Genomic DNA, 144,179 nt, shown 5'->3' with positions numbered 1-144,179 from the left:
TTTCCCATGGTTTGTAGAGGTAGCCGATAGGTGGTGATAGCCCTGTTCGAGCCCTAGTAATCCTCCACGTTAGGATTGGGGGGTAGGAGGTACATAAAGCCGCCAAGGTGTACGGGCTCCTCTCGTTGCTTCGATAGCGGTCTCCCGGTTGTGTAGTTTAATCTCTGACAATCTAACCATATGATAGCATAGATATAGCTAGCCTAGCACATCTAACTCGAGATCTGACTTCTACCTTGCTTCCGGCCTATAGCATCTTCTTTTATTTGCTTATCCTGAGGGTAGTTGTGTGTGTGTCACACTACCTCCTACCATGTTATTTATCTTACCCCTGTTTAAACAATTGAATATCCAATCTAGATAAAGTTCATCAACTAGTCTATATACCTTCATTCACGGCCTTCCCTGTGGAAATATAAATGACACCCCGGTACACTCCCGGGTAAAATGCTACAGCGGTATTCCGTGTGCTTGCGGATTTATTCATGGTTCATGAAATACCTACCACCCCCATTGGCATCTGCGGGCATCATCACTGTTCCCCAGTGGTGACATTGGTAGACGCCAACACCCTGGTAGACGTTCTCTATTGTCCCACTGTCGGAGTCAACATCATCTCCAGTGAATGCGCGTTCCAACTCTTGGGAGATGCGCCGTTGGTTCAACTGACAAAACCTTCCAGACTTCCTCTAGAGAAATCCTAGAAGGAATTGGGATTTTGCAGAATGTGACTGTTAAGCACAAAAACATCGATGTGTTCCTTGATTTTTCATGTCTTCGATGTCCAAGACTTCGATTTCATGATCGGGCACCCCATTGAGAAATTGGGCATGGATGCTCCAACTCAATGTAAGCTTGATGTCCGTCTAGGGAAGGAAACCTTTTTTGTCCAAATCTCCAGAGCCGCAAACTCTGTGGCCGAACCTTCCCTTGAGTCTGAACCAATCATGGAGGTTACGGAAATTCTCCCTTTTGACTCACCAGAATCCCTCCTTGAAAAAAATGCTGAAAAGTTTATTAAGGAGGATGAACCCACAGAACCCATAGACATATCCGAGTTCGAGACTCCCCATAGACCTCCAATCGAGTTGAAACCCTTACCCACTGGCCTACGTTACTCCTTCCTACACGGTGATACTGATTCCCTAGTAATCATTAGTGATAAACTTTCAGAAGAAGAACCTGCAAGATTAATCACCGTCCTAGAGAAATATCGAGCCACTCTGGGATACTCCATCCATGATCTAAAGGGAATTAGCCCAACTCTTGGTACCCATCGCATCCCCTTGGATCTAGATATCACACCTTCTAGGGAACCTCAAAGGAGGTTGAACAATGCGATGAGGGAAGTCGTTAAGAAGGAGGTCTTGAAACTCCTACACGCCGGGGTTATCTACCCCGTGTCGTATAGTGAGTGGGTTAGTCCCATTCAGGTAGTGCCAAAGAAGGGAGGGTTGACAGTTGTCTCTAATGAGAAGAATGAGTTGATCGTTCAACATCTCCCTACTGGACGGAGGATGTGCATAGATTATAGGAAACTCAACAAGGCTACAAAGAAGGATCATTTCCTGCTGCCCTTCATTGATGAAATACTAGAGCGGCTTGCAAACCATTCCATCTTCTGTTTCCTTGATGTTTATTCCGGTTATCATCAAATCCCCATCCATCCCGATGACCAAAGTAAGACCACGTTCACATGCCCTTATGGAACGTACGCCTATCATAGGATATCATTCGGGTTGGGTAATGCACCTGCTTCGTTCCAAAGGTGCATGATGTCTATTTTCTCAGACATGATTGAGCAGATCATGGAAGTTTTCATGGACGACTTCTCTGTCTATGGAAAAACCATTGCTCATTGTCTTGAGAATTTAGCTAAGGTCTTACAACAATGCGCAGAGAAAGACTTGGTGCTTAATTGGGAAATGTGCCATTTCATAGTCTGCGAGGGCATTGTCTTAGGGCATCATGTTTCTGAACATGGGATAGAGGTGGATCGAGCTAAGATTGAAGTTATTGACAATCTTCCAGCTCCTATCAATATCAAGGGAGTCCGTAGCTTCCTAGGCCATGCTGGGTTCTACCGCCGCATCATCAAAGACTTTTCTCACATCACTAGACCCCTCACGAGCCTCTTAGCTAAGGATGCACCCTTTGACTTCACTGATGAGTGCCTCGCTACCTTACACACTCTCAAAAAGGCACTCATTTCAGCGCCGATCATCCAACCTCCAGATTGGACGCTGCTGTCGGCGTTCCGAATCGCCGACTAGTAAATTTGTTTGTGCATCATAGGAACAGATGGTAATACAAGGATAAGACACGGGATTTTATACTAGTTCCGGTGGAATGTCCGTACGTCCAGTTCGAGCTCTCGTGCTCTTGTATTCAATGTTTGCAGTAGGGGTTACAAACAGGCCAGAGAGGGAGACGGGGTCCCAAGTCTCTGGGTGCATGCGCGCGTGTGTGTTCGGTTGTGGGTTGAGAAAGCGAATGTTCCGCCCCCTCCCCCCGAGGGCTATGTCTCCCCCTTTTATAGCTGTTGGGTATTTTAACGACGTGAATTACTCCGCTAGCGCACGGATACCGTCGTAGCTTTCACCGGTGAATATTCAAGGGTATCATTTCCAAAGGGAATGTATGTGCACTAACTCCTAACTTAGTCGGTCCAAGGACACACCAAGATTAAGTGGCAAGGCTGGAGAGGATTCCTGCGGTAGCACTAAAGATGAGTTAAAGGTCGATCTCCCGAGTAAGACTCGCTTCGGGCACTGGCTTACCCCTGAAATGGTCAGGACACTCCGGCCAGCGGCTCTACGCTATATCCAAATGTGGAGGGCTACTAAGGACCAACAGGGCTGTCACCACCTGCGACCTACCTCACAGACCATGGGATATAAGGCAAATGAAAGTAACCCTTAGCCTAGACACCACGTCTACGCTACTGATTACCACTGCAGTCTAACTATGTTCGATATCCTGTAGCAAACTATAGCACTCCATATAAATACGGAGCAACGAACCCGCGAGTAGGAGAACTGATCTCACATACACAAAAGTACTAGTGTTAGGTGGGCCCTAGTGTTGATCCTTGGGTGCATCTTGCTTGGCATGCCCATTACGTCTGGTTTTTGGGCCCTTCTTATAAGTGAAACACAGGTACAAGATATTCTGTGCATTTCTTCTGTGTTCACTTGTGTTTTCCTCGTTTTACAGATGTGGGTGCCTGCAAATGATAATTCGCCAAAACTTGTGGAATTCGATTAGTCATAAGCCCTATAACTATGTTTGGTGATTATTTATCATGAAAAGCTGCAAGAGTTGACGGTTGATTTTAGCACTTAAGGACCGTCAACAACACCCCCACACTTAGCCCTTTGCTCGTCCTCGAGTAAAGTTTGAAGGACTAAGGTGGATGCCACTCCTTGAATATAACCTGCATATAAGTTATTCCAAGCTTCTTCCAGTTTCCGTGAACTTTTGAGTGGCTACCATGCTTTCTTGGGTAATTGAAGAATGGAATGATGTAGACTTCAGGTTCCTAGCTCTTCTTGCTCAGAAACTTGGGTTTTTATTTTTTTTTGGAACAAAAAGAATAGTTTTGCTCCTCAAATTATTCTCTCGAATCATTCTTTTTGTTTTGGATCCTCACCAAGGCAAAGTTGTTGCCTTCTTTTCTCCTATCATCTAATCAGGCTTATGTGGAGCTCAGGGTAGGAGTAAAGAGGCATGTTTGCTTTGCTTATATTGTTAAGTCAAAAACAAGATCCAAGCATAAACGAGTCATACAATCTGTTCAAGATGTGCGAGTGTGTGGAATATTTTTTTTTTGTGGAAGGTGGATGAGCTCCTTTGCATGATCCATCTCTCTTCTTTATTTTCCATGGATGTGGACTATCTTTCTCTTTTCTTCTCTCTCTCTCTTTTTTGTTTGACATGTCTTGTGGGCATGGGCATGTGGCATACCTTATTTGGGTATGCAACTTTATTTTTTTCTCCTTTTTTTTGAAATATCTTTTGAGCATGTGGCATACCTTCTTTGGGTATGCATCTTTTATTTCTTCTTTTTTTTAATAGCCCACATCCTTGATGGTCACTTTAGAGAGAAATAGTCATGGCATGTCATGGAGTTTTATTTTGTGGGTGGATGACAGTGTTTGCAATGTGAGTGGACGTGTACGTGATCTTGATCATAAGAGTATGACAAGTCTCTAACAAGGGTCAAAGAATTTGACAAAACTCAAAGCAAAGTCAAACTACATATGGAGGTTTGAGCATGAACATCTGACTTTGGCTTTGGTAGGAACTTTCATATATATGAGGAGACAAGCTATTGATGAATTTTTTTCTTTTTGAAAAGAAATCCCAAGTACTTTGCAATGAAGAGCATGGTTCTGTTCATCCAATCATATCATATTAGTCAATTACTTAGATAGCATGGGGTCCCTATGAAGATATATGTTCACAAGAACTAGAAAGAATGCGAGAAATAAAGAGTATGCAAGTTTATTCATGGAAGCGCGTGGAGTGCACAATTGGATTGGCAACATTCATTGAGTTTAATTTTAGTGATCAGCATGCAATTTGTTTAAACTCAAGGAAGAGGGAATTAGAGGGTAGTGTTGCACAAACCTTCGTTTGTAGAGGAAGAAGAGGGAAATGTTCTGGTCTTCAGCATGCTGGACCGTTGATGTTGTGCAACATGTTGGGAGAGAGATCTTGAACGAGTCTGCACTTGGTGATTTTGAGAGATCTCCCCCACACTTATTCTTGTACCTGCTTTTATTCAAAAGAAAAATAATGGTGGAAACAAACGAGGACTCTACTAGTTTTGAACACCGGGGAGTCTAAACTTTATTGAATCAGAAAATTGAGTAGTGTTTTATTTATTTTTTTGTCATATATATATATATTGAAGAGAGAGATTCACCCTTTTTTTAACAAAGAGGGTTTTTTTTGTATTTATTGTTCACCAAATTTTTAGCAAAACTCAAATAAGGCTGAGATAAAACTGCACGAACAAAACATAGGGGCATTTGGTAGAGTGCACAAAGTGCACTTTTTTTTGAAAAGCGACTTATGGCTCCTTTGCATGCTGTGCAAATTTTATTATTTGAAGCTCAAAACGGGCCTTGCCTTATCTCCAGCATTAACTTGATGACTTTACCCAAGAAATTTGAAAAGTTTCCTGCAGGTGTTAATCCACAAAAGATATGCATCCAAAGTTTACAGTGGTAATGCTCTAAATTCATTAACCAAAATTCAACACCATGTCAAATTTGATTAAAGAAGGCGATTTAATCTAAGCACCACGCTTAATTTAAAAAGCCTATGGAAGTACCTCAAGAATACTCCCAAACTATAGCAAATGAACGAAAACAAAGGAAGCATGATTTTGCAAGCTCTGTTCATTTGGAGATAAACATGGGTAGAGGATTGGTGAATCTTACCTTTGCTTACCCGAGTGTACTTACCGCCAGCATATATGATGGATGTCTGGGAATTATTGTAGCCATGACATGTGATACTCATGCTTCGTGTGTGGGAACCATGTTTCTTGTAGGCATATTCTGTTGGCATAATGCTCTATGATTGGAGACACAAGGTACGTCTCCCTTTTGGATGCAAGCCTGTGTCAACTAGAGTGGAGCAGCAAAGGCCTGGAAAGGAAGAGGACCATCCTCTTGACTGTATATGTGCATGAGCTGGTTGAGTGAAGTTGTGTGGAGCCGGGACCGAATGAAGTTTTATGTGAAGGTTGCCGTCTCGCTCTACACTCTTTCCTTCTTCCTTTCTCTCTTTCTCTCTGTTTTTTTTTAAATCTCTCTCATTTTTTATTTATCTTTTTATTTATTTTTTATCTCTCTCCTCTTTTCTCTTTTTTTTGACCTCTCATTTTTTTTCAAGCAAGCTAGGGCTGACACCTTCTTGAAATAAGGATACTCCTTTGGATGGTCGGAACTTGCAGCGTGATGCTCAGTGATTTCCCCCACACTTGGACTTTTGTGTGAAAGTCAAGTGTGCAATCGGGGTCTCCTTTTGAGTGTGTTCTAACTCCAAAGAGCATCAAAGTATTCAGCTGATGCAGTCCTCATGTTCTCGGGCATCTTATGTCCCCTGTTCTTCTTAATCGTCACCTGAAATGGTTAGGATCAAGAATACCAGTAGTGCATACTATGCGTAAAAACATGTTCTTGCTTTTACTGTTTAGGAGAAAGATTTTTTTTTAAGATAACCCGGGCTATCTCCCGGTAGTGCTGATTTTTTTTAAGATAATCCGGGCTATCTCCCAGCAGTGCTTCGTTTATGGTCGCAAGCTCGACCATGGGGGTTCATCCTGCAGCTATCAATGGTGATGTAGTTCTCAGCTTCACCACCATTTATTGATTTATCGTCATTCAAGCTGCAAGGTTAGTGCTCAAACACTACTACGAGCTCTACAAAGATATTATGATACAGAACCAAATACAACCATCCTAAAGGGCGTTAACCCTGAGATGATCGTAAGACTCGCAGTGACTTGGCACAAAAGACCTCGGAGATATCAAGGATGAGCATGGGTTTTGTAATGAAGCGGACTGGAACTTCATGCTCAAGGAGTGAGTGGCTTGATCTCCAAATTGAAAAACTTGAGAATGTTCATGGTCCCATAGTGAAAGAGGATGTGTAACTCTGTGGGCCGAATGAAGAATTCTGAGTTCGGGTCATGGGGGAAATGAGTCTCTTTCAACTCATCCCCTCCTTAGGTAGGAAGCTTCACACTTCATCAAAGATGAATGTGGTGACAAAGCAATCCATCCTACGCTTCCAATAGAAGTTCATGAAGTGTGAACATAACTTCCATTGGGCATCAATCAAAATCAAGGAATAAGATGTGAACTTTGACTCACTTGATTTGATTGGCATCGATCGATAATCGAGGATAAGGGTGGGAGTTTGTCTCACTCAACTCGATCGGTAAGGAATGAGGGTGAATCTCGTAGCCAGATGAGGAACTAAGTCCAGAGAGGATGGCTCTAAAGACTCACCCCACAGGGACGGAAGGTGTGTACGAGGATAACCTTCAAAGGGTAGCAGAGGTAGAGGTAGAGATAAGAAAAGCAAAAAGATACGAGGGTAGAATGGGTAGCAGGGGCGAAGGTAGAGCTAAAGAAAAAGTAAATAGATTTTTTTTGTTTTTGAAAATACACGAGGAACAACTAGGTTTGAAGTTAGAACAACAACCCTTCCCCGGCAACGGCGCCAGAAAGCTTGTTCGGTATTTTAACGATGTGAATTAATCCGCAAGCGCACGGATACCGTTGTAGTTTTCACCCGCGAGAATTCAAGGGTATCATTTCCATAGGGAACGTGTGTGCACTGTTGGTGCCTACCAACGTCACCTAGTGATGACACCCGTAGACGCCAATTTGTGGTGGCAATATTTCATGAACCACGAATAGATTCGCAAGCGCTCGGAATACCGCTGTAGCATTTTACTCGGGAGTATACCGGGGTGTCATTTATATTTCTGCAGGAAAGGCGATGAGTGAGAGAATATATAGATCAGTTGGTGAGCTCTATCTAGATTGGACATTCTCATGCATAAACAGGGGTAAGATACTAACATGGTAGGAGGTAGTGTGACACACACACAAACTACTCTCTTGGATAAAAGAATAAAGGTTACTTTAGGCCGGGAGCAAGGTAAAAGTCAGAGCTCGAGTTAGCTGTGCTAGGCTAGCTATATCTACACTTTCTCATTAGTTAGCTCGTCAGAGATTAAACTACACAACAGGGAGATCGCTATCGAAGTAACGGGAGGAGCCCGTACACCCCGGCGACTTTATGTACCTCCTACCCCCCATACCTAACATGGAGGATTACTAAAAGGCACGGACAAGGCTATCACCACCTACCGGCTACCTCTACAAACTGTGGGTATAGTTGACATCCAGCAACTCTTAGCTAATCTAAACACCATGTCTACACTAGTAAGGGATACTCTAGTGTCCCGCGTGGAGCCCCCACCCTTCGGATGGACATACATCACACTAGAGCAATCATACGAATACTGGAACAGTTGATAGAGTTCTAAGAACAAAAGACTAACCATCTCCAGCACAAGGCGATCATGCAATGCACGCATTGAAAAATAACGCAACCATGACAAGAAGCATATACTCGATAACTCAGAATATACTTCAAGCAGATATCGGTAACCATAGTCTAATTCTATTACAATCGACTGAATATTACAAGAGAGAGCTAGAGATGAACCCATACCAGACTCTCGAGCAACTCCGGTGACTCGATGACTCCTAGACTTCTCCTAAACTCCACTAAGCCTAAAGACTATGCAAGGAATGCAAGAGAGGAAGTGAGAGGTGTGGGGTGTGTGTGTGTGTGTTCTATTCTCTACCCCCCCCCCTTCTATTTATAGCAGGGAGCCACCAGCTGTAGCACCCCAAACCGAAGTTGTGAGCCAACAGGGAAGCGCCACGTGCCTTGGTTGAGGCGGTGGGGCCCACGGGCCTGGCCGGCCGACCTGGTAGGTCGGTCGGCCTGCCCGGGCCGCCAACCGCCCCCAACTTCCTGGATTGGGCTTGTCTTGGTCTCCCCTTGTCCTAAAGTTGAGGCACGGCCTGCCCCAGCTAGGTTTGCTTCATTTTTTGGGCTTCACTTGGTCCATTTGTGTAACACCCGATTTATAAAAGGACATAAACCAAGCAATCATATACGTGCCAGGATCAAGTCACACGTATATACAACAGAATGAACAGTATATCACAGCACATATCACGTAAAAAGATATAATAAAGCGAATACGAATGTTATTTATTACATTAATGACATAAATGTCTGATACAGCGGAAGCGAAGTACAAATACGATAAAAACTCTCCGAAGCTGAGCAGGGCGCCACAGGGACGTCGACTGGGAGACGAACGCCTAGAAGTCCTCGTAGTCCTGGTAGCGCTGAGCGAACTCCCTCGCGTCGGCAGGAACTGAGCAGCAGTAGAGTATCCAAGAGGAAAAAGTAGAGAAGAGGCAAGAGTGAGTACACAACTTGTACTCAACAAGTATAACACAAACTATGAGGCTCTAGGCTGGCTGACTGACTGCATTAGCTTTTAAGTACTGGCAGAATTTTATTAAAACTATTTACTACAAGTTGGTGAATTATCATTAACCCAGTTACATAGTAATTAATCAAAATTAATCATGTTACTACTGAGAACCAAACCAAAACCACCAAGGTAACCCCGAGAGGCACCCCCCTCATCGGAAGGAGATAACCCCACTAATCATGACCGTGAGCACGGCTAGTATACCAGTTTTACACTCTGCAGAGGTTGCACATCTTTACCCACAAGTCATGAGCTACGCTAGTTGTTCATCACACTTCCTTAGGTGAGATGACTAGCAAACTCATTACGAGGCCTTTACAAAGAATCTCGTTGGTAAGGAATAACCGCGAGGGTTGGATCGGCGACTATGTAGCAGGTCTAGTGGGCGTCAAGAATACCACAGATGAGGCCACTCAGTACGAGGGACATAGAAGCTTACCACCCTTGCCCCGCAGGTAAGTTACTCCAAACCAAAAAGACCTAATTATTACGCCAAGACCGTCCCATTCCAGTCTTGTGGTAGCGCTGTTGTCCTAGGTTGTCGCTCTATGAACCGGTCCTTATGGAGAGTGGCCAACCAGGCAGTAAGCACCGTGCTGGCCCCCTAAACCATGTTTCTAACAAAACCAATTTTAACGAGATGTGAGCCACTCAAGCCACACAGAGGGCCACTCTCAGAATTAAGTTGCATATACCATTAATCAAATTAATTAAAAGGACCAAGTGTGTTATAGCGCGGCACCTAGCACAACTAACCAAAATGCAACCCAAAGGATATATAAAGGATATAAAGTGGCTAGGAAAGTCCTTATAGGCATACAATATTAAAATACAGTATGAAATTGTATTTAAAAGTGATAGGTTGTTCATGTTATACTTGCCTTCCTCGTACTACTCCTGCTGCTCGAACTGCTCAGAAGATGGCTCCTGGTACTGGTACTGGGGCTCCTCAGATGGATCGACGTCTACTCACGAGCACATGGCCAAAAACAAGGCACACAATAAGCATACAAGCAAACACTAACAAAAACTAAGAAACAGTACATCAATACAAAAAAACAGCACACTAAACTAGTCTAAAACTATTCTATGCGTTACAACGATCACGTGGACATGAAGAACGTCTGAAACGGAGCTAAAACGCAAAATCTGGGCCTAAAACAAGTTCTAGGGGCTTATCTGCGAGAAAAACTAGGTTCCAGGGGGGTTCTGTGCAAAAACCAGGGGTTTATGTGCAAAAACTGGAAAGTTCTAGGGTCTGACGTGCAAAAAGGCCTCATCAGGACGGCGGGTTCTATTCTGGGAAAGCTCAGGGGGGTCCGTGTAAAAATATGGGCAGATCTGCAAATACTTTTACACTGCCACGGAGTGCGGGTTGAATCTAAGAAAGAGCAGGGGGTTTTCTGCAAAACGACCAGCGCTGACCGTTTTTCTGGGTTCTTTGACTCCGGGCCGACTGGATCGTGACCGTCGGATTAGGATCTGGCGGACCAGAGAGCGGGGGCGAGAGACTGCGGCGGCACGGGTCGCCGGGGCGTGGTTCCGCGGCGGCGGGCTCGCCGGAGATGGACAATCCAGCATTCCCGTGGCCGGTTTAGACCGCGGCTTGGCCCTGGAGCATGCCCGTGGCACGCGTAAGCCACTGGGGCACTCAACAGGGCGCTGCGGGGCTGGGAGGGGGATTCTCGACGGCGAGGGCGGCTCGGCGGCAACAAAGCTCGCCGGAGCGCGGTGCCTGGGCACCTAGAGTGCGCTAGGGTCTACGACATCTAGCGCAAAGAGGGCTGGGAGAACTCGGGGTGCTTACCCATTGCTTGGGTCGGCCGGAGCTGCAGCAGAGAGATGTCGGCAGCGAGTTCGGCGGGGCGTAGAGGCGGCGCTTGACCAGAGCTCGTGGGGGCGGTGCTGCAGAGGCGCTCTGGGCTCCTCGATGTCCCGGATAGACTCGAGGTGGACCTGCGGCGGCACTTCTGGCGGAAATCAACGGCGAGAAAGCTATTTTCGGGGCTTCGGCAGTGGCGGCGGCGTGGATGGGACGCGCAGGGGTGCAGTATGGGTTTAAAGAAAGGGAGCCCGCTAATCTCGACGTGCGTGCTCGGCTGGCACAGCGCGGGGATCGCGGCGTGCGGTTGTAGCGCGGGGAAGGCGGATCTCATCGTGATTTTGCGGGATTCCGGCTCGGGGTGGAGCTTCTAGAAGGAGGAGGGGCTATGGGAGGCCGGCCAGTGGACCATGCAGGGTTGGGGTGGTCCACGGGCAGCGGGTCGCGGCGCTGCGGGAAGGAGCAGAGCCGCGGGCGTCACGGCGGGGAAGATGGAGCTGCCAGGTGGGGCCGCGATGTTAGTGTGGTGAAGGCGGGGGCGCGGGGCGACATGCGGTGTAGGACTGGCAGGTCTGGCCCGCCTGGTAGTCGGGCAGAGGAGCGCGTCACGCCGGAGGCTGCTGCGTCTGCTAACTTGCGGGCCCGCGTTGACGGTGAGGTGCGCGCTCGGGCGTGCAGGTGGAGGCTGGCAGGTGGGTCTGGGGAAGCGGGGTGCGCGCGGCCTGCGTCCGCTGGCTAGTGGGCCGAGGCGTCAGCGAGACGGAGGGGACGGGTGACGTGCGGGCGGCCTGCGCTGGGAGAGCGCGGTTGCTGGGCCGGCTCGGGCTGTTTTGTTGGGCCGAGCTGGGAGGTGGGGCGAGCGCTCCACGCGGGCTGAGAGAGGCGGGTTGGGCTGAGCGCATGGAGAGGGAGGGGTGCTGCGGGCTGGGCCTCAAGCTGGGTTGGGCTGCTTTGGGTTTGGGTTTCCCTTTTTCCTTTCCTTTTCTAATTCTAATTCTATTTCCTATTTCTATTACTAACTCAAACAAATCTATTTGAATTCAAACAAAATTTAAATTCAACAACCTTATGCACACAAGCAAATAAAATAAATGCTCCAGCATGATGCAACAACAAAATTTAACCTTAGACAAAATTTTAATTGCTTGAGGAACAAAAATTAGATTAAATGCAAGACTAACACAATAATCCTTAGAAATTTAAATAAAGCCAATTAAATTTATTATTAAATAGGAAAATTAAATTAGGGTGTCACAAATCCTACCCCCTTACAAGAATCTCGTCCCGAGATTCTGGGCTGGTAAGCAAAGAGAAACAAGGATGGGATTTAGTTCTACTCACTACTGAGTCAGATTTTCATACCCACATGACTTGAGTTGGACGTATGTTGAACCTCATGCTCAATTTGCTCTCCTGACGAGGTCTGGACCTTTACCACTCTTTTGGTAGGCTGCGTCACAAGTTTGTTTCAAATAGACCAATTTTGACCAAGAATGATGTCGATTCCTATTGACTCCATTACAATAAGGTCCTCAGGGAGGGTTGCCTCGCCTATCCTTATGCTGACCCGAGGACATATGTAGCTGGAGATCTATTCTTTTCCTGATGATTTGACGACCATTCTCTTCCTCATGGGAAGCTTCAATATCTCATGCCTAGCAGCAAACTGCGTGCTGATGAATGAATGTGTAGCACGAGGGTCTATCAACACTGAGGCTGGAAAAGAGTTGACCAGAAGCATACCAAGAATGACTGGACTATTATCCCGAATGTTTTCTGCTGACACATGGTGAACTCTACCCTGGAGGTACTCTTTTGGTCCCTTCTTGGATTGCTCATGCTTTGTACGATCACTGCACACTGGCATCGCCTGCTGCTGACCCCGGTCATTGTGGGCACCTTGCTTGGAGTAGTTCCCGGAAATAAGGTGGGTCTCGTCACTACTGGTACGCGGGATTGGTGAAAGGTCCTGAACTGGTGCTTCCGGTGACAGGCGCTTCTGTGGACAACTTTTGGCATAATGACCTTTTTGCCCGCATTTATAGCACTTGCGGTGGAGGTGAATGACGCTACTTGGTTGACCTCCCTGTGAACTTAACATCACATCTTGCATTACTTCTGCTGCCTACCTTTTGGGCTCCTTGCGGCCACGTGGCTGAATCACCTTCATAGTGATAGTCAACCCATCAACATATTCATAGAGAGCTTGATTCTCGACCTGTGTATCTCTAGAGCACTCAGGATCCTTTCTCTTCTGGATGGTCTGTAGCTCATCGACCGATGGACTGTCGAGAAAAAGGGAATCCTCTGCTAGCTGCTCTTGATGAGACCTCTTCCTCTTTGTACTGGAGAACAACCTCTGGTTCCTCCTAGTTGTGGCTTCATCTTCAGTCGCACGAACTTGACGATAAGGGATGCCGTAGAATTGGCAACACGGGCAAGCCTTCTTACCATTCTTCGGGTGGTATGTTGTTTGCGAGAACTGATCTTGTACCATTGTCGGCTGCTTCACGGAAACTGTTGCATGAACACTATCACCTATTGCACGGTCTCCAAGGCCTTTTTGTTCTGCCGACATCTGAGCTGGGGCAAAGAGGAAACACAGATTGGTAAGATCCAAGGAAGAGAGAAAAACTCCAGATAGGTGTTACATAAATCCGGGAAAAAGGAACTATTGAATAACTCTTCGGCCTCATCTGAGAGATTCTCAAATTCTCCAGTACTATCTGTAGGCTGGGGTGTCACATCCCTACCCCCTTACAGAAACCGACGTCCTCGTCGGTGACATCCTTGCCGGTGAATCCCTAGATATCATATCCTCTTTGTATTATCCTTCTTCTCAACAAACAAGACCGGGGAACCTCAAGGCATGATAAGGTAGAGAGGATAGAGTGGACGGTTTTACCCCCAACGATCTAACTCGTTTTATTAATTGATTAAACTTTAATTTAAGACTAATTTTCATTAAACAAATTTTTACTACTAAACTATGCAATCAACCAAAAATCCAAATCAAACATGTAGCATAATAACAAGCATTCAAAAGTTCACACTTTAGTCAAGTTTAGCACACGACTCGACTAACACAACACGTCGCAGAACATGCTATCGTATTATTATAAAGGGGTCATCTAGCTCATACCTATGACGGTCGGTCGACTTACTCCAGGCCAGAATCTACGAAAACTAATTCTATAGAGAGAAATCAAGGCAAGACAAGTGAAAATCTTAGAATTTCAAGGAATATAATAGCAAAATAGTTTCAGCAGACAAGGCTGAGAGAGAAGAAGACTTAAAACTCGACCAGTTCTATCTAGGCTTTCGTCCTACAGTCGATATAGCACTGATACCACTCTGTAACACCCGGTTTATAAATGGACATAAACCGAGCAATCATATACGTGCCAGGATCAAGTCACATGTATATACAACAGAATGAACAGTATATCACAGCACATATCACGTAAAAAGATATAATAAAGCGAATACGAATGTTATTTATTACATTAATGACATAAATGTCTGATACAGCGGAAGCGAAGTACAAATATGATAAAAACTCTCCAAAGCTGAGCAGGGCGCCACAGGGACGTCGACTGGGAGACGAATGCCTAGAAGTCCTTGTAGTCCTGGTAGCGCTGAGCGAACTCCCTCACATCGGCAGGAACTGAGCAGCAGTAGAGTATCCAAGAGGAAAAAGTAGAGAAGAGGCAAGAGTGAGTACAAAACTTGTACTCAACAAGTATAACACAAACTATGAGGCTCTAGGTTGGCTGACTGACTGCATTAGCTCTTAAGTATTGGCGGAATTTTATTAAAACTATTTACTAAAAGTTGGTGAATTATCATTAACCCAGTTACATAGTAATTAATCAAAATTAATCATGTTACTACTGAGAACCAAACCAAAACCACCAAGGTAACCCCGAGAGGCACCCCCTCGTCGGAAGGAGATAACCCCACTAATCATGACCGTGAGCACGGCTAGTATACCAGTTTTACACTCTGCAGAGGTTGCACATCTTTACCCACAAGTCGTGAGCTACGCTAGTTGTTCATCACACTTCCTTAGGTGAGATGACTAGCAAACTCACTACGAGGCCTTTACAAAGAATCTCGTTGGTAAGGAATAACCGCGAGGGTTGGATCGGCGACTATGTAGCAGGTCTAGTGGGCGTCAAGAATACCACAGACGAGGCCACTCAGTACGAGGGACATAGAAGCTTACCACCCTTGCCCCGCAGGTAAGTTACTCCAAACCAAAAAGACCTAATTATTATGCCAAGACCGTCCCATTCCAGTCTTGTGGTAGCGCTGTTATCCCAGGTTGTCGCTCTATGAACCGGTCCTTATGGAGAGTGGCCAACCAGGCAGTAAGCACCGTGCTGGCCCCCTAAACCATGTTTCTAACAAAACCAATTTTAACGAGACGTGAGCCACTCAAGCCACACAGAGGGCCACTCTCAGAATTAAGTTGCATATACCATTAATCAAATTAATTAAAAGGACCAAGTGTGTTATAGCGCGGCACCTAGCACAACTAACCAAAATGCAACCCAAAGGATATATAAAGGATATAAAGTGGCTAATAAAGTCCTTATAGGCATACAATATTAAAATGCAGTATGCAATTGTATTTAAAAGTGATAGGTTGTTCATGTTATACTTGCCTTCCTCATACTTCTCCTGCTGCTCGAACTACTCAGAAGATGGCTCCTGGTACTGGTACTGGGGCTCCTCAGATGGATCGACGTCTACTCACGAGCACATGGTCAAAAATAAGGCACACAATAAGCATACAAGCAAACACTAACAAAAGCCAAGAAACAGTACATCAATACATAAAAATAGCACACTAAACTATTCTACGCATTACAACGATCGCGTGGACATAAAGAACGCCTAAAACGGAGCTAAAACGCAAAATCTAGGCCTAAAACAAGTTCTAGGGGCTTAGCTGCGAGAAAAACTGGGTTCCAGGGGGGTTCTGTGCAAAAACCAGGGGTTTATGTGCAAAAACTGGAAATTTCTAGGGTCTGACGTGCAAAAAGGCCTCATCAGGATGGCGGGTTCTATTCTGGGAAAGCTCAGGGGGGTCCGTGTAAAAATATGGGCAGATCTGCAAATACTTTTACACTGCCACGGAGTGCGGGTTGAATCTAAGAAAGAGCAGGGGGTTTTCTGCAAAACGACCAGCGCTGACCGTTTTTCTGGGTTCTTTGACTCCGGGCCGACTGGATCGTGACCTTCGGATTAGGATCTGGCGGTCCAGAGAGCGGGGGCGAGAGACAGCGGCGGCGCGGGTCGCCGGGGCGTGGTTCCGCAGCGGCGGGCTCGCCGGAGATGGCCAATCCGGCGTTCCCGTGGCCGGTTTGGACCGCGGCTTGGCCCTGGAGCATGCCTGTGGCACGCGTAAGCCACTAGGGCACTCAACGGGGCGCTGCGGGGCTGGGAGGGGGATTCTCGACGGCGAGGGTGGCTCGGTGGCAACAAAGCTTGCCGGAGCGCGGTGCCTGGGCACCTAAAGTGCGCCAGGGTCTACGACATCTAGCGCAAAGAGGGCTGGGAGAACTCGGGGTGCTTACCCAGGGCTTGGGTCGGCCGGAGCTGTAGTGGAGAGATGTCGGCGGCGAGTTCGGCGGGGCGTAGAGGCGGCGCTTGACCGGAGCTCGTGGGGGAGGCGCTGCAGAGGCGCTCTGGGCTCCTCGATCTACCAGATAGACTCGAGGTGGACCTGCGGTGGCACTTCTGGCGAAAATCGACGGCGAGAAAGCTATTTTTGCGGCTTGGGCAGCGGCGGCGGCGTGGATGGGACGCGCAGGGGTGCGGTGTGGGTTTAAAGAAAGGGAGCCCGCTAATCTCGGCGTGCGTGCTCGGCTGGCGCTGCGCGGGGAAGGCGGATCTCATCGTGATTTTGCGGGATTCCGGCTCGGGGTGGAGCTTCTAGAAGGAGGAGGGGCTATGGGAGGCCGGCCAATGGACCTTGCAGGGTTGGGGTGGTCCACGGGCAGCGGGTCGCGGTGCTGCGGGAAGGAGCAGAGCCGCGGGCGTCACGGCGGGGAAGATGGAGCTGCCAGGTGGGGCCGCGACGTCAGTGAGGTGAAGGTGGGGGCGCGGGGCGACACGCGGTGTAGGACTGGCAGGTCTGGCCCGCCTGGCAGTCGGGCGGAGGAGCGCGTCGCACCGGAGGCTGCTGCGTCTGCTGACTTGCGGGCCCGCGTTGATGGTGAGGTGCGCGCTCAGGCGTGTAGGTGGAGGCTGGCAGGTGGGTCCGGAGAAGCGAGGTGCGCGCAGCCTGTGTCCGCTGGTTGGTGGGCCAAGGCGTCAGCGAGACGGAGGGGACGGGTGACGCGCGGGCGGCCTGTGCTGGGAGAGCGCGGTTGCTGGGCCGGCTCGGGCTGTTTTGCTGGGCCAAGCTGGGAGGTGGGGCGAGCGCGCCACGCGGGCTGAGGGAGGCGGGTTGGGCTGAGCGCATGGAGAGGGAGGTGTGCTGCGAGCTGGGCCTCAAGCTGGGTTGGGCTGCTTTGGGTTTGGGTTTCCCTTTTTCCTTTCCTTTTCTAATTCTAATTCTATTTCCTATTTCTATTTCTAACTCAAACAAATCTATTTGAATTCAAACAAAATTTGAATTCAACAACCTTATGCACACAAGCAAATAAAATAAATGCTCCAGCATGATGCAACAACAAAATTTAACCTTAGACAAAATTTTAATTCCTTGAGGAACAAAAATTAGATTAAATGCAAGACTAACACAATAATCCTTAGAAATTTAAATAAAGACAATTAAATTTATTATTAAATAGGAAAATTAAATTAGGGTGTTACAATTTGAGCCTGTATCGGTACTCTGATATTTTCTGTGATTTTGTGTCAGGCCAAAGGGTGCTTGTAACCTGCATATTAGTTTGAAAACACAACTTGCATATTCTAAAAGGTAAAGTGTGATTTAGGAACTTTATTGGATAAGGATGCGTGTAAGAAATGCAAACTCTCGTAATTTTTTGATCAAGTTGACGCCTGTAAATGGTCGTTAGTGAGCGTCAACAAGATCCCCCAAGCTGTCCTTTGCTCGTCCCGAGCAAAGTAGGACAAATCGGGTTGTTGATCAAAAAATCACTTTGACTCGTACCTTACCTGTCATGACATAGTCTGAAGCAAAGAGATTCATCTATAAGCTTAAATTAGTTGGTTAGCATACCTTTGCTCAATTACCTTACTCCCTCATGGGGATTTTTTAGCTGTCTCCTTGTCTTGGGCTGTTGAGAGTTAGAATGGTGCATAAAGCAGTACTTACTTGTTCATAGATCCTCAATCCATCTGGAGACACTTTTTTTTGAAATATTTTTTTGAAAACATGGCAAAGCTCCAGGATAACTCTCTCGAGGCACTCATCTTGTATTTCCTTACCAGGGCATTGTTTGTCTTTGATCTTCCCTACTACTACAAGCCTTTATGGAGCTCAAGGTAGGATAAGAACAGAGCACACTTGTATTCTATTTATTGTAAAGTCAAAGAGAGGATCCATAGAGAAACAAGTCATGCAATCACAATGAAAAGGTGCAAGTGTATGAATGGATGGATAGATGGATGAATATGGCTTACTCCTTGAGGTAATGGCTTTTCTCTCTCGAATCATCCCTGTCTCTCTCTCTTTTTATTTTTTTTGAGACATGGTTACCCCCTTTTTCTCTCCTTTTTTTTGGGTCATGCTTCTTTGGCATGCCATCTTTTCTCTTCTTTTTAGGGCAACCATAATCTGACTTTATTTTATTTCAGGAATGTTCTACGAGAGAGATCACCAAGACATGGAGCATTTATAGATGTGAAGTGGATGGTGGTGCTAATTCCTAGTGTAGGAATATAACAAATGGATGGAACGTGTACGTGCTTATGATCGAGAAAGCATGAAGAGCATCTTACTAGGGTCACCAATTTGACAAAACTCAACAGAATATCAAGCAGCATATGTATAAGGGTTTTTCATGGAATGTGACATATGGCTCTGGTAGGACATTGCATATCGCTGGGAAACTTGCCTTTTAATTTTCTTTTTACGAAAACAACTCCCGACTTCAAGCATCACTAAAACAAGCTTGCATAACCTTATTTACCATATCTAAACTCACAACAACTTAGACTCGGATCAAGCATATGCAACCCACGGAACTTTCAAGTTTATTGGCAACATATTTGTATAACCAACGAATATAAACTCAAGAGAACTCTTATTTTCAAACTAGGCACAACAGACATGATAGAGCAAAGCAAAACTCATCCTTTCAACTTATCAAACGGGAGTTAAAACATTCTTACCGCGCATCATGGAAAAAGGAAATAAAGCAGTAAATTTTTATTTTGTTTTTGGAAGTTTTTATCAATGTTTATTGAAAGCAAATAAAGGGATATAGTTGACTTAGGGGAGGGAACCTCCCCCAACCTAGCTCTTAGTTTAGGGTCAAAAAGCAGGACCTTTCTACATACCTGATTAGGTTGATGTCATTTCGTCTGTACCTGGAGAAGTAGTAGCGGTCGATGACGTCTTGTTCTTCTTGTGCCACACCTTCTTTGTCTTCTTTGGTGGCATAGGCGGCGCAGGAACAGGATCCTCGGATGTTGGATAGACGATTTCCAGATCTTCCCATACTGTATTGGTGATGAAATCAGAGATCTTCTGATCATCTTCTAATGGCTCGGTTGGTGGAGTATGAATTTCCCAATCCTCCCAAGCTGGCTTGGAAGAGGGGTGATAGTCTTGATCATCCCAACCGGGCTCTGCCCATAGCCCTTGTTTCTTACTATCCTCATGAATCTGGAATACATCTTTCTTGTTTTGGAATTTAAATTTCATGGTCTTTCCCATGATATGGAGGCTGATTCTTCCTCTCCCCACATCAATTCTGGCATTTGCATCCTTGAGGAATGGTCGCCCAAGTGTGAGCGGGATTCCAAGATCTCCTTCCATATCAAGGACTACGAAGTCCACTAATATGCAGGTATTCTTGACTTTTACCATTAACCTTTCCACAACTCCTTCTGGATATCTTATCGTGGAATTTGCCAGCTGAACACACATAGTGGTAGGGGAAATTGATGGATAGCCTAGCTTCTCGAAAGACACCTTGGGCATGATGTTAACGCTGGCTCCAAGGTCACCAAGGGCGTGATCAAATTCATAATCAAAGATTGAGCAGCTGATCACTGGGGTTCCGGGATCTTCTCTTATTGTGGCTGCTAACTCGCCCCACGCACCTCTTTTTGGGCGTGTGAGCTTCTCTGAATAGCTGAGGGGTGTTCTGCTAAGGGGCTCTTTCCACATAGCATTGATGACATTCACGCTTTCTAGAGTTGATTCGGGTTGCCCCGGAATCTTCCCTAGTTTAGCAGCAGGTGTAGCAGCAGCTAGTTGAGCCAATTGAGTTTCTAGCGCCTTATTGAAACTCAGCTGGTTCTTCATAGCAGTGGAGAATCCGTCCATCTTGGCATGGATGGTCTCCATAGATTTGTCTGTAGCGGCCAACTTCTTCTGAAGGGACTCATTGATCTTTGCTTGGCCGTAGACAAGATCTCTCAAGGTAGGCTAGTTAGGACCGAAAGAATTCGAATTCCCATTACCTCCTTGGTAATATGGGCATGGTTGATTCCACCCCTGACCTCCTTGTGGATGAAACCCATTGCTGCCATTGAGGAATATAGCTTCTTCTTGGGTTTCTGGGCAATTGTCGCCCGAATGTCCAACATCCCCGCAGACCTCGCACATCATGCGAGTTTCCAAGGCTTGAAGTGTTTGCATCTGAGCCTTATCTTGGGAATAATCCTCAAATTTCTTGAGGAGGTGATCAATCTTAATAGCGAGCATGTCGGCCTCCTTGACGGAGTGCATACCTCGCTGGCGCGGTTGGACGCGATCATCGCTTCAACCTTGGTTGGAAACCATCTTCTTGATCAATGATGTAGCTCTTTCAATGGTCAGCGAGAAGAAAGCTCCACCCGCAGCGGCATCCACATGATCACGGGATGACTGTGTCAACCCATTGTAGAAGTTCTATAGAATGAGCCAATTATCCATTCCATGGTGCGGACATGCCAGAATATACTCCTGAAGCCTCTCCCAAGCTTCCGGAATTGACTCATTTGATGCTTGCTAGAAGTTCGAAATCCGACCACGAAGAGCATTGGTTTTGCCCGTCGGGAAGAACTTCGAGAGGAACACCTTGGCACATTTGTCCCAAGTATCCACAGCAGCCTTGTTAGCATAAAACCATTGCTTTGCTCTCCCCAAGAGAGAAAACAGAAACAGACGGAGCCGGATTGCATCTTGCGATAAACCCTTGATAACAAAAGTACTGCCGAGCTCCAGGAACTGCTGGAGATGAGTGCCGGCATCCTCATTGGCCCTGCCACAAAATGGGCTAGCCTACACCATCGTAATGAGACCCGTCTTGATCTCGAAATTTTCTGCTCCGGTGTTAACCTCGGGTCCGGTCGGGACCTGGCTAGCAGACGGAGTAGAGTAATCACGGAGTGTCTTCTAGGCCATAGCTCTTGGAGCTGACGATGATGCGATGACTGGATCAACTGCCGAGAGTGATCTTTGAGGTGATACGAGACGAGCTCGCGTCCTCCTCAAAAGTGACTCTAGATCGGAATGAAAGTTTTACGGCAAGTCGAAACCGGTCATACACTACCCTGTTTTCATATCAACGAAGACAAGAAAACAGAGCCAAGTTAGCATGTTTAGTAAGCGAATACCAATTTTGATTTTGTTCACAACTCTGTCTATATATTTCACTCTATGCCTTCCCCGGCAACGGTGCCAAAAATGCTTGTTGGCGCCTACCAACGTCACCTAGCGCTGATGCCCGCAGACGCCAATTTGGGACGGCAGTATTTCATGAACCACGAATAGATCCGCAAGCACACGGAATACTGCTGTAGCATTTTACCCGGGAGTATACCGGGGTGACATATATATTTCCGCAGGAAAGGCGATGAGTGAGAGAATATATAGATCAGTTGGTGAGCTCTATCTAGATTATTCTCATGCATAAATAGGGGTAAGATAATAACATGGTAGGAGGTAGTGTGACACACACAAACTACTCTCTTGGATAAAAGAATAAAGGTTACTTTAGGCCGGGAGTAAGGTAAAAGTCAGAGCTCGACTCAGCTGTGCTAGGCTAGCTATATCTACACTTTCTCATTAGTTAGCTCGTCAGAGATTAAACTACACAATAGGGAGATCGCTATCGAAGTAACAGGAGGAGCCCGTACACCCCGGCGACTTTATGTACCTCCTACCCCCATACCGAATGTGGAGGATTACTAAAAGGCACGGACAGGGCTGTCACCACCTGCCGGCTACCTCTACCAACCATGAGGATACTTGACATCCAGCAACTCTTAGCTAATCTAGACACCATGTCTACAATAGTAAGGGATAGTCTAGTGTCCCGCTCGGAGCCCCCACCCTCCGGATAGACAGACATCACACTAGAGAAATCATACGAATACTGGAGCAATTGATAGAGTTCTAAGAACAAAAGACTAACCATCTCCAGCACAGGACGATCATGCAATGCAAGCATTGAATAATAACGCAACCATGACAAGAAGCATATACTCGATAACTCAGAATATACTTCAAGCAGATATTGGTAACTATAGTGTAATTCTACTACAAATGACTAAATATTACAAGAGAGATCTAGAGATGGACCCATACTAGACTCTCGAGCAACTCCGGCGACTCGATGACTCCTAGACTTCTCCTAAACTCCACTAAGCCTAAAGACTATGCAAGGAATGCAAGAGAGGAAGTGAGTGGTGTGGTGTGTGTGTGTGTTCTCTTCTTTACGCCCCCCCCTTCTATTTATAGCAAGGAGCCACCAGCCGCAGCACCCTAAACCGACATTGTGAGCCAACAGGGAAGCGCCACGTGCCTTGGTTGAGGCGGTGGGGCCCACGGGCCTGGCCGGCCGACCAGGTAGGTCGGTCGGCCTGCCCGGGCCGCCAACTGCCCCCAACTTCCTAGAGTGGGCTTGTCTTGGTCTCCCCTTGTCCTAAAGTTGAGGCACGGCCTGCCCCAGCTGGGTTTGCTTCAGTTCTTGGGCTTTACTTGGTCCATTTGAGCCTGAATCGGTACTCTGATATTTTCTGTGATTTTGTGTCGGGCCAAAGTGTGCTTGTAACCTGCATATTAGCTTGAAAACACAACTTGCATATTCTAAAAGGTAAAGTGTGATTTAGGAACTTTATTGGATAAGGATGCGTGTAAGAAATGCAAACTCTCATGATTTTCTGATCAAGTTAATGCCTGGAAATGGTCGTTAGTAAGCGTGAACATGCACTAACTCTTAACTTAGTCGGTCCTAGGACACACCAAGATTATGTGGCAAGGCTGGTGAGGATTCCTGTGGTAGCACTAAAGATGAGTTAAAGGTCGATCTCTCGGGTAAGACTCGCTTCGGGCACCGGATTACCCCGGAAATGGTTAGAAAACTCCGGCCAACGGCTCTACGCTATATCCGAACATGGAGGGCTACTAAGGACCAACAGGGCTGTCACCACCTACGGCCAACCTCACAGACTATGGGATATAAAATAAACGAAGGTAACCCTTAGCCTAGACACCACGTCTATGCTACTGATTACTACTGTAGTCCAACTACGTCTGATATCCCGTAGCAAACTATAGCACACCGTATAAATACGAAGCAACGAACCCGTGAGTAAGAGAACTGATCTCACTCACACAAAAGTACTATGCAAGATAGGAATCATAAATACTAACTTACTCATACTAGAGGAAGCCAGCATCCGTAGAGGTACAAGATCGAAGAAGACAGCCGACAGGCCCGGCGCTTCCCCGAACTACTCCTCACTCTCCTGCTACTCTAAGCACTAGCCTAGGTAGCGCCTCACCTTTGCAATGGAGCACAAGTCCTACATGATGGTGGTGTTGTTGAGGGGGGCTCTCCTCCTTATGTAGCCTCTCCAAGGGTGGATCCGCGGTTAGACTCGCGAGGTGGTAGTATCACTACATGGTTTTCCCCCAATAGACACGAAATGTTTAGGCATCACCACTAATTTGGGTGCAATAGGGGGGTTCCATGGCACCGAAATAGTGATTCGGTTGTAATATGCGTGCCTATTACTACACATAAATTGTGTTGCGATATTTATTTTTTGTGTTGCAACAGGGTGACGCTAATGCAGCCATTTTTAGGTTTTGTGTTGCAATTGGTTGGGAATTCTGCTACACCATTTCGGAGTTGCATTAGCTTGTCATGTGTTGCAATAGAAAGGTGCTATGGCGACCATACTAGCATTGGTTGCTTCTAAACGGCAATATAGCAACACTGATTTGGGTTGCAAATTTCTTGGTGCGTTGTTGCAATACATAGGGGGCTATTGCTTCCTTTCTTGCCTCAAGATGCAATAGCATGTACGTATTGCCATGAAATTTTGTGGTTGCACTAGTTGTCGTAGTCATTGCAACTGTATCAGACTTATTGCAACGAGGTCTTCCTTGGTTGCAATTAAATTTGTCTATTGCCACGCTTTTTGATCCTACCGGAGAGCAACGATCAGATCGGGTCTCATCCTTGATCGGGACCCGATCTAATTCCAAGTCTTCGATTTCCATTGGGGGGCAGCACAGGTCCTCCACGATGTCTAGATCTCCATCTCGATCGGAAGGTATACCCACGACATCTAGATCTCCATCTGCGGTGCCACCGGTACGGTTGTCTTGATCTCGTATATATCTCCGATCCCTGCATATATATGCATATTACTAGATCATGATCTCTAGCTCGTTTCAAACATGCATACAGATTAATGGTATCACATGAAGATAGGAGTTGGATGCGCTTGCCTCGACATTCAGAGGTGTGGAAGAGGAATTTCCGATCTTTTATTCAAACCTTTGGCACATCATCACGAGGTCTTGCATCTGTTGTGTGCCCATGTACTTCATGTCAATGCATGATCAGACATCATAACGTGTTTGAGATTCAACTTCATTTAGTGAATAGAGAGTTTGTTGATTGTTTCATCAATAATGAAATTGAAGGCCAAACTAGTTCATCAGCTGAGGGTCGTGTGAATCATGATGTCAGTCCTGATCTCAATAATACTGAACCTGAAGATGCACAACCTACAGCTGATACAACACCTTATTTTGGAGAAGATGATGAAGAAGACGCATGGGATGACCGTGCTGCCACTAATACTCTGATTAGAAACATGATCAGTGGCTCTATACATGGACAAATCATAGATGCTGAGGTGCCAAATAAGAATGCAGAGATATTTTTGAAACTATTAGAGCAGGCAAAGAAGGAATTGTATCCAGGATGCAAAAATGCAACTAAGGTCTCTTTTACCGTGGAACTTTTTTAGATAAAGTGCTTGTATAAATTTAGTAACGCAGCGTTGGAGGCCATACTTAATCTGTTTTCAAAGGTTCTCCCTGAAGACCATTGTCTTCCTGACTCCTTGGATAAAGTGCAAAGGGTGGCTCGAGACCTAGGCTTGGACTATGTCAAGATACACTCATGTAAGAATGATTTTGTGTTATTTTTTAAGGAATACACAAGTCTGGAGACATGTCCCATTTGTAAGGAGTCAAAGTGGAGAGTTGTAGAGAAAACCTATGATAATGACAGTGTAGATGGTGCTACTACTGTTAAGAAGCAGTTGCCAGTTAAGATCCTACACTACTTTCCTCTTATTCCTCGGCTGCAGAGAATGTATATGTCGAAGCGCACATCAGAGTAAATGCAGTGGCACAAGAAATAATTGGTCAATGATAGAAAAATGTGTCACCCTGCTGACTCATTAGCATGGAAGCACGTGGATAAAGAATATAACTGGTTTGCAGAGGAAGGTTGTAATATTAGGCTAGGTCTTGCTTCTGATGGCTTCAATCCCTTTGGGATGCAAAATGTTACATACTCCATATGGCCTGTTATCCTAATACCTTACAATTTGCCTCCATGGTTGTGTCAGAAACAATCTAACTGGTTGTTGTCAATGTTGATACCTAGTCCAAAATCTCCTAGAATGGATATTGATGTATATTTGAGGCCCCTTATATTGGAGCTCAAGGAGCTTTGGGGAAAGGGTGTTACAACATGGGATGCAGGGACTAGGAAGAATTTTAAATTGCATGTTCTTCTTCTTTGGACAATTAATGACTTCCCAGCTTATGCTATGCTTTCTGGTTGGAGCACAAAAGGAAAGTTTGCATGTCCATACTGCCACAAACATACTGAGTATTTGTGTTTGAAACATTGGAGGAAGCACTGCTACATGGGACATCGATGTTTCTTGCCCCCGGACCATCCATGGCGCAACAACAAGGTCAACTTCAACAACATGGTCGAAATCAGGGAGGCACCAGTACCACTGACTGGTGCACAGGTACTTGAGCAGTTTGAAAGTTTTGAACAAGTGAAATTTGGAAAGACGATAGCATAAAAAAAGGAAGCACGACGAAGACAAAAGATGGCACAACGGGAGGAAGAAGAGTAATTTTTTTGAGCTCCCTTACTGGACTTCTTTACTCATCAGGCATAATTTGGACGTCATGCACATTGAGAAAAATATATGCGAGAGCATATTAGGCACTCTACTTGAATTGGAAGGTAAATGTAAGGACAGGGAGAAGGCCCGGCATGACATGGAGCATCTACGGATACGACCAGATCAGCATCCTGTGATTAATAATGATGAGTATACCTTGCCACCTGTGGCAGAACCACCTGAATTATCCCAGCTCAAGTGCACTGGCCATCACCATGAAGGCAACACCGACTCGAATGCACTTCAAACAGAACAATTCTTGGTCTGTCTGGTAACGTCCCGATACAACCACCGGATCTCGGATCAAACAAGCATACCCTGCACGAAGGCGAGTCCAGAGATATTACAACCATAAATTTTACAACACAGGCATAGTAGTTATTACAACAAGTTCAAAGTATTATTACAGGTCCAAACTTAGTAAAAAGTTATACAGGATATAAGTTTAAAGTTCAGAGTTTAAAGCAGCGGAAAGATAACACGACATCTACAACACGTCGCAAAAGGATACCAAGCTAGCCCAAGCAAGGTATCACTCATCGGGGTCATTGCCGGCCGAAGACGGATCCCACTCTACGGACCAGCCATAGGGCAAAGAGCAGGGCCAAGTCAGACTAGCGGTCTGGTCCTCAAAACTCATACCTGAAACAGGATTCAACAGCAAGGCTGTGTATACTAATACTCAGCAAGACTTAATCGTCAACGGATATACTTAGTCCACTAAGCTAGACTATGCAGGGTTCTATAAGGCTCTGGGTTTCCTTTTTGCTGAAAAGCAACAAAGAGTAGGTCCTTAATTTCACATTTTAGCTTTCAATATTCTAGTTGATTAATCTTTCTATGTAAGCATCTAATTCTAATCAACCATGGTAGAACTTTAGTCAAACATCAAGATTGATCATAATAACATTACTCTTATTACTCTGTGTGGCAAAGGAATCAAGTAGTCTCAATATCCGCGAGAGACGGACGATTCGAATTGGATTTCCAACCTTGCAAGGTAAACCTAACACACACATTTGGAACACCGCCGGGTCGTTCCCAAACAACCGTTGACCTTTCATTCCGGCTTGTGGATAGGGTCACTCTCCCCGACTACAGGGCACCAACTTCCTCCCTACACCCGTGGTGTTGCGCAACATAAATAAAAACCTATCTCTAAGAGAGAGTGAAAGGTATATCCACTCACCGGTCCAATCAGCTACTAGGCTTACCGTGTACCATATTTACGGCATCTGGCTAGTACGTTCAAACACTTAACCACCGCTACCACACACCGCGACCTTAGCAGAATTCATCGACATAGACGGGGTCTCACCCAAAGTCATGATATCGAACATGACCCCGTCCGACGTCCTTATAGTGATTGCAGATAAAAGAAAACAAGCAACTCCTATTAAGCTCGCGAGTGACAGGCAATCACTCGACTTTTACTGGTCCTATAAGCATAGCAATTACTCGAACTCAAGTCTAGTGTTCAGTACATAGGTTCCTAGGATCATGCATCTAGGGTTTCAATTCAAATCCTAAGAACTGTAAATGCACAAGTAAGTAGTATATAAAGTGCATAATTTGAAATACTGGGTTTATGTCCGGGGCTTGGCTTCGCGGTAGTCACTAGCTAGATCAGTGTAACACCCGGTTTATAAAAGGACATAAACCGAGCAATCATATACGTGCCAGGATCAGGTCACACGTATATACAATAGAATGAACAGTATATCACAGCACATATCACGTAAAAAAAGTATAATAAAGCAAGTACGAATGTTATTTATTACATTAATGACAAAATGTCTGATACAGAGTATGCGGAAGCGTAATCCATAAACGATAACTCTCGTCGGAAGCTGAGCATGGCACCACAGGGACGTCGACTGGGAGACGAATGCCTAGAAGTCCTCGTACTCCTGGTAGCTCTGGGTGAACTCCCTCGCGTCGGCAGGAACTGAGCAGCAGTAGAGTATCCCCAAAAGAACAAGAGGAAAAGAGTAGAGTAGGCAAGAGTGAGTACACAACTTGTACTCAACAAGTATAACACAAACTATGAGGCTCTAAGTTTGGCTGACTCAACTGCATTAGCTTTTAATCTTGGCAAAATTTTATTAAAGCTATTTACTACAAGTTGATGAATTACCATAACCCAGTTACATAGTAATTAATCAGAATTAATTATGATACTACTGAGAACCAAACCAAACCAAGGCACCCGGGGAAACCCTCCTAACCAAAGGAAGATCTGGGCCGCTCATGACCGTGAGCACGGCTAGTATACCAGTTTTACACTCTGCAGAGGTTGCACATCTTTACCCACAAGTCGTGAGCTACGCTAGTTGTTCATCACACTTCCTTAGGTGAGATGACTAGCAAACTCACTACGAGGCCTTTACAAAGAATCTCGTTGGTAAGGAGTAACCGCGAGGGTGGATCGGCGACTATGGAGCAGGTCTAGTGAGCGTCAAGACACGGAGCACAGACGAGGCCACTCAGTACGAGGGCCATAGAAGCTTACCTCACCTGCCCCGCAGGTAAGTTACTCCAAACCAAAAAGACCTAATTATTACGCCAAGACCGTCCCATTCCAGTCTTGTGGTAGCGCTGTTGTCCCAGGTTGTCGCTCTATGAACCGGTCCTTATGGAGAGTGGCCAACCAAGCATTAAGCACCGTGCTGGCCCCCTAAACCATGTTTCTAACAAAACATATTTTATCGAGATGTGAGCCACTCAAGCACGGAGCACAGAGGGCCACTCCCAGAATTAAGTTGCAATAAACCATTAATCAAATTAATTAAAAAGGATCAAGTGTGTTATAGCGCAGCAACCTAGCACAACTAACCAAAATGCAACCCAAGGGATACATATAAAGGATATAAAGTGGCTAGGAAATCCTTATAGGCATACAGTATTAAAATGCAGTATGAAATTGTATTTAAAGTGATAGGTGTTGTTCATGTTATACTTGCCTTCCTCAAACTGCTCCTACTGCTGCTCAAACTGCTCAGAAGATGGCTGCTCCGGGTACTGGTACTGGGGCTCCTCAGATGGATCAACGTCTACTCACGAACACATGGCCAAACACAATACACAACATAAACATACATGCAAACAATAGCATATACTAAGAAACAGTAAAGAACGCCTAAAACGCCTAAAACGGAGCTAGAACGTGAAAACTAGGCCTAAAACAAGATCCAAGGACCTAACTGCGAGAAAAACTGAGCTACAGGGGGTTCTGAGCAAAAACCGACGGCCTAAACATAATTAAACATTAAATCTGGGGTCTAATGTGCAAAAGGACAGGGGCTGGACGGCGGGTTCGAATACTGGAAAGCGCAGGGGCCTAAGTGCTAAAAACTGGGCCTCAGTGTAAATAGTTTTACACTATTATGGACTGCGGGTTGATTACAAAGAAAGGCAGGGGCTCTTAACATATTTGCCAGGCCGAAGGGGTATATGCGGATCTGATCCATTGGATCTTGATCCGGTGACTCAGGTTTGATGGATCTTAGATCTAATCCTGGGCGACGGTTCAAGATCGAGTGGCCAGGGTGATTTGCGGGCGACGGCGGCGGCAGAACGCGCCGGAGCTCTCTGCTCCACGGCGGCGCGACACGGGCTTACTGGAGTTCGTCGAATTCGACATTCCGGGGGTCAACTCCACTAGGGTTTAGGTCAAGGGCGACCAGCGGGGAACGCGTGATCCACCTGGGCCAAGAGCGGGGCACGGGGGTGCTCGGAGCTGCGCACGCATGGGCGGCGGCGGCTCTGCGGGTTGTGGTCGCCGGCGTGCGCGAGCTCGCATCGTGCTGGATTGCAAACTGGGGTTAAACATGTGCGTGTGCGTGGGTGGCGTTGACACGAACCTGAAATAGAGATCACGCGGGCTCGGGGTGCTCTGCAGGGGTGTTGCCATGGTGGAGCGGCGGCGGCGGAACACCGGCGCTGGTGTTCCGGCCTCGAGACAGCCCTACTTGCCACGATAGCTAGCGCAGAAGGGATAGGGGACTGTGCTAATGCTCACCGAGGGTCTGATGTGGGTGGAGCTGCAGCGCAGCTGGTCGGCGTCTAGGTCAGGCGGTAGTGCTCGGCGCGGTGTTTGTTGACGGGGCCGTAGGCGTGCGCTCCTGGCTTCTGGCCTCCACGATCCGGCTCATGGCAGCCCTACGAAGCCCAGAGATCGGTTAGAGGGCACAGAGCGGCACCGGAGGTGGGTAATTCCGGTGAACAACGGCCTTACCGTGCGGCAGGTCCGAGAGAAATTCCCGGCAATGGCAAGGTCCGGGGTCGGGGCAGCAAGCTCGAAGAGCCTCCTGGGCAAGAGGCGGAGCTTCTGCGCTGCTCCGGTGGGGCTGGGATGCGGCAGAGTGGCTTGGCCGCGGCGGCGCTGAGGGCTCTGCTCCGCTCTGAGCTCGGAGGGCGGCGGCTAGGGTTTGGGTGGGGCTGCAGAAGGAAGGTGGGATGCGGGGGAGGGCCAGGGGCGCGTTTAAAGGGGGAGGCCGGGCCTCGGCGTGCGGGCCTGAGGGAAGGCCGCGGAGAGATCCTCGGCGGGGATTGCGGCGAAGCGTTGCGCGCACTGGGGAAGGAAGGACTGACGTGCGGGGCTGCAGCGTCAGCGAGAGGAGAGGGGGCGACGCTGGCTAGTGGGGGCGGCAGCGCGCGACGCGGCCGGGCTGTGCGCGCGGAGGGGGAACGGGAGGGAAGTGGGAGAGTGCTGGCCTGCTGGGCCGCGGTGGAGAGGGAGTGGCGCTTGGGCCGAGCGCGGAAGGCTGGCCGGGCGCGCTGGGCTGCTGCGGGGAGGGTGGCGCGGGATCAGGCCCGGGAAGAGACGGAGTGGAGGGGGAGACGGGCTGGGCTCAGAAAGGGATTGGGCTGCTTGGGTTGTTTTGCTTCTTCTCCTTTTCTTCCTCTTTTCTTTTTCCTCTCAACTCAAAACTATTTGAACTCAAATTCAGATTTGAATTCAAAACCCTAGCACTCAAACAAAATGAAAACCATGCACCAACATGAATGCACAAATAAATTGAACCTAAGATAAATTTTAATTACTTGTGGAACGAAAATTAGATTTAATGCAAGACTACACATAGCAAACCTTAGAAAATTAAATAAAGCCAATTAAATTTATTATTAAATGCTGAAATTTAAATTAGGGTGTTACAATCAGCCTTGGGCTCTTCCGGACTTTGGCCCGGGTCTTCAATCAGTGTAGCGGCGTTCACCTGGGCTTCTTGATCACCTTCTTCAGACTCTGGAATCAGCTCGTATGTCCCATCAGCTAGAAAAGTCGTATCTATATGTGATGCAAGAAACGGTATTACAAACATACACACTTTGCAATAAAGTTGCAGTCTAATAATTAGTAAACATAACTTAGCATATGGGCAATCATTTATAGAGTAGTTATTTAACATGTCTTACTACACAAAACAACATGACTAACCTCACAAGACAACTTGATTATCTTCACAAAGTAAGTTTTAGTTAGTTCACATAGCATGTAAATCATGGTTTGCTAAGAATTAAGTAACTCAGTACACAACCAGCATTTAAATTCAGCAAAATTTCTTCAAACAGGAAGTACACAACCAGCATTTAAATTCAGCAAAATTTCTTCAAACAGGAAGTACAGAGAGCAATCTAACCTGTAAATTTCATACCATTTCATGCAGCCAATTATTTAGAATAAAACATTTACTCAAATAGCACCTAGAAAAAGATTAAATTCTACATACTAAACTAAAGCAAAACAGAGGCTATAAATCTAACAAGATATCGATACAGAGCTAACATAGCTACTGTAAATTTTTCAGGACTTATCTAAGCATAAAACAGAAGTAATAATTTTGACAAAATTAAACCACATATGGTAAAACTAATTAATACAGAAAGTTCTATAATGTTTCTGGATCCTAAATTTTACAGACATGAACATATACCAAAATAGAGTTCCACAAATATTCTCAGATTTTTCTAAGCAAGGAAACTATTTGTCACAATTAAAGCCTACTTGACAAGCATTAAATCAAATATATAGCTAAACAGATCTAAAATTTCGTAAACTTGTGCAACAGCAAGGTTTTGGTGACATTCATGCATGGAAAAAGTTTCACACACAGAACTTTAATATTTCTACCAGCATAAATACATTAGCAAAACTAGTAGTTCTAGGAATCTTGAAACTTTGACCTAGTTAATGATGTTAAAAAGGGTTCATATTTTTACCAGGTACTAATAACACTGCAAGACACATTCTAGACAAAAAACACATGTAGTTATTGAGTACAACTCCTAGAACAATTAAAGCCTATTTATTCTATTCTTTTTCTTGGATTAACATGCAGACCAAAACTGAAGATGTGTATGTAATAAAACTTGTAGGTATTGTAACAAGGATTCCATAACATTTGGATTTGTATTTTTCTGATTTTTCTATGAATTTCTAGGCATTTTCAAAGTTCACTGATTTGAATTCTAGAGTTCATGTACATTTCTCAGTTTAACCCCTGGAAGTTTTTGAATCCTAACAGATAGGCCCTTGGCCGGAGTCAGAGCAGAGGGAGGGGTTTGACCGCCGATTCTGGCGAGATGGATCACCGGCGGCGAGGGCTAGGGTGGGGAAAAGCAAGAGGGGGCTGAGCCGCACCTTTTGGTGGCCCTGGCTCGGTGGGAGATGGTCGGAAGGGGGCTCGTCAACGGCGAGCAGCGACGGTCGGCGTAGGGGATCGGCGGCGAGGATGCTCCAGCGGTCGAGGGTGGAAGAGGAGTGGTCGGGGAGCTACGCGAGAGCGAGGTGGAGCTGAAGGTGGGGTCTGCGTGGGCGGAGCGGCCGTGGAGGAGCAGGGCGACGGTGAGCTCGAGCTCGCCGGCGTTCGGGTGGGCGATGGCAGTGTTCTGGGGGTTTGGGGCGGGGAACTGGCGAGAGAGTGAGGGGATTGGGATGCGGGAGTGCCCCTAGTGCTGAAGCGCGCGAGAGAAGGGGAGCCGGGGCTCTTCCCCGAGCTTGCCACGGCGGCGGCGAGGTGGCGGCCGCGTAGCACGACCGGGGGCAGCGTGGCGAGGGGAGGAGGGCTCCAGCGCGTGTGGGAGTGGGTCCAGGGGGTTGCGGGGGTGCCGCGTGTGGTGGTGGGCAGCAGGAGGTGGCCTGCGGCCCTCCCTCAGTGGCGGTCGGCACCACTCTGCACCGGCGGCAGAGGAAGCAGAGAGAGAGGACGAAGATGACAGTTGGACTTGTTTGCAAATTCAGAAAAGTTTAGGGATCCTACTGTAAAATAAAAGTAACTCCTAAACTAGGGCTCAAATGAGAAAGTGACCAACATGAAAGTTATTCAACTTTTCAAGATCTACAACTTTGATGTTTTGCAAAATTTGATTTGACCAAAGGTTGAAAGGTTATTTTGAAAACATAGAAAGGATTTTGAATTTAATGGACTTTCATCTTTTCCAAAGCAAATTCACCTTAATCTCAGACTGAAAAGTAAAATTTCCTGCCATGTAATGATTACACTGAATTTTACAAAGAAACCCTCCACAAAAGCAATATTCACCCATCTTATTCAAATTAAATTATAGGAAGGTCCTTGCATCAAATCATATTTACACAATTAACCTTATATTTTTAAAATAAGACCCTTGTTGAAGCAAATTAAGCACACGATGCATAAAATAAATACAGTTCTACTGTACAGACACCTAGGGTGTCACAGCCTTCCCCCCTAAAAGGAATCTCACCCCGAGATTATAGGAAGATTAAGGACGGAAAGGTTTGGTACCTGGATTGGTTCTTAGAAAGTCGGGAAAATTTCTTTGGAGATAAGTTTCAGTCTCCCAAGTGGCTTCTTCCTCAGTATGGTGATTCCACTGGATTTTGTACATTCTAACCTTCTCCCTTCTGGTACTTCTTTCTTTGGTGTCAAGAACTCTGATTGGATATTCAGCATAAGATAGATCGGGTTCAATTTCGATATCTTGTGGTTTAATTGTCTCAGTGGGCACTTTGATGCATTTCTTGAGTTGAGAGATATGGAAAACATCATGAATGGCGGCTAACTGAGAAGGAAGACGGATTCGGTAAGCAACTGGACCACAAGTTTCGATGATTTCAAATGGTCCGATGTATCAGGGTGCCAATTTCCCTTTTATGCCGAAGTGTTGAACACCTCTAGTAGGAGATACTCGTAGATATACGAAATCCCCTACCTTGAACTGTAAAGGTTCTCTTCTTTTGCCTGCATAACTTTTCTATCTTGATTGGACTACTTTAAGATTAGTCTGGATAACTTTGACTTTCTCTTCTGCCTCAATGACTAGATCTAGCCCAAAGACTTTGCATTCTCCGGTTTGTGACCAACTCAAAGGAGTTCGACACCTTCGACCATATAACGCTTCAAATGGTGCCATTTGCAAGCTGGATTGCTAACTATTATTATATGAGAACTCTGCCAGCACTAGGCATTTATCCCAGTTCTTGCCATTTTGAATAGCACATGCCCTCAACATATCTTCAAGGATTTGATTTATTCGTTCAGTTTGCCCATCTGTTTGTGGATGATAGGCTAAACTACGAATCAATTTGGTTCCAATGGATTCTTGCAATTGTTCCCAGAAACGTGCAATGAACTGTGCCCCACGATAAAAAATGATCGTCTTTGGAACTCCATGCAGATGGACAATCTCGTCAAGATGGATCTCTACATACTTGGCAGAATAAGTTGTATTCACAGGAATAAAATGAGCGGTCTTGGTGAGTCTATCAACGATTACCCAAATAGAATTATGCTTCTGAGAAGTGTTGGGTAAGCCAACGATAAAATCCATACTAATGTCCTCCCATTTTAAGGATGGAATGGGTAAAGGTTGGAGAGTACCAGCTACTTTCAAATGACTAGCCTTAACTCTTTGACAGACATCACACTCAGAAACATATTTGGCGATCTCTCTTTTCATTCGAGTCCACCAGAAATTCTGTTTAAGATCCTGGTACATCTTGGTACTACCGGGATGAATGGAAAACTTCGATAGATGTGCCTCATCAAGGATTTGTTTTCTAAGTTGGTGATTCTTGGGTACCACAAGACGAAATTCAAACCACAGAACTCCTTTATGATCCACACGGAAACACTTGTACTTTGCTTCTCCCTGGGATAGCTTTTCCTTGATGATTTTGATTCCTTCATCATGTAATTGTGCCATGATGATGCTATCATGAAGTGTAGGCTCGATAGCTATATAGTTCATACTTCCTTGAGGTACCATTTCTAGGTTTAGTTTCATCATTTCCTGGCATAGAGTTTCGTTGAATGGCTCTACAGATAGACAATGGCATTGTGACTTGCGGCTGAGTGCATTCGCAACCACATTAGCCTTTCCTGGATGACAGTGCACTTCTAGATCATAGTCCTTTATCAATTCTAGCTAGCGTCTCTGCCTCATGTTGAGATCAGCTTGGGTGAAGATATACTTGAGGCTCTTATGGTCAGTGTAAATATTACAATGAGTTCCCATAAGATGATGTCTCCAGAGCTTAAGAGCATGTATGACAGCTGCTAACTCTAGATCATGTGTTGGATAGTTCTTCTCATGATTCCGGAGAGCTCTTGATGCATAAGAGATCACCCGGTTGTCTTGCATAAGTACACAACCAAGTCCCGTACTAGAAGCATCACAATAGACATCAAAAGGTTTGGTACTGTCCGGTGTAGCCAGCACTGGAGCAGTAGTTAGTCGCGCTTTGAGAGTTTGAAAGGCTTCTTCACATTTATCATCCCAAACAAATTTCACTCCTTTCTTTAATAACTCCGTCATAGGTTTGGCTATTCTAGAAAAATCAGGAATGAATCGATGATAGTATCCAGCTAAACCGAGAAAACTGCGAATCTGATGGACTGAAGTAGGAGGTTTCCAATCCATTACTTCTTGCACTTTAGTTGGATCAATTGATATACCTTCACTGGAGATAGTATGGCCTAAAAATTTCACACTATCCAGCCAAAATTCACACTTGGAGAATTTGGCATAAAGGTGATGATCTCGTAATCGCTGAAGAATAATGCGTAAATGCTGAGCATGATCTTCTTCATTCTTGGAGTAGATCAAAATGTCGTCGATGAACACCACGACAAATTTATCAAGCTCCGGCATGAAGAATGAATTCATCAGGTACATAAAGTAAGCCGGGGCATTGGTAAGACCAAAAGACATAACCAGATAGTCATAGAGTTCATATCTGGTCGAGAAAGCTGTTTTCAGAATATCACAGGTAGCCAGAACGAAGATCGATCTTAGAGAAAATCTTGGCTCCAGCTAACTGATCAAACAGGATATCAATGCGGGGAAGAGGATACTTGTTTTTAATAGTGACCGCATTGAGTGGTCGATAATCAACACATAGCCTCAAACTATTGTCCTTCTTCTTCACAAACAGGGCTGGACATCCCCATGGTGAAGCACTCGGACGTATAAAACCCTTGTCAAGAAGGTCTTGAAGTTGGATTTTCAATTATGCCAACTCATTTGGAGGCATACGATACGGCCTCTTAGAAATATGGGCAGTACCGGGTTGAAGCTCGATAACGAATTCGATATCTCTATCAGGGAGCATTCCAGGCAAGTCATCTGGAAATACATCTTCATACTCAACATTATAGGAATATCCTCAATTTTAATTTCTTTTATGGCATAGGCACAAGAGTTGAAGCACTCTCGTTGTGGCAGATAGAGTATGGTGGCTCCTTGATAAGGTGAATCTATCTCAATAGCTCGGGAAGAGATATCTAATAGTACTTTATGTCTAGTCATCCAATCCATGCCCAAAATAACATCCATGCCTTCTAAGTTCAACAAGATCAAATCTGTCTTTATCAATTTGCTACCCAACTTAATTGGCACATGTCTAATGATTTGATTGGAAGCTATCTTCCCACCAAGGGTTGCTATCATGTAAGATCTCTTGGTATGACAAAAATCCAATCCTACCCTTGCTCCAAATTTGGCACTTATAAAACTATGAGTTGCACCAGAATCAAATAATATGACTGCGGGTTTATTATGGATAGAGAAAGTACCCGACATGACTGGTGCTCCTTCGGGAAGCTCTGCAAGAGTAGTGAAATTAACTCGCCCCTGTCGGACTTGCACCATTTGCTTCTTGCCCTTGCCCTTGTTGTTCTGGTTGGAGTTCTGCCCCGAATATGGCTTCTTGGGCTGCGGGCAATTCTTGGCAAAATGGGAAGTACTGCCGCAATTGAAACATCGATTGTCACCGTTCCCGTGATTGAACTGTGGGGCATTTGGCCTTGGGCCAAACTGCTGCGGCTGCTGAAAGACTGGAGGTCTGAATCCTCCCTATTGTTGAGGCAGCCTAAAAACAAACCTGCCCGTTGGGGCATTTCTCTGTAGAGCTCTTGGTGGAGTATTCTGCACCAGACGATACCTTGGTGGCTGAGCACTCGAGGGTCCCATTGGTGTCTTTCGCTTCTTCTCGATACGGTGCGCGGCGATACAATCTTTTTGAGTAATGGCCATGTTGACTAGCTCATTATAAGTATCTGGCTGAACAAGGTTCAGGCGTTCCTTGAGCTTGGTGTTGAGGCCACGACGAAAATGGTCGCGCTTCTTGGCGTCAGTATCCGCATGATGGCCCGCGTACTGGCACAAATGATTGAAGGCCTGTGCATACTGAAGAACAGTGCGGGTCCCTTGATTCAAAGCCAAGAATTCATTCAACTTCCTCTCAATCAGTCCCTCGGGAATATGATGGGTCCTAAAGGCATTCCGGAATTCCTCCCAAGAGATAACATGTCCAGCAGGCTGCATAGCACAATAGTGATCCCACCAAATGCGAGCGGTGCCGAGAAGCTGCTGGGCGGCGAACTGAGCATTGTTCGCATCATCACAAGGTACTGCTAGCAAGGCAAACTTGGACTCAATAGTACGGAGCCAAGCATCGGCGTCCAATGGTTCATCAGTCCGGCTGAACAGTGGAGGTTGGGTACCAAAGATTTCCTGGTAACCCGCTGGTTGCTCATCACGTCCTCCACGATGCTGCTGGCGTGGCGGATTCTGTTGTCCTTGCACCAGCTGACGAAGCAATTCGGTTTGCATGGCCATTAGCTCGGCCAGATTCGGCGGTGGTGGCGGTGGATGATGAGATCCACTGCTAGTTTCACGGCCAAAGCCTTCGGGCGATCCATGGGTATGACCAACCATATGTAATTATAGAAGACATTCATTAGATACATTATCATTGCTCCCAAAATCAATGGTATGTGCAATGATCATACATTGGACAGCAAAACAAAATCAGCAGAATTTAACAAAATGCGGTGTAACACAATATGCATAACACACATTTGCTCAACCAACATAGCTCAAAATTGGTCAGCTGTTAGATAACTTCGTACTCTATCATTTTGGGATTCAACTCCAGAAGCAGAATAGTAGAAAAGGTAACCTAAAAATTCACTTTGCGTCGTTCTGTGCTATGCTGTTTTTCAACAGGGATCATGGTAGTATTTTGACTATAAATATAGCTACACAGATCCAAATAGGCTAAAATTTGGTGAACAACCAGGTTACAAAATTTGCAACAACTTTGGTATTCATCAAACAACCTAAAAAAATGCACAGATGAAGAGATAAAAATTCGGCAAGCAGAAAGGTCATGATTTCCAAACTGGTAGTCACTACTTATATTACATCCAAGGTAGTCTTTATATTACAAACCTAACATCACACTTCCTTACCACATATGCTACAAAAAGTGGTACTCCTTCCTAGGGCTATTTTACAACATTTCATTCCCTATTTACATATACTACAAGGAAGATCACATGCTATCTAGGACGATCCTAAGATGCCTAGAAGTCGTCGAGGTTGCCCACAGAGGAAGCACTGCCGGAGGAAGAGTCGTCCGGCTGAGGGTTAGGCTCGGCAGGCGCGTGCTCGGAATCTATCTCTGAGACTCCCTCAATCTCCTCTGGGTCTTCTTCTTCTGCTGTAGGCTCGGCTGGGACAACTGGGGGTATTGGCTGCTCATGGAGCATACCAATATGGTCTATAGCATCACCCAGCTCCATTTGGAGCTCATGAACCTGCTCCTGAAGAAAAGAAATCACCGTGTTGCACTGCACTATTTCAGCACCATGCTCCTAAACCTGAAGCTCGTAATGTGCAATGGCGTTATTTCTACCAGCAACAGCCTCCTTAAGCCCCTGAATCTGAGTGTCTCTCAGGCTAAGACCTCGTTGAAAAGTCTGGGCCAAGTCCATCACCTGATCCATGTGCCTCTGCTAAAGGACCTGATAGCGGTACTGGGCATTCATATACCTAATCACCGTCGGGATAGTCTCATCAGCCACATCTCCAGATAAGTGACCAAAGTGGGTGGTCCTGAAGAGCCACTCTGCGCTGCCAGCATTGACTGCCGGAAACAAGCCAATAGGATAAGCGGCCACTTCATTCGAATGGTGCTCACAGATGGTGGTAATGGCTTTAAGGGCTGCAGTCTCAAAAGCGTCCACAAGGCGATATCCAACCACCTCAATCTCAATAGGGGGCCAAGCCAAAGTAGGGTGCTGAGGAATGGTCATGGTGGCACTGCACTTCTGAACTCCATCCTCAGAAAATTGTCGTTCCTTGTACCGGGGTGGTTCTGGGTAGTGGAAAATACGAAGTGTATCCCACAAAATCCTAGGAAAGCCCTCCCAGTACAGGCAATCAGTATGAGCATATCCATCATCATCCCAGAAGATTCTCGGAAGGTCTGCCATCGGAATCAAAAAGATTCAAATGTGAGTTATGTGATTCTGATTCAAAAGATTATATGATTTCACAAGACTTAGGAAGTAAACAAACCACAATTGTTACTGGTTCATCTTTTGAGATTCTATAGAACGAAAAGATCATTATAACATCAAGATGGGGCTAAGGATGAAGGCATGACTCAAATCCATCTTTTACATCCAAGAAAGTCTAAGTGTTTCAACAAACATGCTCCTAATATCAAGTTTTAACTCAACTTATTGTTTAAGCATACTAAGACATATTCATGATGATCCATGCTAGAAATTCCTTAAAAAGGCTCATGTAACAAATTCAAATCCTAGGAATCAAATCAAAATCATCAAACTATGCATGCACGATTTATTCGCCCTCACAAGATAAACAATTACCAACTATTGTTGGACTTATGCGGTTAGTACGGTGGCATAACATAGATACGTCTCTCCCTATAATATCTAGTCGATAAATTCTAACCGTTCTTAACTTATCGAATCATGGTTAGTGTACCTGCAGAAGATTGACAGAACATATATATGCATCGAACCTTTCATGACAGCACTCATGAAAGTGTTCCCATACATTACCGCTCACTATAGAAGCAGCATCCATGCGTCCAACACTGCATGGACAGTGCTCATACGCTACCGGGGCAACGTATTCACGGGGTACTTTTACTCCCAATATAATCGACCGATGGTCAGTATATTGGCAGTAGCTCAAGTAGGCCACTGCTTGAGCGCAGCATTCGGTTCGCATCGCCGACGGGAAGGTCAAACTCCCTCAGTTGACTGAGTATACTTTACTCCCAATATAGTCAACTAACAGTTGGTATATTGGCAGTACCTCAAGTAAGCCACTGCTTGAGGGCAGCGTTCGGCTCGCATCACTGACGGGAAGGTCAGACTCCCTCAGCTGACTGAGGATCCTTACCTTCTTACCTTAGCGTAGGTGCGTCATTACAAAATTTAAAAGGTTGATTGTGCACAAAAGTAAGGTTTAACAGAAATGTAAAGTGCTGGAAGTCAGATATAAATAAACCATAAATAGATAGCCACCTAGTAACTCCCTTAAATTCCCCTAGGGCTTTACGTTCTATGCACAATCCTTAACGAAACCAACGTAGTTTTATAAATACTTTGTTGGTCTAATTTTATACGGAAATCAATTTTTAAGGATCCAACACCTCTGGTGTACACTTGCAGCTCTGATACTAGCTGTGGCAGAACCACCTGAATTATCCCGGCTCAAGTGCGCTGGCCATCACCATGAAGGCAACACCGACTCGAACGCACTTCAAACAGAACAATTCTTGGTCTGTCGGGTAACGTCCCGATACATCTACCGGATCTCGGATCGAACAAGCATACCCCGCACGAAGGCGAGTCCAGAGATATTACAACCATAAATTTTACAACACAGGCATAGTAGTTATTACAACAAGTTCAAAGTATTATTACAGGTCCAAACTTAGTAAAACATTATACAAGACATAAGTTTAAAGTTCAGAGTTTAAAGCAGCGGAAAGATAACATGATGGCTACAACACGTCGCAAAAGGATACCAAGTTAGCCAAAGCAAGGTATCACTCGACGGGGTCATTGCCGGCCAGAGACGGATCCCACTCTATGGACCAGCCATAGGGCAAAGAGCAGGGCCAAGTCAGACTAGCGGTCTGGTCCTCAAAACTCATACCTAAAACAGGATTCAACAGCAAGGCTGAGTATACTAATACTCAGCAAGATTTAATCGTCAACGGATATACTTAGTCCACTTAGCTAGACTATGCAGGGTTCTATAAGGCTCTGGGTTTCCTTTTTTGCTGAAAAGCAACAAAGAGTAGGTCCTTAATTTCACATTTTAGCTTTCAATATTCTAGTTGATTAACCATTCTATGTAAGCATCTAATTCTAATCAACCATGGTAGAACTTTAGTCAAACATCAAGATTGATCATAATAACATTACTCTTATTACTCTGTGTGGCAAAGGAATCAAGTAGTCTCAATATCCGCGAGAGATGGACGATTCGAATTGGATTTCCAACCTTGCAAGGTAAACCTAACACACACATTTGGAACACCGTCGGGTCATTCCCAAACAAGCGTTGACCTTTCATTCCGGCTTGTGGATAGAGTAACTCTCCCTACAGGGCACCAACTTCCTCCCTACACCCATGGTGTTGCGCAACATAAATAAAAACCTATCTCTAAGAGAGAGTGAAAGGTATATCCACTCACTGGTCCAATCAGCTTCTAGGCTTACCGTGTACCATATTTACGGCATGTGGCTAGTACGTTCAAACACTTAACCACCGCTACCACACACCGCGACCTTAGCAGAATTCATCGACATAGACGAGGTCTCACCCAAAGTCATGATATCGAACATGACCCCGTCCGACGTCCTTATAGTGATTGCAGATAAAAGAAAACAAGCAACTCCTATTAAGCTCGCAAGTGACAGGCAATCACTCGACTTTTACCGGTCCTATAAGCATAGCAATTACTCGAACTCAAGTCTAGTGTTCAGTACATAGGTTCCTAGGATCATGCATCTAGGGTTTCAATTCAAATCCTAAGAACTGTAAGTGCACAAGTAAGTAGTATATAAAGTACATAGGTTCGCGGTAGTCACTAGCTACATCAGCCTTGGGCTCTTCCGGACTTTGGCCCGGGTCTTTAGTCAGTGTAGCGGCGTTCACCTGGGCTTCTTGATCACCTTCTTCAGACTCTGGAATCAGCTCATACGTCCCATCAGCTATAACAGTCGTATCTATATGTGATGCAAGAAACGGTATTACAAACATACACACTTTGCAATAAAGTTGCAGTCTAATAATTAGTAAACATAACTTAGCATATAGGCAATCGTTTATAGAGTAGTTATTTGACATTTATTACTACACAAAACAACATGATTAACCTCACAAGACAACTTGATTATCTTCACAAAGTAAGTTTTAGTTAGTTCACATAGCATGTAAATCAGGGTTTGCTAAGAATTAAGTAATTTAGTACACAACCAGCATTTAAATTCAGCAAAATTTCTTCAAACAGGAAGTACAGAGAGCAATCTAACCTGTAAATTTCATACAATGTCATGCAGCCTATTATTCAGAATAAAACATTTACTCAGACAGCACCTAGAACAAGATTAAATTCTATAGACTAAACAAGAGCAAAAGAAAAGCTATAAATTTAACAGGATATCGATACAGAGCTAGCACAGCTACTGTAAACTTTTCAGAATTTATCTAGGCATAAAACAGAAGTAATAATTTTGACAAAATTAAACATCATATGGTAAAACTAATTATACAGAAAGTTCTATAATGTTTCTGGATTCTAAATTTTACAGACATGAACATATGACCAAAATAGAGTTCCACAAATATTCTCAGATTTTTCTAAGCAAGGAAACTATTTATCACAATTAAAGCCTACTTGACAAGCATTAAATCAAATATATAGCTAAACAGATCTAAAATTTCTCAAACTTGTGCAATTGCAAGGTTTTAGTGACATTCATGCATGGAAAACGTTTCACACTCAGAACTTTAATATTTCTACCAGCATAAATACATTAGCAAAACTAGTAAATCTAGGAATTTTGAAACTTTGACCTAGTTAGTGATGTCAAAAAGGGTTCACATTTTTACCAGGTACTAGTAACACTGCAAGACACATTCTAGACAAAAAACACATGAAGTTATTGAGTACAACTCCTAGAACAATTAAAGCCTATTTATTCTATTCTTTTTATTGGATTAACATGCAAACCAAAAATGAAGATGTGTATGTAACAAAACATGTAGGTCTTGTAACAAGGATTCCAAAACATTTGGATTTGTATTTTTCTGATTTTTCTACGAATTTCTAGGTTTTTTCAAAGTTCACTGATTTGAATTCTAGAGTTCATGTACATTTCTCAGTTTAACCCCTGGAAGTTTTTTAATCCTAACAGATAGGCCCTTAGCCGGAGTCATAGTAGAGGGAGGGGTTTGACCGCCGATTCTGGCGAGATGGGTCGCCGGCGGCGAGGGCTAGGGTGGGGAAAAGCAAGAGGGGGCTGAGCCGCACCTTTTGGTGGCCCTGGCTCGGTGGGAGATGGTCGGAAGGGGGCTCATCGACGGCGAGCAGCGACGGTCGGCTTAGGGGAGCGGCGGCGAGGATGCTCCGGCGGTCGAGGGTGGAAGAGGAGTGGCCGTGGAGCTGCACGAGAGCGAGGTGGAGCTGAAGGTGGGGTCTGCGTGGGCGGAGCGGTCGTGGAGGATCGGGGCGACGGTGAGCTCGAGCTCGCCGGCATTCGGGTGGGTGGTGACAGCGTTCTGGGGGTTTGGGGCGGGGAACTGGCGAGAGAGTGAGGGGATTGGGATGCGGGAGTGCCCCTAGTGCTGAAGCGCGCAAGAGAAGGGGAGCCAGGGCTCTTCCCCGAGCTTGCCACGGCGGCGGCGAGGTGGCGGCCGCGGAGCACGACCGGGGCAACGTGGCCAGGGGAGGAGGGCTCCAGCACGGGTGGGAGTGGGGCCAGGGGGTTGCGGGGGTGCCGCGTGTGGCGGTGGGCAGCAGGAGGTGGCCTGCGGCCCTCCCTCGGCGGCGGGCGGCGCCGCTCTGCGCCGGTGGCAGAGGAAGCAGAGAGGGAGAGAGGAGGAAGATGACAGTTGGACTTGTTTGCAAATTCAGAAAAGTTTAGGGGTCCTACTGCAAAACAAAAATAACTCCTAAACTAGGGCTCAAATGAAAAAGTGCCCAACATGAAAGTTGTTCAACTTTTCAAGATCTACAACTTTGATGTTGTGCAAAATTTGATTTGACCAAGGGTTGAAAGGTTGTTTTGAAAACATAGAAAGGATTTTGAATTTTATGGAGTTTCATCTTTTCCAAAGCAAATTCACCTTAATCTCAGACTGAAAAGTAAAATTTCCTGCCACATAATGATTACACTGAATTTTACAAAGAAGCCCTCCACAAAAGTAATATTCACCCATCTTATTCAAATTAAATTATAGGAAGGTCCTTGCATCAAATCATATTTACACAATTAACCTTATATTTTTAAAATAAGACCCTTGTTCAAGCAAATTAAGCACATGATGCATAAAATAAATACAGTTCTACTATGCAGACACCTAGGGTGTCAGACCACCATCCTTGTACAAGTTAGATAAGGAGGACAAGGAAAGTATGTGTGCATTTCTATATAGAGTGAAGATGCCTGATGGGGTTTGCTCCAATATAAGAAGATGTGTTGACGTAAAGTCATGTAAGGTGTCTGGCTTGAAAACTCATAATTACCATCTAATTCTACAGAAACTGTTACCCTTAGTGGTGCGTAGGATTTTGCCAGAAACTGTTGTCATCGCATTGATTCAGCTTAGTAATTTCTTTGATGCACTATGTTCCAAGGAGCTTGTGGAAGCAGACTTAGCAGTTCAATTAGGGAGGCTGTTTGTCGACTTGAGATGCTATTCCCACTTTCATTTTTTGATATCATGATGCATTTGCCTGTTCATCTAGCTGAAGAAGCTAAACTTGGCGGGCCCATGTGTTACAGATGGATGTATCCAGTGGAGCGGTACCTACGTACTACGAAAGGATATGTGAGGAACAAGGCGTACCCTAAAGGTTCAATAGCCGAGGGATACATACTCGAGGAGTGCCTTACATTATGCTCAAAATTCTTGGATGTGGACACCAAACTGAATCGTGTTTGTCGACATGAAAGAATTGCTGTGAATGAGCCACCATCTGGTCTGAGCATATTTGCTTAAATGGATTACAAGAGGAGAGGATAGACTATCGAGATCATTGAAGCAAATGAGATGCTGAAGATGAGGCACTACATAATTTCAAATTGTGATGAAGTTTGACCATGGATCGAGTAAGATACGTTACTCAACATCATTACTTTTAAATTTTATATTTTAAACTAATAGTAATATTCATTTCTATGCAGTGCGCATTTGGAAGAACTGAAGAAATATGGATCACGAAATCTTAATAAGCGACACAAGGATCAATTTGTAAGATGGTTCGAAGGCAAGATCAGAGATCTATATGCGAAAGGGGAAGTAAGTTCAGAGATGTTTGCACTTGCTCAAGGACCGGACAGTCGAGCTCGTACATTGCATAGATGTCATATCAATAATTGGCTGTTTCGAACTGTTGACATTGAGAAAAGCCTCTTAACACAAAACAGTGGTGTGCTTGTCAAGGGCGACGGTACTATTGGCAACATGAACTGGTATGGGGTGATTAAAAGAATGATCTCACTAGAATTTCTTGGACAAAAAGAAGTTATTTTGTTCCAATGTGACTGGTTTGATGTGCCTGCTGCCACTACCAATAGAGGCAGAGGATACAATAAGGATCAATTTGGGGTTATTGATATTGATACTACTCGATGCAGGTATAAGAATGAACCCTATATTCTAGCGGCACAGGCAGAACTGGTGTTTTATGTGAACCTGGTAAACAAACCTGGTTGGAGCAGTGTTAATGTGTTGAAACCAAGGGACTTGTTTGCCATGCCTGAATTAGAACTTGAGGACTCAATTGATGTGGGTATTGAAGGCATTAATTTACTCGGTGGACAGCAGGATTTGACGAATTGGACAAGATCGGACAAGGAAGGCACAACCAGGGATGTCTCAGTTATTTCATAGGTGCAGGCACAACTATTATATTGGCACTATTGTTGCACCTTATGAAATTTACGTTCCTTTTGTCGTTATAATATATATCTTTTAACTATTTGTCGCTGGTGAATGGTTGTGTTCTTGAGTGTCATAATTATATCAGTATTGCTGTCAATAGTTTTTGAGTGAAAATGGAATTATACCAGAGTGGACCAGTGTCTTTCTCCATTTGTGAATTTCCATTGTGTCACTTACTGATGATGGGTGCCACATGTGAAAATGAGTCAGCAGAAGGCAACTTCTGGTATAATTTCCATTTGTGAAACTTGTTCTTGTTTTTTACATATCACCTGAGTTCGACAAGAATTGCGGAATATAGACATGTTTTTTTTGTATGAATAAGCAAAGCAACAAATAAAAAGATAAAAACAGGACCTTGTTATCAAAACGCCGAGTGGCACAATGGTTTGCGCAATACATTCTCGTTTTCGAGATATAGGTTCGAACCCTGTCTCCACCAAGTTTTTAAATTTATTTGAATTTAATGGTGCGGGGTTCTTGGCGTAATCCTCCTGTGCGTGTTCGTGTTTGTGACTGAAACGTGGGTCCCACCTGTCGGCGCTAGTTATTCACCTGTTCTTTATCGGTTCTTAACGGTGCTTATTATATTTTGGATTGAATCCAAAGCAAAAGCTTTAAACAAGTATAGATTTTTGATACGTAAATCATGTGTTTTTTGTAACTTCGTAGAATTACATTATCCACCAGGTGCACTAGTTTTTATAGTAGAATATGAGTTTGATTTCTAACATTCTTTGACAAACATGATCTTTGCTCACCATAGTCTCCAATAGAGATGAAAATTGACAAGTACCTTTTGGGAGTATGGACATCTTATACCCCACTACTCATTTTAGTTGTCATTAACCTTGTCAAAGAAGCAAGACTTGGATACATGGTCAAGTATCCTACCAAAACAGCACAAGAGCCATAAGGATGTACTCATCCTTCCTAATGCATTCATGGAAAATATGGACTCAACAATTGTTTTAAGTTGTATAAGGTTGGATTTGTTAAGGAGCATGATGCAAACAACATAATTAATTTATAACTACACTTGTTCAAATTTAAAGCTGTGGCAAACATTTGAAATTGATAATAATGGCTGCTTTACGTGTTATCAATATGGAAACATAATTTTGTTTGTCCCCGACAGGCGGGACCTATGACAGTGTGATTACGTGTCCACCCTATAAAAGCGCAATCTTCTTAAAGCCAGTACCGTGCGACCCCCTAAATCTAATTTTTCGTGGATCCAATATTTTCCCTCCATCTTCCTCCAATAATTTCATTTCAAGTCTAAAATTCCCACCCCTAATCCCGCGCATACTAGCCATCCGATCTCACACATGGCCCAGCGGCGGTTCTTCTCCTTCTCCCCTGGCTTCTCGCCTTCATCTGCTACCTGATCTTCGTAGAGGTGCACCACCTCGCATATCCACTCCGCCCGCACGCGTGATGAGCTACAATCGCTCCATGGAGAAGGTCGCCGCAACACGCTACGAGGCGTCGAGGCTGGTGCAACTCCCGACGGAGCTGACGATTGAGATTGTCTCCCGCGTCGCTGCTCAATCAGAGGACACCATGGCGGATCTCGGCAATCTGCGCGCAACCTGCAAGGTAATGTGCGTGGTGTGCGGCGCCGCCAAGGTCGGCCGACGCTTAGCCCTGCGTCGTGTGCTGCGGCGTCGATTCTACCTGGGACCGGAGTATCGCGCGACGCTCATCACCGGACTGGCCACCGTCGGCAACCCGGAGGCCTGCTTCCACAGCGGGACAGCATGGCGCAATCATGCTGTGCCTCGACCTGCTTAGGCGTGCCGCGGAGGCGGGCCACAAGGTAGCGATTTACGCCCTCGCCCTCTTGCTCTACAGGCCCAACTCCAGCGGCTCCTGTGCATCATCGAGGGACCCGAACCAGGCACACCGACGCTTCCTTGGAATAACAAGACTTGTACGAAACGCCGCTACCGGATGATTTCGGTGCTGTGGGACTTGGCACCATCGGCAGTTTGTGTGCCGACGCCCATGCATCGCTAGGACAAACATCAGTGTGCGGGAGGCAGTTGTGGCGAGCACGCAGGATGGTATACTTGGTACTCGTGGCACAGGTTCTGCAGCGAGGAGTGTCGGATCCACAATGAGTGTGATTGGTTCTTCTACACAGTAATGGAAACGTTGAATGAAAAAAAACTTTGCCAGGTAAAAATCCCTATGACTCTACCAAATGCAAAAGACCAACTTCCCAGTGTCGCAACTTCTCCTATCTTAAGCTACAGCTAAATAGACCAAATTTTATGTGTACTAGTGTGGTATGAGGCACAAAAAATTCTACTATTTTTGTTGATGATAGAATCGTATGAAGTTTAATTTGATTAGTTTTTTCCATTGTGTTAAACGAGTGCTGTTTGGTGAATACTTAAATTTGAAGTGCTTTTTTTTGGACTCTAATCTGAGTTCCCCACTTCCATCTTCGCCTCCAGATATTCCAATCTAGTTAATGCAGCTGGTCCCACAAGTCGACGCCGCTGCTACTGTTCCCGCACTCAGAAACCGAGGAGACGCAGTGGAACCATCAAGAACACGCCCTTCCCCTTCCCCTTCATCAAATTGGGTTTTCTCATCTGTTCCTCGCATCCAATCGAGCATCCCCTCCTCACAGCCTCCCAGCGTGCACCCTCTGCATCCCTCGTCTTCCTCACATCTGATGGAGAATCTCGCGACTGAGATTGCAGTTGAGATCGCCGTTCGCCTCGCCGAGTCTTCAGACTTCACGGTGGCCAAGGTCGGCTCCCTAAGGGCGACCTGCAAGAAAATGCGATAGGTTTGCTGCATGCCGGAGGTCTTGCGGCGCCTTGCAGTGCATCCCCTGCTGCCGATTGGGTCGTGGGATCTGTACTACGACAACGGCTTCCGCCAGAGCCTCATCATCAATCTGTCCAAGGTCGGCAACCCGGTGGCGTGCTTCTTTGCGGGGATGCGCGTGGTCTTGGTGGAGGCGCACGGTGATCTCCGGTCTAGCCTTGACATGCTTGAGTGCGCCGCCAAGGCCAGGCATCAAGTCGCCATGTATGTCCTCGCCGTGTACAAGTACAGGCCCAACAACGACGCTGAAGAAAATGCCAGTGCCATGGAGCTATTCAGGAAGATCGAGGGCGACGACGCAGGGGCGGAAGCACCGGCGACATGGGCGAACACAGCTTGTGCACGGTTATGCCAGCAGGCCCTGCTGGTGTCAGTGAATGTGGTGCCCCTAACTCCTCGTAGGGTTCCCGTGCAGAAGCCGGTGTCTCGCGTTCACAGCGACCATCGTTGCGCCAGCCGGCCCAAGTGTGGTTCGGACGCCGCCTGGGAAGGACGCCAATTCTTTTGCAGCGAGGAGTTTAGGATTAGATCAGAGAGCGCAGCTTACTTCAATTCAGTGTGGCCTTGATTATTGTAGCTAAGGTATCAATGCAGGTTGGTTATCTGTGTGTGGTGATATATTTTGCTAAAGATCTTGCAGACTAGATGCACCAAAAAAGGCATTCAGGAATTTAGTTAACATGTTTGTTGCTTTATAAAGTAGCAAATGGCATTGCAGACAACACTTTAGTTGGACTGGTATAATCTTGATTTATGCAACTTTGTGATTGGTTATATACTTTGCTGAATACCTTGCAGACTAGATGCACCAGAAAGACATTCAGGATTATATTTCAGTTAACATGTTTGCTTTCTTTCTTAACTACTACTCATCAGGAATTCAGTTAACATCAGGAATTCAATTGTTCTGACAGTTCAGTTGACTACTTTCTTTCTTTCAGTTAACAGGATTTCAGTTAATATCAGGAATTCAGTGAGGAGAGGGATGACGAAGACAAGAGGTTCTTAGATCCTATCAGGAGGTGATGATCCTTCACTTGAAGCGGTTCGGCGTGCTCTCGAGCGGAATTTCAAGAAGTTCAGCAAATAAACTCGAAGCATGTCTCTGAAGTTGTGTCTTTGGTCAATGTGTCTCTGAACTTGTGTCGATGTGGATCATGTTTGTGATCCTTAATTAGTGTGGTGTCCTCATGGCTCGGGATGCATGTTACCCTGGTACTAAATTTTTGTGATGCATGTTATTCTGGTACTGTCTATCTAGATGATCCTGTGTGATCTAGAAGAATATTATTCTGGATGATCTTTTTATTCTAGATGATCTTGTTATTCTGGGTTCAGCTAAATAGTTAAATAGTTAACTAGTTTAATTTATATAGAAACACTATTAATAAAACTCAATTAAGTTCAATCAATCGTCTTTACAAATATAAATTAAACTGAGTGGGACCTGCACATCAGTGGGACACACGAAAACGTACTCCTCAAATACGCCAAGCGTTCCAAAAATTTTATAGCCAGCGATTTGGAAAGTGGTGCCAGTTTGTCCATCCGAAATTTTTAAGAAAGCGCCAAACTACCGCGCTACCATCACTGGGCCACGTTGTTGCGAAACGCCGTGTTATTTGACTACTACTCGTGCGTCTTTCCCTCCCTAATCCCCTCGCAAAACCAATCTAGATGGGTCAGTTAGGGATAGTCGACCACAGGCGTTGCCAAGTTGGTTCTCGCCTTCCACCGTGCAGGAGAAGAGGATGCCGACGTCCAGCGAGGCGGTAAAGGGGACCCCTTCCTCATCGGAAATGCTACAAACACCTGCATCGGCGTCGGCGATGCTACCTCCAATGTTCACACCAACCTCTGGTATGGCGACTAATGGAGCTCTCATCTCCAGCAGGCCTAGGGCGACGACTTTGCTCTATGGGTCAGCTTCATCCCAAACAGCATCACAACATTCGGCCGACGAAGATGCACATGACGATGGCCAAGATCCAGAATATTTGCTACCGTCGTCTCAGGATGAGACTGAGATCAGGTACGCTGTTTCCCCTTTCAATCATACCTTGCTACTGCCACCCTAGAGTTCATGCATTTATGCAGGCACTGGTACCGTAGATTTCATGCATTTGTGCACACGATTTACTGCAAATTACTGCAAATAATTGAAATGTCATCGATGAATACGCAGAACAGATGATAGATGGATCATGCATGTCGTTTGCAAGGGGAGTGAGGAGGGAGAAGAACGTGTTAAGACCTATAGAGCTTACTTGGGTCAAATCACGATTGGTAACTTAACATCAATGAAATTAAAATTGGGGTATCGGTCCAGGGACTACATGTATTACAAGAAGAGAAGTGTTGAAGCTCCTGCGGAAGCAACACTTAATGAGATCGAGTTCGATTTTGATGTAGATACAATGATAAAGAGTAACGAGGAAGAGAGGGAGGTCAGAATAGTTTTGTCAAAGAATCCAATAGCAGACCCTTCTGTGGCCATAACACCAATAAAATCCAATAGAGTTTCCTCAGATCATGATGAAGAAGAAGAAGTGCAAAAATCTAAATTAGATGCATACAAAGATTGGCTAGCTTTTATATATATATTTATATACACACACACACACACATGGATTTTGCAATTCACTCATGACTGATATTATGGATCCTTTTTCAGAGTTTCAAGACATATATAGCGAATACACAATCAAGACATACCAAGAATGGTTGGGGGTTGAAGGAAAACTTGATGAAATTAGTAATATAACGTCAACAATTACCATTCTTTGTCAGACTTCAAATTATGCTAGCTCATCATGTGACAAAATTGTCTGCAGATGCGTATTTGAATCCTACCATTCATATACAATCCAGTTAAGACAGCAACTCAACACCTCCAGTGCAGCCACCATCTCATGCTCGGCATTGGACACAGGGGCAACGAAATGGTAACTTTAGGAATTAATTGTGTATGCATATTATGTCGTTTAGTGTCTATTATTACACTTTGTTCCCATGGAATAGGCTCAGAAAATGGGCAGAAAAGGGGACGTGGTCCCCTAAAAGGCTTGAAGGCAATCAGAAGATCAAAGTTGACTTCTCCAGACTTGGAGGACCGGTAGGTGATAACTACCGCTTATTCGTTGATGAAATAGTAATGTTTACAAGGAAAAGGGCGCCACTCATTGGAGTGGAAACGTGGAAACATGTCCATGAAGATGTAAAAGAGTCAATAGCATCTGATATATTGGTAATCAAAATCTTTGCTTCTGTATACATTTCAATTTTAAACTAACATAACAACTCACATAGTATTTGCATGTTCTTGTAATTATATAACAGGCTAGGTGGGACACTGAGGATAATGATCATTCAAGGAGAATCATATGGGACATTGCTAAGGAGTGTTACAAAGGATGGCGTTCAACTTTCAGTGCTACGGCCAAGGCATACAACAGCTACCACTAGAGAATGCTACATAAGCCTAAAGAATTAGATATTGTTGAATGGCACTATCTGTTGAAGTATTTTAGGACTGCAAAATTTCAGGTTTGTTCCACATTGTTACTGTTGTGGGGATTTTCAGGGGGTACCCACAGCCGGGTGGCGGAGCGCACCCGCCTATTCCCAGTGAGGGAGTACTCGGGGAAGTACTAGGCGATGGGGCTAGACCTACGCTGAGACAAGGACTCAGGAACACACGATTTAGAGTGGTTCGGGCCGCCGGAGCGTAATACCCTACGTCCACTGGGAGATGTATTGTCTTGGTTGTGTGAATGAATCTATCCTCTGCTGGTCTTGGCACTTACCCAGCCTGAGGTTTTCTAACGGCGCTCTCCCCTTTTATAGATCAAAAAGGGGGGGGGGGGGCGGATACATAGAACGTTGATGCCCTGACAGGTGGGCCCAACGTGACTGTGGCTACAGTGGTAGCGAATCTTTCCTTCGATATGCGTACTGCTGCTCTTCTGACACAGGGGGTCTTCTCTTGTCCCGTCAGCGAGGCGCCCGTTGGAGTAGCGTAGCTTGCGGCGTGGCCTGCTAAGGCTATTATGTAGCATCATAATGGGTGAAGCCGAGCCGTCGTATCCGACTGTTACGGCAGACTGGCAGACGCGGCATGGGCGGCGCCATCGGCTCCACTGCCTTGGTAATACGCGATCAATAGTGCCCCCTGGTCAGTCAAACGCCTCGGCTTCCACTATATCAAAGTGGACGTCCACCTACTGCAATGAATGCGAAGGTAGGTGGACCTCAATATGGAGACGAAGGGCCTCATACACGTGTCGGCCCCGGACCACCCTGAGGCGGGGCGTCCAAACTTCCCCTTTGAGAGGGGTCCGGTTGCTATCCAGGACCCTATGAGGGGTCCGGGACCCTGCGGGGGTCTGGATTCCTTGGGAGGTCCGGAGCCCTGGCTGTTTGCGCTTGAGCGCCTGTTTTTCCTGGGACACGTGGCGTTCCCAGACCTTCCCCGGCCGTGGAACAGGTCCGGATCTTTGTCGGGAGGATAGGACTTCGGACTGCAGGGGTCCGGCTGTTTGGTTGTAGTCAAGGATGACTACTAAGGCTCTTGCCTAGTCACAGCAAGAGGGGGTACCCCAGTCCTGGGGTACCGACAGTGGCCCCCGGGCCCACCTCGGGAGAGGTACGAACCCGCGGGTGGGGCCACCATCGTGATGTGTTCCTACGCAACTTGATTGCGCTGGTGTGCTCTTGGAGAGAGTGGGCATCCCGGACCCCTGAGGCCGGTATGCTTGTTGCCTAGTTTAGGTACTAGAGTGCTCTCCACGGGGCGACGAAGGTGTAGGCTTAGGGTACGGAACCAAGCTAAGCGGCTACACGGACTTCGGATCGCTCAGGGGGTAGCACTACTTCCCGGGCCCGGCTTTTGTCGACCGTGGCGAGCGGTCTCCGCCGGAGCGGGCCACCGGAGTGGACTTGGAGCGACCGTGGCGAGCGGTCTCCGCCGGAGCGGGCCACCGGAGTGGACTTGGAGCGACCGTGGCGAGCGGTCTCCGCCGGAGCGGGCCACCGGAGTGGACTTGGAGCGACCGGGGCGAGCGGTCTCCGCCGGAGCGGGCCACCGGAGTGGACTTGGAGCGACCGGGGCGAGCGGTCTCCGCCGGAGCGGGCCACCGGAGTGGACTTGGAGCGACCGGGGCGAGCGGTCTCCGCCGGAGCGGGCCACCGGAGTGGACTTGGAGCGACCGGGGCGAGCGGTCTCCGCCGGAGCGGGCCACCGGAGTGGACTTGGACCGGGCGAGCGGTCTCGCCGGAGCGGCCACCGGAGTGGACTTGGAGCGACCGGGGCGAGCGGTCTCCGCCGGAGCGGGCCACCGGAGTGGACTTGGAGCGACCGTGGCGAGCGGTCTCCGCCGGAGCGGGCCACCGGAGTGGACTTGGAGCGACCGGGGCGAGCGGTCTCCGCCGGAGCGGGCCACCGGAGTGGACTTGGAGCGACCGGGGCGAGCGGTCTCCGCCGGAGCGGGCCACCGGAGTGGACTTGGAGCGACCGGGGCGAGCGGTCTCCGCCGGAGCGGGCCACCGGAGTGGACTTGGAGCGACCGGGGCGAGCGGTCTCCGCCGGAGCGGGCCACCGGAGTGGACTTGGAGCGACCGGGGCGAGCGGTCTCCGCCGGAGCGGGCCACCGGAGTGGACTTGGAGCGACCGGGGCGAGCGGTCTCCGCCGGAGCGGGCCACCGGAGTGGACTTGGAGCGACCGTTGCTGACAATCCGATGAAGCATGTTACCGGACCTCATAGTAAGGTGCAAAGAAACCAAGCCTTATACTAGAAGAGAGCCCGGGACCTCTAAAGTCAGCAGTCCTGGATACTAGAGTACTTGTAACAGGGTAGTGAAGTACGTAAACTTAGGGTACATTACCAGACTAAGCCACGCGGAGCTTCTCTACCCCAGGATACAAATACCACTTCTCCAGAGCAGGTCCCTAGGGGTCCGGACTGCCTTCCAGCTAGAAGGGGTGTCTTCACCTGACCACAAGCCAGCAACTCAACTTGGATTGTTAGCAACAAAGGTAAAGACTCTGTTTGGGAGGAAGAAATGGTCAACCGAAAAAACAGCCATCCAGAATGAATGAATGTAACCGGGGTGGAGCCTAGATAAGGTCAAGAAAGAAAATCTCCTTTATCATTGTGGTTATCACGGTATACATCAGAGGTCGGGATTACGAGGTCGGACCTCCACCGCTCCGGACCGCTTTTGCCTGTTTGTGTGATAGGGCCAGAGGCCGGGTTTACAAGGTCGGACCTTGACCGCTCTGGACACACACATAGACACCACGCTATTACAAAGGAGAAATTCTCTCATTCCTTTCTTAGGAGTAACCTACGGCTGCATGCTATACAGCGTGTTCTTCGGAGGTGAAGGCGCCTTGGACGTGCCTGAACCGCATCATCCAGGATCACCTCGGGAGCTCGGGGGGCCCCTCCTTGCCTAAGAGCTGTCACATGCTTACATGGCATGAGACAAATTCTTTGGCCTTGAATGGAAGAGGCCCCCTCCCCCTGCCGTCGCCGTTGCCGATGGAAACCAGAACCCTTGCGCAGCAGATGGACCGGTGCGACGTATGGAGAAGTGCGGTCGTTCGCCGGCTTGTCCTTGGTGCTAGCGCCAAGGGCCCCCGCGCGAGGTGGCGGGGTCCTGCCTGCAGCAGCACCGAGCAACGCTGAGGTGGATCTCCGGTGCTGCGGCGGCAGGAGGTCTCGGTCAACTTCCTCCGGGATGGCTGTCGGCTCTAGGCTCCAAGTTGAGAGAAAGCCTTGAGCCGACGTCATGCCATCGCAGAGGGGGCGTGGCCGTTGCTTGAGAGAAAACCTTGAGTCGACGTAGGAGCGGCGGCGCGCAGCGGCGCCTCCGCTGTACGCTGCTACGCCGGCTCTGAGGTGTCGCGGTGGCGACACACAGCAGACGCCGCTGCCGTGCGCCGCCGCACCGAGGTCGTCGGAGCGCCGGTGCCATAGCATGCAGAGTGAGTGTGCCTTCCTTCATCTTCAAGTTTGCCGTTGCAGAGGGAGAACGCAGCCCAGAGGCCTGAAGATCCAGCCAACGCCTGTCTTCCCCACGGACGGCGCCAAAATGTTGTGGGGATTTTCAGGGGGTACCCACAGCCGGGTGGCGGAGCGCACCCCCTATTCCCAGTGAGGGAGTACTCGGGGAAGTACTAGGCGATGGGGCTAGACCTACGCTGAGACAAGGACTCAGGAACACACGATTTAGAGTGGTTCGGGCCGCCGGAGCGTAATACCCTACGTCCACTGGGAGATGTATTGTCTTGGTTGTGTGAATGAATCTATCCTCTGCTGGTCTTGGCACTTACCCAGCCTGAGGTTTTCTAACGGCGCTCTCCCCTTTTATAGATCAAAAAGGGGGGGGGGCGGATACATAGAACGTTGATGCCCTGACAGGTGGGCCCAACGTGACTGTGGCTACAGTGGTAGCGAATCTTTCCTTCGATATGCGTACTGCTGCTCTTCTGACACAGGGGGTCTTCTCTTGTCCCGTCAGCGAGGCGCCCGTTGGAGTAGCGTAGCTTGCGGCGTGGCCTGCTGAGGCTATTATGTAGCATCATAATGGGTGAAGCCGAGCCGTCGTATCCGACTGTTACGGCAGACTGGCAGACGCGGCATGGGCGGCGCCATCGGCTCCACTGCCTTGGTAATACGCGATCAATAGTGCCCCCTGGTCAGTCAAACGCCTCGGCTTCCACTATATCAAAGTGGACGTCCACCTACTGCAATGAATGCGAAGGTAGGTGGACCTCAATATGGAGACGAAGGGCCTCATACACGTGTCGGCCCCGGACCACCCTGAGGCGGGGCGTCCAAACTTCCCCTTTGAGAGGGGTCCGGTTGCTATCCAGGACCCTATGAGGGGTCCGGGACCCTGCGGGGGTCTGGATTCCTTGGGAGGTCCGGAGCCCTGGCTGTTTGCGCTTGAGCGCCTGTTTTTCCTGGGACACGTGGCGTTCCCAGACCTTCCCCGGCCGTGGAACAGGTCCGGATCTTTGTCGGGAGGATAGGACTTCGGACTGCAGGGGTCCGGCTGTTTGGTTGTAGTCAAGGATGACTACTAAGGCTCTTGCCTAGTCACAGCAAGAGGGGGTACCCCAGTCCTGGGGTACCGACAGTTACTATTACTGAACAATACCAATTTCATACAAATGGCTATGCCTGAGTCATTAAGATTATTGTTGAAATCTTGACATTCTATAGGCAAAGAGCATACAAAATTCTGGGATTCGAGCCCAACAAAGGACCAGACATTTGTCAGGATCTAAGCCTTATGCTCAGCGCAGCTATGAGAAGGTAATAACTGGAGACGCACATCTACAAGCTTTCTTGCAGGATGAATTACTAATTTATTATTTTCTTGGCATATCAGAGAGACCCAGAAACTGGTGATGAGCCCAATGATATGGAACTTCGGTTTATAACTCACACAAAGGATGGGCACTGGAAAGACCAAGAATCTAGGGATGTCTACATGAGTTCTCAATGAATTTGTACATACATTACTATATATAGTCCATGCAAATATAGAATGCATGCAATTTCTTGTTCAACTAACTCATCCATCTGTGCCTTGTAAATGTTAGGACAAAGCAAGCAGCCTTATTACTGAGGCGGAATCAAATGAAGAGAAAAACTTCATTACCCAAAAGGAAAAGAACGAGATTTTCTAGAAGGCACACAAGGCAGTCACAGAGTGCAAATCAACCAAGTTGCATGCTAATGGGTACCTGGCAAAAAACCCAACTAGAAGGCAGCTGCTGAATGCAGATCGCCAGGAACAAATTCGTAGCGAGGAGCAACAGCATCAGGAACATGTCGAGCTCATGGAATCATTTGGGCAGCTACAACAACAAATGTCAACATGGGAAGCTGACAGGGAAGTCGAAAAGAGAGAACATGCACGACAAATTGAGAAATTAACAAGGCAAGGGAGGCTGATAAAGAAGAGCTTAGGCGAGAGTTCCAATCAATGATGCAAGCAGCAAATGGACAGGCACCATTTCAGCAGGTACTAGTCAAGCTAGTTATTGAATGACTTTCTTTCCTTAGGTTCTATATCTAAATGTATGTATCCTTTCATAGATTGTCCTGCCAACAGCTGTCCAGCCAAACAACAATGTCACTGCATCTGCAGAGGTGGCGGAGGCTGCATCAAACATGAGTACTGAAGAAGTACAGACAAACAAACCGAATGTACTCTCTTCTAGTCAGGTTGTTCGTGAATTGACAACTTTTTACTTCTATCATCAGATACAAAACAAAATAAAACATATTTTTTCCTTTCAAATTTTTTGTTCCAGGAGAAGCCTCAAAGCCACCCAGAGCAATCTGAAGTCGGTGGTAAACCAAGGGCAGCTAGCATTCGCACTACAAGAAGTAATAAAGCTGGTGAAGCACATTCTGTCCCGCACGCGGCATACGTTTCATCACAACAGCTATAGGAAAAAACTGCAAATAGGAGACGACAAAACGCCAAGAAGACAGGAGGTGAAATTTTTGTACTCTATCTGCTGTGAATGTTTATGTTTCAGCTGTCAAAGTGTTTATAGTTGTGTTAATTATTTGCTGTCATTCTGATAATTTTATGATCCGCAATGAAACTTTGGTTTGCTACATGCTGTTGTTGCACCCTTTCCATTATTATAGATCATTTGATGCTTACAAATGCTATTCATTCTTTTCAGGAAACTAACCCATTTCGAATGGAGCAAACAGGTGATGGGGCCTTCTTGAAGTCACTCTTTGCTGATCAAGTGATGGGATCGTCTTGAAGCCATCCCAATATTGTGTTGAAACAATGTCCTGTTGAAAACTTATTAGTATTATTAGTGAATGGTTGAATGTTGCTGTGTTGCTACATGTTGTTGTTGAACGGAATTTATCAGTGAATGGTTGAATGTTGTTTCATGAATTATAAATGCAAAATAATTATTGATCCTGTATTTTAATGTTTTAAATTATTGCTGCTACAAATAAATGAGCGTGGCAGAATAGACAAATGGCGAGCTACAAAACTATGGCAGCAACACCTTTCATTGTAAAAGAGAATTCATCCTATCGCAACTCATATTTTTTGGTGTCACAAAGGCTCGTGGCAATAGTAAGTTCCACTTGTAGCAACCCAGTAAAGGTGGTAATAAAGACATGGACTTTTGGCAACCAAAACATTTTCGAAGCAACAACGAAGGAAACATCTTACAACCAATCAAACTAGGTGGCATTAGCGTGCTCCACCTATTGCCTCCAACCTATATATTTTGGTGGTAATAGAATGTTCCACCTATAACAACCATCCCTACTGCGTGGCAATAAAGGACACCACCTATAGCACTGTAATCAACTTCGTGGTAATAGAGGGAACCACATATAGCATCCAAACAATTTTTGTGGCAATAGATAACACCACCTATAGCACCGAAATCAACTTCGTGGTAATAGAGGGAACCACATATAGCACCCAAAACACTTTCGTGGCAATAGAGGGGCTTCCCCCTATAGCAACCACAGCTAGAGTGTAGCAATACAATACTTTGCAATGCAAGATTTTACGAATTGCAACGCGTTGGGTGCGATGCAATTGCACCTATGGCAACAACAGATATGTTGCAATATGATAATTTGCAGCCAACACGAGCGAGCCCGTAGATGCTAGTTGCAACACCTCATTGTGTTGTAATAGAAAAACTAATGCAATATAAAAAAAGACATGCGTCGCTACAGGCTAATGCAGCGAGACATATAGCTGCATTTTCTTACGACACAAATTGGTTGCAATTGCGGCTATTGCAACCAAATATGGCATATTGCAACACATTTCGTGCATTGTATTAGGGGGAAAATCTAATAGTGTATGCATGTCCGGAATAGATGTAGGGGAGCTGTGGGAATTTGCAGAAGAAAGATGGGCATGATTTGGCCCGCTAGGGGGTCGGGCGACCCAGGGGGTCGCCGAGCCCAAATGGCACTCTCTCGGGCCTATCTTCTTCTGGATAATTGATAGTTGGGCCCTGGTGTTGATCCTTGTGTGCATCTTGCTTGGTGCGCCCATTTTGTTTGGTTTGTGGGGCCTTCTTGTAAGTGAAACACAGGTGCAAGATATTCTATGTATTTCTTTTGTATTCACTTGTGTTTTCCTCGTTTTACAGATGTGGGTGGCTGCAAATGATAATTCACCAAAACTCGTGGAATTCGATTAGTCATAAGCCCTATAACTAAATTTGGTGATTATTTATCATGAAAAACTGTAAGAGTTGACGGATGATTTTAGTAGTTAAGGACCATCAACAATAGCTCAAGGGGTGAGAGTCTACACATAGATAGAAGAGAGATGTGGGGTCGGACGAATCCCGACCCCGTGTCTACCCGCTACGGAGTACGATGGGTCCCGCCAGCCCTTCCTGTGGTGACATGAGGTTGTCCGTCTCCCAATCCTGGCACTGTACCAGTCGTGAAGCGATGGGGCACGGGATTTGTGCTGCTAATGGCGTCGTCGTCAGTGTGGCGTGGTGTCCTGTCTCGTCAGACGAGTTCAGGTCTTTTTGATTTGGGGCGAGTGGGAGCATGTCGCACAGTGTGATACTGTTCCTACATATGACCAGTCACACATTTGTGTGGCCTCGATTTGTGTGGGAGGAGAATATGATAAGGTCCTTCAGGGGATTTGTGCGGGAGGAGAATATGATAAGGTCCTTCAGGGGTCGGGCGAGGCGGAGCCGGGTCGGGCGAGTCCGACCCCCTGCGTTTTGGTCCGTTGGTGGGCTCGCTGTGTTGTTGTGCTGAGAAATTGTAGGTGTGGTCAACTGCTCCTCTGCCCTTTCTGGCCATCCATGCAAGTGTCGCATATTCATTCTTTAAATGCCACTGCATGTGCATGCGTGAGAGAGAAGAGTGCATGCAAGAGAGACAAGAGAGCAGAGTGCATGCAACAGAGTGAAGAGGGCATGCCTGAGAGAGAGATTGCAGCGCTGCATGCCCCTTGGTGTGGTTTCGTGTGTGCGTGGATGATGTTTGCATGTCAGAGCGTCAGCCTCCTTTTTCGGTCCATGGAGCAGACTGAACGCACAAGAGTGGGAACGAGTGAATCCGAGCCTGCACAGTGCCTCTGGTGCAGCTATAGTGCCACCGTACAAAGCTACAGCGCTGGGCGTGGCATTGGGATGCTGTTGGTGTCGCAGTTGTCATGGGCATCATAGGCCTCAGTGCTACCGTACTGGCCACTGTGGGGTCGCGCAGGATGGGTGAACTTTGCTGTTGATGACGTCGGTCACCAACTCTTTTGTACTGTCTCCATCGGTCAGACATCCCAATAGGATGTGGCCACCCCAGTCTGATTAACTCGAAATCAGTTGACCAGAGGTCGGGCGAGGCGGACTCGCCCGACGCCGGCGCAGGAGTTGGGGCGAGGCTGACTGGCCTGACGCCCGCGCAGGGGTCGGCCGAGGCGGAGGGACTGTGCGGGGTCGGGCGAAACGAAGCTGCTCTCACGGACGCGTCCCAACGGGCTGGGCTGTTAGGGGTTTCGTACCCTTAAACCACACTCTCGGGTATCTCCAATATTAATATCCGATAGCTGCTTTTTAAAATCATGTGTGATGTCAGTGACTACGCCATAGGAGCCAGACTAAAGATAGGAGGCATCACGCGATCGCTTATGCTAGCGCGTACCAACGTCACCACTGAAGAACAATGATGACGCCCGCAGATGCCAAGTGGGGTGGCAAGTATTTCATGAACCACGAATAAATCCGTAAGCGCACGGAATACCGCTGTAGCATTTTACCCGGGAGTATACCAGGGTTTCATTTATATTTCCGCAGGGAAGGCGACGAATGAAAGTATATAGGCTAGTTGATAAACTTTATCTAGATTGGATATTTAATTGCATAAACAGAGGTATGATATATATAGAGTAAAATCCACTAGAGGTCCATCAACTTGTACGAGGGTGTCACTTAGGTCCATCAACTTCAAAATTGTATTTTTGGGTCCATAAACTAGTAATTTGTGTCATTTAGGTCCACAAACTTTGAAAGTTCATTTCTAGGTCCATAAACTTGTAATTTGTATCACCTAAGTCCATACCCCTCCACCTAGCCTTTATGCACTGATATCGCACCAATATGAATCTACACGGTTCCCACACATTGCTGGAGTTTCATCAGAATGGTAAAATTTGAGCCCAATTCCAAATCAAGTGCATAGGGAGGGGTGAGGGGGGATGAAAGATTTATTTTGGAGGTTATTGACATGTATTGGGATTCAAAGGGGGCTTTCGGACAGCCATTAGTAAGTTATGGAGCTTACATCCAGATATAACCCTGTAATATGGGTGGAGAGTAGGGGGTGATTGCTTTGGAAAGATGGAGAAGGTTATAGGGGGACTCAACAACATGTATAGCGTGGTAGGGGATATTATATCCTCCGTGGCGTAGGTGGCCGGATATGGTGGTGCAAGTTGTTGTGGCGAAAAATCTTGTGATGACGTTAGACTTGGGTCAACCCAGAGTGGTTCTCAGTGAGGGGTTGAAAGATATTCATGGACAGCTATATCGGGGGCGACCTTTATGGGTCTATAGCCACACGATTACTCATGGATGAAGTCCAAGAATCTAAAACTGCACTTTCAGAGTTTATGGATCTAAGTAACACAAATTACAAGTTTATGGACCTAAAAATACAATTTTGTAGTTTATGGACCTAAATGACACAAATTACAAGTTGATGGACCTAAAAATGCACTTTTGGAGTTCGTGGACCTAAATGGCACACCCTTACAAGTTGGTGGACCTTTGGTGCATTTTACTCATATATATATATATATATATATATATATATATATATAACATGATAGGAGGTAGTGTGACACACACAAAAACTACCCTCAAGATAAATAAACAAAAAAAAGATACTATAGGCCGGGAGCAAGTTAGAAGTTAGAGCTCGAGTCAGATGTGCTAGCAGGCTAGCTATATCTATGCAATCTTATGGTTAGATTTTCAGAGATTAAACTACACAACCGGGAGACCGCTATCGAAGTAACGATAGGAGCTCGTACACCCCGACGGCTTTATGTACCTCCTACCCCTCCAATCCGAACGTGGAGGATTATTAGGGCTCTAATAGGGCTGTCACCACCTGCCGGCTACCTCTACAAACTGTGGGAAGGGTTGACATCCAGTAACACTTAGTTAATCTAGACATCATATTTACACTAGTAAGCGATACTCTAGTATCCCGCACCGAGCCCCCACCCTCCAGATGGAGATGGACAGACATCATACTAGAGCAAATATACGAATACCGGGGCAGTTGATAGAGTTCTAAGGCCAATATGTTAACCATCGCAAGCACATATCGATCATGCAATGCAAGCATCGAATGATAACGCAACCAGATCAAGAATCATATATTCGATAACTCATAACATACTTCGAGCAGATATCGGTAACCATAGTCTAATTCTATTACAAACGACCGAATATTACAAGAGAGAACTAGAGATGAACCCATACCATAACTCCCGAGCAACTTCGGGGACTCAATGACTCCTAGACTTCTCCTAAACTCCATTAAACCTATAGACTAAGCAAGAGAGCTTGAGATGAGAAGTGAGTGTGGTGTGTGTGTCCTATTCTCACCTTCTCCCCCTTGTATTTATAGGAGGGAGCCACGACCTCTACCTCGTGGAACCGCCATAAATAGCCAATGGGAGACTGCCACGTCGATGTGGCAGAACCGCCAGAATTAATCCGGCTCAAGTGCATTAACCATCACCATTAAAGATGAAATGATTAACTCGCACTTCGAATGGAGAAATTAGACAGTCTGTCGGGTAAAATCCCGATAAAACCACTGCATTTCGGATCGAAACAACATACCTCACTCGAAGGTGAGCCCAGAGATTACAATAACCATAATTTTACAACACAAACTTCAATAGTAAATGTTATTACAAACTGAGTTTGAGAATTCAAACAAAGTACATCAGAAGTTTGAAAGTAGATAAGTTCTTCAGAGTTTATAAACAGCGGAAAAGAAAACGATAACTAGCGATGATGTATGACATCATGATGAAGCCCGTTGTTGATGCTCCTTAGCGCCACAATTTATATACCGCAAGCGCACGGGATCGTGTAGCTTTTCCCTTAGAGTATTCCCCCAAGGTTTATCAATCCACAGAACCAAAGATACAAGAAACAATCTACTAACATAGAAAATCCTTTGTGTTGAGGTGGTGTAAAATGAATCTAATCTACTAAAAACAGCAAACACCAAAGGTAGTAAGAGAAAGTTAGAGATAACCAATCTAGATCACCTAGATCATGCATATGTTGTAGTTCAAGCCAGATGTAGTGAAGCAAGACAGATGTGAATCTCAATGAAAAGCATCTTTAAACCCAAAATCTCCAATCCGATCCTTCGATACCCCATCTACTAAAGCAACGCCCAGTCACGACGCCCCCCTTTGGACGAAAGCAACGCCCAGTCGAAGGGGAGGCCGAGACTCCCTGAAAAGGGCCTGGGCCGGCCGACTCAATGGATCCAGCCGGCTGGCCTGGCCCATTTTCTTGCCGCCTCGCGTCCTCCTTTCTCCCCAAGTCTTCTGGAGTCTTCTGGAGTTTATACCATTCACGATTGCACCCCGTTGGACGTCATTATCTTCGAGATTTCTTCGATGGAAAGGATAAGACGGAGAATCCTTCCTTAAATCTCTATTTGCTTTGCTTAGCCCCGAAGTATCTCGATATCATCTTGTGGGCTTTGTCCTTTGGGCTTTATTGGAGGGTGGATGTGCATGAACGGGCTTCTAGTCGTCATGGCCTTTGGTCCTTTGTTTGTGCTTTAGCCTTCGTCTATCTTCGTGTTATTGCGTGATCATGGGCCTCATCATTTCATGCTCCAAAATTGGTCAAAAACCTGCAAAAACGAAGTACCTCAAAAATATATGTGCAAATGCGAAAACGACCAATAATCGGGCCGAGGTTAGGATGGTTAGTGATTTTGATATTAAATTCATGCCATTATCAAAGTTAAACAGGAGATAAAATGGATACTTAAGGAGAGCCAACATCCCCCCATGCTTAAACCTTGCTCGTCCTCGAGTAAGTCTTTGATAAAAATCAGTATTGCCTTTCGGTGTCCAATCCCTGCACTTGATCATACACGAGAAAACACAATGCTCCCAAAAATATTTTGCAGTAAATAGTTCAAGTTGTAACCAGCTTTTTCAATGTGGAAGGTAGATACAAGTTAAATGCTTCACCACAATTATTAAACACATGCTCTCAAAATTAAACAAGTCTCAAAATTAAGAAAGTAAGTTCCATAAATAATGCTAAACCAAGATCAATAATTTAAACCTCATTGAAATTTGCTCATGGAAACTCTCAGCTCATCTTGTCTCTCAAACTTGCTAGAACTTTCTCCTTTCTTTCTCTCATATATATGTGTGAGGCTTTATCTGGAGCTCTGGAAAGGTTAGTCCTAACAAAAGATATTATAATCAAGATATTATCAAAACAAGAAATACTTCTTATGGATTTACCGAGACTCGTCAAAAAGACCATTGGAAAATATTTTCTTTGTGGAGAGGGAGAGAATGGAACACACACTTTAGATGGTGGACATGTGTAAATGGGAACGGTTGATCCCAAGGCACAACTGAAGTCCTTGTTATCGGATTGCACATGGTTGGAATAATTGAGTATAGAATAATCTTCAAAGTACTTGGAGTTTAATGAAGCAAACGGAACCGAGGAGCTTTTCATCATCATTTTTTTTCTTTTCTTTTCTTTCTTTTTGCTCCTCAGAACCGTTGGCAACACAATGCACTTACTCCAGCTCCCCCCCATGCTTGAACGTTTGCTTGTCCTCAAGCAATGAAGTGATGATAAACTGATGGAGTGAGTGCACAAAACTCGTATCAATTCTCTGGACTCAACTTTGGAATTCAATGGGGCATCTCCTCGTAAAAGATTGAAGCCAATAGAGGAGGAAAAGGCCCAGGCCGGCCGGCCTAGGGGTGTTGGGCCGGCCGGCCTACTGCCTGTAGGCCGCCACTTCTTCGGATATTTCTGCTACGAACTCTTTGATGCTTCCCAAGCTTATGTTTTACTGAATTTTGCTCTTGATTCCATTGTTTTGCCGTTGAAATAATAATATATACTCAATGTATAGGTTGTGGTCAAGGAGGTGTTTCACAAAGAGATATTTTTGGTTAAGGGTGGATATCCAGCGAGGTTTGTGATGTTCCCGGTGTAGAAACTCACAATGCATGGATAGAATGGTTAGCAAAAGAGAGGTACACAAAAATACGGAATGGTCATCTTCTTAGTCACGTACCAAAGAAGATAATTCTTGAATTAATTCACCTGAAAATAAATCTTGCTCTATGGTTTGTCTTGATATAATATTTAGGCTTTTAGAAGGGTAGAGCAATTGCAAAAGGTATCATTGACAAGGTTAGCTCAAAATTAAATCCGAATTAAATTTTCCTTGACAAGCTTAAGTAAGAGAGCAAGAATAGAAAGATGTGGGTCTTAATTTATCATAACCTCCACAATTAAATTAGCCGGCATTTAATTAATTTTTCAGATCATGTTAGGGAGAGCATTAGTTTAAACATGCACAAACCAAGCACAAGAAAGTAGACAAGGCGGCAACGATCATCATATTTTAACATGTCACAAACTTTCTATCATCATTACTAACCATAACATTAAAGCGTGTGTGATGCATTTATTTATCATGGTGATGAAAGCAAAAGAAAACAAATTGCACACATGCTGAAAAATAAATAAAACAGAAAATTGCTACGCACACACAAGCTTGCACACATGCTGAAAAGAAATAGAAAAATCCAAACCACACGTGCGAGCATTTTATTCATGGTCTTGTCATCGATCACTCTTCTTGATTGCCTCTTGCGTTGTATCCTTGGTCATAATATTGTTGAAATGGTCCTCCATCAAATTGTTCTAGTGGCGCTAGGCCTAGAAGTCCCATTTGATATGCAATTCCCGCGGTTCCATCTTCTAGTTAGCTTGTGTGCCTCCGGATGGCGTCTATGTCTTCCATGTTTCTTCTTGCATAGGCACCCATGATTCTCATTCCTTGTTCCGATTGAGGGAGGTCAAAAAATTGTGCTCCAAATGACGGGTCGGGCATCTCTCCTTGGTATGATGGGGTGGGTAGCCATAGTTGCTAAATGGTGGGGGCGCCGCCACACCATACCCCCAAGCTTGATCTTGGTTTCCTTCCCATTGACTCGTCCATCCTTGCGGGTGTCCTTGTCCACTTGATGCACCTTGAAATTCATTCCTCCAATAAGCGGAACTTGGTGGTGGAAGCTTTACTTCTAAATTTTCTTGTTGTGCCGACGCCGATGTTCCTTCAATCAACCTTCCCCTTTTTGTTTTCTTCACCTTTGCTCCAATGTTTTCAACTCGCCAATCGGTCCTTCCTTTTGCGAATAATTTAAGCCTTTGATCTGGGAGGGAAATATCCATCTCGGAAATAGTGAGTCCCTTCTTTTCATCCCCTCCGATATAATGGCCTTGCCTCAAATGTTCAATCCCTATATCTCTTCCCAGGACATAATATTTTTGGATCACCGCTAACCCCGGATTCATGGCTCGGGCTATTAGTGTAAGATAACACCCCGAACCAACTTCTCCTGTGCCGGATTATGCTTCACAAATCCATCTTTCAACCATGATGTAGGTGGGATCAATCACTTGCTTCTTCACCAATACTACATACATCCAATTCAATTCTTGGTCGGTGACCTTTGATTCTCTCATCCTCCCGAGAATTCTTTTTCTCACCCAAGAGTGGAATATTTGGAGGATCACATTACTTATATTCTTCCTTTGGCGATTGACATCTTTTGCTATCTTCGTCCAAAACTCATCGAGCTCTCCATCTTTGATTTCCACCATTTCATTTGCATTGCTTTTGAACTCGAGCAAACTCCCTATTTCTCCATAAGTGATGACTTTTTCTTCATTCTTGAGCCAAAATTTCAGACATGGCACTTCTTCTTCATCATCCACCACCTCTGTTATTTTCTCTAGTGTCATGAACATCTCCAAAGCCACTTCTTCTTGCATGTCTACCGTAACACCGTCGGAAAATAACTTCCAACCGATGTTCTCCAAGAGCTTGTAGATGTCATGATGTAATCCCAACTTCTCCAATGCTTCATCATCAAAATCATAGTTTGCTCGCAGCCTTCCCTTCATGAACTTGAGCCTTTCTTCTTCTTCCATTGACAAGATGGTAAACCCATATTCGGAATGCTTGGGCTTGTATGGCGGTGGTGCGGATGACCTTGTCAAACGCCGTGGAGGAGGTGGCATCCCTTCGGTGAACCTCATGGAGGAGCTTCTTGGGTCTCTCATCCCACCAAGGAGCAACATGTCGCTCCTCGGTGCGGGGTTGTCTTCCTCCATGCTCCGCGGAGACCCGGAGGCCGAGTACCTCCGCGAAGAACTTGCCGACGCGTCCTTCTCCTCCCGGCGATGAACTTCATGAAGCCACTCATGGTGACTCTTTGCTGCACACACTCAAAAATAAACACACCGGGGGTTTCTTGCCAGTGGGAGAACAATATATCGAAGAGTGGAGCAAACTAGGATTTGTGGTGAATTTTCTGAGATTTTTGGAGTTGATTTTGGTGGACGATTTTTTCAGAGCTCTATCATATGTTTCTGGGTGAAGAACGTGAAGAACACGAATAAGGAATTGAGTGAGGAGCATACCTGTGAAAGGGGAGCACCAGGGGACTTAAAAAGAGGCCAGGCCGGCTGGCCTAGGGCCATGGGGTCGGCCGGCCTAGGGTGTTCCTGGCCCTCCTCCACTTCATCTTTCTCTGGTGACTTCCTGGCGCAATTTCTTGCCTCTGTCTAGTACATCTTTTATGCTTTGCACCGTCCAAAACTCGTGCACCACTCCTTCCTTGTCCTTGTTGTCCACTTGCAACATTATTTCTTCACTTTGTGTCATTCACTTTGTCCCATACTTCATCATTCATCACATGGTGCCATCTTTGCTGAAAATTTCATGTCCTTCCCATGCATGGCTGCTCCCTTCTTTGGATCATTTGCATGTGGTGGTAGGTAGAGAGCACAATTCCTTCCCGTGAACTCACTTTGATCAATAGATGTTAATCAAGCACATAAACCCTCTCCAAATCATGCTTAGATGTTGAATCCTCCTCTAACTTCGAAATTTCAGAATTAACTCAAAGTATGCAATGAGCTTAAATGAATAATCAGAGGGGAATCAAAACATCTTTACATTTGTAAGTCGAAAAAATATTTTCTGACTATATTAATTATGGTTGCACCGGAACCGTTCACTTTCATGAATTGATAGCGAACAATCTCGAATTCAACCGTGGGTCTTGGGTTTAGGTTCTAATTTTTGCCAAAATGAGAGAGAAATTTTTGAAAAAGGGAACAATTAAAGTTAGGAAATTTCTAGTCCTATGATACTGAAAATTCTCTCTATGTTTGAGCGAACCTACGCATCAAGAATTTAAATAATATAAACATAGCGCGGCTCTACTCTTGTCTTTTATCTCAACTTGGTCCGGCCGTCATGGAGAGGACGGTCGCCAAAAATAGGTATGGAATTTTGCATGTGTCTTTCTCAAGAAGAGGCAAATAAATCATAGGATGGCTCATGTCATTAGTTTAAAATAAGAAACAACATCAAAATGACCGAGCGAATAAAATCCAAATCGAATTATTCGACCGAACGACCAATTATTCAAAAGTTTATCATGTTCTTGCGTAGCAAAATTCTTGACTCACTTACCCAAATCTCTCGCGGGTTGTCCTCCCGGCAGATTATTCTTGACTCGACGAACGGGTTGAACTCCCGGCAGCTTTATTCTTGACTCGACGAACGGGTTGTCTCCCGCAAAGTGCTTCGTTTATAGTCTATAGCTAGACTTTCTTCTTCTTCACTTCGGACCAACGCTCGGTGGTGGCGCTGCAGTCTTGGGTACCCACTTCCGCACAATCCTTGGTACGGGTTTGTCTTCCAGGTTAGTCATCTTTTTGGTCTTCACAGGCGTGCTTCTAGCTTTTATCTTGACGGGTGCAGCGATCTTCTTTGTCGCGATGGATGCGACGACTTCTTTCTCCTTCTTCGCTTCCTTCTTGTTCGGCTCCTCTTCTTTCTTCAGCTTCTCCAATGTGACACGGCGGTGAGGCGGAACATATTTGACATTGATCATGTTGCATACCTCAAGGCGTGGATGAAACTTGAACTCGCTTGTGGTGCCATTGATGTCGAACTTGATCTCCCCGTTGCCAACATCGATGTTTGCCCTTGCGGTCTTGAGAAAAGGCCTCCCAAGTATGAGAGGCGCCTTGCTCCCTTCTCCCATATCGAGAATCACAAAGTCAATGGGGACTAAGTGTTCTCCAATCTTCACGGGCATGTCTTCGGAGATTCCCAAAGGATAGCGAACGGAATTGTCCGCTAATTCTAGGCACATGGCGGTGGGTTCCGGCTCCGGTAAGCTTAGCTTCTCGAACACGTTCTTTGGCATGACGCTCACACTTGCGCCGAGATCACAAAGTGCTCTTTCGAACATAAGAGATCCAATGGAACATGGGATGGTAGGACATCCGGGGCCCCTCTTCTTCTCAGGAGCTTCATTACCAATTGCCGCGCTACACTCCTCGGTTAGCTTGACGGTGCTTGGCGGTATCTCGCATTTGTTTCCCATGATGTCTTTCAAGTAGCGAGAATATATTGGAACTTGTAGAGCATCCAAGAGCGGCATGTTGATGCTCAACCTGCGTACCATGTCAACAAATTTGTTGAATTGCTCATCTTTATGTTTACCTTTGCGGTATCGTGGCCTTGGCGGTAGAATCTTGGTGTCTATATCATCTAGCTCAAACTCCGGCTCTTCGGTGACTATCTCTGGCATAGGAGTAGGTGCCTTCTCCTTGATGATGGTCTCCACTTCAACTCTTGGCTTAGGCTTCCTTGCTCCCGCCGCATGTTCGGGTTCTTCAGTCTCCTTTCCCGAGCGAGTTTGAATTGCCTTTGCCGTCTCCAGACTTTGAGGTTGCCCGGGCAATTTTCCTTCATTGCTAGATAGGCGTCCGGCGAGCTGGGCTACTTGCGTCTCTAGCATCTTCATCATGTTGAGTACTTGAAGGTTAGAGCTCCCGACCTCCGTCACCTTGCCATCAATGTTCTCCAAGATCTTGTCCATAGCCTTGAACTTGGTGACGGTGTCCTTGTTGATCTTGCCTTGCTCCTCCATGAACTCCTTCAATTGTATACGAAGAGGCACCGAGTTTTGAATGGAAGAGCTTGCATTAAATTGAGGTCTACCTTGCCCGTAGCGGAAGTTGGGTTGCGGGATCCATTCTCCCTTCTACATGTAGTTGAGCATCTTGGCTTCCTCCGGGCGATTCTTTTGGATATGGCCGTACTCTCCACATTCTTCACATGTAGACCTTGCTTCGGCCGCCTTCAAATCAATAGCTTGGGCTTCTCTCTTTTCCACTTCCATCTTCTCCAACCTTCTCATGAGCGAGTCGATCTTCCCTTCTAGCACTTCTTCACGTTCCACTTGCAATACACTCCTCGTAGCGCCCACGGCTTGGAGTGGTTGTAGGCGCCCCGATGATGCCCATGCGTCATTGTTCACCACCTTCTTGAATAGCTTGAAAACTTGAGTCGGCGTGAGCTCAATGATCGATCCTCCTGTCGATGCGTCAATAATCCCCCTTGATGCAGTAGTGAGGCCTTGATAGAACTTCTGGACCACATCTTCCCTTGAGAACTTGTGATGAGGTACGGCGCAGATGTAGTCCTTGAAGCGCTCATAGGCTTCCACAATAGTCTCCGTCGGGGCTTGCACGAATGTAGCAATCTTGTTGCGCAAAATTTGGGTCTTGCCTAGCGAGTAGAACTCCATCATGAACTCCTTCATCAAGGACTCCCAATTTTGCACCGTGTGCGCCGGTAGAGAATGAAACCATTGCAGCGCTCTCCCAAGTAGAGAGAACGGAAAGAGCCTCACTCTCATTTGATCTTGAGTCATCCCTTGCATGTCGAAGGTGCGGCATAGTTTGAGGAACGCTTGAAGATGTAGATTAGTGTCTTCTTTTCTAGTGAAGGGCGAGCTTTGCACCATCCTTATGATTGAAGTCTTGATCTCGAAAGGAACTCCGATGTTGTCGAGATTTTGGATCGGCAAGTCCCGAATGTCTGGAGTGCATAGCTCTCCGATCGTACGCTCCTGCTCCAGTAACGACATCCCTCGGTGAAGTGGCACCTCCTTTGGACTTGTTGGTGGAGTCGCTTGAGGTGAAGACGATGAACCGGCGACTTCTTCTTTTGGATCTACTAGTTCCAGCTTCCTTGATCGTGCTTCTCGTCTCCTTTGCTTGTAAATTTTTTCTGGATCATCCACAAAATTTTCGGGTTTGTTGGAGAGGCTCCCGTCCATCTCCTATTAGGGGTTTGTGAAAAGAAAAATATATACGAGATCTAAAAGATGAATATACAAGATCTAAAACATAAAAGAAAAATAAAGCAAAATAAAGCAAACTCTAGATTAGATTGATTTTCGTGGAATAGATTTGTTTTTTTAGTTAGCACAAAAATATAAGAGATCTAAAAAGGTCAAAAAGAAAAATCAAGAAAAAGAAATATTTACGAATGCAAGTAACATTGGATCTTAAATTGATGGTTCCCCGGCAACGGCGCCAGAAAAGCTTGTTGACGCTCCTTAGCGCCCCAATTTATATACCGCAAGCGCACAGGATCGTGTAGCTTTTCCCTTAGAGTATTCCCCCAAGGTTTATCAATCCACAGAACCAAAGATACAAGAAACAATCTACTAACATAGATAATCCTTTGTGTTGAGGTGGTGTAAAACGAATCTAATCTACTAAAAACAGCAAACACCAAAGGTAGCAAGAGAAAGTTAGAGATAACCAATCTAGATCACCTAGATCATGCATATGTTGTAGTTCAAGCCAGATGTAGTGAAGTAAGACAGATGTGAATCTCAATGAAAAGCATCTTTAAACCCAAAATCTCCAATCCGATCCTTCGATACCCCATCTACTAAAGCAACGCCCAGTCACGACGCCCCCCTTTGGACGAAAGCACCCTAAAGCAAGTCGAACCCCCTTTGGTAGTTCCGCCATGAACCTCTAGCCACCATGACTACAAGATCATGCTAAGCGATCTATCTTGATAATAGATCTAGGATGAAGCAAACCCAAAGAAAAGAATGAAATCGAAAGAGAGAACATGGTCGCTAAAAATTCGGAATCACAAGTAACTTCACCATGAATGATTGTACATCACAAGATCACAACCGGGGCCCTACCTTGATCTTGATGATCCTAGCTCCAGAAATCCGATGTGGTCTTCCTTGCAAGGTTCCCACGTCGGCTAGGGAAGCCCCTAGACAACTAGCACGACCCTCGGATCTCCAAGAGGTGTCCCTCTATCTTCTCTTCTCCTTGGCGTCATCTCCCCGAATTATCTTCTGCGTGAGCCTGGAGGAGGGGTCTTTAAATAGCCTCAGGAAACCCTAGATCGAAGGGGAGGCCGAGACTCCCTGAAAAGGGCCTGGGCCGGCCGGCTCAATGGGCCCAGGCCGGCCGGCCTGGACCATTTTCTCGCCGCCTCGCGTCCTCCTTTCTCCCCAAGTCTTCTGGAGTCTTCTGGAGTTTATACCTTTCACGATTGCACCCCGTTGGACGTCGTTATCTTCGAGATTTCTTCGAGGGAAAGGATAGGATGGAGAATCCTTCCTTAAATCTCTATTTGCTTTGCTTAGCCCCGAAGTATCTCGATCTCATCTTGTGGGCTTTGTCCTTTGGGCTTCATTGGAGGGTGGATGTGCATGAACGGGCTTCTAGTCGTCATGGCCTTTGGTCCTTTGTTTGGGCTTTGGCCTTCATCTTTCTTCGTGTTATTGCATGATCATGGGCCTCGTCATTTCGTGCTCCAAAATTGGTCAAAAACCTGCAAAAACAAAGTACCTCCAAAATATATGTGCAAATGCGAAAACGACCAATAATTGGGCCGAGGTTAGGATGGTTAGTGATTTTGATATTAAATTCATGCCATTATCAAAGTTAAACACGGGATAAAATGGATACTTAAGGAGCGCCAACACCCGTACATGACATCAATCTCACCAAGCATCCCAAGATTACCTGGAAATAAAGTCACAAGCAAGACTGAGTATACTAATACTCAGCAAGGCTGACCTGACTAAGGGTATATAATATCCCTTTAACTAGACATGCAAGGCTTGTGAAGGCTCTGGGGTTTATTTTGCTGAAAAACAACAAAGAGTAGGCCCTTAATTTCAAGTTTTAGCTTTTAGATTCTAGGTTTATTAACTAATCTAGGTATGCACCTATTTATACAAACATGGTAGAGGATTTAATTGCATCCAACAAAATTAAATATCATAATTGTTCCACTTCTTACTCTATGTGGCAAAGGGACCAAACAGTCTCAATATCCGCGAGAAACGGACGATTCTGAATCGAATTTCCAACCTTGCAAGGGTAAACCTAACACACACGCTTGGAGCACTAACGAGAAACTCCCAAGCAACCGTTTGCTTCTCATTCCGGTTCATGGATCAGGGCCACTCTCCTCGACTATAGAGAGCCCGACCCTCTCTGCAGCCGTAGTTGTTGCAACATAAATTCAAAAAAAATTCCTATCTCTACAAGAGAGTGGGGGGAGTATGTCCATTTGCCGGGCCGATCAGTTACTAGGCTTGTCGCGTACCATATTTATGGCATGTGGCTAGTACTTTCAAATGCTTAACCAACACTACCACACACTACGGCCTTAGCAAATTCAACTACACAGGCGGGATATAAACATGAATCTCGTAACCAAATCTCGTACATGGTCCTTATAGTGATTGCAGAAAGTAAACAATCAACTCCTTTAAAGCTTGCGAGTGATAGGCAATCACTCGACTTTTACCGGTCCTTTTAGCATAGCATCTAGTGTGGACTCAAATCTAGTGTTCAATCAATAGGGACCTAGAATTATGCATCTAAGATTTTCATTCAACTCCAATAACTTAAATGCACAAATAAATAGATATAAGAAGTTGCATAATTTAAAATAATAGGATTATGCACCGTGGCTTGCCTTTAGTGGTGTCTATAGAGTTAGTAGGCTCTGGCTCTTCTGAATTAATGCTTGGAGCTTCAGTTAATTCAACAACGCTGGCCTGAGCTTCGGAGAAATTCCCGTCTGGTTCCTAGATGAGTTCGTACGTTCCGTCGACTAGCGATATTATTTATATGTGCAATGCAGTAGTTGGATTTAGTGAAGTGCTTAAGTATAGCTTTCCTTCACTAAAAAGTTGTAATTAGCAAAACCAACATTTTAAACTAGGCATATCAAGTTTCAAAAGATTTTGAAACTTCATGAGTATGAGATATCACCCAAAAGTAGCTTTCAAGAATAAATTCATAAATTTCCATAGTGAGGAAATATTATTTACAAATCAAGTTCTACATTCAAGGCAAAATTAAATATCTAAGCCAGATATTAGTAAAGTTCTTCCAAAAATTACCATAAACTACTTGTGATCAGTAGAGCCCATGCTAAAAAAATGACCCTAAGAAATTAACAAAAACATGCTTTGACAAAATAAACAAGTGTATATGTTAAAATTAAACAAAACACATGAAATAATAAGCAAAAGTCAAGTATTTGGGCCACAAATTTTATACAAGACCATACATGGAAAAAGGATGCTAGGTTCCAAAAATCATGTATAACAAAGCTATGGTTAAAGAGATATAAATAAAACACTCATTTGCTAACAATTAAACTAGAGCACACAATATAAAGTTCCATGCAAATTTTAGTAGTCAAATTTATAGAGTTAGTTAAAAGGAACCCAACAAAATAAATTTGGCATTTTTTTGATTTTTTACATTTTTCTAGGATTTTTCAAAGTTCACAAGAAAAACATAAAAGGGTTCTGGACTTTTTGCAGAAAGGACCTTAGGAAGTTTTGAAACCTTGTAATCAGGTCCTTGGTCAGATTGGGGAGGGAGGCAGGGAGGGTATCACCGGATTCCGGCGGCATTGGTCGTCGGCAGCGAGGGCCAAGGGACCAGGAGGCACGAGCGGAACATGGCGCACCTGTAGGTGGCTGGGATTACGGTTGGGATGGGCTGTAGCGGCAGTGCTATGGGAGCAGGCGGGCCGGCGGCGAAGCAAAGCTCGACAGCGAGCTTGTCCCGGCAGGCCTGGGGTGCCTGGGCCTCGATGAATAGTTCGGTGAGCTTCGGGGTGAAGTAGCGAAGCTAGTTGCAGGCTGAGATGGGCCTGGGATATACTGGAGTAGCGTTTCCACGGCGGCGCAGGCGCTCGCCGGAGCTCGAGGGAGGGGCGGCGGCGTTCTGTGCTCGAGAGGTGTAAGCTGCGGGAGAGGATGTGGGGAATAGGATGAAGATGAGCTCTTGGTGCTTCTGGGCAGGGAATTTATAGGAGTTGGAAGTTCCCGAGCTTGCCACGCACGCCGGCGGCGTGTCGAGCTCGAAGGCGGCGGCGCACGCATGGCGTGGGGCAAAGAGGCTAGCAGCGGTGGTTCGGGTGGCGGCGGGGGCTTCAGGACGATGCGTGGAGCGGCCGAGGTGGTACTCCGAGGCGGTGCAGCGACCGATGGGCGAAAACAGTAGCGGCGGCGATCTGGCGGCGTTGCTGTTTGATGGCACGAACAGGATGGCATGTGCCGCGTGGAGAAGGAGGCCAAGAGAGGAAGGGGTGGGGTCAAGAAGGGTCAGAGCGGGCCAGGTAGCAAGGCTGGGGCGGCAGCCATGGGCGGTGATGACCGGCAGCGGCCAAAATGGCGGCGAGCGGCGGCGCCCTTGTTCTGGGCAGAGGAGGAAGAAGGAACTGTGGGTAGACCTAGTTGCAAAAAGGAAAAAGGCTAGGGGGTCTTTTGTTAAACATAAATTTTTCCACTGTTTTAGGGCTCAAATTAAAAAGTGTTTAACATGAAAGTTGTGTAGCTTTTTAAGATCTATAACTTTCATTTTGTGCAAAAATTCACTAGACCAAAGGATTTGAAAATATTTTGAAATCCGCCAAATCTTTTAAAATGCAAAAGAACACACTTTAGTTTTTGAAATTGCAAGGGTAGCCCTAAGCATAAATATATCTTTTTATGAGGGTAAAAAGTGAAAAACAAAATGTGCATTTTAACCCCTCATAAATTTTGAAATGAGCATAAATTTTGTAAAAAGGACTTTACATTTTGCCAAAATAACAAAAATACTCTTGCTCTGGAAATCATAGTTTGAAACAAAAATTATATTTTTAACCCCTAAAACCTGGATTGTCACAGTCGAAGAGTTGAGGTGGTGGGGTCCACTGGGCCATTGGCCGACCAGGGTGGTTGGCCGGCCATCCAGTGGCGCCAATCGCCCCCAATCTTCTTCTGTTGGGCTTGTCTGGGCTTCCTCTTGTCTGAACACTGAGGTAGAGCCTGTCTTGAGTGGTCTTAATTTGGTTCTTGGGCTACATTTGGTCCATTTGAGCATGAATCGGTGCTCTGATATTTTCTGTCATTTTATGTCGGGCCAAAGTGTGCTTGCAACCTACATATTAGCTCAAAAACACATCTTGCATTTTCTAGAAGGTAAAGTGTGGTTTAGGGATTTATTTGGATAAAGTTGCGTGTAAGAAATACAAACTCTCATGATTTTCTGATCAAGTTGATGCTTGGAAATGATCATTAGTGAGCTTCAACAAAGGTCAACTAAAATATGCTACCTCTAAAAAAGAGCTCCTTGCCGTTGTCTTTGCTATCGACAAGTTTATATCTTACTTAGTAGGAGCAAAGATTGTTGTTTATACTGATCATGCTGCCTTGAAAATATCAACTCACTAAGAAAGATGCTAAACCACGCTTGATACGTTGGATCCTTCTACTCCAAGAATTTGACATTGAAAAAAAAGGATAAAAAGGGAGTAGAAAATTTTGTTGCAGATCATTTGTCGCGTATTCATTTCACTAACATGCAAGAGCTACTGATAAATGACTTCCTCTGAGATGACATGCTCATGAAGGCAATGGACACCACACCCTGGTTTGCGAATATTGTGAATTTTATAGTTGCAGGGTATGTACCTCCAGGAGAAAACAAGAAGAAGTTGATCTACGAAAGTAGACGTCACTTGTGGGATGATCCGTACCTCAACAGAGTTTGTGCTGATGGCTTGCTGAGAAGATGTGTACCCACAGTCGAAGGAATAAGAATCATTGAGAAATGTCATGCGGCACCTTATGGTGGACACTATGGTGTATACCGTACTCAGACCAAGATCTAGCAAAGTGGATTCTTTTGGCCAACCATGTACGAGGACACCAAAGACTTCATTCGAAGATGCTGAAGATGCCAGCAACATGGAGGAATTACTGCACGAGATGCAATGCCCCTACAAAATAACCTCGAGATAGAACTATTTGACGTATGAGGCATTGACATGGGACCATTCCCAAAGTCCTATGACAGTGAATACATTCTGGTGGCAGTTGATTATGTATCCAAATGGGTAGAAGCAATGCCATGTCGTGCTACCGACTCCAAGCATGCTCGAAAGATGTTCCATGACATCATCTTTCCTAGTTTTGGGACACCAAGGATGGTGATAAGTGACGAAGGGTCTCACTTGATTGATAAGACCTTCCGAAACTTCATCAAAGAGCTTGGAGCAGAGAACAACATTGCAACCCCATATCACCCCCAAACCAATGGTCATACAGAAACATCAAATAAACAAATCAAGAATATTCTGCAAAAGACCGTACAAGAGGTGGGGAAATCATGGAAGACAAAGCTACCCGATGCACTGTGGGCATATCGAACTGCCTACAAAACACCACTGGGCATGTCACCCTATCAGCTAGTGTATGGGAAGACATGCCACCTGCCTATCGAGCTAGAACACAGGGCACACTGGGCAATCCGGAGATTCAACATGGACTTTAAGAAAGCCGGAATGCACAGAAAGCAACAGCTCTCAGAGCTGGAAGAATGGAGGAACAAAGCATACCATAGTGCCAAGATCTACAAAGAGAAGACCAAGAAGTGGCAGGACAAAAGGATCAAACAAAAGGAGTTCAAGCCATGAGATAAGGTACTACTCTTTAATTCTAGGGTTAAGTTATTTGGGCATGGGAAGCTTCGGAGCAAATGGGAAGGACCGTTGTAAGGATCACCGGGGTGTCCGACCCTAGAGGGGGAGGGGGTGAATAGGGTCGCTAATCGCTTTTTAACCTAGGGCTCAATCTACTTGCATAAGATAAACCTAACACGTCCTATGCATGCTAGTTATGACTAAGGTTTATCTTTGCTACTCTCTACTTACCCTAAAAACTTGGAACCTATAGCCAATCCTAATCAAACTAACTAGGAAAGTTTAGGCACGCAAGAAGAGTAAATGCGGAAACGTAATATGGTAAGTAAAGAGGTAAGTGCAAGAGGGATGCAAACTCCCGAGTAGACACGGTCATGTAACGTGGTTCGGCACAAACGCCTACGTCCACGGGACACCGAGGCTCTTCCGATCACCATCTTGCACTACACCACCAATGGCGATGCCGGCAAGCAAAGGCAAGTGCCCAAGACACCAAGTCTTATGCACCGCCACCGTCTCTCTCGGTCACCCGGCCGAAATCCACTACGGAGCTTCTCCACCAAGGAAGGGGCCTCCTCTTCCCCCGCACAAAGTGTCGTTGCCACTCCACACCAAGACGGAGGGTCACACGACGGATCACAAGTTGCTTGCCGCAGCAAGGCTTCTCTCAAGGGAGCTCTCGCAAGAACTAATCCCTATTACAAGCACTAAGCACTCTCACAAGTGTGCTTAAGCCTATATGATGTACAATGAAGCTCTATGGTGGTTGGAGATGTTCTTGGGTGTGTGTGGGATGTCCAGCAACTCCAGCACAAATCAAATGGCCGGGGTGAGGCGTATATATAGGCCACCAAGTCTTGTAGCCGTTGCTCCAACGGTTAGCTGAAAATCTGCGTATCACCGGAAGAACCGATGCCTCTTGGCGGGGTAGCGTCGGTTCATCCGGTCACTCATAACCCGAAGTAGCCGTTGGACTCCTGACGGCTGACGCAGAGACCACCGGTTGAACCGATGCTTTGCACCGATGCTTCACCGGTTCAACCGGTGCTGAAGGGTCTTCTTCTGACAGCTGACGTCATTGCACCGATGGTATGCACCGATGCACCGTCGGTTGAACCGGTGCTGAAGAAACTTCTTCTGGGCACTTGACATCGTCTCTGGTACAAAGTACTGCCAATGCACCGATGCCCTTTCTTGGACCGTCGGTTCAACCGATGCCTAAAGGCTGACTTGGCTTTGATTCCATCCCGCATCAAACATCATGGCATCGGTTCTTCCGAATACCACCGGATGCTCCGATGCCCATGGCGTCGGATCTTCCGGTGCTCCTGATCCGAAGAGCGGAACCCCCGTAGGGGCGGCCCTTTGGGCCTTGCTACGCTTATCTTCTCTCTCTCTCTTTGTCATCACTTGAACCTAAAATCCTGAGAATGATCATCTTAACAAACATATTAGTCCAAGTGTTGTGTTGTCATTCGATCACCAAAGTCACTCGAAATGGCATAAATGGTGCCATGTTCGTTACAACCGTACACCGTCATCAACGTCACATCACATGGAGCAATCACTCTTTAAGATGACGAAGGTAAGACCTTTAAGGTAAACGGTCATCGTCTAAAAATCTTCCTAGAACCCGATAATAAAGAGTACAATGTGATCAACTTCATCAAAGAAACCTAGCCTTAAAATCAACTTCCAAAATAAAATAGGCTAGACAACCCTTATCTTCCTAGGCTCCTTTTTCTTTTGCTTTGTTCCCTACTAAATTACAGGCAGAAGAATAAGTGTGTGTGTGGGGGGGGGGGGGGGCTCGCCTGACCCCCAGATTGTCTACACGCAGCGAAGGTATGCAACCCCAAGCTTCACTCTCCCTGGTTCTGAGTTTGAATGAGTTTTAAAACTGATCATTTGAATCAAGCTCAAATAAAATGAATCAACATGCTCCAATGCTCTACATACTTTCTATGGTTGGCTTGCATAAGTTATTTTTCATACTTATTATCTTGATGCTTGTGAACAAATATCTTTAGGACAACATGCTCATCTAAGTAGTTCATGTGTGCAATATGGTTTGATGACATGATCGTCACTCTTAATGTTTAAGAACTTGGGAAAATTTAATTGAAAAAAAACATGCAAAGCTCCTCTTTGATTTGCCAAAGTCCTACCAAAGCCATATGACGAGTTTTCTTAAAAAGCCTTTCCACATATGCAACTTGTTTTCTCATTGAGCTTTGTCAAATTGTTGCGACCCATAGTGAGATTAATTTCATACTCATGTGATCAATATCATGTGTACATCCACTCACATGCCATATTTCTACACTGGAACATAGCAAGTACATCCATCCATACACTCACAAAATAAAACTCCATGCCATAACTTGACTCTCTTTCTCGAAGTTACCATCAAGAATATGGGCTATGCAAAAAGAAATAAAAAATGCATACCCAAAGAAGGTATGGCACATGCCCACAAGGCATGTCAAAAAAAATGGAAAAAGATGCATCCAAGAAGGTATGCCACATGCCCACAAGGAATGACAAGAGAGAGAGAGAGAAGACGAAACAAGAAAAAGATAGCCCATATCCAAAAAAAGGGGTAGAAAGAGGGATCATGCAAAGGAGTTCATCCACCATCCACCAATATATATATAATATATATATAATATACACACACACACACAAGCACATCTTGATCAAGGTTTATGACTTATTTCTCCATTGGATCCGGTTTTTGACTGAGCAAAATATGAGAAGCAAGCTTTCCTTCACATCCTCCATATCTACAACTCCACAAAAACAAGCCATTAGGTGTAGGGAGGAAAAGAAAGGCACATAAAAGGCCTTGGTGAGGAATGAAATGCCTTGAGCGATCTGAGAGTATCAAATGAGGATCTAAGCAAGGTTTGCTTTGAAAACCGTTTTAAAAAAAAATCCCAAGCTACTCGACATAAGGAGTTGAGGTGACTTGATTCAAGATCGTTCCATTCCTCAACTACCCAAGATGACATGATAGACACAACAAATGTGACACTTCAGGTGTCTAGTTTTTAAAACATAACATAATGTGTGAACGTGATGTTTATCCTTGTTTGATAGTTAAAAGTTTTCAGTGCAAAATTAGGGGTATATTTGTAATTATGAAAAATTACCAGTCCCTTTTTTGCAAAAGAGTTTGACTTAGGGGGTAATTTCAACTTTATGAAGGGCTTTCTTGTAAATGTGCTAGTAATAATTACTTTGGCAGCTTTATTGCAATTTAGTCCAAAATTGTTGTGATTTTGATATCAAAAAGTGTTTTTCTTTTATTAATTAGAGTTCATTTGAATTTTTGAAAATATCTTCAAATCCTTTTGATCTAGTGCAAATTTTTTTTAAGGAAAAACAGTGGAGAAGATCTCCACAGTGCTTCATTAGAATTTCAATAAAGTTAGGGGGGGTTAGTACAGAAGTTTAGAATACTTACATACAGGGAGGGGGAGAGAGGAGAGTAAAACAGATGTACAAGAGCGCCTATACAACAAGCTACTCAAATTGAAGTTAACCAGACTTGAACTGAGGGTATTCTATCATGTTTGAAACGAAGGAGTTGTAGTTGTACTTGCTCTTTGAACCGCACAGTCCAAAGACAAAAAGTTGGTTTTACACCTTCGAAGATCACTGCATTTCGTAGCTTCCAAATTTCCCAGGCTGCGATTAGAAAGATGTCCATGAAAAAAGGTAGTTGGGAAGTTTCCTTTGCCTGAATAATCTTCAGATGGGTGTCCAGAGAGAGGTCCCAATGGATCTGTAATTTCTGTCAACATCTTGTAGCAAAAGGACATGCAAATAGAAGATGATCCACATCTTCATCTATCCCTGTGTCATAGAGCACACATTCTATTCCTGTTTGAATGTTGAAATTTCTTCTCCTGAGCATTACTCTAGTATTTAGACGATCATCTAGCAAAAGCCAGGCAAAGACTTTGATCCGCGGTGTGCATTGGCTTTTCCACATCCAGGAGAAAGTGATTGGGGCATGCATTGTGGAAAAAGCCAAAGTGTAAAGTTTCTTTGAGGAGTATTTATCATTACCCCAAATAAAAGACCAGCGATCATTTTCCTTAGGCTCATATGTGATATCAGATGGCAAGTCATGCAGATATATCAATTCATCATACGCTTGCTGCGAGAGGGGCAAATTTATCACAGACACCAAATCAGCAGCAGCCATAACCTCCATAACTGAGGCTGAAACATTCATTGCAGCTTAGTACAGATTGGGGAAAGCTTGTGCTAAGATTACTGGCCCCCCCATAAATCTTCCCAGAAGAGGACAGTTGAGCCATTGCCAAGAGAGCATCTAGCAATGCCTCTATAGAGAGTGCTAAGTCTGAGAACATCCTTCCACTAGAAAGAACCTACCTCCCTTGAGGCACGAGGTATTTTTTGCTGGCAGTAAGTATCCCAGATTAAGTTAACCCAAGGCACATCTTGTCTTGAATATAAATTGTGCAACTGCTTAAGAAGAAGAGCATCATTCTGCAGCCTGAGATTAATCACTCCAAGCCCTCCCTTCTTCTTTGGCTTTTGGACCATTGGCCATGCAGCTAAGTGACCACCCTTCTTATCCACAACCTTTCCTCTCCATAGACATTGTTTCCTTGCGCTATCAATGTTATCAATCACTCCTTTATGCAGCTTGATGGAACACATTGCATATGTGGTGATGGGGGATATTACAGAATTGACAAGCTGTAGCCTTCCTGAAAGTGACAGAAGGGAAGAGCACCCATTTAGTCTTCTTTCGATTTTGACCATAAGGGATGACATATCATCAATTCTTGATTTGGTTGTGCCCATAGGCAGCCCTAAATATGTGAAAGGCAAGGTTCCAATAGAACAGCCAAAAGTTGATGCCAGACGCTGAGTTCTTTCAGTAGACATATTGATGGGAATCATTGAGGATTTACTATAGTTAACATGAAGTCCAGTGGAAGTGGCAAAAGTGTTTAGCAGAGATTTGAGGCAAACCAATTGCCTTGCATCAGCTTGGAGAAGTAGCAGGGTATCATCAGCATATTGAACTATTGGAAAATCTATACCCTCAATTGGCAAAGGTGCCATGAGCAGACCAGACCTGAAAGCTTTGTTTACAATGCACTGAAGGAGATCAGCTGCTAACACAAAGAGGAGTGGAGATAGGGGGTCCCCCTACCGAACTCCCCTTCTACATTGGAATTGTTTTCCTGGTACCCCATTAAGGAGCACTGAAGAGGTTCCTGAATCCATTATCAATTGCACCCATCAAAGCCATTTTTGAGGGAAACCCAACTGCTCCATCATCAGGAGGATTGTTGTATGTTCTACTGTGTCGAAGGCTTTGGCAAAATCTAATTTTAGGATGAGAATTTCCTTCTTGGATTGATGAGATTGGTGTATGTACTGGAAGGACCAGGCTAAACAATCCTGAATTGTTCTGCTCCTGATGAAACCATATTGGTTAACATGTATAAGCTCCAAAATAACAGTTGTAGCCTGTCAGCTAGCAACTTGGTCAAGAGCTTAATGCTGCTATTAAGAAGCGATATTGGTCTAAAATCATTGACTGATTCAGGATTGCTGACTTTAGGTACCAGTGTGATGAAAGAGGTGTTGATAGACTGGAGATCCAACCTTCCTTCAAAGAAATCATCACAAAGTTTATAGAAATCCTCCTTTATGATGTCCCAACATCTTTTCATGAACAACCCATTAAATCCATCTAGCCCAGGTGCTTTATCCACAACAACAACAACAACATTAACAACATAGCCTTTTGTCCCAAGCGAGTTGGGGTAGGCTAGAGATGAAACCCAAAAGACACAAAAGTCACGGTTCAGGCACGCTGATAGCTAGTCTCCAAGCACTCCTATCCAAAGCTACCTCTTCAGAGATATTCCAATCCTTAAGGTCTCTCTTAACCGACTCATCCCAAGTCAGTTTAGGTCTACCTCTACCCCACTTTACCATATCGACACGCTTTAGAACCCCACTATGCACTGGCGCCTCAGGAGGCCTCCGTTGGATATGTCCAAACCATCTCAACCGATGTTGGGTAAGTTTCTCCTCAATTGGTGCCACCCCTACCCTTTCCCTAATAACTTCGTTCCGGGCTCTATCCCTTCTTGTGTGCCCGCAAAACCACCGCAACATCTGCATCTCTACTACACTTAGTTGCTGGACATGTCGCCTTTTTGTGGGCCAACATTCAGCACCATATAACATCGTCGGGCGAATCGCTGTCCTATAGAACTTGCCTTTTAGCTTTTGTGGCACCCTCCTGTCACAGAGGATGCCAGAAGCTTGACGCCATTTCAACCAGCTAGCTGAGATTCTATCCCTAACATCTTCATCAATGTCGCCATCCTTTTGTAGCATGGATCCTAAATACCGAAAAGTATCCTTCTGGGGCACCACTTGCCCTTCGAGACTAACATCTCCACCCTCATGCATAGTCACGCTGAAATCGCACATCATGTACTCAGTCTTGGTCCTACTAAGCCTGAACCCTTTCGACTCTAACGTACATCTCCACAGCTCTAACTTCCTATTAACCCCTGCCCTACTCTCGTCAACTAGCACCACATCATCAGCAAAGAGCATACACCAAGGGATATCACCTTGTATGTCCCTTGTGACCTCATCCATCACCAAAGTAAATAAATAGGGGCTCAATGCTGACCCCTAATGTAGGCCTGTGTTAATAGGAAAGTCAGTAGTGTCGCCATCACATGTCCAGACAAATGTCATCGCATCCTTGTACATATCCTTGATGAGGGTAATGTACCTAGTAGGGACTTTGTGCTTCTCCAAGGGCCACCACATTACATTTCTCGGTACTTTGTCATACACCTTCATGAGGTCAATAAAGATCATGTGCAAGTCCTTCTTCTACTCCCTATAACTCTCCATCAATTGTCATATAAAAAAAATTGCCTCCATGGTCGACCTACCAGGCATGAACCAAAACTGATTTTGGGTCACACTTGTCACTTTTCTTAGGCGGTGCTCGATAACCCTCTCCCATAGCATCATCATATGGCTCATCAGCTTAATTCCACGGTTGTTAGTACAACTCTGAACATCTCCCTTGTTTTTGAAGATCGGTACTAATATACTTCTCCTCCATTCATCAGGCATCTTGTTTGACCGAAAAATGAGGTTAAAAAGGTTAGTTAACCATACTATCGCTCTGTCACCTAGGCATCTCCACACCTCAATGGGGATACCATCAGGGCCTATCGCTTTACCTCCCTTCATCCTCTTCAAAGCCTCCCTGATCTCTGCCTCCTGAATTCTCCTCATAAAGTGTCTGTTGGCATCGTCAAAAGAGTCATCTAACTCAAGGGTAGGCCCCTCATTCTCCCCATTTCTTGAAGTACTCTCGCCATCTGTCCTTGATCTCCTCATCCTTCACTAGAAGTCGATCTGACCCATCTTTGATGCATTTGATTTGGTTGACGTCCCTTGTATTCCGCTCACGGATCTTAGCCATCCTATAAAGGGTTAGTTGGATCCATGCCACTACAACTTCTTGAAGTTGGATTTCATGTTGAAATCCATGCCATTGAGTGGCATGATTTTCAACGTGAAACCCAAATTCACGGAGTTGTGGTGGCATGAATCGAATTTTCCCTCCTATTAAATGTCCTTCTCCCCTTCCTTCGTGCCTAGCCGTTGATACAAGTCATCATATGCCTTACCCTTTGCTACACTCACAGCTCACTTTGCAGCCCTCGATGTTGGCTGTACTCTTGTCAAGGTGGAGGCGCTTGAAACATTTCTTCTCCTTAATAGCCCTTTGCACCTCGTCATTCCTGGAGCATCCAAAGGTAAATTTTTAATTATCAGATCAATTTCATCTTTGGTGAATGGCATAACTAGAGCATCCAGGTTGTCATGTCTAACCACCAAGCTATTAAGATCAAAATGCATGATGGGAGAAGAGGTGACTCCCATTCTATTCTTGAAAGTAGTCCAAATTAGTGCAGCCTTACCCTCATGATCACTAACCAAATTTCCACTATCATCCTTGAGCTGAGAGATAGAATTTAGTCTATAAGAGATGGTGGCCAGTGCATGGAAATACTTTGTGCATTCATCACCTAGTTTGACTCTGTTAACTGTGTGTCTTTTTTCCAGTAGGCATTCTTATAACCAAGCAGCTGAATCAACTTTGCTTTAATGATGTTTCTCAGATTCTATTCCATGAAAGATAAGGGTCTACATTCCTCTAAAGAGTCCAGGAAGAAGATAACTTTGTTACAAGTGTCAATTAGAGCAGAGAGATTTGACAGGGTTTTACTCCATTGTTTTACTGAGTATCTAAGGTGTTTCAGTTTCAAAGCCAAGGTGGCAGCAGAATTGCTTCGAGCTGAGATGGGAGCAGTCCAACTTGCTTTCACTATGTCCAAGAAACCAGGATGTTGTGGCCAAAAATTTTCAAACCTGAAAACTGTTGACTTGGATATGCTAGTGCCAATCATTATCTTGCAAGGGATATGGTCAGAAATAGGTTTGGACATTGGATGCACAGTAGTGTTTGGATATGTAGCAGTCCAATTGACAGATGTAAAGAACCAATCAAGCTGTTCCAAGAGTGGGTCTTGCTTCATGTTAATCCAAGTATAAGCCCTTCCTTTTAAAGGTAACTCTATGAGTCCAAGCTGCCCAATAGCTTCATTGAAAATGAAAGTATCCTGAATGCTACCACCAGGTTTGTTTCTATCATCAAGACATCTATAAAAGTTAAAATCTCCTACCAGAATCCAATTTTCATCATCTCCTATTTGAAGGTTTTTCATCCAATTAATAAAAAGACTTCTCCCTGGCTCAGAACATGGCCCATAGACTGTGGACAGAAATAAGGTTTCACCATTATGCACAGAAGAGAGGGAGAGTGTGATAGCAAAAGACTGCTTCTCTAGGACGACCCCCTTAAAGATAGAGTTGTTCCAAAGAACTAAAATACCACCAGAAGCACCAAAGGAAGGTATGAAATCAAAACTGTCCAATCGTCGTGGAGCAAATTTCCTTATAAAGGAAACATCAAAAGTTTCTTTTGCACAACATGAAAGTTGTAGATCTTGAAAAACTGAACAACTTTCATTTTGGGCACTTTTTCATTTGAGCCCAAGTTCAGTGGCAAATTTTACTTTACTTCTAGGCCCCTAGACTTTTCCCAATTTACAACAGGATCCTCCACAACCTTCTTCAGGCTCCAGCTTCGCCGGAGCCTCTGCAGCGCCGCCGCTATCGATTTTCCCTGCCCATCGGCAGCCCGCGCCGCCATTTGGAGTGTCAACCGACCTTCCCGGTTCCCCATGGCCCCACTCCTCTCCTCGCTGGCGCCTCTCCCTCCCTCCACACCGCGCCGAAGCTCGCCGCCTCTGTTTCATTTTCTGGCGAGTTCGACCACCACTGGAACCGCCTCCCTGAACCGCCTCGCCGCCACACGCGTCAAGTACAAGGCCCCCGCCACCCTAGAACCGCCTCTGCCTGGCGCCATTGGCCTGCGCAACGCTGCCCAGGGTGATCCCCTCGTGCCACTTCACCGGCCGCCCATGGAGAAGCAGCTCCGCTACCGCCTCTTGCCCACAGATCGGCGTAGCTTATCCCTCGCATCTTCCCTTCGCTTATCCCCTCTTCTTGCACCTATATAGCCCGGCCGAGCCCTATCGCCGGCATTCTCCACCGCCGCTCGCCTCCCCCAACTCCGGCGAGCCCTGCTCGCCGTCGACCCGCACCACAGCGCCACCCCAGCCACCACGACCCCTAGTTAGCTTCGCCTTGATCCCGTGAAGCTAACCAGCCCCTCAATTCCACCATTCCTCTACCGGAGCACCCTTGCCATCATTCACCTTCGCCGCCGCGCGCTGCCCCATCGCCGGTGAGCCTCCTCCAGCCCCTGATCCACCCCTTCAAGCACCCCAACAGGTTCGCCATGGCCCACTGATCCTCGCTGGCCCCTTGGCCCTCACCACCGGTGACTCCCCTCGCCGGAATCGGGCCGACCCCCTCCCCTGTCTTCTTCTTCCTTGAGCCAAGGACCTGATTGTAATGATTGCAATCTTTCCAGGGTCCTTTCTGCAAAAAGATCAACCCCCTTTCAATTCTTTTTTAGTGAACTTCAAAAATTCCTAGGAAATTGTAGAAAAATCAGAAAAATGTCAAATCAATTTTGTTGTTTTCCTTGTGAATAGCCGTACAAGTTTGATGTTGTGAGGTTGATTTGAATTCTTATGTAACTAGCTCCAAAAATAAGATTAAGTTTAATCCTTTTTAATTGTATCTCAAGTTCTAAAGTTATTTTGCTTGTGAGCTTTGAATCATGTATAGTATAGGGTATGAGTAACCTTGTATAATTTTTTATAGGCCTTTTAAACTTGTGCTTTTGCACATTTTTGCTATGTGTGGCTTATGTCCTCAAATATTTATTTAAATCCTTTCTGTGGATTGTTTATTTGAAATAAAAATCTTTCTCCATGTTATTTCATGCAGTTAGTGAAGAGAGTACTTGACATAATTAACCTAGATTGTTTGATTAGTTGAATTACAACTTTATAGTGAAGGAAAGCTATACTCAAGCACCTCACTATTTCTAACTATTGCATTTCATATAGACACAACCTCGCTAGCAGACGGAACATACGAACTCATCCAGGAACTAGACGGGGATTTTTCTGAAGCCCAGGCTAATATTATTGAATTAACTGAAGTGCCGAACTCTGATTCGGAAGAGCCAAAGTCTACTGACCCTATAGACGCCATTGAAGGCAAGCCCCAGTGCATAATCCTATTATTTTAAATTATCCAACTTATTGTTATTATTTATTTGTGCATTTAAGTTATTGGAGTTGAATGAAAATCTTAGATGCATAATTCTAGGTTCCTATTGATTGAATATTAGAAATTTGAATCTGAATAGATGCTATGTAATAGGACCGGTAAAATTCGACTGATTGCCTGTCACTCACGAGCTTTATAGGAGTTGACTGTTTACATTCTTGCAATCACTATAAGGATCATGGACGGATTTGGTTACAAGATTCATGGTTGAAATCCGTCTGTGTTGATGAATTGTTAAGGCCGCAGTGTGTGGTAGCGGTGGTTAAGCATTTGAAAGTACTAGCCACATTCCGTAAATATGGAACGCGGTAAGCCTAGTAACTAATCGGCCCGGCAAATGGACATACCTCCCACTCTCTCTTAGAGATAGGAAGTTAAATTATGTTGCAACACCACGGGTGCAGGGATGTGGTTTGTTCCCTGTAGTAGGGGAGAGTGGCACTGATCTATGAACCGGAATGAAAAGCCAACGGTTGCTTGGGAGTGACTCGACAGTACTCCAAGCATGTGTGTTAGGTTTACCCTTGTAAGGTTGGAAATTCGATTCAGAATCATTCGTTTCTCGAAGAAATTGAGACTGGTTGATCCCTTTGCCACATAGAGTAAGAAGTGGAACACTTATGATACTCAATCATGTTGGATGCAGTTAATTTCCTCTACCATGTTTGTATAGATATGTGCTTACCTAGAATGGTTAATAAAGCTAGAATCTGAAAGCTAAAACTTGAAATTAAGGACCTACTCTTTGTTGCTTTTCAGCAAAAGAAACCCTAGAGCCTTCACAAGCCTTGCATGTCTAGTTAAAGGGCTACTACACACCCTTAGTCGGATCAGTCTTGCTGAGTATTAGTATACTCAGTCTTGTTGGTAACCTTGTTTTCAGGAATGACTTTGGAAGACCCGAACACTAGTTTGACTTGACCTAGTGTTTTACCTCCTGGCTGGTCTATGGAGTGGGAATCATCTCCGACCAGCAATGACTTGGCTGAATGATGTCATGCTCGGGCTTACCATGGCATCTTCCCTACGACGTTTGTGTATAGTCGTGTTTTTAAATTTCCGCTGCAGAACTTCTAAAGTAAGCGTATCTTACTTTTAACTCTTTTAGAATCTTCTAAATAAGTTTGTAAAAGCTAGAACTTCAGTCTACTAGCTTCAAAAACTCTAATGTAAAATATTTCGTTATCTATGTGATGCAAAATATTGTGGAATGTTGTATCTCTGACTCGCCTTCGTGCGGGACGTATACTTGTGTTACGATCGGATATTCAGTGGTTACATCGGGATGTTACCCGACAGATCAATGATTATACTGGTTGAGGTGCGCTTAGATGTTTAGCGCACTCGAGCTGGTGTAATTCAAATTGGTTCTGCCACAGCTGGTATCAGAGCAAGCAAGTATACACCGAATGGTACAACAAACCTTAGAAAGGTTTTGAATTAAAGATGTGCTCAACAAAGTGTTTACAAAACTATGTTGGACTCGTTAAGGATTGTGCTTAGATTTTAAAGCCCTAGGGTGATGTTTTTACGGGTATTATAAGGTGGCTATCAGTTATATATATTACTCTGACTTCCAACACTACATTTCTGTCAAAACTTACTTTTGAGCACAATCAACCTTATATTTTATAACGACGCACTCGATGATAAGGTAAGGAGGTAAGGATCCTCAGCCAACTAAGAGAGCTTGGCCTTCCCGTCGGTGATGCGAACCGAATGCTGTTTCTCAGGCAGTGGCCTACTTGAGGTGCTGTCAATATACCAACTTCGGTAGACTATATTGGGAGTAGTTGGTTCGGCGCAGGGTATGGCGATCGCTGTTCATAGCCCCATTTTATACGGTACCCCGTGAATACGTTACTGATGTGACGTATGTTAACATCATCTGTACGACGGGAATTGTACGGATGCTGTTTCTATAGTGAACAGTAATGTTTGGGAACGTTTTCGTGACGTGCTGGCATGAAAGGTTCATGAGATATATATATACCATGTGTTTTCTGTAGGTACATTAACCACGGTTTGATAGGTTAAGAACGGCTAGGATCTGTCGGCTAGATAATATAGGGAGAGACGTATCTATATTATGCCACCGAAACTAACCACGTAAGACCAAATGTATTTGGCAGATATTTTTGGTTGTGAGGACGATAGAACGTGCATGCATTGTTAAAACAAGAATGTTATGCTTCTTGCTCAAGTTAGTAATGTTTGAGCATCCTTTTAAGGATTTCTGGAGTGCTTATCTTGATTGATTGGTTAGTAAGAAGTTGGTGAGTGCCTTGTTCTAAAACCTAGATTTAGTGAACTTAGGAGAGGTACACTACTTGTGCTTAGATCAAGTTTTTGCACCCTTGATCTTTTGTTCAAGGAATTTTCAAGTGATCAACTAGACTTGTTTATAGTTTGATCATTCTTGATTCTTTTGAAACTTTACATTTTAATGAATCATATTCTACAGTTTTTTGTGTTCCTTTTTGGCGACATCTCACCATTTGAATTCTTTGTTTCAGATGGTTGATGTTCCGGGCACTTCTCAGGATGGTGCGGGCCATGCCCACACCAATGGACTCCACTGGGAGGGTTTTTCTCGTCTTCTGTGGGAGTCTCTCTAGATCTTTTGTTACACAGAGCTGCCACAGTACAACTGCTTCACATACACAGTGGAAGGAGTTACTCATTGTCTTGTGAAGATGACCGTACCACAGCACCCCTTTCGAGCTCACTGGCAGCCTATAGAGATTGAGGCATTTGGGTACCGCTTCGCCGACACTGTCGAAGCCGCCGCTTTAGAGGCTATTACTACCTTTTGCGAGAAGCATCCCAATGAAGTGGCAGAGTATCCTATCGGCCTTTTCCCCGCTGCAGACTACCACGACCCCGAGTGGTCTTTTACGGTGGAGCACTGTGCACACCTACTTGGGGATTCAGCAGGAGATACGGTGCGTATGATGGTCAGGTTCATGAACGCCCAACTTCGCCCTCAGGAGCTACAGCGCCGCGGCATTATTCACTTGGCCAGTGAGGAACAAGTCACCCATAGCAAGCTGGATAGGCAAATCGCTCAGGTGGAAGAGCTTCAGCCAGCAGTTACCGCCCGGGACGAGGTGATAGCCCAACATGAGGAGACGATAGGCCACCAAGAGGACCAAATCGTTCAGAGTGATGTCCTTATTAGCCAGCGCAACGCAGTGATAGAATTCCTTCAGGAGCAGGCTCAGGACCTCACTTCGGAGCTTGAGGATGCCAATGCTTACATCGAGTTCATCCAAGTGCAGTTGATGCCACCCAATATTCCAGACCAGCCTGAGGGAAATGGAGAAGAAGACTTCGAAGAGATTGAAGGAGTTTCTGACCTTGACTCTGAGCATTAGGGTCTAGAGCCTAAAGCTCAGAGCAGTGACCTTTCTTTTGGCTGCGAGTCTTCAGTCAGCAACCTCGACGATTTCTAGATCGTTGAAGCTTTTAGGCTTGACTTCTCTTAGAAGTAGAACTGTGTAAATAGAGAGTGATGTATGATAGCTTGGAGGGAAGCACAACTTGTTGTAGCATAGTTGTATGGGAGTAGGTTGTGACGTTTGTAGCATATCCACCGCCATGACTTTAACATGAAGCTTGGAATAAATGGCTATGTCCTTGTGGAAACTTTGTAATTTCTTAAATTTTTGAGTTGAACTGGTTGGATAGAATGTGAGATGTGCATGTTGTTACAATCAATATCATTCTATTTACAACTGTCTTTGTGCTCTTTTGATGTACTTTGTTTTGCACTGTACCATTTGATAATGGAAGTAAAGATAAAATGTGATCTAATGGATATCTTCCATGATTCAGATGGTAGGCCCAATGCGTGGTACCCCGGAAGGGTTTAGCCATGGCCAAGCCAGTGGGTCCTTGCAACCGCCACTGCCACCTCCTAATTTGGTGGAAGTTATGGCCTTGCAAACCGAGCTGCTACGTCAGCTAGTGCAGGGGCAGCAAAACCAGCCACGCTCTCAGCAACGAGGACGTGATGATCATATTCCCCCGGCACCTGGATATCAAGATTTCTTTGGTACCCAGCCCCCGCTGTTTCACAAGACCGACGAGCCCCTGGATGCAGATGCATGGCTTCGGACCATAGAGTCGAAGTTCTCTTTATTGCCAGTACCATGCTCCGAAGTGAACAAGACTCTCTTCACTGCCCAGCAGCTACGTGTCACCACCCGCATCTGGTGGGATAATTATTGTACCATGCTGCCCGTCGATCATATTGTCACTTGGGAAGAATTCAGGACCGCCTTCAGGGTGCATCACATTCCCGAGGGACTTCTGGAGTGGAAGTTAAATGAATTCTTGGTTCTTACGCAAGGAACCCGCACTGTGCTTCAATACGCACAGGTCTTCAATCACTTGTGCCAGTACGCCGGTCATCATGCAGACAGAGATGCCAAGAAGCAGGATTGTTTCCGCCGTGGTCTTAACACCAAGCTCAAGGAGCGTCTCAATCTTGTTCACACAAATAGTTTTAATGAGCTGGTGAATATGGCCATCACTCAGGACGATTGCATTACAGTGCATCGTGCTGAGAAGAAGAGGAAGACACCGACTGGACCCTCTGGTGCGCAGCCACCAAGGTATCGTTTGGTGCAGAATACAGTTCCTAGGGCCCCATAGAGAAATCCTCCATCAGGCAAATGGGTTTTCAGGCCACCCCAGCAGCAAGGAACGGTTAGACCTCCTATGCTGCAGCAGCAACAGTTTGGGCCAAGATCAAGTGTTCAACAGCCCAATCATGTGAATGGTAACAACTGTTGCTATACCTGCGGAAGTCCTGCGCACTTGGCCAGGAATTGCCCTCGAAACCAAAAATCTGCCCAAGGTCAGAATTCTAATCAGAACAACCAGGGCAAGGGTAAGAAGCAAGTTATGCAAGTCAGGCAAGGGAAGATCAACTTTACTACTCTTGCTAAACTTCCGGAGGGCGCACCAATTATGACGGGTACATTTTCTATCCATCATAAGCCTACAGTTATATTGTTTGATTCTGGTGCAACCCATAGTTTTATTAGTGATAAATATGGGGCAAGACTAGGATTGGATTCTAGTCATACTAAGGCACCATACATGATTACCACACCTGGTGGTAAAATAGCTTCCAATCAAATCCTTAGATGTGTGCCAATTCAGTTGGGTAGCAAGTTGATTATAACCGACTTGATTTCTTTAAGTCTAGAAGGTATGGATGTTATCCTGGGTATGGACTGGATGACCAAACATAGAGTACTGTTAGATATCTCTTCCCGAGCTGTTGAGATTGATTCACCACACCAAGGAGCCACTACCCTTTATCTTCCACAACAAGAGTACATCACTCCTTGTACCTTTGCCGTGAAAGATATCAAACTAGATGACATTCCGGTAGTATGCGAGTATGCGGATGTCTTTCCGGATGACTTGCTCGAACTGCCTCCTGATAGAGATATTGAGTTTGTGATTGATCTACAACCAGGCACAGCCCCTATCTCTAAAGGACCCTACCGAATGCCACCAAAGGAGTTAGCAGAATTGAAGATCCAGCTTCAAGACCTTCTGGACAAGGGATACATCAGACCAAGTGCTTCACCTTGGGGTTGCCCAGCCCTATTCGTGAAGAAAAAGGATAACAGTTTGAGGCTATGTGTGGATTATAGACCCCTCAATGCAGTGACAATTAAGAATAAGTATCCCTTTCCACAAATTGACATCCTCTTTGATCAGTTAGCCGTAGCTAAAGTTTTTTCTAAGATTGATCTCCATTTCGGTTACCATCAAATCAAAATCAAGCTATGTGACATACCGAAGACGGCCTTCTCTACCAGATATGGACTCTATGAATATCTGGTTATGTCTTTTGTCCTTACCAATGCACCGGCTTATTTCATGTATCTTATGAATTCGGTGTTTATCCAGAACTAGACAAGTTTGTCATTGTTTTTATTGATGACATTCTGATCTATTCCAAAAATGAAGAGGATCATGCTAACCACTTGCGAGTTGTTCTTCAAAGATTACGGGATCATCGCCTATATGCTAAATTCTCAAAATGTGAATTCTGGTTGGATAGTGTGAAATTTCTGGGACATACTATCTCAAGTGAAGGCATATCCGTTGATTCAAGCAAGGTTCAGGAAGTAATGGATTGGAAGCCTCCTACTTCAGTCTATCAGATAAGAAGTTTCCTTGGCTTAGCTGGATATTATCGCCGTTTCATCCCAGACTTCTCTAGAATAGCCAAACCTATGACGGAGTTAGTAAAGAAAGGAGTTAAGTTTGTTTGGGATGATAAGTGTGAAGAAGCATTCCACACTCTTAGAGCACCATTAACCACTGTCCCAGTGTTAGCTCAACCAGATAATACCAAGCCATTTGATGTTTATTGTGATGCTTCTGGCACCAGACTTGGATGTGTACTTATGCAAGACAACAGGGTAATTGCTTATGCATCACGAGCACTTCGGACTCATGAGAAGAACTATCCTACTCGTGATCTTGAGTTAGCAGCAGTTATTCATGCTCTCAAGATATGGAGGCACCATCTTAAGGGAACCCATTGCAATATCTACATTGACCATAAGAGTCTCAAGTACATCTTCACACAAGCTGATCTGAACATGAGGCAAAGACGATGGCTAGAGCTCATCAAAGACTATGATCTTGAAGTACATTATCACCCTGGCAAAGCAAATGTGGTTGCAGATTGTTCACGCTCCTTAGCGCCCCAATTTATGTACTGCAAGCGCACGGATCGTGGTAGCTTTTCCCTTAGAGTACTCCCCCAAGGTTTATCAATCCGTGGATCGACAAAGAACTACCTAAGGTTTTCAATCTAATCTAACGGATCTATCCTAACATGAAGCATGAAGTGCACATATAGAGTAAACCTTTGATAGATATGAGTGTTGTGTAAAGGTTGATCTCATCCATGAACATCGGTAAGGATAAAGCATGACCGAAGGTATGACTAAGCCTATCACACGCATTCTAGTTGTAGTTCTAGCTAAACGAGTAAGCACAACATGCATCTCATCCAAAGCCTCTTTAAATCGCGACCTCTAAATTGACCCTCGAAACCCCAAATCTTACATAGGCCACACCCTGTCACGGTGCTCCCTATCGGTAGAGTAGTTTCAGAGCACGAAGATGTGTCGAACCCCTTTGGTATGTCCGGCATGAACCCTTAGCCACCACGGCTACAAGAACACCCTAAGTGACCTATCTTAAGAATAGATCTAAGAACAAGTACACCAAAGAAAGAACGAAATCAACAAAAGAGGTACTCCCAAGTGTCAACCCAGGAGATACTTGATCGCTAAATAGATCGGATGACATGAAGACATTATTCACATAATAGATTCATTTGGATCGTCACCACCGAGTACATACCATCGACGAATCCAACTAGCTCATGAACTCCACCATGACACACCCATGCAGGAAGGCCATGGCGACTAGGGGCAGCCTAAGCCATCTCCTATACAACTTCGAAGACTTGCGGCGGCCGTCGTCTCCCTCCGGTCTTGGCCCTAGGTTTTCGTCGAGTTCTGGGTGGATGGATACCGTGAGTTGAATAAGGTGCGAGCTATTTATGAGCCGAGGAAGCCACCGGTCGAAGGGGAGGCCGAACCGCCTCGGAAACGGGCTAGGCCGGCCGGCTTATGGGCCTAGGCCGGCAGGCCTACCCTCTTTCGGGCTCGCCTCGGTCTCATCTTTCGCGTGTAGACTCCTCGCATCTTCTAGAGTTTATGTCCTTCACGATTGCACCCCTTTGGACGTCGTTATCTTGGAGATATCTTCGAGGAAAGGATAGGATAGGGAATCCTTCCTTAAATCTTCATTTCCTTTGCTTAATCCCGGAGTATCTTGATCTCATCTTCGTGGGATTGGCCCTTTGGGCTCTCTTGGAGGATGGATGTGCATGAATGGGCTTCGAATCAACATGGGCTTTGGTCCTTCCTTTGGGCTTTGGCCTTCGTCTTTCTCCGTGTTAGCGCTCGATCACGGGCCTCGTCATTTCATGCTCCAAAATAGGCCAAAAACCTGCAAAAACGAAGTTCCTCCAAAATATATGTGCAAATGTGAAAATGACCAATAATTAGGCCGGAGTTAGGACGGTTAGTGATTTTGATATAAAATTCATGCCATTGTCAAGGATAAACAAGGGATAAAATGGGTACTTAAGGAGCACCAACATTCCCCCCATGCTTAAACCTTGCTCGTCCTCGAGTAAGTCCAGGAGCTTTGCTTATAAAGAAATCAGTGTTGCCCCTCAATGTCCTCTCTGCACTTAGTCATACATAACAAGACATATTGCTCTCTCAAGTATTTAGCATTTAAGTTCATGTTGTGACCGGCTATTTTTTCATTATGGAAGATAGATTAGCAATTAAAGAACAAGCCACAATAATAAATAAATGCAATGCTCTCAAACTTAAGCGAACTTCAAACATTTACCTTGTTTCATCGTGAAGAGTTTTCAAAAGAATGCATATCAAACATAAGTGAGGTTCTCTTGCAAAAGATCATGGAAACACTCATCTCATCAAGTCGCTCAAGCCTACATTAGATTGTCTTCAACCTATTCTACTCATATATAAAAGTGGAAGGCCTATGTGGAGCTTGGTAGGTAAAAACAATCCTAGCAAAATATTATACTTGAAATATTATCAAACTAAGAGAGAGATCTAATGGAATTACCGAGACTAGTCAAAAAGGCCATTGGAAAATAATGTTGGAGAGGGAGAAAGATGAAACACACACATTTAGATAGGTGGACATGTGCAAGTGGCAAATCGATGATCCCGAGACACAAATGAAGTTCTCGTTATCGGATTGCACATGGTTGGAAGATTTGAGTATGGAATAGTTCTTCAAAGTAACTTGGAAAATTAATGAAGCCAAAAAGAACTAAGGAGCATTTTATTCTTCTCTTTTTTTCTTTCATTTTTCTTTTCTTTTCTCCTTTTTTCATTTTTCTATTTTTCTCTTTCTTTCTTTTTGCTCCTTAGAACTTTTGATAACATAGAATACCTACCCAGCCATCCCCCATGCTTGAACGAATGCTCGTCCTCGAGTATGAATATTGGGAGAACCAACTAGTTAGGGTAAGTATCTCAAATTCACCTTCTTCTTCGCAAAACCTCTTGAATCTCCGGGGAGCCTTGTCTCCCAAAACTTTTCTTTATATGGTGCCCTTGATTCTTTTGATTCCGTCGAAATGATAATCCATACTCAAATTGGGTTGTGGTCAAGGAGGTAATCACAAAAAGATATTTTTAGTTTAGGGTGGATATCCAGCGAGGTCTGCAAAATTTCCGAAGTAGAAACTCACAATGCATGGATAAATAGGCTAGCAAAAAGAAGGTTACACAAAAAAATGGAATGACCAGCTTCTTAGTCTCATACGAAAGAAATCAATCTTAATCCAACTCATCAAAATATAAGTTTGCAATCTAAAGGTTTCATCATGAAAGAATATGTATGTATAGGCTTTGGTAGGTAGAACTTTGCAATAGATCCACAAATGTAGATAGCATAGGAATTAAGTTTTCAAATTAATCAACACAAGGTGTAAGGTCATCAGTAGACTTAAATCAAAGAGCAACATAGAATATGTGGGTCTAGAATTTAATCATTTATCCTCCACAAATAAAAGAGCCGGTATTTAATCATTTTAATTCCATTTAATTGAGAGCAAATGGTCAAGTCATATACAACATAGCGTAGGTAAAACAAAGCAGCAACTTTCATCATTTTTCCATAAGCAAAAGGCATTGCCAAAATGTATCAATGTGGTGAGCTCAAATTATGGTGATCCTACACTTATTGAAAACAAAAACAAAACTAGGTTGTCCTCCTAGAAGCCATGTGATAGGTTGAGAGATATATACAAAGGTTGCATCTATGGTTGAAGGCATATATGTACAAGCATTTAGAAAAAGAGAGAGTTGAGGAAGAATTACCGTCCTTCTTGATGCTCGTAATGAAGTGTAGCACGGCCTCCCCCATATTTAAGCATTGTGCTAAGCATGGAAGAAGAATCATGAGCATCTTGTGGCAACTGTAATTATCTTACTCCATGAGATCTTTCTTCCTTGTCCACGAAATCCTCCCCCATGCTTAGCATGATGCTAGGCGTGGAAGGAAAAGATGGACCATCTTGCAATTCTTGAAGTCCTTCCCTCATGTGTATGAATATCATCTTCAATGTGTCTTCACCTTTGTTGCCTCAATTTCCTTCAACTTCTTGTACTAAGTCATGGTCCCAATCATTGCTTCACATCGTCGTCGCCTCCTTCAATTCCTCGTTGTCCCATTGCTGCCTCATCTTCACGAATTTTTTTTCAATTTCCAGAATAGAACATGTACTGAAACATTGCTCCATTGCGAAGTGCACGAATTTTCCTTTACAACGAGTCCTCATTCAACCAAAATTGATTCCGAACAAGAGAGCTATGTCCATTCCATCCCAGCGCTGCAATATGTCCCGACGAATTTCAGAACGCGCAATGTCCAATGTTCTTGCCATATCTCCTTGTACGGGTCTTCAAATTCATTGATCTTGGATGCGTTGGAACGGGCATTTCATGGAGCTTCTGGATATCAACTTTTTATTCCTTGTAAGTCTCTTTCCATGTGCAAAATTTGATGAAAACAGCGGGGCTTGCTCTCAAACTTTGGAGATGTTGACGAATTTGATTTCTTCTTTGATCACGAATTCATGGGAACGCTTTGTCATGCCTGCAAAACAATCAAGTGCACATACTACCCCCGGGGTGACGGTCGGGAGTAGAGACAAATGCCAACAAACCAACCATCCCTAGAATCTTAACTTGTGGGATAGCTAGCTTAGCGAAATCTGATGAGTGTACGTGTGTGCAAGTGTAAATGCAGATGAAAGGAAGATATATAAACAATGACAATGTTTGCACCAAGTTCTAAACACCATGTTTACAACTAGGTTGCTTAATTTTCTATATAGCCATAAAGATATAACCGAGGTCAAAACACCATGTTCATTTCAAGGTTAAAAATTCTTCACGACGCAAGAAAGGTAAAGCGCATTGCAAAGCTTATAAATCAACCTAAAGCAACATGAGAACAAAATGGATTGCTATCTTGGTCAAAAGAGCTTAAATATGGAGATCCGCAAACAAGTTTAAACACCATGTTTACACGAGATTGCAAAAGGTAAATGCTATCATGATAAGCATTACATGGATAGGAAAGCATACATCAATAAGATTGGGACCAAGCTTGCAAAATGAGGGCATGAACAATGGAATGGATGCAAAATGCAAATGCAAAGTTAGCAAAAACAAGTGTTAGCAGGGTTGAAAGGACCTTTCGATGTTGTTCCGCAACTAGCTTATTCAAAAACAATTGCTAAGAGTGACAAAAAGCCTTCACGGCACTTCATAAGAAGTGAGGCTTTTGTCAATGAAAAGGTTATTTATCGAAAAGGACCAAGCAACCGAGCTAACAAGGTTTTAGAAGTAGGTTTATGGGTTTCCTATATTTTTGGCTTAAAACAAAAATTTTGAAGAGAGAGTGTTGGGTATAGAAATTCTATCTAAGGTGGTTTTTTTAAAAAACTAGAGAGAAACAAAAGTTAGATTTTTTTTGAATGAAAAACATAACATATGGTTTTAGGATTGCTCTATAAGTGGTTTTCCTAAGGGTTTTAGGATCTCAAAAGCGAGGCTAGTCAATGTTTTTAGAAAAAGTTTTTTTTAAATGCAACATGCAATGCAATGCAAGGGTGAGACGAACAACATGGTATGCAATGCAACACGGGGTGGGTGAACAAAATGATATGACATGATGAGGTGGTCTAAAACAAAACAAAAAGTTAGCCTAAGTTAACTAGCCACAAGTTTAGAATCAAAGGGTGGTGCAATGCTTCATAAATCTCTCTAAAAAGACACAAAGAGAAAGACTCAAAACACTAATAGGCACACAAAAAGGTCTACAAGTTTCCCAAGATCAAACAACAAAGTGCTCCCTCAATAACATTTAGAATGAACAACATGAAGTTGTGGTTTTTGTTAGAGCAATGGTACAATGTTACTTGATATTCCGATTAAAGAGTGCAATGTAGAAGGTCTGTTATCGCCATAAATTAACAGGGTTAATTTATGGGCCGAAAGCAAGATGGGCTTAAAGCAAAAGATGAGGAAGGCTTGTAAATCGGCTTCTGCGTGAGCGTCTGGGCCACATTGGCCGTGTATCTTTAGTTTAAGATTAGAGATAGAGTCCAATCGGGACAAGGCTAGTTTAGATTGTTTCCCAAGTCTCCGGACTATAAATATGTATCCTTTGTTATTCATGAGGAGAGCGTCATCATGACTCGCAAACAACAACTCTCGGCGCATCGCCACCCCTAATCCTAGGGTTCCATCCAAGTAAGTGCCATGCTGCCCTGATCGCTTCTTGCGATCAGGGCAGTATTGTTCTTGCTTTTACCTTGGTATTACTCGTACTGAAGCATTTTTGATGGCGAGTAGTACTAGTTATCATGATGTTCGTAGCATGGCTTTTAGTAGATCTGTTGTGCTTCGTTGCTTATCATCTGCGAATATCATGTTGTCTCTGTGCAGTCACGTTTCAATCTCATGCTAGTTCTTGTCGCATAGAATTAGTCGCACAGGGGCAACACCCTGTGTAACACCCTAATTTAATTTCAGCATTTTACTAATAAATTAATTGGCTTTAGTTAAATTTTCTAAGGTTTATTGTGTTTAGTTGGCATTTAATCTAATTTTTGTTCCTTAATTAATTAAAATTTATCATAGGTTTAAATTTTTGTTGCATTCATGCTGGTGCATGGCTTTATTTTGTTTGAATGCATAGGAGTTGAATTCAAATTTTGTTTGAATTCAAATAGCTTTGTTTGAATTAGAACTAGAAAGAGAAAAATAGAAATAGAAAACCCATAGCAACCCAAAACCCAAGACCCAGCCCAAACCTCTTTCCCAAGCCAGCCCAGCCCGCTGGCCCAGCCTCTCCCCCACCCCGGCCCACTTCCACGCGTCTCCCAAGCCAGCTCGCCTCTCCTCTTCGCTCGGCCCAGCCCGCACGCTCCCTCCGCTAGCGACCCGCACGCGTGCCCGCCTCCCTCAGCCCACGCGGCCTGCTCGCGCGCCCCGCCGCTGACCAGCCGGCCCCGCACGTCAGCGCCTTCCCCCTCCTCTGCCCCGCCGCGCAACGCACCGCCGCGATCCCCGCCGGGGATTTCGCCGCGACAGTCACGGGCGCGCACGCCCAGAACCTTCCCCGCCGCCCTATAAGTCAACCCCGACCCCCTGTGCCCCCTCTCATCCACCAGTGCCCCCTCTAACCCTAGCCGCCGCCGTTTTCGCCCGGGGCTCAACTCCGGTGAGCCTCTCCGCCCTGGTTTCCCCTCGTCACCGGTGGCCTTGGCCCGCCCTGACCCCTCTGCCGGCCGCGCAGGACCACCACGCGTCTACTCGTGCAGCCCAGACGCCCGGAGGTGCACGCTGCCATCCCCGCCACCGAGCTCTGCGCCTTCACGCCGCCGGCCTTCACCGACGACCTCCCCACGCCTCATCGCCGGCCACCACAACCCCTAGGTGAGCATCATCCCGGCCTCCTCTGTATTTTGCGCTCGTCAAATTGGCCCGGGACGCACTCTAGGTGCTTGTGCACCCGCTCGCCGGCGAACCCCACTGCCCAGCGCCGCCCCTCGCCGTGGCAAGATCCAACCAGGCCCCAACCCACCGTTATGTTGCCTCAGGTGAACCACACAAGCCGCGCTCGTGCCCCTGGGCTAGAGCCCAGGCCAAAACGAGCCCAGGAGAGCCGGATTTGGGCGTCTCCGGCGAGCCGCCGCCGCGAAATCGCACGCCGGCGGTGTTGCGCCGCCGCCTCTCACGCCAAGCCTGCCCTGGCCACCCGATCAACAATCAACGGTCTAGATTAGATCGGAGCCGCATTAGATCTCGGCCGCCAGATCCAGATCCAAGCGCCCAGATCCAAACTTACCGCTTCAGCCGGGCTCTTTTGCATAAGAGACCCTGGAGTTTTCTTTAATAAACCCGCGGTCCTGATCCATTCAAAAGTATTTACGCAGAGGTCCTGTTTTATTCACTTAAGCCCTGATCTTTCTAAATATCGAACCCGCGGTCCAGAGTTGTAGTTTTTGCACGTTGGACCCTAGATCTTTAGTTTAATTATGTTTTAGCCCTCGGTTTTAGCAGAAAAGTCCCTGGAACTTCAGTTTTCTTACAAATAAGCCCCTAGAACTTGTTTTTGGCCTAGAAAACGCGTTTTAGCTCCGTTTTTAGCGTTCTTTATATCCACGCGATCGTTGTAACGCGTAGAACAGTATTAGACTAGTTTAGTGTGCTGTTTTTATGTATTGATGTACTATTTCTTAGTTTTTGTTAATGTTTGCTTGTATGCTTATTATTGTGCATTGTTTTGGCCATGTGTTCGTGAGTAGACGTTGATCCATCTGAGGAGCCCCAGTACCAGTACCCGGAGCAGCCGTCTTCAGAGCAGTTTGAGCAGCAGCCAGAGCAGTACGAGGAAGGCAAGTATAACATGAACAACCTATCATCTTTAAATACATTTTCATACTGCATTTTAATACTGTATGCCTATAAGGACTTTCCTAGCCACTTTATATCCTTTATATATACCTTTGGGTTGCATTTTGGTTAGTTGTGCTAGGTTGCTGCGCTATAACACACTCTGGTCCTTTTAATTAATTTGATTAATGGTTTACTTGAATTTAATTCTGAGAGTGGCACTCTATGTGGCTTGAGTGGCTCACTTCTCGTTAAAAGATGTTTTTTTTAGAAACATGGTTTAGGGGGCCAGCACGGTGCTTAGTGCTTGGTTGGCCACTCTCCATAAGGACCGGTTCATAGAGCGACAACCTGGGACAACAGCGCTACCACAAGGCTAGAATGGGATAGACTTGGCGTAATAATTAGATCTTTTTGGTTTGGAGTAACTTACCTGCGGGGCAAGAGTAGTAAGCTTCAATGGTCCCTGCTCCTCCGGCTTGGTCTGTGCTTGGATTGCGCTCCTGTGCTTGTACCCCCGGAGGTGGGCCCCATCGTCGCCGACCTAACTCTCGCGGTTACGCCTTACCAACGAGATTCTTTTTAAAGGCCTCGTAGTGAGTCGCTGGCCATCTCACCTAAGGAAGTGTGATGAACAACTGGCGTAGCTCACGACTTGTGGGTAAAGATGTGCAACCTCTGCAGAGTGTAAAACTGGTATACTAGCCGTGCTCACGGTTATGAGCGGCCCAGATCCTCCTTTTGATTAGTGAAGTTATCTCCTTCCGACGAGGGAGGTGCTTCTCAGGGTTACCTTGGTGGCTTGGTTTCGGTTTGGTTCTCAGTAGTTTCTTAATTAATTCTGATTAATCACTATGTAACCGGGTTAATGGTAATTCATCAACTCGTAGTAAATAGCTGTAATAAAATTTTGCCAACACTTAAAAGCTAATGCAGTTGAGTCAGCCAGCCTAGAGCCTCATAGTTTGTGTTATACTTGTTGAGTACAAGTTGTGTACTCACTCTTGCCTCTTCTCTACTTTTTCCTCTTGTCTCCGCTACTGCTGCTCAGTTCCTGCCGACTCGAGGGAGTTCGTCCAGCGCTACCAGGACTACGAGGACTTCTAGGTGTTCGTCTCCCAGTCGACGTCCCTGTGGCGCCCTGCTTCAGCTTCGGAGAGCTTTATCGTATTTTTTTTTGTACTTCGCTTCCGCTGTATCAGACATTTTGTCATTAATGTAATAAATAACATTCGTATTCGCTTTATTATGTCTTTTTACGTGATATGTGCTATGATATACTGTTCATTCTGTTGTATATACGTGTGACTTGATCCGGGTGTTACACCCTGCTTCTTTCATGTTTAGTAGATTTGATCTGTTATGGTTTGCTCTTATCTTAAGAGTTGGCATAATATCTGCTAGGTTAGGCCTTGCAAACGGATTGGATGATCCGGTGGCATAGTAGATGCTTTATCTTAGCCTTGATAGGGATTGTTCCGAGAATCGGCTCTTGCTAGTTCTTAGGCCTCTGTTTTGGGTTGTGGTTTAGTTGTCTGTTATGTTCGCTAGGCCTAGTCACGTGTAGGATGTTCCGATCTAGCAGTGAAGCTGTTACTATCGTGGATTAGATCAATTAGATTTAACTTAAGCAGTTTTATAGTGATTTGCTCTATTTATCATATCTGGATACAATCAGATCCCATCTGACACCGGGACTCGATCGGCTCTTCAAAGCCGATGCAAGAGTCGTCCCGGGGAGCCGACCACGGCTCGGACTTACGTTTACACGTGTCTTTGTATGCAGGAAACTATTCGGAGCACGTCTGCACCCTCCTGATCGGGTATAGGTCAGGTGGCACACCCGGTTTTCATACATCCTCCGGGCGCGTGACGGAAATTGCGGGCCGTCGATGAGGGAGCAGTGCCCTAGCGCCCTAGCAACCTCCCGGCTCTTCGTGTTGCCCGTCGTTGCTCGCCGGTGGGTTTCGGTCGACAACACATTCTGGCACGCTCGGTGGGACACTCGGCAACAACATCCACCGCAATGATGACTGGAGCTCAAGATCAAGAACCCGCTCCCAAGCCCGTCACATATGAAGAGCTTCCTCCTGAACACAAGAAGAAGTATGATGAGATCAAAGCTCTGCTGGAAGCCGATCTCATCGGCTCTTTTGAGAGGACTCGCAACCATGGCATCAAGTGGAAGGGGTTCTCACCAGAAGGCACTCTGGACAATGTAGATCTCAGTGTCATAGAGCACGTGAGCCGATACTTAACGCAGCTTGGGATGATCTCAGTGTCGGATCCTTTGAGGGTCCAGTTCTTCGGCCAATCCCTTACAGGCCCAACCTTTGGATGGTACGCGTCGCTAGCTCCGGATTCGATTCGGACTTGGAGGCAGCTTGAAGATCAATTCCATACCCAGAACCACTCGGAAGCTGCAGAAGCTGGAATTGTTGACCTCGCCCAAGTCAGGCAGAAGCGTGGAGAGACCGTGTCAGAGTACATATAGCGCTTCAGGGAGGTCAAGAACCGATGCTACTCGTCATGCATCACAGAGAAAGAGGCAGTCGATCTAGCTGTCCTGGGACTTGCTAAGCCGATCAAGGATGCGGCTTTTCAGTTGGAGCTCACGTCTCTGGCGCACCTGGTGTAGAAGCTTACGGCATACGAGCATTATCATCTTGAGCTGTACCAGGACAAGTTCAAGCGCCATGTAAACATGGCACAAGCTGAAGAATCTGACGACTCGGGTGAAGAGCAAGAAGTGGCCGTGGCAGAGTGGACTCGGGGGGCAAATCCTGTCCCATGCAAGTGGATCAAGCAGCAGGGGCTTGTGAAGGGCTTCGACTTTGACGTGACCAAAACAGAGCAGATATTCGACCTGCTCCTCAAAGAAAAATAGCTGAAGCTCCCAGAAAATCACAAGCTGCCGACGGCACAAGAGTTGCAGGGAAGGCTATACTGCAAGTGGCACCACTCGTTTACTCATGCCACTGGTGAATGCAAGCAGCTGCGTCACCAGATCCAATCGGCTATCGAGCAAGGCCGATTAATCCTGGCTCAGCACACTATGAAGGTGGACACGAAGCCCTTCCCACAAGCTAACGTGGTGGAACTGTCAGACTTCAGGTCCAAGGGCCAGGACTTGGTGTAACACCCGGTTTATAAAAGAACATAAACCGAGCAATCATATACGTGCCAGGATCAAGTCACACGTATATACAACAGAATGAACAGTATATCATAGCACATATCACGTAAAAAGATATAATAAAGCGAATACGAAAGTTATTTATTACAATAATGACAAAAATATCTGATACAGCGGAAGCGAAGTACAAAATACGAATAAAGCTCTCCGAAGCTGAAGCAGGGCGCCACAGGGACGTCGACTGGGAGACGAACACCTAGAAGTCCTCGTAGTCCTGGTAGCGCTGGACGAACTCCCTCGTGTCGGCAGGAACTGAGCAGCAGTAGCGTAGCCAAGAGGAAAAAGTAGAGAAGAGGCAAGAGTGAGTACACAACTTGTACTCAACAAGTATAACACAAACTATGAGGCTCTAGGCTGGCTGACTCAACTGCATTAGCTTTTAAGTGTTGGCAAAATTTTATTAAAGCTATTTACTACGAGTTGATGAATTACCATTAACCCAGTTACATAGTAATTAATCAAGATTAAGCATGTTACTACTGAGAACCAAACCGAAACCAAGCCACCAAGGAAACCCCGAGAAGCATCTCCCTCGTCGGAAGGAGATAACTCCACTAATCAAAAGGAGGATCTGGGCCGCTCATAACCGTGAGCACGGCTAGTATACCAGTTTTACACTCTGCAGAGGTTGCACATCTTTACCCACAAGTCGTGAGCTACGCTAGGGGTTCATCACACTTCCTTAGGTGAGATGACTAGCGACTCACTACGAGGCCGTTACAAAGAATCTCGTTGGTAAGGCGGAACCGCGAGAGATAGGTCAGCGACGATGGGGCCCACCTCACGGGGGTACAAGCACAGGAGCGCAATCCAAGCACAGACCAGCCGGAGGAGCAGGGACCATTGAAGCTTACTACTCTTGCCCCGCAGGTAAGTCACTCCAAACCAAAAAGATCTAATTATTACGCCAAGTCTATCCCATTCTAGCCTTGTGGTAGCGCTGTTGTCCCAGGTTGTCGCTCTATGAACCGGTCCTTATGGAGAGTGGCCAACCAAGCACTAAGCACCGTGCTGGCCCCCTAAACCATGTTTCTACAAAAACAACTTTTAACGAGACGTGAGCCACTCAAGCCACACAGAGTGCCACTCTCAGAATTAAGTTCAAATAAACCATTAATCAAATTAATTAAAAAGGACCAGAGTGTGTTATAGCGCAGCAACCTAGCACAACTAACCAAAATGCAACCCAAAGGTATATTTAAAGGATATAAACTGGCTAGGAAATCCTTAAAGGCATACAGTATTAAAATGCAGTATGAAAATGTATTTAAAGTGATAGGTTGTTCATGTTATACTTGCCTTCCTCGTACTGCTCCTGCTGTTGCTCAAACTGCTCCGAAGACGGCTGCTCCGGGTACTGGTACTGGGGCTCCTCAGATGTATCAACGTCTACTCACGAACACATGGCCAAAACAATGCACGAAAATAAGCATACAAACAAACATTAACAAAAACTAAGAAACAGTACATCAATACATAAAAACAGCACACTAAACTACTCTAATACTGTTCTACGCGTTACAATGATCGCGTGGATATAAAGAACGCTAAAAACGGAGCTAAGACGCATAATCTAGGCCAAAAACAAGTTTTAGGGGCTTATTTGTAAGAAAACTGAAGTTCCAGGGGCTTTTCTACAAAAACCAGGGACTGAAACGTAAATAAACATTAATTCTGGGGTCTAAATCGCAAAAGGGCAGGGGCTGGACGGCGGGTTCAATTTCTAGGAAGGTCAGGGGCCTAAACATTAAAAACAGGACCTATACGTAATTATTTTTGAATAAGGCTGGACCGCGGGTTGATTTTAACAGAACCGGGGGTCTCTTTAGAAAAACTCCAGGCCGAACCGGTACGCGCGGTTTTAGGCCGTTGGATCTAGATCTAAGGGTTCTAGTTGGTTTGATCCAAGATCTAATCCAGGCCGTTGCATACGGATCTGGCGGCCAAGATCGGTTGGGGGCGCGGGCGGCGGCGCTGGGTCGCCGGAGCTCTGCTCCCGCGGCGGCGCTGCGCCGGAGACGCCTAATCCGGCGCTCCAGGGGTCAAATAGGCCCGGACTTGGGTCTGAGGTGGACTTCGGGGTATGCGCAATACACCTAGAGCATTGCCGGGGCATGGTGGTGCTCGGAGTTGCACTCGCGTGGACGGCGGCGGCCCTGAGCGAACAGGTTCGCCGGAGTGCGCACGTTCTAGCGCCGAGGATGCGCCTTGGCTACGGGAAAATAGCGCATAAGCAGGAGGGGGTCGGGGCGCGGCTCACCGAGGGGTCGAGGCGGTCGGATGCGCAGCGGAGCGGGGTCGACGCCGAGGTACGGCGGCGGGTCGGCGCAGAGCTTGGTGGCGGGGCCGGTACGGGGGTGCTCCGGGCGCTGGATCTGCCGGAGGGGTCCTGCGAAGTAGTGCAAGGGGTCAGGGGGGCGGAATCGGCACCGGGGTGAGGGTAATCGGCGGCAATGGCACTTACCGGCGGCGGCGGGTGGTTCCGCTCCGAGCTCTGGGTAGCGGCGGCCGCTACTAGGGTTCTAGGGCGGCGCGGGTGGATGGGAGGGGGCGCAGGTGTCCGCGGGGTGTTTAAAGGGCAAGGGCTGTAGGTCTCGGCGAGGAAGGAGGGATGGGAGGAATGGGCCGCCGGAGAGAGAGAAGGAGACCCGGGCCGCGCTGGGCCGGGCCTGGGGTGGGTTTGGGGGTCTTGGGCTGGATTGGGCTTGGGGTTTGGGTTTCCTTTAACCTTTTCTATTTCTATTCCAAAATAAACAAAGTTTGAATTCAAACAAATTTGAATTCAAACTCCCTAGCACTCAACCAAAATAAACAAAATATGCACCAGCATGAATGCATCATCAAAATTTAAAACCTATGATAAATTTTAATTACTTAAGCCACAAAATTGAATTAAATGCCATACTAAACACAATAAACCTTAGAAAATTAAATAAAGCCAATTAAATTTATTAATAAATGCCGAAATTTAAATTAGGGTGTTACAGACCCTACCCCCTTAAAGAAATCTCGTCCCGAGATTTAGCTGGGCTGGCTAGCAAAGAGATCTGGATATGTCTTCTTCAACTCATCTTCTTGCTCCCATGTAGCCTCAGCTTCACTGTGGTGACTCCACTGAACTCGGCACATCTTGATGCGCTTGTTTCGAGTAACCCTCTCTGACATCTCCAGAATCTTCACCGGATGCTCGGTATAAGTCAGATCCTCCTGGACATCTACTCCATCCAGGGGTGCCTGCTCCTCGGGTACTCGCAGACACCTCTTCAGCTGAGATATATGGAAGACATCATGAACTCCCGAGAGACTGAGAGGTAACTCCAGGCGATAAGCAACTTCGCCTTTCCGCTCTAGCACCTTGAATGGCCCCACATACCGAGGTGCTAACTTCCCTTTGACATTAAATCTGCGGATTCCTCTCATCGGAGACACCTTCAGATATACATAATCACCGACACTGAAAGTCAGGTCTCTCCGTTTGCCATCTGCATAGCTCTTCTGTCTGCTCTGTGCAATCCTCAGATTTTCTCGCACAGCCTGGACCATCTGCTCTGCATCATCTATGATCTCAGGGCCAAAGAGCTGCTTTTCACCAATCTGATCCCAATAGAGAGGAGTCCTGCACTTTCTGCCATACAATGCCTCGAAGGGAGACTTCTTCAGACTAGCCTGATAGCTGTTGTTATATGAGAACTCAGCATAAGACAGGCACTTATCCCAACTAGTACCGTACTGAATAGCACAAGCTCTCAGCATATCCTCCAACACTTGGTTGGTTCTCTCTGTCTGCCCATCTGTCTGAGGGTGATAAGCCGTACTGAAACGTAGCTTCGTATCCAACGAATCATGAAGCTGCTCCCAGAACCGAGAAGTGAACTGGGACCCTCTGTCAGATATAATCTTCTTGGGCACACCATGCAAGCAGACAATCCGAGAGATGTACAACTCTACAAGTCTAGCACCGGAGTAAGTAGTGTTCACCGGAATGAAGTGAGCAACTTTCGTCAATCGATCCACTACTACCCATATAGAGTTGTACCCTTTCTGAGTACGAGGCAATCCAACAATGAAGTCCATAGTGATTTCCTCCCATTTCCACTCTGGAATCTTCAAAGGCTGTAACAGACCTGCTGGCCTTTGATGCTCAGCCTTGACACGCTGACAGGTGTCACAAATAGCCACGTACTCTGCCACTGAACGCTTCATCCCATACCACCAGAAACGTTCCTTCAGATCATAATACATCTTCGTGCTGCCCGGGTGAATAGAGTAAGCTGTATCATGGGCCTCACTCAGAATCAACTTCCGGAGATCCTTCACATCTGGCACACAAATCCGGTTCTTGTACCACAAAGTACCCTGATCATCCTCTCTGAAATGAGGAGCCTTGCCCTTCTTGAGCAACTCACGAATCTCCTGCAGCTTCTCATCATCTTTCTGATGTTGCCTGATCTCTGCCTCTAAAGTCGGTAATGCCTCAAATGCTGCACTGGAAGTATGATGCAAGAAGCCCAGACTCAACTGCTCGAACTCCTCGCATAACTCTGGTGGCATCTGGAAAGCAACGGCCATGTTGACATAACTCCTTCTGCTCAAAGCATCTGCTACAACATTGGCATTGCCCGGATGATAGTGAATCTCCAGGTCATAGTCCTTGACTAACTCTAGCCATCTTCTCTGCCGCATGTTCAGCTCATTCTGCGTGAAAATGTACTTGAGGCTCTTGTGATCAGTGTAAATATCACACCGCTGCCCATACAAGTAGTGCCTCCAAATCTTCAGAGCATGCACAACTGCGGCTAACTCAAGATCATGAGTGGGATAATTCAGCTCATGCCGACGTAACTGCCGTGAAGCATAAGCAATCACTCTGCCCTCCTGCATCAGAACACACCCAAGACCATCCTTCGAAGCATCACAATACACCGTGAACCTCTTGGTCTGGTCTGGCAGAGTCAGGACTGGCGCCGTAGTCAACCTCTTCTTCAGCTCATCAAAGGCCCTCTGACGCTCATCAGTCCATACGAAAGCCACATTCTTCTCCAGCAAAGAAGTCAAAGGCTTTGCGATCTTGGAGAAATTCTCAATGAACCTCCGATAATATCCAGCTAAGCCCAAGAAAGATCTGACTTCCTTCACTGTCTGCGGTGTCTCCCACTCGAGCACATCCTTCACCTTGCTCGGATCAACAACAATGCCTCCCTGAGAGATAACATGACCGAGGAATGGAACCTCGTCAATCCAGAACTCGCACTTGCTGAACTTGGCATACAGCTGATGCTCTCTCAGCCTCTGCAACACGAGCCTCAAATGCTCCTCATGCTCTTCTTCCGTCTTAGAGAAGATCAGAATATCATCAATGAAAATCACCACGAAGACATCCAGATAATCCATGAAGACCATGTTCATCAGATGCATGAAGTAAGCCGGGGCATTAGTCAAGCCGAAGGACATGACTGTATACTCATATAGCCCATACTTGCAAGTGAATGCCATCTTCGGAATATCCCCAGGACGGATCCTCAGCTGAAAATAACCCGAACGAAGATCAATCTTCGAGAATATACGAGCACCTCGAAGCAGATCAAAGAGATCCTCAATACGGGGCAGTGGATGCTTGTTCTTGATAGTGACTGCATTCAGCTCACGATAATCCACACACATCCTCTTCGAGCCATCCTTCTTATCTACTAGCAGCAATGGAAAAGCCCAAGGAGAGAAGCTGCGACGGATATAGCCCTTGGCTAGCAACTCATCAATAGTCTTCTTAACTTCTTCATGCTCTATAGGTGCCATATGGTAGGGCCGCTTTGCAATAGGAGCTGTGCCAGGCAAGAGATCAATACAAAACTCAATGGCGCGTTCAGGCGGCATACCTGGCAGATCATCCGGAAAGACATCCGGGAATTCAGACACCATGCGAATACCGTCCGTGGGTCTAGCCTCCATCTGATGAAGAAATCCAGAAGGCTCTACTGCACTGATAACAACCTCTTGGCCACTGGAAGCTGATAGCAAGACTGTCCTCTGAGCACAATCTATCCGAACTCCCCACTTGGCCAGAGTCTCCATTCCCAGAATGACATCAATGCCCTTGGTGTCTAGCACCATCAGATCAGTACAGAACTCTACTCCCCTCAAGGAAACACTGACTCTCGGGCAGTAAGTGTGAGACCTCAACTGTCCTCCCGGTGAAGATACTAACAGGCACCTCTTTAATGTGCTAGTATGAATACCATGATGCTCGACAAAAGACTGAGTAATGAAGGAATGCGTAGCACCAGTATCAAAAAGCACTGTAGCTGGATATGAATTAACCATGAACGTACCAATAACCACGTTGGGAGCCTCGGCCGCTGACTCGGCCGTCACGTGGTTCACCCTGCCCTGTGCTGGCGCCCTGGGCTGAGCTGGGCGCCCCTGCTGTCCCGCCTGCGCCTTCCGGGGGCAAGCGTTGGCGTAGTGCCCCGGCTGGCCGCAGTGAAAGCAGGTGCGAGGAGGTCCCTGAGCCTGCTGTCTGGTAGGAGCTGCCGGACGTGGAGCCTGCGGTGCCGGTGGAGCCGGTGGAGCAGCACGAGCCGGAGGTGCCGGTAACCTCTGGCCCTGCCCCGCCTGCTGCTGCTGTCGAGGCGGGTACTGCTGTGGTGGCCTCGGCTGGTACTGCTGAGGAGGCCGGTACTGCTGCTGGTACTGCTGGGGCTGCTGGAGTCGAGGACGAGTGTTGCTGCCGGAAGCAACGAGGACAACCTTCCTCTTCTTGTCCTCCATCTCCAGGTGCTTGCGCTCAGTGTTGAGCGCACTGTCAACCAGATGGTTGAAGTCGTCGAAGCGGAGGTTGAGCAGCGCGTACTGGAGGTAGTCCTCAAGACCCTCCATGAAGTGCTCCTGCTTCTTGCGGTCATCCGCAACCTCGGCAGGGGCGTAGCGAGCCAGCTGAAGAAAGCGATCACGATACTCCGTGACCGACATAGTCCCCTGAATTCACAAAGACAGATAGATATCGGAAGATTAACTCAAGATTCATAAGGATAGAACAAGGGGCATTAGCTCAAAAGAAACCGATGAATGATTATACTTAAGATTACCTGCTTCAGTGCAAGGAACTCCTTCTGCTTCATCTTCATAACGCCCGCGGGGACGTTGTGGCTGCGGAAACGCTCCCTGAACTGAAGCCAAGTGAGAGCCTCGCGGTCGTGAACTGGGTGGGACTCCCACCAGTCCAAAGCTGCCCCTCGCAGCTGTCCTGCTGCGTACAAGACGCGCTCACGATCATCGCACTGGGCGATGTCCAGCTGACGCTCCACTGCACGGAGCCAGTCGTCAGCCTGAAGAGGGTCGGACGTGTGAGAGAACGTCGGCGGGTGACCCCTCAGGAACTCAGCACGCCTGTCGCGAGGCTGCGGCGGTGGAGGAGGCGGAGGCTGAGTGTGAGCGTGCTGAAGAGCCTGAACAGTGTTGTTCAGGGTAGCCATCATCTGCATCTGGAGCTGGAAGTACTGCTCCGGAGTCAAAGGCGGCGGCATCGGGATCCCGGTACCCTGGTTGTTCTGACCCTGCTGCTGGCCAGAACCGGAACCGGTGCTCCTGGTGTTCACCATCTGATTTGAACAAAAGATTTCACGAGTAAGGATATTGTAGGAATAAACTCAGATGGATATGATAACTCTTTGCGGAAAAAGACTCAGCCATGATAAAGTAGACATGATAGAGTTGACTGTTTTACCCCCAACGATCTAACTCATTTTATTAATTAATTAACTTTAACATCTAAGTGATTTTCTTTAAAAAAAATTCAAGCTACTAAGCTATGCAATCATTCAAAAATCCAAATCAAGCATGAAGCATAATAACAAGCAGACAATTTCACGATTTAGCCGAGTTTAACATACGACTCGACTAACACAACGCGTCGCAGAACGTGCTATCGTATTATTATAAAAGGGTCACCTAGCTAATACTCATGGTGGTCAGATGACTGATTCAGGCCAAATCTACGAAAACTATTCTTCAGAGAGAGAAATCAAGGCAAGAAGGGTAAAAGTCATAGAAGTCAAGGGGTATAATAGTAAAATAGTTTTAGCAGGCAAGGATTGGAGAGAAGAAGTCCTAAAACTCGACCAGTACTATCTAGGCTTCGTCCTACAGTCGATACGGCTCTGATACCACTCTGTAACACCCGGTTTATAAAAGAACATAAACCGAGCAATCATATACGTGCCAGGATCAAGTCACACGTATATACAACAGAATGAACAGTATATCATAGCACATATCACGTAAAAAGATATAATAAAGCGAATACGAAAGTTATTTATTACAATAATGACAAAAATGTCTAATACAGCGGAAGCGAAGTACAAAATACAAATAAAGCTCTCCGAAGCTGAAGCAGGGCGCCACAGGGACGTCGACTGGGAGACGAACACCTAGAAGTCCTCGTAGTCCTGGTAGCGCTGGACGAACTCCCTCGTGTTGGCAGGAACTGAGCAGCAGTAGCGTAGCCAAGAGGAAAAAGTAGAGAAGAGGCAAGAGTGAGTACACAACTTGTACTCAACAAGTATAACACAAACTATGAGGCTCTAGGCTGGCTGACTCAACTGCATTAGCTTTTAAGTGTTGGCAAAATTTTATTAAAGCTATTTACTACGAGTTGATGAATTACCATTAACCCAGTTACATAGTAATTAATCAAGATTAAGCATGTTACTACTGAGAACCAAACCGAAACCAAGCCACCAAGGAAACCCCGAGAAGCATCTCCCTCGTCGGAAGGAGATAACTCCACTAATCAAAAGGAGGATCTGGGCCGCTCATAACCGTGAGCACGGCTAGTATACCAGTTTTACACTCTGCAGAGGTTGCACATCTTTACCCACAAGTCGTGAGCTACGTGTAACACCCTAAGTTAAATTTCAATGTGTAATAATTAATTTAATTGGTTTATTTAATTTTCTAAGGATTTAATTGGCTTAGATTTCATTTAACTTAATTTTGTTGCACAAATAATTAAAATTTATTTTTTTAGGGCTAACTGTTTGTGCATTCATGCCGTTGCATAGTTTTACTTGTTTGAGTGTTGTAGGGTTGGATTCAAATTTGAGTTTGAATTCAAATTAGTTTTGAGTGTGTTTGGTAAAGAAAAGAAGAGAGAAAACTAGAAATAGAGAAGGAAAACCCAAACCCAATCCCAGGAAGCCCACCAACTCAACCAAGCCCAAACTGCCAAACCCCAGCCGGCCCATGCCCATCCCACCGGCCCAAGCCAGCCCAGGCAACCCAGCCCACCTTCTCCTCCTTTCCCTCCCGCACCGGCCCAGCTTGGCCCAAGCGCCACGGCTTTCCCCTCTCCCGCACCCGGGCTCCGCTCAGCCTAGCAGCGCAACGCACTAAACCACCACCTGCCACTGGGTCCCGCTCACCAGCGACACACCCCGAACCAGTGCAGCGGCCCAGTGTGCGCCCCCAGCAGACCGCCCGGCCCAGCTCGTCCGCAGCGCTCGGCCTGCAGCCACTTCCGCTCGCCCGCGCGTGCGCGTGCGCCCGCTGCCCAGTGGGCCCCTCTTGTCAGCCCCCTTTCCCGCAGCGCACGCATCTCCGTCTCACTGCAGTGCCGGTCCCACCTGTCATCTTCCACCTTTGGCGCTCCCGCAACGCCCTTCTGTGATCCCCGCCGCTAATCTCGCCACCGCCTTCCAAACCCGCACGCCGAAATCACCGGCGCCCCCCTTTAAACCCTCGCCGCAACCCCCTGCGCCCACCATCTCGCCGTGCCACAGCCGCCCAAACCCTAGCACGTCGCCTCCACCTTGCTCCGCCGCACAGAGACTCTGCCCACTGCCGCGATTGGTCACCGACGGTGGACCGCAGGCCGAGGTAGTCCCTGGAGCATCTCGGCAGCACGCCCACGGACCTCTCCGACGAATCATCGGGCCTGGAGGAGCCCTACAGCGCCCTGTCCACGAGCGCAACGTCGATCCCGCCGCCGGTCAACGTCGTCGGCACCCCTACACGGCCGCCCCGCTCGATCCCGAGCCTCGGTAAGCACCCCCAGGTCGCCTTGCCCTTGTTGCGATAGATGTTTTGGCCCAGGACGCTCCCTAGGTACTGGTGCGCCGCTCGCCGGCGAAGCGCCGCCCCACCGAGCCGCCCCCACCGCCGAGCACCCCGCTACGAACCCCGCAGCCCCGCGCAACCACTTCTAGTGGGTTACGCGTGCCATGCGCATGCCTCAGAGCCAAACCGCGGCCCGAACCGGCCACGGGAGCGCCGGGATGACCTTCTCCGGCGGGTCGCCGCCGCGGCAACGCAGCGCCGCCGCTCCCCGTCGCGCCAGCGCCGCCGCCCCCGCGTCTAGATCCGATCCGAGCCGCTGAGAGTAGATCCAACGGTCCATATTAGTTCTAGCGAAGTCAATACCGGTCAGCGCCTGCAGGTTTTGCAAAAGAGCCCCTAGGTTTCTGGGTATTCAACCCGCCATCCCAGCCAGTGTAAAAGTAATTACACTGAAGCCCAGTTTTTAACACTTAACCCCCTGGCCTTTCTACTTTTAGTACCCGCGGTCCAGCCCTGGCATTTTTGTGAGTTAGACCCTGAAGATTTAGTTTATTTACGTTTTAGTCCTCGGTTTTAGCAGAAAAGCCCCTGAAGCTTCAGTTTGCTTACAAATAAGCCCCTAGAACTTGTTTTAGGCCTAGTTTATGCGTTTTAGCTCCGTTTTAGCGTTCTTTTTGTCCACGCGATCGTTGTAACGCGTAGAATAGTTTTAGCTTAGCTTTTCTTGCTGTTTTTATGTATTGATGTACTGTTTCTTAGTTTTTGTTAATGTTTGCTTGTATGCTTATTTTCGTGCATTGTTTTGGCCATGTGTTCGTGAGTAGACGTTGATCCATCTGAGGAGCCCCAGTACCAGTACCCGGAGCAGCCGTCTTCGGAGCACTTTGAGCAGCAGCAGGAGCAGTACGAGGAAGGCAAGTATAACATGAACAACCTATCACTTTTAATTACAATTTCATACTGCATTTTAATACTGTATGCCTTTAAGGATTTCCTAGCCAGTTTATATCCTTTAAATATAACCTTGGGTTGCATTTTTAGTTGTGCTAGGTTGCTGCGCTATAACACACTCTGGTCCTTTTTAATTAATTTGACTAATGGTTTACTTGAACTTAATTCTGAGAGTGGCACTCTGTGTGGCTTGAGTGGCTCACGTCTCGTTAAAATTGGCTTTTGTTAGAAACATGGTTTAGGGGGCCAGCACGGTGCTTAGTGCTTGGTTGGCCACTCTCCATAAGGACCGGTTCATAGAGCGACAACCTGGGACAACAGCGCTACCACAAGACTGGAATGGGACGGTCTTGGCTTACTAATTAGGCCATTTTGGTTCGGGAGTAACTTACCGACGGGGCATGGGGGGTGGTGAGCTTCAATGGTGGCCAGGCTACGAGGCTGGTCTGTGTGTCTTGTACCCCCTCGAGGTGGTTACCATCGTTGCGGAGCCTGATTCCTTAGCGGTTACACCTTGCCAATGTGTCCTTTGTAACGGCCTCGTAGTGAGTTTGCTAGTCATCTCACCTAAGGAAGTGTGATGAACAACTGGCGTAGCTCACGACTTGTGGGTAAAGATGTGCAACCTCTGCAGAGTGTAAAACTGGTATACTAGCCGTGCTCACGGTTATGAGCGGCCCAGATCCTCCTTTTGATTAGTGAAGTTATCTCCTTCCGACGAGGGGGGTGCTTCTGGGGTTACCTTGGTGGCTTGGTTTTGGTTTGGTTTCTCAGTAGTTACATGATTAAACTTGATTAATTACTATGTAACTGGGTTAATGGTAATTCATCAACTAGTAGTAAATAGCTTAAATAAAATCTTGCCAACACTTAAAAGCTAATGCAGTTGAGTCAGCCAGCCTAGAGCCTCATAGTTTGTGTTATACTTGTTGAGTACAAGTTGTGTACTCACCCTTGCCTCTTCTCTACTTTTTCCTCTTGGCTACGCTACTGCTGCTCAGTTCCTGCCGACGCGAGGGAGTTCGCTCAGCGCTACCAGGACTACGAGGACTTCTAGGTGTTCGTCTCCCAGTCGACGTCCCTGTGGCGCCCTGCTTCAGCTTCGGAGAGCTTTATCGTATTTTGTACTTCGCTTCCGCTGTATCAGACATTTTGTCATTATTGTAATAAATAACATTCGTATTCGCTTTATTATGTCTTTTTACGTGATATGTGCTATGATATACTGTTCATTCTGTTGTATATACGTGTGACTTGATCCTGGCACGTATATGATTGCTCGGTTTATGTTCTTTTATAAACCGGGTGTTACAGAGTGGTATCAGAGCCATATCGACTGTAGGACGAAGCCTAGATAGAACTGGTCGAGTTTTAGGACTTCTTCTCACCAATCTTTGCCTGCTGAAACTATTTTACTATTATACCCCTTGACTTCTTTGACTGTTTACCCTTCTCGTCTTGATTTCTCTTCTCTGAAGAATAGTTTTCGTAGATTTTGGCCTGAATCAGTCATCTGACCACCCTGAGTATAGCTAGGTGACCTTTTATAATAATACGATAGCACGTTTCGCGACGCGTTGTGTTAGTCGAGTCTTTTGCTAAACTCGGCTAAGTCGTGAAAATTGTCTGCTTGTTATTATGCTACATGTTTGATTTGGATCTTTGACTGATTGCATAGCTTAGTAGCTTAAATTTGTTTAAAGAAAATCACTTTTATGTTAAAGTTAACTAATTAATAAAATGAGTTAGATCTTTGGGGGTAAAACCATCCACTCTATCCTCTCTACCTTATCCTGCCTTGGGTTTCTTCTGTCTTACTTGTTGAGAAGAAGGATAGTGCGAAGAGAATGTGATATCCAGGGATCACCGACAAGGACGTCACCGACGAGGACGTCGGTTTCTGTAAGGGGGTAGGGATGTGACACCCTGGCCAACAACTAGTACAAGAGAAGTTGAGAATCTCTCAGACGAAACCGAAGAGTTATGCTCTAGTTCCTAGTTTCCGGATTTATGTGACATTTATCTGGAGTTATCAGCAGTAATGCCTGAGCAGTGTTATCTAAATAGGATAGAACCTTAAATAATGGAGTTTTTCTCTCTTCCTTGACCTTACCCATCTGTGTTTCCTTTTGCCCCAGCTTAGATGTCGGCAGAACAAAAAGACCTTGGAGACAGTGCAATGGGTGATGGTGAGAAGACTTGCCAGTGTTGCCAATTCTACGGCGTCCCTTGTCGTCAAGTTCGTGCAACTGAAGATGAAGCCACAACAAGAAGGAACCAGAGGTTGTTCTCCGGTACAAAGAGAAAGAGGTCTCATCAAGAGCAGCTGGTAGAGAATTCCCTTTTCCTCGATAATCCATCGGTCGATGAGCTACAGACCATCCAGAAGAGAAAGGATCATGAATGCTCTAGAGATACACAGGTCAGGAACCAAGCACTCTATGATTATGTTGATGGGTTGACTATCACTATGAATGTGATCCAGCCACGCGGTCGCAAGGAGTCCAAAGAGCAAGCAGCAGAAATAATGCAAGATGTGAAGATAAGTTCACAGGGAGGTCAACGAAGTAGCGCCATTCACCGCCACCGCATGTGCTACAAATGCGGGCAGAAAGGTCATTATGCTAAAAGTTGTCCAGCACCTCAGGCTCCACGACAGGCAGGACAGCAGGGGCGCCCAGCCCAACCCAGGGCACCACGACAGGGGAAGGTGAACCACGTGACGGCCAAGTCAGCTGCTGAGGCTCCTAATGTGATTATTGGTACATTCATGGTCAACTCTTATCCAGCTACGGTGCTTTTCGATACCGGTGCTACTCATTCTTTCATTTCCAAGTCATTTGCCGAGCAGCATCGTATACCAGTTTCTTGTATGAGGACAGCTATGATAGTTACTTCACCTGGGGGCCAGATACACACATGCTCTATATGCTCCAGAGTTAGAATTGTTATAAGAAGGGCAGAATTCTGCACTGGTTTGATCGTCATTGATTCCTCAGAGATAGATGTGATTTTGGGCATGGAGACCCTTACCAGATGGGGAGTCCGTATTGATTATGCTCAGCGGACAGTTCACTTGTCAGCATCTGATGGCCAAGAGGTGATAGTCAGTGCTACAGAGCCTTATGGTTTTCTTCATCAGATGGAGGCTAGACCCACGGATGATATTCGCGTAGCTGAGTGCCCGGATGTCTTTCCGGAAAACTTGTCAGAAGAAGGAAGAGAAGTTGATGGAGACATACCCGGATCTTTTTGCTAGCCAGCCCAGAATCTCGGGACGAGATTCCTGTAAGGGGGTAGGATTTGTAACACCCTAAGTTAAATTTCAATGTGTAATAATTAATTTAATTGGTTTATTTAATTTTCTAAGGATTTAATTGGCTTAGATTTCATTTAACTTAATTTTGTTGCACAAATAATTAAAATTTATTTTTTTAGGGCTAACTGTTTGTGCATTCATGCCGTTGCATAGTTTTACTTGTTTGAGTGTTGTAGGGTTGGATTCAAATTTGAGTTTGAATTCAAATTAGTTTTGAGTGTGTTTGGTAAAGAAAAGAAGAGAGAAAACTAGAAATAGAGAAGGAAAACCCAAACCCAATCCCAGGAAGCCCACCAACTCAACCAAGCCCAAACTGCCAAACCCCAGCCGGCCCATGCCCATCCCACCGGCCCAAGCCAGCCCAGGCAACCCAGCCCACCTTCTCCTCCTTTCCCTCCCGCACCGGCCCAGCTTGGCCCAAGCGCCACGGCTTTCCCCTCTCCCGCACCCGGGCTCCGCTCAGCCTAGCAGCGCAACGCACTAAACCACCACCTGCCACTGGGTCCCGCTCACCAGCGACACACCCCGAACCAGTGCAGCGGCCCAGCGTGCGCCCCCAGCAGACCGCCCGGCCCAGCTCGTCCGCAGCGCTCGGCCTGCAGCCGCTTCCGCTCGCCCGCGCGTGCGCGTGCGCCCGCTGCCCAGTGGGCCCCTCTTGTCAGCCCCCTTTCCCGCAGCGCACGCATCTCCGTCTCACTGCAGTGCCGGTCCCACCTGTCATCTTCCACCTTTGGCGCTCCCGCAACGCCCTTCTGTGATCCCCGCCGCTAATCTCGCCACCGCCTTCCAAACCCGCACGCCGAAATCACCGGCGCCCCCCTTTAAACCCTCGCCGCAACCCCCTGCGCCCACCATCTCGCCGTGCCACAGCCGCCCAAACCCTAGCACGTCGCCTCCACCTTGCTCCGCCGCACAGAGACTCTGCCCACTGCCGCGATTGGTCACCGACGGTGGACCGCAGGCCGAGGTAGTCCCTGGAGCATCTCGGCAGCACGCCCACGGACCTCTCCGACGAATCATCGGGCCTGGAGGAGCCCTACAGCGCCCTGTCCACGAGCGCAACGTCGATCCCGCCGCCGGTCAACGTCGTCGGCACCCCTACACGGCCGCCCCGCTCGATCCCGAGCCTCGGTAAGCACCCCCAGGTCGCCTTGCCCTTGTTGCGATAGATGTTTTGGCCCAGGACGCTCCCTAGGTACTGGTGCGCCGCTCGCCGGCGAAGCGCCGCCCCACCGAGCCGCCCCCACCGCCGAGCACCCCGCTACGAACCCCGCAGCCCCGCGCAACCACTTCTAGTGGCTTACGCGTGCCATGCGCATGCCTCAGAGCCAAACCGCGGCCCGAACCGGCCACGGGAGCGCCGGGATGACCTTCTCCGGCGGGTCGCCGCCGCGGCAACGCAGCGCCGCCGCTCCCCGTCGCGCCAGCGCCGCCGCCCCGCGTCTAGATCCGATCCGAGCCGCTGAGAGTAGATCCAACGGTCCATATTAGTTCTAGCGAAGTCAATACCGGTCAGCGCCTGCAGGTTTTGCAAAAGAGCCCCTAGGTTTCTGGGTATTCAACCCGCCATCCCAGCCAGTGTAAAAGTAATTACACTGAAGCCCAGTTTTTAACACTTAACCCCCTGGCCTTTCTACTTTTAGTACCCGCGGTCCAGCCCTGGCATTTTTGTGAGTTAGACCCTGAAGATTTAGTTTATTTACGTTTTAGTCCTCGGTTTTAGCAGAAAAGCCCCTGAAGCTTCAGTTTGCTTACAAATAAGCCCCTAGAACTTGTTTTAGGCCTAGTTTATGCGTTTTAGCTCCGTTTTTAGCGTTCTTTTTGTCCACGCGATCGTTGTAACGCGTAGAATAGTTTTAGCTTAGCTTTTCTTGCTGTTTTTATGTATTGATGTACTGTTTCTTAGTTTTTGTTAATGTTTGCTTGTATGCTTATTTTCGTGCATTGTTTTGGCCATGTGTTCGTGAGTAGACGTTGATCCATCTGAGGAGCCCCAGTACCAGTACCCGGAGCAGCCGTCTTCGGAGCACTTTGAGCAGCAGCAGGAGCAGTACGAGGAAGGCAAGTATAACATGAACAACCTATCACTTTTAATTACAATTTCATACTGCATTTTAATACTGTATGCCTTTAAGGATTTCCTAGCCAGTTTATATCCTTTAAATATAACCTTGGGTTGCATTTTGTTTAGTTGTGCTAGGTTGCTGCGCTATAACACACTTTGGTCCTTTTTAATTAATTTGACTAATGGTTTACTTGAACTTAATTCTGAGAGTGGCACTCTGTGTGGCTTGAGTGGCTCACGTCTCGTTAAAATTGGCTTTTGTTAGAAACATGGTTTAGGGGGCCAGCACGGTGCTTAGTGCTTGGTTGGCCACTCTCCATAAGGACCGGTTCATAGAGCGACAACCTGGGACAACAGCGCTACCACAAGACTGGAATGGGACGGTCTTGGCTTACTAATTAGGCCATTTTGGTTCGGGAGTAACTTACCGACGGGGCATGGGGGGTGGTGAGCTTCAATGGTGGCCAGGCTACGAGGCTGGTCTGTGTGTCTTGTACCCCCTCGAGGTGGTTACCATCGTTGCGGAGCCTGATTCCTTAGCGGTTACACCTTGCCAATGTGTCCTTTGTAACGGCCTCGTAGTGAGTTTGCTAGTCATCTCACCTAAGGAAGTGTGATGAACAACTGGCGTAGCTCACGACTTGTGGGTAAAGATGTGCAACCTCTGCAGAGTGTAAAACTGGTATACTAGCCGTGCTCACGGTTATGAGCGGCCCAGATCCTCCTTTTGATTAGTGAAGTTATCTCCTTCCGACGAGGGGGGTGCTTCTGGGGTTACCTTGGTGGCTTGGTTTTGGTTTGGTTTCTCAGTAGTTACATGATTAAACTTGATTAATTACTATGTAACTGGGTTAATGGTAATTCATCAACTAGTAGTAAATAGCTTAAATAAAATCTTGCCAACACTTAAAAGCTAATGCAGTTGAGTCAGCCAGCCTAGAGCCTCATAGTTTGTGTTATACTTGTTGAGTACAAGTTGTGTACTCACCCTTGCCTCTTCTCTACTTTTTCCTCTTGGCTACGCTACTGCTGCTCAGTTCCTGCCGACGCGAGGGAGTTCGCTCAGCGCTACCAGGACTACGAGGACTTCTAGGTGTTCGTCTCCCAGTCGACGTCCCTGTGGCGCCCTGCTTCAGCTTCGGAGAGCTTTATCGTATTTTGTACTTCGCTTCCGCTGTATCAGACATTTTGTCATTATTGTAATAAATAACATTCGTATTCGCTTTATTATGTCTTTTTACGTGATATGTGCTATGATATACTGTTCATTCTGTTGTATATACGTGTGACTTGATCCTGGCACGTATATGATTGCTCGGTTTATGTTCTTTTATAAACCGGGTGTTACACTACGCTAGGGGTTCATCACACTTCCTTAGGTGAGATGACTAGCGACTCACTACGAGGCCGTTACAAAGAATCTCGTTGGTAAGGCGTAACCGCGAGAGATAGGTCAGCGACGATGGGGCCCACCTCACGGGGGTACAAGCACAGGAGCGCAATCCAAGCACAGACCAGCCGGAGGAGCAGGGACCATTGAAGCTTACTACTCTTGCCCCGCAGGTAAGTCACTCCAAACCAAAAAGATCTAATTATTACGCCAAGTCTATCCCATTCTAGCCTTGTGGTAGCGCTGTTGTCCCAAGTTGTCGCTCTATGAACCGGTCCTTATGGAGAGTGGCCAACCAAGCACTAAGCACCGTGCTGGCCCCCTAAACCATGTTTCTACAAAAACAACTTTTAACGAGACGTGAGCCACTCAAGCCACACAGAGTGCCACTCTCAGAATTAAGTTCAAGTAAACCATTAATCAAATTAATTAAAAAGGACCAGAGTGTGTTATAGCGCAGCAACCTAGCACAACTAACCAAAATGCAACCCAAAGGTATATTTAAAGGATATAAACTGGCTAGGAAATCCTTAAAGGCATACAGTATTAAAATGCAGTATGAAAATGTATTTAAAGTGATAGGTTGTTCATGTTATACTTGCCTTCCTCGTACTACTCCTGCTGCTGCTCAAACTGCTCCAAAGACGGCTGCTCCGGGTACTGGTACTGGGGCTCCTCAGATGTATCAACGTCTACTCACGAACACATGGCCAAAACAATGCACGAAAATAAGCATACAAACAAACATTAACAAAAACTAAGAAACAGTACATCAATACATAAAAACAGCACACTAAACTACTCTAATACTGTTCTACGCGTTACAACGATCGCGTGGATATAAAGAACGCTAAAAACGGAGCTAAGACGCATAATCTAGGCCAAAAACAAGTTTTAGGGGCTTATTTGTAAGAAAACTGAAGTTCCAGGGGCTTTTCTACAAAAACCAGGGACTGAAACGTAAATAAACATTAATTCTGGGGTCTAAATCGCAAAAGGGCAGGGGCTGGATGGCGGGTTCAATTTCTAGGAAGGTCAGGGGCCTAAACATTAAAAACAGGACCTATACGTAATTATTTTTGAATAAGGCTGGACCGCGGGTTGATTTTAACAGAACCGGGGGTCTCTTTAGAAAAACTCCAGGCCGAACCGGTACGCGCGGTTTTAGGCCGTTGGATCTAGATCTAAGGGTTCTAGTTGGTTTGATCCAAGATCTAATCCAGGCCGTTGCATACGGATCTGGCGGCCAAGATCGGTTGGGGGCGCGGGCGGCGGCGCTGGGTCGCCGGAGCTCTGCTCCCGCGGCGGCGCTGCGCCGGAGACGCCTAATCCGGCGCTCCAGGGGTCAAATAGGCCCGGACTTGGGTCTGAGGTGGACTTCGGGGTATGCGCAATACACCTAGAGCATTGGCGGGGCATGGTGGTGCTCGGAGTTGCGCTCGCGTGGACGGCGGCGGCCCTGAGCGGACAGGTTCGCCGGAGTGCGCACGTTCTAGCGCCGAGGATGCGCCTTGGCTACGGGAAAATAGCGCATAAGCAGGAGGGGGTTGGGGCGCGGCTCACCGAGGGGTCGAGGCGGTCGGATGCGCAGCGGAGCGGGGTCGACGCCGAGGTACGGCGGCGGGTCGGCGCAGAGCTTGGTGGCGGGGCCGGTACGGGGGTGCTCCGGGCGCTGGATCTGCCGGAGGGGTCCTGCGAAGTAGTGCAAGGGGTCAGGGGGGCGGAATCGGCACCGGGGTGAGGGTAATCGGCGGCAATGGCACTTACCGGCGGCGGCGGGTGGTTCCGCTCCGAGCTCTGGGTAGCGGCGGCCGCTACTAGGGTTCTGGGGCGGCGCGGGTGGATGGGAGGGGGCGTAGGGGTCCGCGGGGTGTTTAAAGGGCAAGGGCCGTAGGTCTCGGCGAGGAAGGAGGGATGGGAGGAACGGGCCGCCGGAGAGAGAGAAGGAGACCCGGGCCGCGCTGGGCCGGGCCTGGGGTGGGTTTGGGGGTCTTGGGCTGGATTGGGCTTGGGGTTTGGGTTTCCTTTAACCTTTTCTATTTCTATTCCAAAATAAACAAAGTTTGAATTCAAACAAATTTGAATTCAAACTCCCTAGCACTCAACCAAAATAAACAAAATATGCACCAGCATGAATGCATCATCAAAATTTAAAACCTATGATAAATTTTAATTACTTAAGAGACAAAATTGAATTAAATGCCATACTAAGCACAATAAACCTTAGAAAATTAAATAAAGCCAATTAAATTTATTAATAAATGCCGAAATTTAAATTAGGGTGTTACACTTGGCATTCCAGATCAACATGGTGGGACCTATGCGCCGCCATGACAAGCAGAGGAGAGAGGCCGCTTCTGGTAAGCGGCCGCAAAATGAACACAAGTTGGAACAGCAACATGTGACTGAAGAGCAAGTACGTCACATCCGCAATCAGCTTCCAGCTTCTAATCGGCTTCTGGAGAAATACCAGTACCAGTACCAGCTACGCCGCCGATACGAATCGGAGGAAGACGAGTACGAGCACCGCTCAGGAAGGACATTGGGGAGGCGCCAGGCTATACGTGACCACTGACATTGCCCGTTCTTCAGGTACTGTTGGAATTCCGGCATGAGCCGATTACCTACTATAGATGATTGCTTGGAGTGCATGCCTCGAGGACACCAACAGGACAAGACATTGGTGTTCCGGCGTTTGGGGCCCAGAACACGTCAGGACGACCATGTGGGGCGCCCATCCGGAGGTGATTCAGAGCTAGAGGAAGAAGACAGGTACCATCGCCCACGGTGGTGTCCTGACGGGCTCAATCGGTCGCAGAAGCGCAGAGTACAGCGCTTGCGCAATCTGGAAGACGCAGAAGCAAAGTATCTTGACGTGCTGAGGAAAGCGCGTCCGGATCTCGCGGAGCAAGTTAGGCGACCGCAGAGGGAAGAGAGGCGCCCCCCGAGGATGGAGTGGTGCCCCAAGCAGACAAAAGCCGATGAGAAGCCATCGGCTGATGTGAACATGGTGTTCGTGCTCCCGTCGGAGTTTCGAGCACCCCAACCGGAGGAATTGGCCATCGCGCAGCAGGATCTCGGCCCACGGCCAGTCATTTTCGAGAAGCCCAAGGAGAAGAGCTACAAACACTTGAAGGGGTTATATCTCAAGGGCTTCATTGACGGCAAGCCTGTGAACAGGATGTTGGTCGATACTGGTGCTGCAGTTAACCTGATGCCATATTCTGTGCTGCGCCGATTGGGTCGTTCTTCTGCCGATTTGATCAAGACCAATATGATGCTTAACGACTTTAATGGGCAGGCTTCAGAGGCGATGGGGGTTCTTAATGTGGAACTGACAGTGGGCCGCAAGACTGTACAAACATCGTTCTTCATCGTTAACAGCAAGAGTACATACACGGTGCTGCTTGGAAGAGACTGGATTCATGCCAACTGTTGTATCCCTTCCACAATGCACCAGTACCTCGTCCAATGGGATGGCGATGAAGTAGAGGTGGTCCCTGCAGATGATTCCAGCGAGGTCTCGGTCGCAGATATGAACACCTGGGATGCGGAAGGACAAGAGCCGATTTCTGGGATCGCCCTGGAAGACTGTGATTGGATTGAGGCGACAAAAAATGGACTGAGGCTGGTCTTATCCACTGGCCTTATCCACTGGCCTCATCCACTGGCCTCACAGAATAGATGCACCCTGGCTAGCCATGGGGTGTAATAAAAATAGAGAGGCCGATCCCGGCGATCGGCCCCAAAAAATAGAAAAATTCTGTTTTTGGTCGGAATTGTTACATCATGTACACATGATGGCCTCCTCTAGCACTTGGCTATCTATTGACTATTTGGCTCTGAGAAATAATAGAAGTATAGAAGCGGCCAGCCCGTGCGGTTGGCCAAATAATTTTTCTTGTCATCTCCCTGTGTTTGCTGCTGATATTGTGGATAGTGAAGACTCGCTTGCATTCGCAGCCGATTTTTTAGATGACGACAAACTCGGATACGGATTCACATCAGCTGATGATTTGGAAGAGGTTGACATCGGTCCTGGGGATAAGCCACGGCCGACATTTATCAGTAGGAAGTTGGATCCGGCTTTGCGAGAGGAGATGATCACACTGCTAAAAGAATACCGGGATTGCTTTGCATGGGACTACACGGAGATGCCAGGACTGGATAGAAGCATAGTCGAGCATCGGCTCCCGCTCAAGAAAGGGTTTCGGCCGTTTCAGCAACGAGCACGTCAGATGAAGGCTGAAGTCCTAGAAGAAGTTAAGAAAGAGGTGGAGAAGATGCTGGATGCTGGGTTCATCAGGCCATGCCGGTATGCAGAATGGATCTCCAGTGTGGTGCCGGTACAAAAGAAAGATGGCCGATGGCGTGTCTGCGTCGATTTTAGAGATCTCAACAGAGCAACTCCGAAGGATGAATACCCAATGCCTATTGCAGAGACGTTGATCAACGCCGCTGCTGGCCACAAAATGATGAGTTTTATGGATGGCAACACCGGTTACAACCAGATCTTCATGGCCCCAGAGGACGTGAACAAGACTGCGTTCAGAGTACCAGGTGCAGTTGGCTTGTTCGAGTACTTGGTTATGACCTTCGGACTGAAAAATGCCGGTGCAACATACCAACGTGCTATGAATTACATTTTTCATGATCTCATCGGGAAGCTGGTAGAGATTTATATTGATGACGTTGTGGTCAAGTCCAAGTCAGCTGCGGGGCATTTAGAAGATCTGCGTCAAGTTATGGAGCGGACTCGAAGGTTTGGGCTCAAAATGAACCCAAAGAAGTGTGCCTTCGGTGTATCGGCCGGTCAATTTCTGGGATTCCTGGTGCATGAAAGGGGAATCGAGATCGGCCTAAAAAGTCAAGAAGCCGTGAAGATGATGAAGCCACCTACTACAAAGAAGGAGTTACAGAAACTCATCGGTAAAATTAACTTTGTCAGGCGATTTATTTCTAATCTGTCCGAACGCATTGAGCCATTTATGGGTTTAGTAAAGATCAAATCCGATGATGAGTTTCGCTGGGGGGCAGAACAGCAGCAAGCTTTCGATGAAATCAAAGAATATTTGTCAAAGCCTCTAGTATTGGTTCCTCCTCAGCAAGATAGGCTGTTCTATGTGTACCTATCCGTCGGTGACACTTCCATTGCTTCGGTGCTAGTCCAGAAGTATGACGACCAAGAGAGGGTGGTTTTCTACCTCAGCAGACGCATGTTAGATGCTGAGACCAGGTATCCTGAAATCGAGAAGCTTTGTCTTTGCTTATACTTTACGTGTACAAAGCTTCGCCATATTTTGCTCTCGGCGGAAACAATTGTCATATGCAAATCGGATGTCATAAAACATATGCTGTCGGCCCCTGTCCTTAAAGGCCAGCTCGGAAAATGGATGTTTGCATTGTCAGAGTTCGATATCCGATACCAGCCTGCGAAAGCAGTCAAGGGACAAGCACTGGCAGATCTTGTTGCGGATAGGATCAGCATTGATATTGCTGCATTATTTATTCGTGCTTGGGCTATGTTCTTTGACGGATCGGCTTGTGATGATGGGTGCAGTGTGGGAATTCTGTTGCTGTCGCCTCGAGTGGCGACTTATTCCTTCTCCATCAGAATGACTGCCCCGTGCACCAATAATCTGGTGGAATATGAAGCCGTTCGCAAAGGGATGGAGTTGCTTCTCGAAGCCGGTGCAGAAGCGGTGGAATTTTTTGGAGATTCGAAGCTGGTGATTTCTCAGCTCACAGAGGAATATAGGTGTGAGAGCGAGGCTCTTTTCCCGATATGGATGCAGTGCCGTGAGTTGATGTCACCATTCAGGTACATCAATTTCCACTGGATACGCAGGACTCTGAACAATGAAGCCAATGATTTGGCACAGATGGCTTCTGGCTACAAGGAGACAGCCGATGGAGTCGAGGTGGAGGTTCAGTTTCTAGAACCCGGAGACTGGAGAGCCGATATCTTCAATTACTTGAAGGATTCGGCTCGGGGGGCACCTAGAAGGATAAGACTCAAGGCCATGAAGTATGTTCTGATAGGGGACGATATCTTCTACAGGACCTTGGAAGGACTATTACTTAAATGCCTGGGACCTTCAGAGTCAAATCGGCTCTTGCATGAGGTACATGAAGGAGCCTGCGGTACTCACCAATCGGCTCACAAGATGAAGTGGCTGATTAGGCGATCGGGTTATTACTGGCCCACTATGCTTGAAGATTGTTTCAAATATTACAAGGGATGTCAAGCGTGTCAGAGGTTTGGCAAAATTCAGATAGTGCCAGCATCAGTGATGAACCCTATCATCAAACCCTGGCCATTCAGAGGTTGGGGTATGGACATGATTGGACAGATCAACCCGTCGTCTAGCAAGGGTCACCAATGGGTCTTAGCTGCCACAGATTATTTCACAAAGTGGGTAGAGGCAGTACCCATGAGGTCAGTGGCGTCAAGAGATGTGATCAGCTTTGTCAAAGAACACATCATTCACAGATTTGGGATCCCTCAAACCATTACGACCGATGGAAGATCAGTCTTTATATCGGAGGAGTTCAGAAAGTTTGCCGATGATATGGGGATTAAGCTGATCAGATCATCTCCATATTATGCCCAAGCTAATGGACAGGCTGAAGCATCCAACCAGAGCCTCATCAAGCTCATAAAAAGAAAGATCGATGAATATCCTAGGCCCTGGCATGAGGTGTTGTCAGAAGCTTTGTGGGCATATCGTATTTCGTGTCATGGGTCCACCAAGACGTCGCCGTACCATTTAGTCTACGGCTAGGACGCTGTACTACCATGGGAGATCACGGCTGGAACAAGGCGCGTTGAATTTCAGAATGATCTATCTGCTGAACAGTATGCAGCCTTGATGAATGATAATGTGGAGTACCTGACAAAGCTAAGGCTTTGGTCACTGGAAAAAATCAAAGAGAACAAAGCCAAAGTCGCCCGTGCATACAACAAGAAAGTCAAACCTAAGGATTTCCAGGTGGGAGACTTGGTTTGGGAGGCAATATTGCCATTGGGAACTAAAGATAAAAAGTTTGGTAAATGGTCTCCAACTTGGCATGGTCCGTACAAGGTTGATCAGGTTTTGCCTGGGAATGCGTACATGCTCGAGGAATTGGACGGCGTCAAGTTTCCTGTTGCTGTCAATGGACAGCATCTGAAGAAGTATTTCCCGAGCATGTGGAAAGACGAGTAAAAGAGAAGCCGATGAGATCCATCTGGCTGCAGTGTAATAGGCCAACACGTTGAGTTGGCCGGTAAAAAAAATAATAATATAATGATAGGCCAACACATTGAGTTGGCCGATAAAGAAAGATAGCCGATGTATTACCATCGACTTGAGATGTTTTTAAACAAGTACAACTTTCAAGTTAACAGGCAGTACTAATTCTCTCTTGAGCCTATCTACTGGTTCAGGAATTCTTCTATGGCGTGGATGGCTTCAGTACGAACGGCATCTGCACGTGCTACAATCGCTTCGTCATCCTTGTCATTGCCTGAAACTATCTGCCGACTCAAGGTGCTGATCTCTGCAAACTCTGCTTGTATTTGCTCAGATATCTTCCGGGTTTCTTGTTTGGAGTTTGCAATGGAAGTTTCCTCGGCCTGGATGAGTTCCTTGGTAATGCGGACCTTTTCTTCGAGTTCCGCCAGTTCTTTCTTCAGGAGGTCGAGTCGATTCGTGTTGGCAGACACGTCAGCTTTGATATCTAGAGTTGCCTTCTTCTGGTTGAGAGCCTTGCATTTTTGGGTAATGTCGGCTTTCAGAGAAGCTTGAGAGCGACGTGCAGAGAAGCTTGAGAGCGACGTGCTTTCATTCTTTCTTGTGTTTTACTGGCTTCTATCCGGAAGAATGGGAGGTTGCTGGCTGACCAGAGCTTGATTTGCAATGGTTCCGGGAGTTGGGATTCTATTTGCTCGAAGATGTTCTTTATTTTACTGGAATCATCAACCAGAGCAGTGATTGGGGCAGATAGAAGATCCTTGATAAGTTGAAGCTGATGTGTTAGGTTAGCCGATTGCTGTAGAGATGATGTTTCTGATCCAGGGACAGTTAGGCCCATTGATGCAGGGTCAAAGGAAAGCAAGCCTAAAATATCAAAACTCTATGGGCACATCTGGAGTTAGTACAAGATGCATTTATGGAGTTATCGGCTGGTTCAGAATTGGTTTTTTTGTAATGTTACCTGTTCTGAAGAAGAAGTGTTGGACGGCTTAGGAGCAATCGTCCTATCAAAGCTGGTGTTGACGTCAAGAGCATCTGCTGCATCGGCTTGTTCCTCGCTTGTATTCATCAGTACATCAGGAGTTGAAGCTGTCTCATGTTGATCCAGGGTTTTTACACTAGGGATTTCTTCAGCTGCATCCTGAACATAGAACTGCAGTCAACCAGAGTACACATGTATGAGATAAAGAAGAAGTTTCGGAGAAATAAGTTACCTGGTTGGTATTAGACTCTGATGGACTCGAAGAAGCTGGTGCTGGTTTCTTGATCACTCGCCTCATGATCGTCTTCCTTTTCTTGGTCAAGACTCGGGGGGCAACGTTTGCAGAAGTTTGTTTTCGCTTGGAAGCCAACAAGTAAGTCTGACTGAACAGACATTATCACTTTCTTCATTGGTGGTGATCCTTTGCAGAAGAGTACATCAGGAGCAGTTGGAAGAAAGTGAAATGGCTCCCCAGTACTGGTCATGGGTTCTGGACCATCTTGTTGCTGCTGACAAGATGAGCAGGTTAAGCCAAGAGAAAGGAATAGAGGATTTAAAAGGATGAATGCATAAAATCAGTACCTCTTCCTCGGGGATTACGTATTCAGGATCAATTTGCTGCAGTTGAGGGCCTAGAGCTTTTCTGAAGACATGTGTTGTCCACATCTTCCACCAGGTATCAAAGCCGATTGATGAAGAAGTGAAGGACAGATCAGCTGGTATTGGAATGTGGAGGTCATCAAACATGCTGTAGCATCTCGAGCTAGTAAGACCGTCAGGCAGATCGGCTCTGCTCTCCACCAAGTGGTGAATATGGAAGTGGGGAGGGACTTGTCCTAGGCCAAATTGCTGAGCTACTATGACTGGTTGGTAGGATTCGTAGCCTGGCTTGATAATTCTGTTAGAAGTACTGATGCCAACGGGGAGGAAGCCAGGTCGAATCATCAAAGAATACAGATGCCGAGTGCTATCGTCATCGGCAAAGTTATCTAGTCTGAAGGCAGTTGGGTTCTCAAAGGATTCAAATTCAGTAAACGGAAGGTAGAGAGGATTATCTAGTCCTTTGTAGAAGACTCTAAACCAGTTTGTTGCATCTGCTGAATTTAGTTTACTGCCAGGAAGACTGAATAAAGCTTGGCCATAGCTTGTACATCTAATTGGTTTGCCACTCTCATCAGGGAAAGAGTTCTTGGTCAGGCCTTGGAAGTTGGGAATATGGTGCTGGAAGTACAGTTGTGCCCACAACTGAATAAACCACCAAGGGCCTCTAGTTCTCAGTTTTTTGTGGTTGAGCAAGTTAGATGTCATTAGATGGAGATATCTGTATGTTTCTTCGAGAAAAAGTTTGCCTAGGCCGGTGTGATTACCATGGGCCAGGTGGTAGGCCAAGAGAAGATAGTTCTTAGTGGGAGCTAAAGAAGGACCACAGAACATGAAGTGCTCTAACCAAAGATTTAAGAAGGCTGTGTGTTCCTTCTCAGTCACTGGACCTTTTGTTTTCATGTGCTGACTCATGTAAGTACCCCAGTTTGCGCAATTGACTTTGGAAGAGAGTTTAAAGGGGACTTCTGCCATTTTGTGAGCAGCAGGATTGGGAGAGCTAATGTCTAGTCCAGTGATCATGACAACATCTAGCAGAGTGGGAGTCATGGGTCCATGACCAAAAAGGAAACAATTCAGAGCATCAGACCAGAAATAGCCGATGGTTTTCAGAAGATTTTCATCTTTGTCAAGGGTGACAGTGATAAGCTAAGTGCATCGGCTATGTTTAAATCTTGCCACAAGGGCATGTGGGCTTTTGCTACTCTGTTATACCATGTTATCCAGCTTTCAGGTGGATTAGGCCAGGCTCTTAAGCAGTCGGCCCAGAGGTTCAAATCAATGTTTTGACTCACAAAAGGGATCCTATTTGCTTCACAAGAGATCAAATCTGTGGGGGTTTCATGGGTTTGTGGGCCAAGACAGAAAGATTTTGGATTGGAGGGATGCGGCAGAAGGATGTCTGACACCTGAAGTTCAGAAATTCAGAAGTATGTGTATGGTGTCATATTTCAGAGTTTCAGTTTCAGAAGCTTAGTGAGCTGAAGAAAACTAAAAGATTAGACCGAATATTACCTTCAGGCCGTGGATTGCCGCATCATTAGAGCTTGTTGTCTGAACTGCAGAATCCGCCATGGTCACAGATCTGTTGACTTAGGGTTTGATTGCTGGAGATTCTAGTTCGAATTCCGGCTGCCTGGAGAATTCTTGCTCGGATTTGTAGAGCTTGTTTTTCGAATTACACTCGAATTTGAGGGTACGTCGAGTTCGGTTCAAGATGGAAGCGATATTCTACTCTTGTGCGGGTTTCGGGCCGGCACATCCCCGCTGCTATCGTCGTCGCCGTCGTCGCTGCTGAAGGCGCTGCTGCCGCCTTCAGACCTGGAGTCGCTCCAGCCGTCGTCGTCGCCGCTGATCTCCTCCTCGTTGTCCTCCTCGGAGGACCCAAGGAATCGGAAGGGCTTTCCGCCCATTGGCTCGTCATCATCGGAGGGGGAGTCGATCTCCTCTTCCGAGGAAGAGTCGACTCCGTCCGACGAAGGGTCTTCTTCCTCGTCCTTCTCCGACTCCTCTTGGAATAGGAGCCAGAGGTCTTCTCCTTCAGTCATGGGCTCGTCCTCCTCGGAGGCGACCCCGAAGTCGAACTCCTCTGCATCCTAGTGCAGAGGAGCCAGCGCCTCGTAGGCTGCTGTCGGGTCCCACTCGGGGGTCGGCTCTCGGCTCTCTGGGATAGAGTTGATGGAGGAGGCTGAGAGGGAGGAAGAAGAAGGAGGAGATGAGGAGGAAGAAGAGGAGTCTCCAAAAGGGTTGGAGCCGGAGGAAGAGGAGATGGCCATGGCTGGTGAAGGATTGGATTTTCTGCGTTATTGGCTTTGGGAGGAAGAAGGAGTTTGCTGTGGAGAAGAGCCGATTCGAGTGAGATTAAATAGTAAAAAGATGGAAGATGGATCGGCAGTTTCACATTCTACGAGGAGCCAGTTGCAGAGACGTTGCGTCTTTCTTGGTGGTTGCAGTATGTTTAATGAGCATTAACGAGAAGATGAAGCGATGGATTGGTTTTGGAACTATCATTGCCAAAACCAGGGGGGCATGTGTTATCGCCATAAATTAACAGGGTTAATTTATGGGCCGAAAGCAAGATGGGCTTAAAGCAAAAGATGAGGAAGGCTTGTAAATCGGCTTCTGCGTGAGCGTCTGGGCCACATTGGCCGTGTATCTTTAGTTTAAGATTAGAGATAGAGTCCAATCGGGATAAGGCTAGTTTGGATTGTTTCCCAAGTCTCTGGACTATAAATATGTATCCTTTGTTATTCATGAGGAGAGCGTCATCACGACTCGCAAACAACAACTCTCGGCGCATCGCCACCCCTAATCCTAGGGTTCCATCCAAGTAAGTGTCATGCTGCCCTGATCGCTTCTTGCGATCAGGGCAGTATTGTTCTTGCTTTTACCTTGGTATTACTCGTACTGAAGCATTTTTTATGGCGAGTAGTACTAGTTATCATGATGTTCGTAGCATGGCTTTTAGTAGATCTGTTGTGCTTCGTTCCTTATCATCTGTGAATATCATGTTGTCTCTGTGCAGTCATGTTTCAATCTCATGCTAGTTCTTGTCACATAGAATTAGTCGCACAGGGGCAACACCCTGCTTCTTTCATGTTTAGTAGATCTGATCTGTTATGGTTTGCTCTTATCTTAAGAGTTGGTATAATATCTGCTAGGTTAGGCCTTGCAAACGGATTGGATGATCCGGTGGCGTAGTAGATGCTTTTATCTTAGCCTTGATAGGGATTGTTCCGAGAATCGGCTCTTGCTAGTTCTTAGGCCTCTGTTTTGGGTTGTGGTTTAGTTGTCTGTTATGTTCGCTAGGCCTAGTCACGTGTAGGATGTTCCGATCTAGCAGTGAAGCTGTTACTATCGTGAATTAGATCAATTAGATTTAACTGAAGCAGTTTTATAGTGATTTGCTCTATTTATCATATCTGGATACAATCAGATCCCATCTGACACCGGGACTCGATCGGCTCTTCAAAGCCGATGCAAGAGTCGTCCCGGGGAGCTGACCACGGCTCGGACTTACGTTTACACGTGTCTTTGTATGCAGGAAACTGTTCGGAGCATGTCTGCACCCTCCTGATCGGGTATAGGTCAGGTGGCATGCCCGGTTTTCATACATCCTCCGGGCGCGTGACGGAAATTGCGGGCCGTCGACGAGGGAGCAGTGCCTCTAGCGCCCTAGCAACCTCCCGGCTCTTCGTGTTGCCCGTCGTTGCTCGCCGGTGGGTTTCGGTCGACAACAAGGTCATATTAATATATATAAAAGATCGGGTTGCCTCCCGCAAAGCGCTTCATTTAAAGTCATAGAGCTCGACTTTCTTACCTTCAAATTGATGCGAAGCCATGGTCCTTCATGCAAGAGGTGAAGGTGTTCCATGCAGCTTGATGTCGCCTCTTGTAATCCAGCGTGGTTTGCTTGCAACATCTTCATTTGTCGAAGGTACACCGCTTGTGTCTTTATTTGTCGATGTTCTTGGGGTCTTTGTTTTGTTCTTCTCCTCTAAATTTGATCATGTACTCTTGATGAAAGCATTGCCCAAGCTCCTCCTCGTAGTCGTCATCGTTATCTCCTCTATCTTGCTCCCATTATATTGCTCCTGCCTTGGATTTTTCCCTATATACAGAATAGAACATATACCAAAATATAGCTCTATTGAAAAGTTTATGAAATTACCTTTCCAATAAGTGGTTATTCACTTTAAACGGAGTCCAAACGAGAGAGTTATGACCATTTTACTTTAGCGCTGCGTGTTGTCCAGAAAATTTCAGAGTGCACGACCTTCGATGTTTTGGCCATAACTTCTTGTAGGAAACTTCGATTGACTTCATTCTTGATTCATTGGAACCGTAACTTCGTGGGGCTTTTGAATATCCAAAAATATACTGCAATTTTCTTCTGAGGTCAAGCAGAATATTGATGATAAAAATGACTTCTTACGAATCGATCCGAAGATGTCGATGATCTTGATCTTGTGGTCTTCGGAGCGTCTTGTTGTGCATCCTTGGCTTCAAGGTCATCACCATTGATTCACCAGCGAGTAGCATGGCTCCAATGGTCTGTATCCATAGTTCTTGCTTTGCCTAAGGTGTCGGGATCGAAGGAGGCTCCCGTGCTTCGTGTCGATGATCAGAGCGGTCTCTTTCTTTGATTGCACTCGACTAGAAGATTCTTGAGCATCCCATGGAGAAGATGGGTGGCATCATGGTTCCTCTAATCTTGTTGCCTCCAGCATTGGTCAACTTCAAATCATCATCTTTTGTGCACAAGGTCCTCCAAATATCTTGCGTCATTGTCATCACTTTCTCCATTGTTTGTTGCTGCCTCTTCTTTGTTGAATTCCTTGATCATCCTACAAAGAACATGTACCAAAATTCTACTCCATGGAAATACTTATGAAATTACCTTTTCAACGAGTGGTCACTGATCCCAAACGGACTCCGGATGAAGAAGTTATGGTCGTTTTCCTCCGACACTACGCTCTGTCCCGAGACATTTCAGAACGTGCAGTGTTGAAAGATTTTACCATAACTCTTCACACCGATCTCCAAAATTCATGATTCTTGATGCGTTGGAAAGAAGACTTGATGGAGCTTTACATTATACAATTTTTTCTCATGGTAATTCTCTGATCATGGACGAAAATCTCATCACAACAGCAGCACTTTGGAGATGATGATGATCCGATCGCACGATTTTCTTTTTGGGCATACTTCACATCTATTGCTTGAACAAACAAATCTCCAAGAAACATTAGTATTTAAAATTAATTGACACGGTGGCATACCTTATTTATCATCTTTTGCTTTGGGGAGTGGGGACTCGATAGCGGATGCTGGGCCACTAACAAAAGTTAGCACCTACCACTAAAGAGTGAATCTTGATGTTGTTGCCGTCATGTCAATGTGGATGTTGTCGATGTTCCATGTTGAGGCTCCTCGGTCATCTTGTTGCCGACTGTTGAAATTTGTTGAAGTGGATTATGGATTTCTCGAAGTCCAAGTTTGGTGTCTAGCTTTTTCACCTGCTTTCAAGGACACAAACAAGAAAACAAGGGTATATGCAATAATAAAAATTAGGGTTAGTCCAAAAAACTAGATAGATTGCCCTAGGGTTCAAGTTTCCGATCCCCGGCAACGGCGCCAGAAAATCTTGTTGACGCTCCTTAGTGCCCCAATTTATGTACCACAAGCGCACGGATCATGGTAGCTTTTCCCTTAGAGTACTCCCCCAAGGTTTATCAATCCGTGGATCGACAAAGAACTACCTAAGGTGTAACACCCGGTTTATAAAAGAACATAAACCGAGCGATCATATACGTGCCAGGATCAAGTCACACGTATATACAACAGAATGAACAGTATATCACAGCACATATCACGAATAAGACATAATAAAACGAAATACGAATGATATTTATTACATTAATGACAAAATGTCTGATACAGCGGAAGCGAAGTACATATACGGTAAAAACTCTCCGAAGCTGAGCAGGGCGCCACAGGGACGTCGACTGGGAGACGAACACCTAGAAGTCCTCGAAGTCCTGGTAGCACTGGACGAACTCCCTCGTGTCGGCAGGAACTGAGCAGCAGTAGCGTAGCCAAGAGGAAAAAGTAGAGAAGAGGCAAGGGTGAGTACACAACTTGTACTCAACAAGTATAACACAAACTATGAGGCTCTAGGCTGGCTGACTCAACTGCATTAGCTTTTAAGTGTTGGCAAGATTTTATTTAAGCTATTTACTACGAGTTGATGATTTACCATTAACCCAGTTACATAGTTATTAATCAAGTTTAATCATGTAACTACTGAGAAACCAAACCAAAACCAAGCCACCAAGGTAACCCCGAGAAGCACCTCCCTCGTCGGAAGGAGATAACTCCACTAATCAAAAGGAGAATCTGGGCCGCTCATAACCGTGAGCACGGCTAGTATACCAGTTTTACACTCTGCAGAGGTTGCACATCTTTACCCACAAGTCGTGAGCTATGCTAGAGGTTCATCACACTTCCTTAGGTGAGATGACTAGCGACTCACTACGAGGCCGTTACAAAGAATCTCGTTGGTAAGGCGTAACCGCGAGAGTTAGGTCGGCGACGATGGGGCCCACCTCCAGGGGTACAAGCACAGGAGCGCAATCCAAGCACAGACCAGGCCGGAGGAGCAGGGACCATTGAAGCTTACTACTCTTGCCCCGCAGGTAAGTTACTCCAAACCAAAAAGACCTAATTAGTAAGCCAAGTCTATCCCATTCTAGCCTTGTGGTAGCGCTGTTGTCCCAGGTTGTCGCTCTATGAACCGGTCCTTATGGAGAGTGGCCAACCAAGCACTAAGCACCGTGCTGGCCCCCTAAACCATGTTTCTAACAAAACCAATTTTAACGAGAAGTGAGCCACTCAAGCCACACAGAGTGCCACTCTCAGAATTAAATTCAAGTAATCCATTAATCAATTTAATTAAAAAGGACCAGAATGTGTTATAGCGCAGCAACCTAGCACAACTAACCAAAAATGCAACCCAAAGGATATATATAAAGGATATAAAGTGGCTAAGAAATCCTTATAGGCATACAGTATTAAAATGCAGTATGAAAATGTAATTAAAAGTGATGGGTTGTTCATGTTATACTTGCCTTTCTCGTACTGCTCTGGCTGCTGCTCAAACTGCTCCGAAGACAGCTGCTCCTGGTACTGGTACTGGGGCTCCTCAGATGGATCAACGTCTACTCACGAGCACATGGCCAAAACAAAGCACAGTAATAAGCATACAAGCAAACACTAACAAAAACTAAGAAACAGTACATCAATACATAAAAACAGCACACTAAACTAGTCTAAAACTATTCTACGCTTTACAATGATCGCGTGGACATAAAGAACGCTTAAATCGGAGCTAAAACGAGTAATCTAGGCTACAAACAAGGTCCAGGGGCTTATTTGTAAGAAAAACAGGGTTCCAGGGACTTTTCTGCTAAAACCGAGGGCCTAAACGTAATTAAACGTTAACTCCAGGGTCTAACTCGCAAAAACTACCAGGCTGGACGGCAAGTTGTATTTTAAAGAAACCCAGGGTCTAAAACGTAAAAGCAGGGGCGGGTTTGGAATTATTTTTCTACTGGTGTGGAGCGCGGGTTCATTTCAAGGAAGTTGGGGGTCTCTTATGCAAAAAGAGCGGGCCGAACCGGTACGCGCGGTTTCTGGCCGCTGGATCTAGATCTGAGGGCTAAGAACAGATCGGCGCGGGATCTAATCGTGGCCGTCCAAATCGAATCGGGCGGATCAGATCCCTTGGCTCGCGGGGCGGCGGCGCGAGTCGCCGCAGGCGACGCTCCCGCGGCGGCGCTGCGCCGGGGATGGCCATTCTCGGCCTTCCTGGGGTCAAAAGGGATGAGGTCTGGGTCGGGAGGGACGACAGAGGCACGCGTGAACCTCCTGGGCACTTGTCGGGGCACGGGAAAACTCTGGACGGTGCCAGCAGCTGCGGCGGCGGTCCTGGGCGGCGACGCTCGCCGGCGCGCTCGTGCTGGCGCGATTTCGGGCGCGGCTCTGGGTGTGACTCGGACAGGGGATGTGCGCAGCACAAAAGATCTTAGCTAGGCCCTCAACACTGGACTACGGCACAGCGGCGACCTCCACCCACGGCGGCGGTCCCCTGCGCACGGCGGCGCCATGCCGGACCTGGCGTTCCGGCCTCGGGAACAGCCCTAGAGCTATAGAACCTACGCTAGGAGGAAGAGGGGATTGAGGTGAAGCTCACCGCGGGCCTGAAATGGAGGGAGGCGTGGTGCAGAAGGTCGGCGGTGAGGTCCGGGCGGCGGGTCGGCGCGGAGCTCGGGGAGGAGTCTGTTGCAGGAGGAGCTCTGGCGTCTGGGCGCTACGGATCGACTCCTGGCGAGTCTGCAAAGCCGGCCGAGGGATTATCAGGACCGGAGTGGCACCGGCGGCGAGTAATTGCGGCGAGCTCCAAGCTCACCTGCGCGGCGCTCCTGGCAGAAATTCGACGGCGCTGGTGCTGCTCTCGTGGTTAGGGCAGTGGCTGCGGCGTAGATGGGATCCAGCGGGCACGTCGTGGCGCTTAAGAAGAGGCGGGTCAGCCTCGGCGTGCGGGTCACGCGGTAATCGCGGCGCGGGGATTGCGCAGAGGACTCGGGATCGAGCCCTATCTGATCCCAGGCTGGCTTCTAGAAGGAGGGGTGTGGACTGAGCTGGCGTGGGGTCTGCGAGGCTGGGGCGTGGGGTGGAGCGGGGCCAGCAGCAGGGGAGAGCGCGGAGCGGCGGAGGCCCAGGGAGCAGAGGCGGCGGCGCGAGGAAGAAGGAAGGTCTGACGTGCGGGCCATGGCTATCAGCGAAAGGGGACGAGCA

The 144,179-nt window shown here is 46.3% G+C and overlaps 1 non-coding gene across 1 annotated transcript; it reads left to right on the top strand.

Moving 5' to 3' along the window:
* Positions 1 to 20,998: 20,998 nt before the first annotated feature.
* LOC120653032 lies at positions 20,999 to 21,105 on the top strand. The gene has a single exon (XR_005666728.1). It is a non-coding gene; the product is annotated as a small nucleolar RNA R71 (small nucleolar RNA).
* Positions 21,106 to 144,179: the final 123,074 nt, after the last annotated feature.

Source organism: Panicum virgatum, chromosome 9K, assembly GCF_016808335.1.
Source record: "Panicum virgatum strain AP13 chromosome 9K, P.virgatum_v5, whole genome shotgun sequence".
Taxonomy (NCBI): domain Eukaryota; kingdom Viridiplantae; phylum Streptophyta; class Magnoliopsida; order Poales; family Poaceae; genus Panicum; species Panicum virgatum.
Note: the sequence above shows the minus strand (reverse complement) of the source record. Positions and strands in the feature narration are given on the sequence as shown.